The sequence below is a fragment of the Ciconia boyciana genome, chromosome 14 (genome assembly GCF_034638445.1).
Source record: "Ciconia boyciana chromosome 14, ASM3463844v1, whole genome shotgun sequence".
Taxonomy (NCBI): domain Eukaryota; kingdom Metazoa; phylum Chordata; class Aves; order Ciconiiformes; family Ciconiidae; genus Ciconia; species Ciconia boyciana.
In genome coordinates this window covers 1,459,232-1,591,387 of record NC_132947.1, presented here as the reverse complement: position 1 = coordinate 1,591,387, position 132,156 = coordinate 1,459,232, and the positions used below count along the sequence as shown (strand labels likewise).

The window sequence follows — 132,156 nt, the reverse complement described above, 5'->3', positions numbered from 1 at the left end:
CCAGGGACACCAAGCCCCAGGCTGCCCGGCGCCCATGCCTGCAATGGTCAGTGATCAGTGTGGGTGGGAATATTGGTTATTTGCACAAACAGTCTGTATCCATGGCTACTGCTATGGAAATGAAAGTTTGCAAAACAGAAGGATTTGGCTGCACCGCCCTGGCCTCAGCAGAAGATGAAGGTTAGGTCTGGGGGATGGGAGGGACCGTGAAGAGGCTGGAGGTAGAGGACACCGGGTGCACTCTGAGGGGCCAAATGAGACCCCAAAGTGCTGGAGGGGGGCTCAGCACGTGAGCCCAAGGGCCAACTGGGAGCAGCACGGGGCAGCTTGGCTCTGGAGACCAAAACACTGACCAGGAAAAGCAGCTTCTCCGATGCGAGTCACCCTTTGGTGAGACTAGCATGACAGCGTGGAAACCAAAGCAGGGGCCACTCATCCTGGGAGCAGAGACCTTTGAGCAGCCAGGACAGCCCCAGCTCACACCGCTTCTGCCACCTCGGGTCTGCCAAACCCCAGCGACGTCGCAGCAGGGCACAGGGCTTTGCTCTCCTGCTCCCCTCAGCATCCATGTAGCTCCAACATGGGGAGCAGGAGGGTTTGGCTCTTCTCAGCCAGAAACCACACCACGATGTGGAGCACGGCGGAGCCCCGCGCCCGTCACACGCGGCCAGGAGCATCAAGCCGGGGCACGCAGGTGGGAGGGTGAGAGCGTTCACACGGCAGTGCTGCCGACAGCCCCTTCCTGCAGGGAAGCGGCTCAAACACCGGCTCGCCAGCAGCAGGGACCTGCTGGCTCCGACAAGCCAAGGTTTGTTTTTAGCACAACGAAGGCTCCAATTTAAAACTTGGCCCTGAACCTCAGCAAGCGCAGGGAGGATGCCGCTGACCCAGCAGTAGCTGCACGCACCATGCACTTCACTTTGGGTAAAGCACTGGTAGGAGAGGCTTAAGCCAAGAGTAATATTTCCTCATTTTCTTTCTATAATCTGAAAGTGTTTTTGTTGTTAAATCATCTTCCTGCCTTCAAAACAAACAGCTTTAAACATAAAGAGCTGGCAAGCTGCTTCCTAAAGATGAGATGTTAGCAAACTGAAGTCAAGCAGCCAAGAGCTGAAGAGATGCAGACAGGCCAGACCTGTTCTCCATCGCAAAGCGAGCATCCCCGCGCTCCCTGCCCAAACACAGGGCGGCACACGCTAACCTCTCCGTCCCTGCAGCAGCCCTCCCATGACCTACCCTGGGAGCTCATTAACAGCTTGCTAATTTGCTTAGCATCCCAGGGGAAAAAAAAAAAAACACAACAAACCTAATGACAGCAGAACCAGCGTCTCACTGCCACATGTAACTCCTGACTCCCTCTGTGCAAAGAGGCTGCGCCGGGAGCCAGCAGCATGGGACCTGGGTGCTTGGACCGATGGTAACACACTTGGGCGATGCCAGGCCAGCCTGCAAGCATGGCCAAGCACCAGCGATGAGTCGGTGGCCCTGGGGGTGACGTGCTAGGAAGCAACACCCTATACCTGTTCACTTAATAAGGCAGCTCTCTCACTGCTATGGGTTAGGAACAAGAGGGGCACGTGGCCATGCACAAGCCCTGAAGGTGTGCGTGTATCAGGGGACACGGCTCAAATACATGCTTCTCCTCCGGGCTCAGTGCCAGGCTTCCAGCTTCCTTTTTGCACTCTGCCCTTAAATTTGTTATTCCACATCTCATTAAAATGATGAAGGTGCAGGCTCCGCACTGTAGCTGAGACCTGACGTCGCCTGGTATCCTGACAGTTGTGCTCCCGATTCAGAAAGTCTCCGACTAATCCCCCCCTGTGCCCTGAGCCCCGGCGCGTTGGCACAGCATCTGTGCAGGCCCGTAAATAGCCCGGCTGCGGTCGTGCAGAATGGCACGGCAGCACAGCTACGTGCCGGCTACCTCGGCCAGAGTGACAGCACAGCAGCTCCATGCACGCATCTCGCGTGCTGGGGGCAAGGAAGGAGAGCAAGCAGACCTGGGAGGCTCACCTAGCTCTGGCTTTTGTTTTGAAAAAATTTCTCAGTGCCATATCAGCCCCAAAGCTTGGGAAGGCAGCGAGCACAGCCTCTGCCCGAGCCTGTGGCCAGCAGATAACACAGCCCGGAGGGCAGTCAGGAGGAAGGCAGATGGAGGGGAGAACGCACTCCGGTTTGGGGAGCAAAACTGCTGCTCTCTGGCCTTGGGATGGAGAGCCCAGCTCTGCTCCCCTCTTCAGAGGGCTGCAGGGGGACCGGGGCAGGCAAAGCCCTCCCCATGGCAGGGAACTTAGGGGGGTCCTCTCCCCACTCAGACATGGGGGGCACCTACAGCTACCCGAGAGCTATCCCCAAGCCTCTTCTCAGGGCGTACAACATGGCAAGGGGGGCAGGAAACCCCTGTACCTGCCAGGAAGAGCTTGCCTTGCTACAGCTGGACACGGACTCAGCAAAGGGAAGAGCTGGCTCCTTTCCCAGGGAGTCGTGCCTGCGAGGGCATGCAAAGGAAGCACCCAAGCAATACAGAAATGTATTGCAATACACTACCCTTCTGGCAGGGGCTCCCTTGGGTGGTTGTGCGTGGAGTGTGAAGGGAGAGCAGGATCGGGTCTGCATGGGGGAGAGCCAGGCAGGTCCAGACATGTCCCCCCAGGAGCACGGAGGGGACAGGCAGGGCAGGGGCAGCCCGAGAGCCAGAGGTCTGCTTGGAGGATGGGTCTCCGCAGCCTTGCATAAAGTCTGTGCCGGGCATAGGGTTTGGACGCTGCCTGCACTGGGGGGCTCAGCTGGGGGGGCATGGGGAGACTGAGCTCCCCAAGGAGCGTACGGGAGTCCTGGCACACAAATTTGGGGAAGGGGGGGCGCTGGGATGAGCTGGCTCTGGCTGCAGCAGGCTGGGGGCATCGAGGAGACAGGACTCTGGTATTTTTCCACATCTTCAGTGCACATTGGCAGAGCTGGGTCTGACAAGCAGCCAAGGGAGCAGAGGAAGGGAGGGAGCATTTCGGAGATGTCACCATCACAGTTATCGCCTGTGGCAGGAGAAGGTGACCCCTGACAGCACCATGACGCTGCTGAGGGACCCCAGGGGAAGATGAGGGTGTCAGCCCAGGCTACAGGCACTGGTGCCTCCAGGGCCGTCCCCACAGAGCCAGCACTTGGGAGGGGAATGGGGACAGGAGAGCACAAATAACAGCCCCACAGCTGTACGAGCTTGAGGGAGCAGGCAGGGCACTGTAAGGGCTGCAGCCTTGGGGCGCTCAGAGGAGAGGAGACTGTGCGTCGGGCGGAGAGGGAGATGTCCCCTTGGTGTGACTGGGGCAGAGACTGGTGAAGGTCCCCGAAGGACACATGTGGGCTGTGGTGCAGGTCAGGGTAGCGGAGGGAGCCCCAGGAGGGGGGTGTAACAAGGGAGGAGGAGGTAAGTGCTGGCAGAGGGTGCAGGGAAGGGCTGAGGGCAGCACGCAGGGATGCTCCCCAGGGCTGGGTCTGAGCCTGGAGGTGACAACAGGGTCCCTCAGGAAGAGGGACAAGGGACTGGGGTGCTGCAGAGGTGCAGGGCACAAGGAGGGACCCCGTGGGCAGGGGACAGGGCTGCCAAGGCACAGGGCTTAGGGAAGGGTGTCCCCGGGAGCAGCACACAGAGGAAGCGGAGAGAGCGGAGGGGACACGCAGGCAGAGCCCGAGGGCAGCACAGCACGGGGCAGGGCCCGGGACTGGCGATGCTGTGCAGGGGTCCCAGGGGGTGCTTGGGGTGGGTGGCACCAAAGATGGGTGCTGGGGGCAGCTGAGGGACCCTGTGGGGAGCCCTGCAGGGACAGGACCGAGGCGGGTGATGGGAGCAGAGGGGAGCACGCCTCAGGCAGGTACCGCTGCAGTACAGAGGGACCCCAGGGCTGGCAGGGGTGACAGAGGAGACTGGGACGACCAGGGGTGCAGTGGGGGGAGCCCAGGGGTGGTTACAGTGGCAAAGTGGCGAGTTAAGGTGGAGGGAGGGGTGTTGCGAGAGGTGGGGGGGAGCTTTGGGTGGTCCTCTGAGGGCAGGTGATGCCAAGGAGGGATTTGAGCAATGGGGTGATGCTGGGGGGCAAGGGGGCTGCCCAGGGTGGGGGGTGTCTGGGAAGGGTGCCCCAGGAGCTGGAGGTCAGGGTGCCCCGGGGGAAAGGGGGGTGACACCAGGGTGCCCTGCGTGGGGTATCCCAGAGGTTACCTAGCGTGGGGACACCGATGACAGCGGGGAGGTGGCAGACCCAGGGTGCTCAGGGGTGGATAACCCGGGCTGGGGTGACACTGGGGCGGCCTAGGGTGGGCAGGAGGCCCTGGGCGTGGGGGACATCGCGGGAGGATGAGGCCGGGGTGCCCAGGAGGGTGCTGGGGGGGGGCTCCTCGGCGTGGCAGCAGCGCCAGGGTGCCCCGGGGCGGGGGGGGGGGTCGGGTACCTTTGAGGGAGGTCTCGACGAGGCGCAGGTAGAGCTGGCTGCGCTTGTTGCCGTGGCTCATGCGCTGGCCCAGGCCGTGCCGCTGCAGGACGCACTCCTCGAAGCGCACCACGTTGGGGTGCTGCCGCCGGAGGCTCGTCAGGGCCCAGAACTCCGCCAGCGCCAGCTCCACGTTCTCGGGAGCGTCGCAACGGATCCGTTTCACCGCCAAGCGGGCGCCGCTGCGGCCCGACACCGCCTCGTACACCACGCCGTAGGCCCCGCGGCCGATCTCGGCCAGCAGGCTGTACCGCGGAGCGCCGCCGCCACCCGGGCCGGGCCCCGCCGCCGTCGCCGTCATGGGGCCCCGCCGCGCCGCCCGCCGTCGCCGCCGCCGCGTCGCCCTTTGTGTCCCGCGGCGGCCGCCGTCCGCCGCTTCCATGGCGGCGCCGCCGCGGGGGGGCCGCGCGCCCGCCGCCGCCGCCCCCCCCGCCCCGCGCGCCGGGGAGCGCCGCGCCGGGGAGCGCCGCGCGGGCGAGGGGGCACGCGCCGCCGCGTCGGAGGGCGGAAAAGCGCGCCCTGCCTGCCCCTTTAAGCGCTCGGCCAATCGCGGCGGCGCGGGACGAACCACGGCGCCGGCGGGGGTGGGGGGCGGGCGCCGCACCGGGACCCGGCCTCCTCCCAGCGGCGGGACGGGCCTCGGCGGCGGCGGCCCGGTCCCTCGAGCCCGCGCCCGGTAGCCGGAGCGCCGCGCCGCCAGGGCGCCTCAGCGCGGCGGGGGCTCAGCGCGGCGGCCGGCCTCCCCTCCCCCCCGCCGCCGTGGTACGCGCCGCCCCGGTGTAAACAGGCCGGTCATCGGGGCGGCAGCACCCGCCGGCCGCCCCGGCCCCTTCCTTCCCCGCCGGGCACGGCGCGGGCCCGCGGAGCTCACCTGGGCCGCGGCGGGCTCCGGGCCGGGTGGCGGCGTGTGAACGGGCGGGGCGGCGGCGGGATAAGAGCGGGGCCGCGTGCCCTGACGTAACCCGTTATGTAACGGCGGGGCTGACCCGCCTCCCCCCCCCCCCGCGCCGGGACGGTCGGTGCACCGGGGCGGGGGGGAAGGGGGATGCGGTTCACCGCGGGGCCGTGCAGCCGTGCTCGGTGCACCGGGAGGGGGTGATGCACCGGGGAGAAGGGTGGGTGCAGCGGGACGGGGGCAGTGCACCGGCGGGGGTGATGTCCCGGGGGCCGTGCAGCGTGAGAAGGGCCCCGGTGCGCTGGTGACGGCCGTGCGGTGCAGGGGGGGTCGGGGCACCGGAGCGGTGCAGCCGCAGCGGGAAGGGCGGGCGCGGGGCCCGGGGGCAGTTTGAGAGCCCCGGGGGCCCCTCCCGGGCATCGCGCTCACCCTCCCGGGGACGGTCCGGCCCCGCTCCCGGGGCTCACCGCGGGGCTTTCCGGCTGGAAGTTCCCCGGGAAAGTCGCTGAGATGCTGGGGGGCATCGCCCCGCTGCCATGGGGGTGGGCGCTGGTGCAGCGGGGGCTTTCGGGGCCCGGCGGGCTGGCGTGGGGTGGCATGGCACCCACTGGGTGCCCGTGGGATGGGAAACGCGTCGGTCACCAAAAGCGGGGCACAGCGACTGCCGTACACCGGGACCCCGAGGGGTGGTGGGGGCCGGGTGGGAACCCCCCCGGGGCTGCAGTTTGTCCCCCTGGGATGGCCGCGGCCCCCGTGACTTGGATCCTGGCTCCCCGTGGGGCTGGTTTGGCCCCGTTGCTCCCGTGGGAGAGGTGGCGTGGGATGGCCGTGTCCCCACGCAGGGGTCCCTGTCCCACACGCCATCCCCAAACTGCTCGTCACCCCCCGGCTGGGGACTTCACGAGCATCCGTCCACCCCAGGCGGTGCGGGGGGGTCTAATCCTGGCACCAGGCTGCTGGCAGCCCCCAGGTTCGGGGCTTCGCACGCCACCGTGCCGCTCCCTGTGTGCTGGGGGGGGGGGTGGTGATCAAACCCCCTAACAGGTTTTTTTCCAGCCACTTCTCCCCGCGTTTTCCTACCCCCTGCGTGGGTGACGGTAGCGGCAGGCGCTCTGCGGACACTCGGGGAGAGCATCTGCAGAGCCAGTTTACGGAGGAGCTCGAAAAATTACCGGTTTCTTGACTCACTTCGGAGGCATGTGCTGCTGCGATCACGCAGCTCACAGCGGCTCTGGGCTGCATCACGCTGGGCTGGGGGGGATCGAGACCCCCCGAGCCACCAGCACCCAGGGCTCGGAGTGCGGGGTGGGTGATGGCTCCCACGGCGGGGCTGACCCTCTGCGGCACGGTGGCACAGCGCAAGGCTGCAGCTCCTGCAAGTGGTTTGAACTCTATTTGCTTTTAAATGGAGCCGCTTCACCTCCCAGGCCGGGGGCGAGGGCGCCGTGCCGCAGCCACATGCTCGCGGTGCGTGCCGGCAGCGGGGACGATGGCAGCGGTGTGACTCGCCGTGTTTATGTGGGCTCCGCTTTTTGTACCGGCGTTGAGTGGCCACTTGTGCCTCCTGCCCACGTAGGGAGGTCGCCGCGTGCCTGCACATGTGCCCACTTGGGCTGCACGGTGACCTCGAGCCACCGCGGTGTGACGCAGGCAGGGGCTGAATCAGCTCCCGGTCCCACGCCGCTGTTCCGCCTGCTGCCGTGTCCCCCGCAGCGGTGACCTCCGCCTGGCATCTGCCTCCAGGTCGTGCCCGTGCAGCCGCCGGAGGTTCGCTCCGGTGCTGTTGTGCTCGATCAGAGACTGCAGGGCTCGGGCAGGCAGTTGGGAGCAGACCCCCAGGCTTAGCCCCCCCGGGGCAGTTCTCCCCACGGAGCTCTTGGGGCCTCTCGTGGCCCACAAAACGCGTCCGGCACATCCCTCGCCCGGCAGCCGCAGGCAGCCCTTGCGGCCCCGTGCCTGCATCTGCCTGCGGGAAGGCCACCTCCCGCCCTGCCCGTGGCAGCCTGGCATCGCTTTAGGGCCAGGAGGGAGAGTGAGCGACGGAGCCGTTTCTGGAAAAGCCCTGTCCCACTGAATAGGATAAAGCCGACGGTGCTGGAAGAACCGCAGCGGAGCAACTGCCTTCCCATGGGATGCTCCTGCCGGCAGCGCTGGGTCACGGTCCCCCTGCTCGGTGACAGCCCAGGTGGCTGGCAGAGCTTGTCCTGCCCTCGGGGATGATTTACCCCAGCCCAGGATGGGGAGCCGGTCTGGGGGCGAGCCCCCGGGGAGGGGCTGGGGGCTTCGGGGCAGAGCGGCAGCGCTGGGTGACGTTAGCTGCCATTAACTCCCACTTGCTTTCGCGGGAGCCTGGTACGCACACTCGGCCCCCTCCTCGCCGAACCCGCTTTTCACTGATGTAGTTAAGAAAACTTAACTTTTCTATTACTGCACATTTCTCTTACCTAGGTGCTTAATTACCATTGTCCCAGGGAAATGTCAGTGTGACTCAGAGACAGTTTCCCATTAGAAAGCGACAGATGAATATTAATTAAACTTGCTGGTGGGTGGGCTCGCTCGCAGCTCCTTTCCTGGGGGGACCCTGTCACCCCCCACGCCCGCCCGGACTGCGACCGGCCCCGGGGAGGACCCTCTCACCCAGCTCAGCACATCTGCGGCATACGTAGAAAATAAGATGCTTCTGCTCCGGGGACAGGAGCAACGCGACCTCCCTCCCGGAGCAAAGGGAATCAGCCCTCAGGAAGGGACATTACTGCAAACGACTTTTCTCTCTGTGCCTGCAGGGTTTGCTCCATCTCCAGAAGCGCGTTTCCCTCCGGTGCAATTACCCTGCACGGGGAGGCGGCTGCACCCCGGGCCCTTGGGCTCCGGGGGGATGCTGCAAGCAGGGCTGCTTTCAGGGTGGGGAGCTGGTGGCAGCCGTGGCCACGCTGCTCCCATCCACGCTCCCTGTCCCCGGGGCAGGCACCGGCCTTTGGGGCGATGCTGTTGCTCTCACCCAGAGACCCGGCTCCTGGACGGAGCTGTTTGCCTGCATGATGGCAGGTTGAACCAGGGAGGCCAGGCTTTAGGGATGGACTTCATGGGTTTGGGAGGGCTGGAAATAGAAATAGAAATAGAAATAGAAATAGAAATAGAAATAGAAATAGAAATAATGGTTTTGGTGTAAGAAATGCTCCTCCCCACCGTGTCTGCGGTGCCTGCAGGACCACTAGTCCCGGCAGCAAGGGTTAAACCAGGGTATCTGTGGTGGTTCGCAGCTGTGTTTTGTTCTTCTTGGCTTTGTTCTGTGCCTGCGCAGCCCAGCACACCACAGTGAGGGGGGGCCATGGCTGTCCTCTGCCCGTGCCCACCGCGGGGCCTGAGCTCCATGCCCCTCGCCGCAGCGCTGCCGCCTCCCGGGATGGGTCCCGTCAGCCCTGGGGAGATGCAGGATGCTCTGCCCTTGCCTCACCGTCCCCATGCCCTGCTCCCTTGGTCCCTCTGTGCCGGTACAGCCCCAGCCCGGGCCAGCTAAAATCCACCTCCGAGCAAAAGCTGTGGGATCCCACGTGCTTTCCAGGGAGCAGAGCCTGGCACCCGAAACATGGGTGCTAGTGGAGACGGCCACCAGCCTTGGGGATGGGGGACCACGGGCAGCTGGTGCAGGCTGCCCTGCTCGCCCAGCCGTGGCTGCTGGGTGCCCGGTGGAGGGTCCCAGCCATGCCGATGGCCCCCACGCCCCTCGCCAGCGCTGGGAGGGCTGAGCAGGGGGCAGGGGGTCCAGGAGCTGGTGTTCGAGCCGGGGAGAAAAGCAGGTTGCTGGGAAACATCCCTCTTGAGCTCCGATAAAAATAGCTCCGTCTTCAAGGCGAGAGGACGGGCTGCGCTGCCGGCGGCGTGTGGGATGCGCTCGCACCCGCCGGGGCTGCAGGGGACGGGACGGGCTGGCCTGGCCCCACAGGGTCTGCACCCCCAGACCCCCAGCCCCGCACCTCTGTCGGGACGTGGTGCAGGGGGGGACGGTGGTGCAAGGGCTTGGGGGGTGCCCTGGCGTTGCCCAGCGCTGCCCTCCTTCAGCCCCAAATCAGGCTTGGAAATGGGGGAGCAGGAATCAGGACTGAGCGGGGAAGGTGGGGGGGGGCCTCCATCCCCCCACCCCGCTCCCCCTGCCCCTTTGGCTCATCTCTTTGGGTTTGTACTCAGGAGGAGGGGGGACGGGGAGCAGGGGGGGATGCCCAGCGGGTCTGAGCCCCGACGGTGCGGGGGTGGGGGGGTTTCCCTGTGAGGGCTTCGCTGCCCAGCCGCAGCCGGGCTGGGTGGGTCGGGGGGGGGACCAGCCTTTCCTGGGGTATGAAGACCCTCTCTCCCTTCCCGGTGGCTTCGGACGGGCTCAGTCCTCTCCCCAGCATCGCCATGAGGACGGTGCCTCTCCCCTGGGGTGCAGGGTGGGGGGGTCAGGGCTTCACCCCCTCCTTCTTGGGCAGGATTTGAATTTGGTGCCCAGGGGGGATTCTCACCCCCGGCAGCCAAACTCCTCCGGCACGCGGCTGCGGGGGGAGACGGACCCCATCCCGCTCCCCTGCTGCCTCCCGTGTTTGGGGCACGCGTTTCGGCCCCAAGGACCGAGGCTGGCCCCGACAGGGGTCCCCAAGGGACGCAGCCAGCGGCGGTGCAATGGCAGGACGTGCACCCCGGTCCCCGGGGTGGCCGGGGGGCTGCGGGGAGGCCCCAGCACGGCAGGAGAGCCTGCTCGGGAGGTGGCGAGGATGCTGCGGGGCCGATCATTCACAGCTTCCCTCGCCCCGATTGGCTCCGCGGCGCTGAGCGCAGCCGGGCCCCGCCGCAGGAGGAGACTCCGTGGCCATAAAAGCGGGCCGGGAACCGGCGGGCAGCGAGTCCGGTGGGCACCCCGGGCACCACCGCGGGGCCACCAGCCAGCGTGGCCTTGCCACCGCCACCACCGCCGATGACCGGCTCAGCCTGACGCCCGCGGAGGGACACCCACCACCCACCGCCCGTCCTGACTTGGTGAAGCGGGTGCTCGGCAGGACAGGGAGCAGCGGCAGGTAGGGCTGCCGGGGTCGCCGTCCCGCTCCCATCGCACGGGCGCAGCTGGGGCATCGCTCCCGCTCACCAAGAGTGACTCTATTTAAAAACACCCCTCGTGCCTCCGTGCCAAGAGCGGCTCACGGATGGGGTTGTTGCGTTATTTTGAGGGGCTCCTGCCTGGCCGCAGGTGCTCCTCTTGTCCCTCGAGCGGTTTTGTAGCCCACAAAACGCTGTCCAGAGCTTCGCTGGGGTTCCTTTCGATGCCGATGCCACGTCTGCCACGTTCACGGTGGGGACAACCCGGGGCTCGGAGGGGCAAAGGGAGCAGGGGGAGAGGACAGGGGGAGGTTTCTGTCTCCCCACCCTTGGCTCGAGCAGCAGCGGCGGGCGCAGTACTGGGTTTTGCTGCGATTGTGTTCCAAAAGTCATCCGCTTTTTTTTGAGAAGCCTTGTCCTGAAGGAGTTTCCAGGTCATTTTAAAAGGTGAGGCAAGGAACGGCTGGAAAGTGATTCTTCTTCTCCACCAGAAATCTCTGCAGGGTCCTAACCTGCCGGAGCTAGACCCGTGTGGGAGGAGAGACCTGCTCAGCCTGGGAGAGCTGTTCACATCCCTCACTAGAAATAATCACAGGTTAATTGTAACGGGGGATCGGTCTCTGCGCCGCCTGGCACACGCAGCCCTGATTCCCCGTCCCTCCTCGGGCCGCCGAGTCTGTAACGCACCCCAGGGTGCATGGACGCAGCTCGGCGCTTTTCCACGCACAAGCAAAACCTGGGCGCTGAAAACTCGAGTGGAAATGGGACAGGGGAGGAGGGGACCCCGGCAGATGCCTGACACAGGTAGGACATGCTGAGGGTGGCCGTGGCGGCCGGGACCCACCGCTGGCATTGCCAGATGCTGCCATGATCCTGTTGCGTTTCTGCAGGAGGGACGGCTCTGGAGCCTCGGGGCTCTTCCAGGTAACGCGGGATTGAGCTCTAACTCTGCTTTTCTTCTTCCTCCCTTTGTGCGCTTCTTCTTTTCGCTTTTGTCCAAAGCCCTTTGTTTTTCTCCCCTTTTCCTGCCCCAGCTTTGCCAGTCCTTCCTCTCCCCCGCAGTGGCAGCAGGCAGAGCGCTGCGGGGGCATTTGTGGCTCTGCCTGGACAAGGTACGTTTGCAGGGGGGTGTCCCAGGGTGCCCGGGCACGGAGAGTCCTCGGCCCCGCTGTGCCCCAGAGAGCTGCAGCTCCCCTGAGTGCCATGAAGTCCCCGATTCTTTGGCTGCAGCAGGGCACGGGGCTGTCGGCAGCGGAGGAGCACGGCAGGGGCAAGGGAGGGGAAGCGGGTGGGAAAAGGAGGGGGGAAAAAGGTTCCCAGTGGGGCTGCTGGGAAGCAGCCGGCGGTTGTTCTTGGGAGCGTCGTTCCCCTCGGTGCTGGAGCTGGCACCTACCTGCACGACTGGTGAGTCCTCGCTCATCGGTGCTGTCTCAATGGCAGCGGGGCAATAAGGGATCGTCACTGCGTCTCGGCCCTGAAGGCTGGCTGAGGTCCCGCCGTGCCCGTGCCCATCCTGGGCATCTGCCTGCCCTGGTGCCGCTGCTCTGCCGGGGCGAGTCGGGGCGATGCACTTAGGGCTGCACGGAGCCGGTGCACGGTGCAGCCGAGGAATGCAGACGGCTTGACACACGATGGTGCAGATAATTCAAATTAAATTTTAATCTAGCATGAATTAATACTGTGGCATTAACATTTCTTCATCAGTACCAATTACGGTACATTAGCAGATACTGCTGGAGAATACAATAGTCTCTAATATGCGTCATTAATGTGTAACAGATCCCTCTGGGTCATGCCTTTCCACCCCAGATAAAAGCAGCCAAGGAGGCGGGGGGGTGCTTGCTGCCAGCGCACCCCTTTGGGGTTGGCTCTCGCTCCTGGGGCCGTCGTGGTCCCGGTGGCACCGCGGTCCCGTGGCACTGCAGCTGGGGCCAGCACCGGCCCCTCCAGCCTCGCCCGGGGGGTTCTGGAGCGGTGCCGGGCACTGCTGCCGGCGCAGCCCCTCTCCCAGCCATTGCACGGTGTGTTCAGCCCTCCCTGGCCTCGTCCGCAGAGGTGAGCGGCTCTGGCACGGCTCCCAGCAGGCTGAAGGACGGTGATCGCGGCTTGCAGGTAGGCTTGCACCTGAAATCTGGCTTTTTCTCCCTCCCTCCTGCACCACCAGCCGAGCAGAAGTGGCAGTGGGAGGGAGGGGAGCCGGGGCTGCCCCAGCATGGGGTGCAGCACCTGGGGTGAGTCTGTACCGGGTGATGGCATCCCCCCATCCCCTTCTGCCGGCGGCTCTGATCGCGGTGCTTTTCTTACCCAAGGCCAAGGAGGAGAGCCGGTGATTCATCCCCTCCACGCCGTGCAAACATGGTGATCGCAATATTGCAGAGAAACTCAATGCTAAAGAAAAAAAAGGGGCTTTTCTTTCCAACAGTACAGAAGGAGCAATGGATGGGATGGGATGGGGTGGGGTGGGGTGGGGTGGGGTGGGGTGGGGTGGGATGGGATGGGATAGGATGGGATGGGGTGAGGTGAGGTGGGGTGGGGAGGGGTGGGATAGGATGGTGGTCCCTGCCCTGGGGATCTCCTGGCCACGGCTCAGGGCTTGCGCCAAGGACCGGGCTGCAGCTGGGGTAAGGGATGGCATCCTGTGCCATCCCTGCGGGTCATTCCTGTCCCCTTCTTTCCCTGCCCTGGGACCCAGGAGCAGCTCCCAGCGGCGAGCTACGGGCACAGGTCCCGGCACACGTCCCCAGGAGCAGCCGTGCAGGTGGAGGTGGTCAGTGCCCCGTGCCGAGGGTGCCAGCAGGGCGCCGATGGGCTCCCCGGAGCTGGCACGGGGAAGGCGACAGGCTCTGTGCTGTCTCGCCCTCCCCAGGCAGCGGCGGCAGGGTGAGATGGCGTGGCAGGCGCTGGTCCTCGCGCTCTGCCTCTCCCTGGCCGTGGCGGCGTCCGCCGACTGCGCAACCCAGTGCTCCCTCTGCGCGGCCCAGACCCGCAGCGCCGAGACCAGCGTCCGGCCCCTGGTGAGTGCCGGCCCCACACAGCCGTTACCGGGGGGGGTCACAGCAGCAGGGGTGTCGCGGGTGCTGATGCAGAGCTGGGTGCTGCCGGGGTGGTGGTTGTGGGCACCCCAGGGTGCTGGGAGCGTGCAAGCTTCGGCTCCTCGCTGAGCTTTGCAGCACAGTGGGTGCAGACCCCCGGGCTTGGGGTGGGAGCACCCATGGGTGGGGTGGGAGGAAGGTGGGGGGGGGTCACCCCGAGCAGCAGGGTGATGTCGGTGGGTGCCCTGCGGCCGCTGTCTTGCAGGTATGCCTGCGGGAGTGCCAGGGCTCCTCGCCACCCGGCCCCGAGTGGGAGACGTGCAGGAAGGCGCTGGCTCTCCTGGCCCCGCTGGTGGCCCTGGCCGAAGGGACAGACCCGTCCCCGCAGGAGGTGGAGGATGAGGCAGAGCCGGAGCCGGAGCTGGGTCCTGGGGAGCTGCCACCAGCACCAGCCAAGCGCTACGGGGGCTTCATGAAGAAGATGGCCAAGGGGAAGCTGCTCTCCCTGCTGCGTGAGAACGCCCACAGCAAGGGCGGCCTCAGCAAGAAGTTTGGGGGCTTTGGCCACAAGCCGGGGGAGTGGGTGGCCCCCAAGGACTACCCAGGGCTGGGGCCAGTGGGTGACGGGGGCGAGGAGCCCACGGGTGCCAGGGCTGAGGGGCAGGAGCTGGCAGAGCTGCACAAGCGTTACGGTGGCTTCATGCGCCGGATCCGGCCCAAACTCAAGTGGGACAATCAGAAGCGCTACGGGGGCTTCCTGCGGCGGCAGTTCAAGGTGACCATGCGGTCGGACGAGGACCCCAGCGCCTACTCAGGGGAGGTCTCAGACCTATAGAGCCGGGCATGGGGCGGGCAGCACCACAGTCCCCACGCTGCCGGCCCGGACTGCGCCGTCACCCCAGCTCTATCCCCTGCCCAGCCCGGCGTGGCCTTCGTCATCCCTTCCTCATCCCCCCAGTGGACCATGGGTCCCCATCCCCAGTTGTCCCTCTCTGGTTCACCTGCCCATCCCTTAGGGACCTCATGCATCAAGGGGACAGTGCCACCCCTCCGGCTGCGGGTCCAACCCCTGGGCTCCCCGGGGCAAATTGAGGGGGGACACATGCATCCTCTACCCTCCTGCAGCTGCAGAAGCGCAGCAGGGTCTGGAAACCATCGCAGCTGATATACAGGGCAACGGCCCCTGAGCACCGGGAAGGATGAGCCGGCGCGGGATGAGGCTCTCGGGGCTGGGAGATGGCCCAAGCAGCCAGCACGGCCACGGGAAAGGCAGCTGGGCAGAGCTTGCACCGCGGCACTGTCACCACGGCAGGCAGCCGGTTGAGCATAACCCCGACTCCCCTTCCCGAGCCGTTCGCCGCGTCCCACCCGTCCCAGCGCCCGCCTGGTCCCCCTGGGCTTCCCCTTCCGAAATGACCCCCGGAGGCAGGGTCAGACCCGCACCCCTGCTCCCCTCGCAGCCAATAAAAGGCAGATGCCAACGAAGCCAAAGCTGTGCCGGGTGCCGAGCATCGGCTTCGTCCACGGTCCAGGGCTCTGCAGCATGAGGGGGACCATGCACCCCAAGCCAGGGCCTGGGGGGGGGGAAGGTGGGGTGGGTTTGGGGCCATGGGTGCCCAGGGCTGGGGTGCCAGGGGTGCAAGCTGCAAGACCTGCGGGCAGCAGCGGTGGTACCCTCCCCACACCGTGGGTGCCAAAGGGGATGTGGGACCCCATGCACCCCATTGCTGCTGCCCCGGGGGAGGCAGGGCCCCCCCAGCCAAGCAAGGACAGGGCAGGGATGCTCACCCTGGCCTGGGTGCACACAGGGTGCTGGGGGGGGACCTCTGCTCACCCCCAGAAGCACCCACGGGAGCCTCCCTGGGGACTCCCAGCAGCTGCCCCAGCCGGGAAGGGGCAGCGGTGCCGAGGGCGGTGGCCGAGCTGTCCCCTTCCCCCTCACGCTTTGAGGACGGACGGCGTGACCCCACCGGCAGCAGCTCAGTGCCGAGAAAGCCCAGCCCAGCCAGCAAATTCCCTTTTGAACTTCTCGTTCGTAGCCTCACCCTCCACGTCGTTTGTCACCCCGGGAAGCCCCACGCCACGGTTTCCTGGCCCCGGCGAGACGCAGCTCGTGTGCCAGACACGGCCGAGCCCCCAGCTCTGGGGTGGGAAAGCGGGGAGGACTGCAGGACTGACTGCCGGGGAAATCAATCCTCCTCCCGCAGCCCGGCAAGCCGCCCCCGTGCCCCCTCTCCCTCCCCCTGCCCACTCCCAAAGGTGTTTGAAGATCTTTTTGACCCAGGAAGACTACGTGCAGAGCACTGGCATGCTCAGCTAACCCGCAGCACAGGCTGTGGCTAGCACCCAGCCTGCGGCTAGCACCCAGCCTGCCTGCACCCCAGGGTGAGCACCCCGGCTCCAGCTCACCTCCCGTGGAAGGGGGCACCCGAAGACGCAGCAGGGCTGCGTGGGGTCTGTCCTCCCCTCCCTCACGCTGCCCCGAGGGACCAGCGCCATAGCCCCCATCCCAGTCTCAACCTCCTCCTGCTGCCGTCATCTTCCTCCTCTTCCTCTCCCTCTGCGGGGCTGCGCAGGATGAGCCCCCCGCCTTCCTCCTCGCTGCAGGACACGCTGACCCCCGCCCCACCATGCCCCCCCAGGGCAGATGAGGAGGTGACCGCCCTGAGCATGGGGACATGCTGATGTGCAGGAGCAGCACAGGACTTTTCACTTTTATTATAAAAATATCTTGCAAGCAAAAAGAAAAAAAAAAAAAAAGACAAAAATAGTCTGTACAAGCAGTCGCGTTGTTCTCAAAGCATCACCAGGCCCCCCCAGCTCCCCCCCAGCAGCCGTGGGGGGCCAGCCCCATGCACGCCCACTGCTGCAAGGCCACCCGGGTGCTGCGGGAACCAACGCAGGGTGGTGGCCCCGTGCGGTGTCCCAGGGAGAGGGCACATGGAAGACACTTGTCCCCAGGGGTGGGCTGGGGGGAGCCTGGGGCAGGGGGGTGGGGGTCATGTTAAGTCTCTTTTAAACTCTACAGGGTTTAGGGGTCTTTACTGAGGCCTCAGTCTTAATTTTGCACATCTTATTCTAGTGTTAAGTACACAGCAGTACACCCACGTACAACACAAAACATTGGGGTTTAGCTCTAAAAATTAACAGTTACATGTCAAACAGTCAAAACATGTTACACGGTACCTGCGGGGAGCTCCCGGGGGGAGCCAGGCTGGCGGGGGCCCCTGCAGCCCGGCCGGCGCGGAGCTGCACGCTTTGTACAAGCCTGGGGCAGCGCTGGTGGGTCCCGGTACGGGGCAAGGCTGTGCGGAGGAGGAGGAGGAGGATGCTCGGTGCCAGGGAGCCGTTCCGGAGCCTCCCTGGGCAGCGGGAGGGGGGAAAGCCCGCAGCAGGGGGGCTCAGCTCGCCGGCCTTCCCAGCCTTGGTGCGAGACCGAGGTCCTGCAGAAGGGACACTTGGGAAGAGAGAGGCAGACGCTTCGGTCTTTCCTTTAAAGCCAGAGTTTGCTTTCCAGACGCTGGCGGCAGAGACCCCCAGAAGGCAGCACGGGGGCTCCAGCCTGTCCCTGCGGGGTCGGGGCGGCTGTGGGAAGCCACGTGAGCCTGGCCGGGCAGTGGCATCCCCATGGGAGCCAGCGTGGAGGCATTGTCCCCGTCCCCTCAGCCTGGCTGGAGCTTCCCAAAGAGCCACTGCTCCGCTGGCTTAACCCACTTGTGGGCAAACCCAGCGCACGGAGGCCGAGTGGCTCCCGTGGCTGCGGGGGGATCCCGAAGGGATGGAGCCGGCAGCCCCAGGGCCAAGCTGCCTCCAAAAATCAGGTCTCTGGATGGGAGCTGACCCCCACAGTAACACGGGCTGCGTTTCCACCCCAAAACATGGGTACCGCAGCGCATCTTCACATCACTCTCGGTGCTTCCAAGAAAATCCTCCTGGGGAGGAGCAGGGTGGCTCCCCATGGGACAGGGGGGTCCCGGCAGCTGCTGCAGCCCTGCTCACTTCCTTGGGATCTGGACGCTGGCGTACTCGGAGCTGGCCTCCTCGGGGTGTGGGGCCGGCCGCCTGGGTGCCTTACTGAGGTGCACCATGTCCAGGTCGGCGTAGGTGAGGTTGTCATTGCCGGCGGGCGCCCGGCTGGTCTGGATGGAGGCATACTCCGACTGCTGGCTCATCTCCACCATCCGGCGGATGGTCTTCCTCTCTTTCTCGAAGTTCAGGTCCGCATAGGTCAGGTTGTTGGGGTCGGATTCCTGTGCAAGACACCGAGAGTTCCTCCTCTGGCAGGACAAGTGAGGAGCCACCCATGCCCACCCCATGCATCAACCCAAAGCCCCACGCTGAAGTCAATCCCACTGCAGCTCAACCTGGAACGGCTTGGTCTGTGCTTGCACAGGGGAAACGATGCCAGCAACCGGCTGGGACGATCCCACGGCAATGCCTCACCCCGTGCTACACCTTCAAATCACCAGCCACCGCTGCCACTAACAGGCTTCAGAGCCACCACCGTGATTCAAGAGCCACCGCTGCAGTCGCCCCGTCACCCCGTCCTGGTAGGGATGGGCAGGGGCCAGTCTGCCCAGCGATGTCCACGTGGGAGCTGGCAGAGGCTGGGTGGGATGGACAGATTGCTGCTGATCACGACTTTGCTCGTAACTGTGTTACGAAATGCCAAAATAACTCCACAAATAGCCTGGCTGGCTATCGCACAGCTGGTTCTCCAGGCAGCACAAACCCAGACTTTCCTGGGAGGAGGAGGAGGAAGAGGAGGAGGAGGAGGAGAGGGGGCGAAGGCAGAAAAGATGCTGGGAAGTAGCTACCCCATCCCTGGGGCAGCTTGTCTTCCCTCTCCAGCCACAGCGTGGAGACACTGAGATGTTTCACAGGGGAACCACCACCCTCCACTGGAGATGCCGAGATGTTTCATGCAGCAACCGCCGCCCTCCGCTCCCACATCTGGTGCTCTCCCTCCCCGGGTCCCGGCATTAAGCAACACACCTGGGTAGTGGCCTCGCTGCTCTTCTCCGGCTCATGTAACCTGAAAGGGGGAACAAACCAAGTCAGATGGAGTGCCCTGTATGCCTCTTCCCTAGTGATGGAGCAGCTGGGGGGTTCAGATGCAAAACAAGGTCCTTGCAGCAGCCCCGAGCAGGATGAGACCTCACCAAGCGAGCGTTTGCTCGCGTGCTGGTCCAGCTACATCTCTGCAGGCTGGACGCTCGGCTCCCACCCACTTGTTCGGCCTCACCAAAAGCCAAACGTTTGGGTACGAGATCACCACGGGGGCAGGACCGCAACCAGGGAGATGAGCAGAGCCTGCGCTCCTGCCTTCCCTTTCACAGCAAGCTTTTGGGCATCCAGCTCCATACCGACCCCGGGGGACCCCGTCTGCAGGCTGGAGGTGTCCAGCTCAGAGTGCCTGCGGGTTACTCAGTGACTAGAGGAGATCGGCACTTACCTAGCAGACGGTGAGCTTTTACCTGTCGGAAGAGAAATAGTTTAGGAAATAAATAGTTCAGGAAACAACATAACCCCCCCTCCAGCTTCTCCAGGCACGCAAGCCCACATGCAGAGACTGCTGCAAGAGCAGATACACATCTTTTCCCAGAGGCGAGTGGCTGCAGTTTTCTGGAGTTTCACTCCATTTCCTGCAGGACTGTTCCTTCCTGGCAGAGGGCAGGAGGGTGTCAGATGGTTTAGGAACAAGGAATAACGAGCACATTTGGTCCTGCTCCCGGCAGGCATTGGCATGTGGCGGCACCAGGCAGAGGTTTCTCTGCAGCCTGCAGATGACCTGGTCAGCTCTGCTCCGTCCTCCCCTTTAGGCAGGAGCTGCAGCAGCACAGCCGTGAATTCAGCATCCAAGCACTGATGCTCGAGAGAGAGGGAGAAGGGGGTCGGGAGCAGCTGCTTTTCCCTGCCGTGCACTTGGTTTCCTTACCCTTGCTCTGCTTTGCCCGGATGAGGTAAAGAATTGCAACCACCAGCAGCACCAGCACAGTGCAGACCACTCCCACCACGACATAGATGACAAAATTGCCTGAAATATGAATGAAAAAGGTCACCACGGGCCTGAAAACACTGGTACCGAGTCCCTGCAGCCTTACAGTTGGGGTTGGCCTGGTGATGCCTGAAGCACCAAGGACGACAGCTCAGTACCTGCCAGCATCACACCCCCAGCCCCCCAACATGGAGATTTCATGTCCTTGAACCAGATTCTGGTGGGACTTTGAGCTCTCTCAGGGGGGTGACATCCTAAAGCCTCCCTGGCAGGGACCGCATCCCAGCAGCTCTCACGCACCGCTATCTGACAGGGACCAGTCGCTCAGTCCCTCCCTGGTTGGGGCAGCGATCCACAGGGTGGCCGTCTTGTTGACGGGGTCCTGGGCATCGTGCACCACCTGGCAGGTGAACGTGGACCCGTTCTTCTCCTCCGTCGCTTTGACCTCCACCAGGCTCCTCAGCTCGAACAAGCCCTGGGGGGTCTTCACCAGCTGGGAGGTGTTCTCCACCTTCATCTCCCTCCTGTTCTCCAGCCAGGTGACGGCCACATCTTCCGGGTAAAACCCCTCCACGTGGCAGGTGAAGTTCACGGTCTTGTTCACCTCAACGGGGCTTGGCAGGTCCACACGGACTCTGGGGGAGACTGGGAAGAGAAGCAGCGCCTGGTGGCCGGCATCCCCCAGCTCTGCTGCCCGCGGGGTGCCCTGTCCCTGCCCCAGGACCCCCAGCCCCACGGGAGCTGGACACCCCGAGCGCCGGTCCCCACGCAGCCCTCACCTCGCAGGGCTTTGCTGAGCTGGTACTTCCCCCTCATCGGGGCCGGCAGCGTGGCGTGCTGCACCTCGCAGATGAGCTGCGAGCGGATGTCGTCCTCCTGCAGCAGCAACGTCACGGTGCTGGACATGTTGTAGGAGGAATTCGTCCGCCCAGGGGTGATCTGGGGCTGCAGAGCTGAGATCTCTTCATTGTTCTTGAGCCATTTCACGCCGATATCTTTGGGGTAGAACCCTCCAGCCGTGCAGGTGAAAGACACCGATTGCCTCGGCCCCGCTCTGCGGTCGGGCCCGGACACGACCGGGGCGGTGGGTTTGGCTGTGGGGAGAAGCATGGGGCCATCAGACTGGGCTCTGCCACCCGCACCCGGCCCCGGGGCTGCAGGGAGCGGGGTCTCCCGCAGGGGCACAGATGCGTCCTGGGACCGGCCCCCAAGCCCCTTCCCCGTGCCCGCTCACCCCGAGCAGAGCCCACCGGGCTAGGATGGGCCGGGCTGTGCCGGGGGCTGCACCCAGCAGGGCTGGGTCCCACCAGGAGCTGCTCTGGGAGCCCCACTCACCGTGCACCAACACCTCCGTGCCCTTCCCATGCCGAAAGACCACATCACCACTCAGCGTTCTGTGGAACTTGACGCAGTAATAGGTGCCGGCATCCTCCACACGAACATCCCCGATGCGTATGCTGAAGTCTGTGCCAGACTCAGGCACTACCCTCGTCACGCGGGGCAAGGAGCCCTTCTGCTCATAGACGGTCTCGTTCCCACTGCCCCAGCCCTTCAGCCACTTCACGGCACCAGGGGGACCATCTGTGGACATGGTGCAGGTCAGGTTGAGCGTCTCCCCCACTTTCACCACCACCTTGTTCTGGGGCTGCCGCAGCTCGAAGGGCAGACCCATCTGGGCACCCACACCTGGGGAAAAAACAGACCGAGTCTCATCTGGCACCGTGCACCCAGCCTGGCTCCCCGCCTGCCCTCCCTGGCTGCGAGGCGGGCTGAGCACACAGCTCTGGGTAGCGGGGACCACGGGCGACGGGGCTGTGCCAGCACCAGGGAGCCCAGGGGAGAGGCTGCGGTTACGGCAGCAGGCAGGGACCTCTGCCTGCAGGTGTTGGCAGCGGAGCCAGACAGAGCTTTCCTAGATGACCACATGTCATGCTCTGTCCAGCTAAAACATCAAGCAAATCCCAGCTGCCTGCGCCTGCCGGCACGCCGTGCTGCCTCCTGCGGCTGCTTGGCTTTGTCAGGCAGGAGAAAACAAGGGCACAAAATACAAGGCACTCCAAAAAGCAAGCTCCCCTCGCAGCTGCAGACGCGATACCACGTTTTCTGCATTGAAACTCTCCAATTTCTGCATTGAATCCAAGCCCTGATTCATTCCAGCAGAGCACAGCCATTAGCCAAAGCTGGTGCCAGTCAGGCAGACGCCATCCCTGCCTGCCATCGACAGAGGAGAGCAGTCCCCTTCGAAGCATCTCAATAAAGAGGCTCCCTGATCCAGCTGACCGCGTTGCGCCTCACCCCACAATCAGAAAGCCGCTGTCCCAAGTGCCCCCTCACCTACGCACCCATGGGTGCCAACACACCTTCCCGCATGCACGGTCAGGCAGGGAGAAAGTCCCAAGGTCTCCAGGAAAATCACAGGGGCTGCACTCTCCCTGCAGGCAGGCAAAACCAAAATCCACCTTGGGTGGATCCGCAGCCAGAGCCGGCAGTGACAGTGGTTCCGAGCTCGCTGCCGGTGCCCCAGGAGCCAGCCGGCTCGGCCCCGCAGGAACCGGCGATGCTGCTTCCCGCTCCCTAAAAACAGCTGGAGCAGCAGAGACAGCCGCCCCATAGCCTACACGGCTCCTCGAGAGGTTAATTTTGGCAACGCCTGCCATGCCAATATAGTTATTGTGACTGAATCGAATGAGATTTCAATACAGATCATTGCTTAAAGGAACATTTTTAAGCAACGCGGGAGAGAGGTGGGAGAACAACTTTAATCCGCCTGCTGATAACAGGGGCCGGGTACTGCCGAGTGCTGCGATCCCGGAGCTGGCAAGCGGCACGCAGAACCGGTGTCGTGGTCGTGCAGAGACCACGGTGTTTGAGCAGGTAACTCCTGCTGCAGCTGAGCAGCGTCGGGAGCGTACGGACCAGCCTTGTTGGCTGGAGGGCTGCAGCTGCGTCCCACGTCTTTCGCACCAAAAAAACCCAGGGCAGCAGCAACAAGACTGCCTTCGGTGCCCCGCAGCCCCCCACAAGACAGGACTAAATCCTTGGCTGGATGCTCCCAAGAGGAGCCGCTGTAGGACGAGCTGCTCTGACCCCTCCAGGCCACGGCCGGCTCCCACAGAGCGCGGAGAGGATTTTTGGCAGCTGTTAATCCCTTCTGACTTCCAGCAGTATTCGATGTACCCACAGATGTTCTCACTGCCTGTGCAATTACTCGATCTCAATGATCAGAGTTACCAGGAGCACGGTTTCTCCAGATTCCTCAAGGTAAAGGCTTTTTGCCCAGGGCATTAGTCCACTGCATCCCCCGCACAGGCTGATGCTCGCAGCTGAAACCTTCAGCCCTTGGTGTTTCCCTCTGAAGCCACATCAAGGCTAACGCAGTAGCAGCGCTCGACACAGAGACAAGTTTGTCCCAGAAGGGTGGAAAGAGGGGTGGAAACCCGCTTTGTGTCACATTGGAGTGGGTCATTCAGGCCAAGCCTCCGTCTTCTACCTGAGCAGCAGCAATCTGGGCTTCTGCGAGGTGAGCCCGTGTTTCTTGGGTGACACCCGAATCCGGGGGAGCAGCCCCGGAGCAGAGCCCCTGCCCTCAGCGGGGGCTGATGCACCCCACGTGCAGAGCACAGGGCACGCACAGCCGGCTCCGCTGCTGCGGCATCACCTGAGCTTCTCCACTGTCCACTGCCCCCAGACCTTTTGCAAGAGGTGGTTGAGAAATGCGTAGAGGAAGTTTAAAAGCACAGAAGCATCATCTGCCTCTCATTGTCCACCTCTTGCCAAGCCTCTCCATGGGGACATGACACAGGTGGGGGACTGGGCTGCTTTGGGCACAGGGACCGGCACCCCCAGCCACCCACCCACCACACAGACCCCTCCCGGCCCCTTTGCATGCCATGGGTGGCCACATTGCTAATCGCTCGCTCCACCGAGTTGGGCAAACAGAGCCCACATTGCCTCACCGCTCGTTAGCGGGTGGCATTGCAACACAACCAGGGCCACGGGAAGCGGGCGGCCGGGCACCAGGCCCTTGCTGCACCCCATGACGAACACGTTGCTCACTGCTCCCCTCTGCAATCCTGCATAGAAGAGACTTCTGCAGGGTGGTGACCCCCCCCACATCCCCTCAAGGATTCCCCACACCGGGGAGAGCTGCCATCCCCACACATCCGAGCCCAGCCCAGCCTGCAGCAAGCCCAGCACTTCCTCTTCATCCTCCCTCTCTCCATCTGTCCATCTCCCCACGAGGCACGCGCCATGCCAGAGCGGAGAGCACCGGCGAAAGCGCCTGGTTTGAGGTCCCAGAGCTGACCCCAACACCAGAGCGCGGTCGGGGCGAGCAGCACAGGCGTTGCTCAACCCCAAAGCACGTCTCTTGGTTGCAGCGGTGGGGACTCAGAGCAACAGCCACAAAAGCACCGGGCGGTTAAACTGAGCGTGGCTGGGTTGTAGCTCACCGCAGCCTCGGCGCAAGGCTCCTGCCGTCCTGGGGTCACAGGGATTTACCTTCGCAGGCAGCAGGGCTGCCTCCGAGAGCCCGCGTTCGCAGCCGAGCTGTGGATGGTCTGCGTGCATCTCGCACCGCTGAGCCCACCTCACCGGGCAGCAGCGTGCGAACGCCCTGCCTGCTCCCTGCGCCAAGGGATTTGCGGGCAGGGTGCATGCTGTTGTCCGGTGACAGGCTGCCGGAGGGGCTGCTGCAGCAGGGCTGCCGCCGCACGGGGCTTTTCCAATGATGGTGCTGCTGCTCCCAACCAGGGAACAAAGGGCTTCGTGCTGCCGCCAGTGCCACGGGCCAGGAGGCTTCGCTGGCAGCTCTCAGTCCCTCGGTCATTGCAGAAAACACCGCATGGGTCTAGGTAGCCTCTCAGATAGGACTAAAATGGGGCTTTTGGGTGTTTTCCCATGTGTTCTGTTGTGAGCCACTATGCTACTTTAGAGACTTTCACACACAGCTCTGCTCGGCCAGCGCTCTTCAGATCACCCTGTTCAGGGTTTGCAGGCGATCTACTATACATGAGCTTCAGCCACGACGTGCCCACATTAACACCACGCTGCGTTAAGGAGACCCACTCATGCCTCCCGGCCGAGGAGCACGAGTCCCCATCAGACCACCCGACTTCGCCACCTGCGCCCAGCAGCCCTACGCTGGGACCAACCTGACCCACCGTGCGCTCAGAAACACCTTCAAACTCCAGCAGCGGCATGCAGAGCGATGCCCCAGCCCCCCTGTGATGGGAAAACACAAAGGGGAAGTTGATAGAAAACCCCAGAATATGCAAGTTAGAAAATGCAAAGTTTCCACTGAAGCTCCTTTCCTCCCTTCCCCCGAATGCAGCTTCTCCTTGCACCCAGAAAATGCCTCTCCTCCTTCCCCTTTCTGGGTGCTCGCCCGGAGGAGCAGCAGGGCCAGGAGCCCGGCCGAGCCCCCTCCCAGCAGGTATTTGCCAGCAGCATGTGCGAGCCCTGCACGCTCACGACGTGCTTGTGCACCAGGAGCAGGATGCGGGGGGGTCTCTGTGCTGCAAACACACGGGACTCACCACGATTTCTCACTGCAAGTGCGGGTTCAGTGCAAACCTGCTTCCCACCTGCGCATTCGCAGTGCCACCCGATGACGCTATTTTCTTAGATTTCAAACCACCTAGAGTCAGAGTGCAATCCTTTCGCCACCAAGATCAAGGAGAGTTTAGGCACTCTGCCCCGTCATCTGCTCTGTCCTACACCCCAGAATTAGCAAAGGGTTTTAGAGCCCTGAAAATCGCCACCTGACAGTTCCCACGTGGGTGGGAGCACCCTCGCAACGCGGACCTAGAGCACTTCCAGCCTGGAGAAGAGGCACGAGCACGGGTGTCGTGCTGCGCCTGGTCTGGCAGAGCCTCCCTCCTGTTATTCAGTTTAATTTGAGAGCAAAATAATCCCCAGCTCTCCCACTGCGGTGCAAGTTTTCTGTCTCGGTGACACATTTTTTTCCTGTATTCCACCTTTTGAAGTATTTGATACCGAACAGATTGCAAGAGGCTAGGGTTTAATTCAGGGGAGGCTGCTTGGATGCTTCCTGATAAAAATAGATTTTTTTTTTCTTCTGAAGGAGCTGGGTAAGGAGCTCCAGGATGGCGAGGGGAGGGCTGCATGCTCCAGAAGCGACGTGCAGCTGGTCACTGGCATCCGGAACCCCACAGTCACTTGCTGAAGGGACGGGCCGATGGGCAAGAGAAGCCCCAAAATAATCCTGCTGGAATTTCACCTGCAGCAGGGCTGCCCGCGGGGGAAACTAACAGGTGCTGCCTATAAAAAGGGCCTGGAATCTGCAGTTCGGGCAAAGACAAGAAGAGAGACCCGGGGGTAGCTGTTGAGCACTATGCAGATCCCAGAGCGGCTCGGGGACGGTTATAGTAAAGGCTATATTTTACATACGTGACATCAGAGGAAGCCTCGGATCACACACAGCCATCATTTGCGAGCTTCCCTCCTACAGCATTAGCAGAAATTCAGCCTGAAAGCCAGAGCCCCACAACCAAACAGATTTCCTCTTTAGAGGAGGCTCTGGGAAGCGCAGCTGAAACCCTGTCGAGAAACGCCTGCACGGTGCAGATTTTGCAACGGGGCTTTGCAGTTTGGCTTCCCAGCATCTCGCTCCTCTTTGCCCTACAGGAAGACCTCCTGCAGGACCTTCCCTTTCCCCCTTTGCTTCTGCAGAAGTGCTGTCGGAGCAGCCGCCATCCGGCAGCGGGAGCCTGGGCCAGCTCTTCTGGAGTTCAGAAGGCTTAGTTTGAGCAGTGGCCCAGGAGGGTTCACCGCAGGGTCTCCACTGCATGGAAAAAAAAAAAAAAAGATCTGCATGCTTGCACTTGAAATCAGGGACACAAACCACCTTGCAACCCAGGGCTTTCTGCCCCAGGACGGTTCTTCTCCTACGGCTAGCTTGGAAAAATAGGGTCCTTACTCCAAGGCCATGTTTAATTAAACTCAAGAGCTTTGCTTGAGCCATTCTTTCATGGCAGGAAATCGCAGCGGTTCACTGAGAAGCTGCGCTCGCCGCCAAAGCCTTCTTGGCTTTCAGCAACCGGGAGTTTTCAGCTTGGGGCCAACACTTCTCAGTTGTGATCAGGCAACTCAAAGCAAGGAGTGTTGTGCTGAAAGCATTTGCTTTCTGCTCAAGTTTGCTCTCAACTCTCTGCCCAAGTAAAGCTTTGACGGTATACATTTCCAGTGGGCCTGGGAGAATGTGGTTTTCCCCCACGCAGGACAGCGGTTCACCCACATGGGAGCCTGGGTTGGGCCATTTGTAGTGGGATCTGGCTGGAAAGTGCGAAATTTGGACAGACCAGGCAAAAAGCTCAGCAGCAAGATGCTCCTGAACGTGCATTGCTATTGCCCTAGGACGTCTGCACAACAAGCCTCGTCCCTCCCTGGGGGCAGACAGCACCAGGCAGGAAGGAGAGCGATTCCTTAGCAATATCACCCAAGATGAAGAGCACTGAAACAAAACATCCTAGAAAGGAAACATCCTTGAAAGCAGCAGCCACCACAGGGCTTCGTTCCTGGTGGGGCGAGAAACTTCCCACTGCTAGCGAGGGAAGGGAAACAGCCAGGGAGCAGCGCACACTCCGATCGTCCCTTCTCACGCTGCACCCCCAAGCTTTTATAAGGGAGCGGCGGACCCACAAGCCCCGGGGAGGGCTGGGGCACGCGGGGCGCCAGCAGCAGGAGCCCGCGGTGACCCAGGGCCGGTGCTCGCAGCAGGGCTGGGTGGAGCAAGGTGCCTGGGAGGATGGTGCAGTCCCACCGCTTTGGTGCTCAACAGTTGGGTAGAGCAGCAAGAACCGCATGTCGTCGGGGGTAAAGCAGGGGGTGGCAAGAAAAACGAGCTCCCGGCAGAGGAGGCAGGCTGCCCTCACCGGAACCTCCCCTTGCCCGCTCTGCCATCCTCCCCATCTCCGGGCAGCCTCCGAGTGGGAATTTCGGCTGCTTGCAGAAATATGCCTCTCACATAGCTGGCAGGGGGTGCTAGCAAATGGGTGGGAGCAACATGCCTCTTCATGTCCCTGCCTAATTCCCTCGTCTCGCTGGAAAAGGGAATGTCTGCCTTGAAGTTTGCTTCTAGAGGAGCAGCCGAGCACGGGCCCCGCAGGAGCCCCCCGCTCCGCTCTGCCATCGCCACGCTCGAGGTCACCTCCTCGAAAGGTCAAACCAAACCTGCGCAGCGAGACCGCGTCACGTCGCGTACGGGAGGTGTGCGGCGGAGGGGCGGCAGGGAGACAAGAGACAAGGATGGAGGGGAAAGGAGGGGGGGGAAAAACAAAGAAAAAGCCAAAACACACCAGAACGAGCAAGGCGGGGGGAGAGCCCGTCGCAGCCGTGGCTTACCTGGCCAGCCATGCAGGGAGAGCAGCACCAGGCAGGTCAGCGGCCAGGCGGCACGGCCGGGGCCGCAGGGAAGCGGCTCCATCGTGGGCTGTTTTCTGGGAAGCAGAGATTAGAGTGGCTTCAGCGGGCGGCTCCGGCTTTGGGCTTTGCTATTATTTTTTTTTCTTAAAAAAAAAAAAAGGCAGAGAAAAAAAAAAGCAGAATTGCAGCTGGAGAAGGAAATCGCTCTTCTCAGCCCCAAAATGAGGAAGGAGGGCTGGGCTCCCGCCTCCCCCCGGCCGCGGGCGGAGAGCACGCAGGCACACGCGCGGCCCCGCCGCCGCCCGTGGGCGCTGACCTGGCCGGGCCCCGCGCTCGGGCTCCGCCGCCGGGCGCTGACGGGGCCGCCGCGGCGGGGCCCCGGGCGGGCGCATGCCCCGGTGCCGAGCGGAGCCGAGCGGAGCCGCGCCGCCCCCCCGCCGCCGCGCCGCCTCCCCGCCGCCGTTGCCTTGGCACCGGGGCGGGATGGGGCCGGCCCCGGCCCGGAGACCCCCCCCCCCGAGCAGCCCCGGTTCAAGGCCGCTTCGCTGGCAGCGGGGGCGAAGCCAGCACGGCCCGGCCCGGAGCAAACTTGCTTTCGTAAGGTCCCCCCGGTGTGCCGCTGCCTTAAGGTGGGCTGGGGGAGACCCCCCCGGGCCGGTGCCGGGACCCCCGGGCAGGGCTGCGAGGAGCCCCGCGGGTCGGAGCGGTGCCCGGTGCCCCGGGGCGAGCAGGAAGCACCCGCGGCAAGGCAGGACGCGGGGCCGGGCTGGAGGAAGCAGCTGGGGCAGAGGAAGGATGGTTCAGTGGCCCCAGTGCTGTGCAGAGGATGGCTGGGGTCCCCTCGCTCGCCCCAGGCTTCCTGCGCCCGGGCCAGCGTGGCCACGGTGGCACGAAGCCCAGCATCCCTGTGCTGGAATGGATGGGGAAAGCACAAGGGTGCTGGGGGGGGGGGGGCACGCAGCCTTGGGGCTCCTGGACACACAGGATGTTTTGTGCCATCCAAGGGAGCGTGCAGGGCCAGCAGCTGAGCTGGGACGGCCGGTGGCAGAGGAACAAGCAGCGTTTTGGAGGTGCCATGTGGACAGGCCCGTTCAGCCCATGGGGGTCAGGCAGAGCAAGGAGGGGACTCTGGTACAGCACAGACAGTTGGAGGTGAAGGGAGACCTGCACCCCTCTCTGCAGGGGGTCCCGGAGACACACCCTGGGGGCATGGGGACATCCCCAGGATGTCCCTGCAGCAGGACGGGCTTAGCAGGAGCCCACAGCGGGGGGAGGTGAGAGCCTGAGGACAAGGCAGCTGCAATGGGAGATGGGGCTGAGGGAGAACATGGAGGAGGAGAGGGGCATCTGGCTGTGAGCATCCATGGGATGCGTGTCCCTGCACTGCCCTGCTTCTCCCTGACACGAAGTCCCTCCCAGGGGAGGCACAAGGACGTGTCCTGCACTGTCTGTGCCTGCTGGATCTTCTCCCGCTCCCCGTGGGCACTTCATCAAGGCCAGGACAGGGACCAGCTTGTTCCCCCATGTCCCATGTAGGCATAGTCACCTGCAGCCAGACATGATGCTGGCAGCTCCCACCAGGAGCTCCAGGAGGTCCCGAAACCACCCTGCTTCCCCTTCCTCTTGCCCAGGGGTGGGTTACACGTACTGCTGAGCAGGGGCTTCCAGCCCCAGCACACCCAGGTAGCACCCAGCAGCACCCACCCACGCCACAGCATCCCCAGCAGCACAGATCACACCCAACTGCTCTCCCACGCTGGGCAGGGCCCCCAGGGCCAGCATCGGGTGCCGTGCCGGGGGACCAGCTGCCGGCTCCCTCCTCCCTCCCCAGGCAGCCGCTGGGGCTGTCGGCTTTATTTAGAGCTTCGCACAAACAAACAGCAAAGATATCTGAAGTGACTTGGCACCATCAATCTGCGCACGGCATCAGCCTGCGCACGTTCCCATCCCCGCCAGCCTCCCCCTCGGCCCCAGCTACGCCCATGCGTTGCATCCAGCCTTAATTTAGCTCACTTTGCTGCTGGGAGCCGGGACCCGGCCTCCCCAGGCATCTGCACTGCAACTCCCTCTGGGAGCCCCCCAGGCAGCTGGAGGCTGCGCTCAAGTACTGCAGCCAGTGCTTCTCCTACTGTGAAATAATTTGTGGCCAGCACTGCTCCAGGGGAGCCCAGTGCAGCCATTGTGCTTATTTCCCCTTTGCACAGCTGGCGAGCGTGTGAGCAAGCAGCAGGGACCCAGAGGAGCCCTTGGGTTTGGCCTTTGGCCTCTTGCACATGCAGCATGGAAATAGATAATCACTTCGCCCAGGGATGAGACGTGGGGATCAGCAGTGGTTTGTGGAAACCTTGCAGCTACACCGCCACGGGCAGGGCATCCCACCCAGCCCGAGGCCGGGAGCAGGCACGGCCAGGGCAAGCAGGTGCCCAGCAAGAGGGAAGGTGCTGGGGACGCGCTGCAGCCATTCACAGCCGCTTCCCTGGTTATTTTTAAACAGAAGCGCAGTTCCTGGAGGCCTGGCTGACTTCAGCCTGTCTGGGCTGTTCTCCCGCTCGGCGTTGAAGGTTCAGACAACCTGTTTTGAGGCGATTACAAAGCGGAGACAGCCCGTATGCAAGCAGCCGCTGCAGAGCGCTTGGGAAGGAAAGTTAAGAGCTTAAAAAAGCTCTGCAAGAGAAGGTACCGCGGCAGAGCAGATGGCGCAGTATGAGCTTCTCAGGAAGAGCTGCTATTGCTCCCCATTAGGAAGCATATGGGCAGGCTCAGCTGCCTCCCCTCCTGCCCACAGCCCCTCCGCTCGGCATCGCAGGCACCCGCTCAAACATGGGGGGGTTTGGAGGGGCCACCCTGGGAGGGCAGCCCCTGCCCCACGGGCTGGCAATGAACCCAGGGGAGAGGAACGCTCCGCTCCTTTGCACGCCCAACGCTCGAGACCGACCGAGAGTGCAGCATTTTGGGAGGCGCAACGCCATCATTAGTAGCTTCCTCCTGCACCAAACACCCACGGCAAGCAGGAGCCTGCTGCACCGTTTGGCAGGGCGGGCAGCGCTGCCAGACTCCCTGTGCTGCCAGCGGGCAGCCGGGCTGCGCTCGCTCTCGCAGCATCTTCATGCTTCAGCTCAAAACCACCGCTCCCCCATGGATTATTTTGGAGCCCAGGTCTCCCTGGCCCCGGGAGCCACGCAGCAGCGAGCACTGGGGACCAGGACAGCATTTCAGGAAAGCTTTTCAAAGCTTTGAGGCACAGCGAGGGACTTGCATCACGCTGACAGCACCGTTTTGGGGAAGGCATGTGCTCCGGCCAGTCTGTGCCAGGCTCACCCACCCTCGTGGGTTTGGGAGCTGGAGGGAGGCTGGGCCCAGCAGGGCTCTGGTCCCCTTCCCGGGGCAAAGGCTCCGGCCAGAGCTGTCACTGCTGCCAGCAGGGACCAGGGCCCCAACGTGCTTTTGCATTTCCCCATTTTCAGCTAGGCAGCTCTGCGTGGGCAGCAGGACCAGCTGCGCAAGTGGCTTCCTCCCCAGGAGGAGGAGGGGATCCTTTCCCACACAGAGACCCCCAGCCGGGGCAGCAGCACCCCATCTCTGGGAGGGGCCCAAAAAGACCCTCATCTGAGCCCGGCAGCATCCAAGGGGGGCAATTACAGCCTCACCAGGACGATCCCAGCTGAAAGTCTTGCAGCACTGGTTTTGCCCGGACTGCTCTTTCATCCCTTGACTAGCAGCCTGTCTGATCCCCTCCCAGCACCAATGGCCCACAGGGACAGCGGTGGCTCACTCTGCTGGAAAGGGGATTCACAGGCGATGGAGGTGAGAGAGGTTTCGGTTCCTGCCCTGCAGTGCCAAACCCAGACCTGTTAATGAGCCATGTTTCACTAATGTGGGAGGTGACCGCAGTTCTTTCCCTGCCCAGAACTTTCCCCCTGAGGATCCCCACTCCCCAGCCCCGCACTGGCGTGGCACGGTGCGGTGGAAAGGTTACCCACGGCCTGACCGACCGGCCACATCACACCGGGACACAGCCCCTGGAGGGCTTGTGGGCTCAGTTCAGCCTCAAAACCCAAACCAGCAGGGAAAGCTTAGAGCCAAACATAGGAAAAACACCAATACTTTGGACATCAGCCTGGAAAACACCCTAAAACCAGCATCCAGCAGTGCTGTTTTGGGGCCGCAGGTATAGAACCATGCCCAAGCACCAGCGAGCAGCCAGCACCCATGGGAGCCATCCATGATAAACCCAAATAACGCACCGCACAGCCCCACCGAGGCACTCAGGGTTGCAGGGACTCACTGCCCCAGGGAAGCTCAGAGCCACCCAGTCCCAGCACCCCGACAGACACATAGCTCACCACAACAAAACTGAGTGTGCGACCACATCAGAGCACCGAGCCCAACCCCAGCACCCACGTGAGGTCTGCCCTGGCGCACGCAAGCCAGCGTAGCCTCCCTGCACTGGAAAGCAACACGTGCACGGGGCTGTGCACGCTCACCCCGTCTGTCCTCCAGCTCCAAAGCCAAATTTCAAGACCCTTCCAGCCCACGAGCCAGGCAGATGCATCCTACAGCCCTCCTGCCTCTCCCCATCACCCCTCAGGCTTTGGAGTCAACACCCTCACAGGGCTTTTAGCTGGGAGAAAAAAACCCACACAAATATCTTCTAAAGTAGGTAGTAGCACCAATTACACTGCTGATATTTAGGGCTTCCAGCACAACAAATGGAGCTTCAGCTTCATTAGGTACCATGCCAATTTAATCCAAGACATCCAGTACAGAAGGAGCTTAAATTAGTTTATCTGATGTTAACGTCTAACAAGCAATATGTTAACACGAGGATGGAAAGAAGCAACCTGCAGCCTGTTTGCAGGGAGCAGCACACAGGGGTGGCCGAGCCAGACCGTGACCCCAGGGAAGGCAGCAGGAACACTGCAAACACTGATGGAGGAAATTGGGGTGTGCATCATACCTGTCTGCTTACTGCATCGCTCCTGCTGCAGCACCCACCACCACAAGCACCTTGCAGCTGGAGAGGGGGACACCCAGCCACCCTCTTATGTGGGAGAGGCCCTGGGGGGGCAATGAGCTGCAGGTGCTTCGTTAAGGCTGCGATTGCCAGAAGAAAGGCAGGGGTGGGCTTTGCCCCTTACCTTTTGCGGGGGCTCACAGGAACTGTTCATAATTGCTTTGGTCAAGCTTTTCTCGTGTGATTTAGGGCTGAGCTGAGACATCTCAGGTCCTCGTCTGAGCTCTCAAGCCCCAGTGGTGCAGATGGCGCTGGGGGTGAGCGGTGAGGAGACATTCCCTGGCGTGGGGGATTTTCCGAGGAGGCCACCTCCGTGCATGCTGGCTGGACCTGCCGCCTGTTACCGCAGCCTCCTTGGGGAGCCGGGTTCTTAATCGCAGCCCACTTAATTTTAGTGGTGCTTGAGTGCTCTGCTGGGATCAGCTGGTCCCCTCCGAGTCCATAATATGACTTTCAGGGAGGACAAGGGAGGGATGCCGGCACTGCCTGCCCTGCGCTGGCCTTCGCCGGGGTGAAGTGATGCTCCGAGTGCCCTCACAGCGTTCACGCACCATCACCCTGGGCTTTGGCAGCGGCGGCAGAGCCCGGCCAGCGTCAGACCATCCACCACCATCCACCCAGCAAAAAGAGAAGCACGTGGGCTGCAGCGGGGACCGTACCCACGCTGTGGCTCGCCCGTCCCTGGGCCATGCAATGCTCGTGGGCTGCTCCCGCGCTGCTCCCACTCGGCAGCGGCACCCTGTGGGGTGCTGCAAACTGGGTAACTCCGGTAAAACCGGGATCGGGCTTCCTTAACGCAGCCCTGCACGCTTCCGACTGGGGGAATTCCTCCTGGCTGTGTCAGAGCAGGAAAGGTGGTTTATATCCTGTGCCTGGCCTGGAAGCGGCCCCGCTGACCTGGAGGCGATGGGCAGAGGGACGGGGGGTTTAGGGTGAAACTGCTGACAGGCTGGGAAAACCCGGCTGCGGGGGGTGGCTCGGAAGGACGGGACCTGGCAGGGCCCGTGTTTGCTGCCCGGTTAGCTGCCGTAACCACTCGGAGGGCTGTGATGGCTTTTGTTTGCAGGCAGGATCCTGACCCTTGCTTTGGAGGAGGATTTGCTCGCCGGCTGCGGGTGCAGTGGGTGAGCAAAGCCTGAGCAGTCCCACACTGCAGCCTCCTGGGTCCGCACAGCGCAGGGATGGGGACCGGGGCGCGAGGCAGCTCCCACCCGGGGGCGGCTCACTGGGGAGCACAGGGCGGCCCCAATCCTGCACCCCTCGTGCCAGCGGTCGCAAAGCTCGGGGGCTGCGGTGATAACTGCGCTGGCTGAGGGGCACAGCCGGGGCTCACCCCAGCTCTTGTGGGTCCAGAGCCGCAGGCAGCAAGCGGTGCCTGCCCTGGGACCCTTCCCCACCCTGGGCTGGGCACGGAAAGGGTGCTCGGCCCCGGGAGCAGTGGTGCTGCGGAGGAGAAAGTAGCAGGGAGGGGAAGAATGGGGAGGGCAGGCAGGGGCAGCCAGGGAGCTCCGGCTGTGCAGAGGACATTTTGGAGCTGGGTGTTAACCGTTGATGGGCTCCTGGGAGCTGTTTGAGCCGAAGCCTCCATCCCCGCTCCAGAGGGGGATGCTCTGCACTGGGCTGGCCCATGGGGACGTGGTGGCAGTGCCGGTACCTGGATCCCCACGATGCACAGGCAGCCCCCCCACCCCAGCCCACGGCCCAATTTATGTACCGGGGACGAATGGGAGGCCTTGTCACGCTGACGCCAGACAAATTTACTTCGCCCTCTCGAGCCCCTGGAGCTGTGGCTCTCCCCGATGGGCCAGGTCCCTGCCAGAGCTGCTGGCGATTCCCTGCATCAGATGCAGCCCATCCTCCTCCGGCTGCCCCCTCCTCTTAACTTGGGGGCTGCCAGTGCCATGCCAGTGCCCGGGGCCAGCCGGGGACTGTGCAGGACAGCCTGGAGGCCGAGGGCTCCCAGGGTGCTGCAGGCGGTGGACGGGGTGCAGGCTGTGGGGATGCACATGGGGACAGGGGGTGCCTTTAAGCCTGCAGCCCCATGGAGCGATGCTAGAGAAGAGGTTGGTCTCCCCTTAGCAGTACCACTAGGACCGTGGAGGGGTGAGGAGCCTGGCTTAGGGAGGAGCGATATCATCTCACTTTTCTTCTGCCTTTTTTTTTTTCTGTATCCTCTCAAAGTTCTTTGTTGATTGCAAATTGTTATCATGAAAGCGCATCCAACGCTGCAATAGCAGATAATGCTCCGCGCGCTCCCAGGCACGGCCGCTGTAACTCATTGCAGGCTGGGCTGCCTGATAAAGTCCCGCGGCAGCTGCAGATGAAAATAAAAATGCTAACGCGGGGGGATTTATCATGTTAAGCTATCTCAGCCCATCACTTCCTGCTCGTCAGCTCTCGCCGGAGGCACCGGGACGGTTGCGGGACTTTGAAGCCCAGGCTTGGTGGGGGGATTTGTGCTGTTGGACCTTGGCTGGCCAGGCGCTCGCACCCCCAGAGCCGGGGAGATGCCGCAGTGGAGGGCTGAGCCAGGGCACACGGGGTGCGGGAGAGCCGGTATAACCCCACGTCACCCTTTACCGAGCGCTAGGAACGAGGGTGCCAAGAGATAACGGCGTGGCTGGCAGCGAGGGCTTTTACCGAGGTTATTCGTGAAAGTGCCGTACCTAACGTGTCGCGGTGGAAATGGCAATGGCACCCCCTGGGATGGGGATGCGGGGGGGGGGATGCACCCCCCTGAAATGCCGGACCCAGCCCTGGAGGGGGGGTGCTGCTGCCTTGACCAGCCCCCAGCACCACCAGAGCATCCCCAGCCCTGACGCCGGGCTGTCCTTGTGGCGGCTGTGCCCGCGCTGTCCCCACAGCAGCCTCGCAGCTCCGGGGCCGCGTGCTGGAGCACGGGGCTGTTTGCTTTGGCCCCGTTGAGACCGGACACGTCCATGCTGCCTGACCCAGCACTCCCAGCTCCGCAGAGCCAGGGCCATGCTGGTCCTGCTGCTGGGAGCTCGAGGAAGATGCTTCTGCAAGGGGTTCGTGTTGTTTTCTCCTTTTTTTTTTTTTTTGAAGCTGAAGGTCAACAAAAAGCATAAGGATTAATTCCGGCTCTGCAAGATCCACCCATGCTCCTGGTGACTGCATCGAGTCCCGAGGGTCTGGCCTGGCCCTGGCAAGGAGCTGCAAATCAGAGCTGTGCAATGCTGCCACCGTACCGCGGAGGTTGGCCCCAAGGCCGGCAGGGCCAGGGGCGAGAGGGCTGCCAGAGCCTCGGAGGGGGATCAGGGATTTAGAGGGTCTGTGGGATGTCTAACAGGTTTAGAAAACGTTGCCTGGGATTATCTACCAGCAGCGGTGACCAGAGACGTCTGAGCTGAGACACATTGGCACCAGCTGATGACTGCTGAGGGGGGGTTCTGCGTTCACCCAGCATTTGCATACACGTGCATGTACGCGTGTGCATGTGTGTGCATGTGTGTGCATGTGTGTGCATGTGTGTGCACACGCGTGCATGCACGTGCAGCAGTGACAGCTCTGGGACGGGGCTGTAGGCACGAACGGGGCTGGTGGCCCGGTGGTGCTGCAGGGTCTGAGCCGTGCATGGCCCCCTGCGGCTGCCAGCCCCGTGCTGGCTCCTGGGTTCCAGGAGAGAACCCAAAGAGCCATCGGCAAAGCATCTGCCCCGCGACACGCACGAGGGATGCTCCAGCCTTTGTTGCGCTGCAGCCCTTTAACAGCAGCTCCTGACCGCCAGCATTAATGATATCCACCCAATTAGCCGCTGCGAGCTCTGCCTGGCCCGAAGGATTAGCAAACGAAATCATCATCCCAAGGCGTAAGCAGTTAACACCACTAATTACTCATCGCGTGAAGCCTAACCCAAACACTAACCCGGGCGCAGGCAGCTGGCCGAGGCAGCGCCGCGGGCAGGGGGCTGCTGCTGCCCGCCCGGCCGGGGCCTCCCTCGCCTCCTGGAGATGGGAGCTGTTTACGGAGAATTTGCCAGGCTCGGGGATACGTTATTTTTACACGTTGCCATAGTTACCGATACCATTATAAAATTAAGCCTGAACCTCGCGGAAGAAATGGATCTGTCAGAAGCAATTATTTTAGCAAGCGCGTCGTTGATCCCGCCACGCTGCCCACCCCACGGCCGGCAGAAAGGGGCCAAGCCCGGCCGGGGCGATGGAGATCCCCGCCGAAGGCTCTGCAGGGGCCGCATCCTGCTAGCGGGCGCGTTGCCAGGCCGAGGCACCGGGCAGGCTGCCGGAGCGCTGGGCTCGCCTGGCCACACCGCGCTGGGAGCCACCGGCGCCGGCACAGCCCCTCTGTGCTGGCAGCACCGTTGGGCACGTCCGGGGCGAACAAAAGCCCGCTGAGAGCGCACTTTCAGCCCGCTCCGTGGCTCCCTCCTGCAGCGCCTGCTTTCCCCCTTCTCCTGCTTCTCCAAATATTTTTTCCTTTCCCTGCACTTCTCCTCAGAGGGATGCTTGTGCTGGGCTCAGGGCGCTGCCAGCGCCGGGGCCGCTGCCAAGCACAGCCAAGCTTTAAGGTCACTCTGTGCCAGGAGGAGCAGGGAGCCCCGGGGACCCTCGCAGCGTCCTGCCCTCGCTGGCTGACGGGGGTGCCCTGCCCTGCCCTCGGGGAGATCCCCAAAGGGTTTCCCCGTTCTGAGCAGCAGCCCCCAGCTCTTTTCCCCGGACGAAACCCACCAGAGCATTCCCAGGAGTGTGCATAGCTCGTGTGGATGCCGGGGGGACCAGGACCGCTCCAATGTGCCACCAACAGTTGACCCAACATGAAGAGCCCCGGGCATCCCCAGTGCAGGCAGGACAGCCCTCCTGCCCGCCCTGGGACCCTCTCTCGGTGCGGGCAAGACCAAGCGCCGCAGCTGGATCTGCCCTCCCCGTGCCAGCTCTGGAGGGCAATCGTCCCTGAGCAATGTCCCGTCGAACACCGAAAGCACAAAGTGAGTCTTTCTTAAGCACTGGATGTTCCTGTTCATCCCACGGTCCTGGAAATCCCTCTTTAATCATTGCCAGAGTCTTGGCCTCCACGACATCCTGCGGTGAAGGACCGCACGGGCCAAAGGAGTGTTGGGCGCAAAGGATTTCCTTTGAAATGTGTTTGACGCTTTCATTTTCACTGCTGACCCCCTCTGCCTGCGATAGAAGAGATGGGGAATAGCCGTAGGGCAGCCGCGATCTGCCCCACGCCCCCTCAGCTCCAGGGATTTAATGAAAATGATTCCAGGTCGGGCAGAGAGGTGCCCAGTAGGAATAGCTGCAACAGCACAACCTCCTATTAGCCACCAGAGAATCCACACGGACAAACAGCATCCTCCAAGCACCTCCACCTCGCCTCAGCTTAAAGCCCTGGACCGCAGCACAGGGCTCCCAGTTCACTTCCCCGTGGCTGCAGGGCCAGGCTGCGGCGTGGGCACGGCCGGGCAGCACCCAGGAGCCCACCTCCTCCCCGAGTGCCCCGGGGGGTCCCGCAGGGCACCCTGGTGCCATGGGGCGGCTGTCCCATAAGGCGGCTTTCACTGGGGCTGTGCTTGGGGGGCTGGAGAAACCTCTGCTGTGCTGGCGAGAGCCCTCACTACATCAGGGACCCGGGGGGAGGATGAGGCTGGCAGTCAGGCTGTGGCACCGAAACAGTTCCTATGACAACCCCAAATCCCAGACCTGTTTATCCCCTTTAATAAAGATTCACAATAACCATGAAACCGGGGAATAAGATTCAATAAGTAAGATGCGAAATAAATCGGAAGCGGTGTAAAGCATGTCACCGTTTTACTTCGGCTTCATTCCTTGCTTTCCAAGGAAAAGCCTGAGAAATGGGGAGCTGCGAAGGGGCGAGCTGGCGGGTTTGGAATTGGTGTGGGCAGGGTCCGGCCATGCAGCATCCCAGGGCTTCTCCCTCCAGTCCCCTCTCCTGGCAGAAGCGCAGCCTGGGGCAGTCAGCGGCCGCAGGTGGGACCCACGTGGCATTTCTTGGGGATATTCAAAGTGTCCCTGAGACCCACTTGCCCTTTCCGACCCCCTCAAAGCACCCGAGCTGTTCCTCCAGCTCCTCGTGCTGCTCCGCATTGGTGTCCTGGCACGGCAGCCCCATGGCATCGCCTGGTCCCCACGGCATCACAGGGTCCCCATAGCGTCGTGGGGTCCTCGTGGCATCACTGGGTGCCTGTGGCATCGGATGGTCGTGGACCTGTGGCTGTTTGTCTAATCCTGATGCGCAAAGGGACCAGCCTGTCCCTCCCTGGGGACGGGCTTGTGGCCACCACGGTCTCACAGTGGCAAGGACAGGGATGGGGACAGGGATGGGGACGGAGCAGGAGCACGAGGGCATCTTGGACAGAGACAGCCACAAACCAGGGCCTTGGCTGGAGCCGCTGCCCCATCAGTCGCTGGAAGGGACAAGCTGGAGCAATGCTGGCTCCCGGGAAACGCGATGGCCCCTGGGCACCCACCCCTGTGAGCAGCACTGCCAGTGGGGGGGGGTCTCTGCTGCTCATCGCGGGGCTGGAGCATCCTGGGGCAGGGCACGAGGCATTTATCCCCATCTCTCCCCTTCTCTCCTTGCTCAGCCCTGGCTCCAGCACAAGCTCAGCTTTGTCCCGCTTCCCCGCGAGCGCTGCCAGCCCTCTCCTGTCCCCCAGGACACCGGGGGGACGCCCACATCCCCCTGCTTCAGCCAGGCCCACGCGCTAGCTGAGACCATGCTCTTCCTCGGCATTAATGAAATCATTGCTCCCCCTCCCCTCGCTGCCGGGGCCAGCCTCATCCATCAGTCACGCTCGCCGGACTCATTGCTCTCTGTTATTCCATGTTTTCCATCGGAAGCTCGTGCTCCCTGCTGGCTCTCGGCACAGCCCGCGCCTCCCACATTGGCTCCCCGGCACGGCACGGCATGACACAGCAAGGCACGGCACGGCACGGCACGGCACGGCACGCATTGCCGCCCTGGCAGGCCCTGCCAGCCCTCTCGCCTTGGCAGCTCCAGGAGCCGTTTCCCACCTCCCGGGGCCGGGAGCGGAGCAGATGCTGGGGCAGCCCCCGAGCATCCCCTGGCTCTTCCCCAGCTCCCGCTTTCTGCCTCTCCCCAGGGCGGGGGTCCGCGCAGGCTCCCACCACGGCGCAGCCCAGCTCAGCCGCTCCGCAGCCTTTTTTCTTGGCTTTGCCATCCCACGAGGTCCCAGCACTGGGCTCCCACGCCACGCAGAGGAAAAGCCCAGCTAAACCCCCCACATCACCCAGGCACCAGGAGCTTCTCGCCGTGGCGGGGACCGCTGCCAGGCCCGTTTGCCAGGACGCGTCGCCGCGGCCTCATTCGCCCCGCTGCACCCTTGCCCCGGCACGGCACCGCGCCGGGGTGTCCGTGCACGCGGTCCGGTGCTGGGACACAGCCCAAACCCTGGCTGGAGCTGGCACGTCCCCTCCCTGGCTGGGACACCGAGCCTCTCCCCACCGCCCGTCCAGCCACCACCTCCGCTCCGCACCATGGCAAAGCCGCCTGTGCTCAGCCCGGCTGTGGGCAGGCGGAGCCCGGTGGCTACTGGCCCCAGAGTCGCCCTGCGCCCACCCCAGCCATTGCAGCTCTTGACGTGGCACAAGCACCCCACCCGCCTTTCTTGCTCGAGCACCCAGAGAGAGACTCAGCGGGACACGACACCCGGCGGCACCAGGAAACCGCTGCGGACAAGCAGTAAATCCCCGACCCCAGCGTCGCCCGGCACTGACCCCCAAGCGAGGCGTTGCCCCCAAGCAAGGCGCTGCTCCCCGAGCGAGGTGCTCCCCGGCATGCTCCTACCTTGTGTCCGTGCTCAGGCGCTTGTTTGTGCTTTCACTGCCGGCACACCCCGGGCTGGTGGCTTAAAGGATTTTCCTATAATAACCGCCAAATCCCTCCCCTGGGCAGTAAGCCGCAGACCTGGGCCCTTTCCTAGGTACAGAGCGCTCCACGGTGCTCCGCTCACTCACTGCTTTACACATGCTTGTATCAAACTACATTTCCTCCCTCCTGACCCAGCCCAGTGCTAAAAAGACCTAAATCCCTTCGAATTTCATTTCTCCTTGTCTGCGAGGTCTATCCCCGGTTTCGGTCTCACCCACATATTTTACATACCCCTGCTCGCAGTCCTGACGTGAGCTTTCTGTGAGCTTTGGCGTCCTCCCCGCGCAGAGGCTGCACAACCCTGCGTCCTGCTCAGAACAGCTGCTGCCTCGGCCGGGAAATGAGCTGCTGCCCACTGCGGCCATGCCTCCGCTCGGGACCCGGCGCTGCCGGAGGCTTCACCCCAGCACCGCCGGAGGCTTCACCCCGGCACCCCCACGCCACAGCCCCTTGCTGCTGCTGGGGCTGGTGCGGAGGGGTCCAAGGCTGGGGACGGGTGCTGGGGGCAGCGGTGACGGACCCCCGCCCTGGCAAACTCCCCGCCGCCACCGTGCCCACGGGGTGCTGAGTGCCCGGAGCTGTCCCTGAGAAAGAAATGACCCAAAACTGTCCCCAGGACACGTTCCCTGGAACAGGGGACGCTTATTCAGTCATGCAAATGAATTTCAGTAGCGGCTCCTATCCCCTCATAGCAATTCTCTCCCTGAGAAGGTCTCTGCTGGCAGACAAGGCTCCCCGAGGTACACACACGCTGCTATTTCACACTGTCTTGTTTCACTTCTCTTTTTTGATTTCACAGTAAAAAGTAGATAAAGTTGGAAACCAGCAACTGCAGCAGCTTTCAAGGTTACAGGCAGCAGCAGCAGCAGAAACAGCAGGTTCCTCTGCCTGAATAGCGTGTTTCACCCTTAGCCTGTGCCCGCAAAGGGGGATGTTTGCTTGTGGCGGCACAGGGTGCGGTGGGAGCGCCTGCCGCCACGGATAGGTGTGCGCGTGCACGTCATGCCAGGGTGCACCCGGGTGCTGCAGCGGTGCCTGGCGTGGAGCACGCGCCTCGTGGCTTTCTGCCACCGCCACGCTCTGTCCTCGGCCACCGGCCTGCCCCCAGGGGAGGTGGGCACTGAGCGCACGTGCACGGAGCGGGAGGTGTGCACGGAGCAGACGTGCACAGAGCAGATGTGCACGAAGCAGATGTGCACGGAGCAGATGTGCATGGAGCAGGGGATGAGCATAGAGCAGGGGATGAGCACAGAGCAGATGTGCACAGAGCAAATGTGCTTGGAGCAGATGTGCATGGAGCAGGGGACGAGCACAGAGCAAGTGTGCATGGAGCAGGGGACGAGCACGGAGCGGGAGGTTTGCACGGAGCAGATGTGCATGGAGCAGATGTGCATGGAGCAGGGGATGTGCACGGAGCAGGAGACTTGTGCAGCGCAGGGGATGTTCATGGAGCAGACGTGCATGGAATGGCTGGGGCTGGGGCCTTGGCCCATGAGCTGCAGCAGAGTGGCACCGAGGGCTGTTCCTGAGAGCTGCCCCGTGCGTGGTCAGAAGACGCAGGTTTGGTGGGAGCCGGGCAGCCGCCCTGCCTGGGGGAGCTGCCCGGGGCGGGGTGGGGGCCGCAGCTGCCCATGGGGCTCAGCACGAGCCCAGCAGCAGCACGGGGTGAGCTGGCACAGGGCTGGGGGGGCCATGCGTCTCCCAGGCCCCCGCGGGACCGGCACTATTGCTCTTGCTCTGAACACAGCAGGACTGGATGGCACGGCTGTTTGCTGGCTTTAATGAGGGTGGGCTTGGTGTGGTGACAACATAACACAAATTATGGACCTGCTGAGCCGGGAAAGTTCCAGTGGTGGCCCGTGCTGGTGGAGACAGGCGTGTGTGAAGTTCTCCTGGTGTAATCGGCATCAAACAGCTTGCACAAGGCAGAGGTGCTCAGCCTCATGGCCTGATCCTGTGTTCGAGATGGCTGCTGGGTCCTGGGAGAGCTGCTGTCGAGCCCCGGCATGGTGGGTCCCACTCTGAGCCTCCCCCAGCACCGCTGCTGAGACGGGAATGAATTAGGGGAGCTTTGCCAGCTCTGAGCACAGTGTGCCGAGCTTGGACCGGGGTGTGCCAGGCAAACAGATCCACTTCTTTATTGTGCCCTGCAGAAATGTCCCTCCTTCCTCCCCTGAAACGGGCTCTTGGGCCTTGCAGGCTGCGGTGCCACACATCACTTGGCAGCTATCCTGATGCTGGCGTACTCGGAGCAGGCTGCGCCAGGGCTCCTGCTGTGCCGCGGGGCCGCGGGCAGGGGCTGGAGATCGGCGTAGTGGATGTCGTTGTCCAACTTGCTGCTTTGCTGCAGAAGTGCATGCAAATGGTGAATACTCTCACAAGAAGCAATCTTGCAAAAATAACCCTAACCGCAGGTTCAAGCCGGGATGGCGGTGCCACGGCTGCACAGATGGGCCCACTCCGCGGTGCCGAGCGTGCCGGGACCGCGTGCAGGAGGCTGCTGCTCACCCATTGCCCACCCTGGCCTCAGAGCCTTGCAGAGTCCCTGTAAGCTGGGACATCGGCGCAGGATGCTCTTCCCCGTATTCACGGCTCGCTCTTACCTGGCTAGGCAGGTGTGAGGACTCTGCATCCAGGACTTCACTGCTGGGGGGGAAGGACGGCCATTAGAGCTAAAGGAAGCCAGGTCCCCTCCCCACCCCACCCAGCACAGCCCTCCTCAATTCCCATCCTGAATTTTAGCCAGGTTCTGCAGCACGTGGCCACCTGAAGCCCACGCTGAAGGCAGGACAAGGTGCTGTCTGCGCGCCTGGGCCGGGCTCAGATACCACGGTGAGGGGCTGCAGGGAGCTCCCTGGCGCTGGCCGCTCCCCACCGCGTGCTCCCGTGAAACACAGAGAGAAGAAACGCAGCGCAGGGATGCACCTGTGAGTAAAGGACCTTTTCTGGGGAAAATTACTGCTCCAGAGGGAGAGGAAACCAGGATAAGGCAGGTGGATAAGGTGGTTCGCTCTTCTCGGCGTGCAGAAGGAAAAGGTGGTGGGTACAAACCTGGGGATGCTGGGGGTCCCTGCACAGCACCGCAGAGGGATGGGCGAGAAGCTGCCCATGGCCGCCGGCCCGGCCAGGCACTGGCTGTCCGCCTCGCCTCTTTGCTTCCTCCTGTAAATGCAAAGGGCGACGAAGAAGAGGAGGAGGAGGAGGAAGCAGAGCACTACAGCTACAGCCACCATGCTGGGAACCAGGCCTGTCTCTGTGGAGATACAAGGCAAAGCGGGGAGAGGGTGGTGGGCACGGGGCAGCGCGGGACCCCGCCATGGGCAGGGCAGGGGCCGTGGGACGAGGTCCCCAGGAGCAGCGTCCCGCTGGGCTGCACTCACCGTACAGGGACACCTCCGTGCCCTTTCCATGCTGAAAGATCGTATCACCGTTCAGCGATTTTTGGAACTTGACACAGTAATAGGTGCCGGCATCCTCCACACGAACATCCCCGATGCGGATGCTGAAGTCCGTGTCGGACCCACCCACTACCCTCGTCACGCGGGGCAAGGAGCTCTTCTGCTCATAGACGGTCTCGTTCCCACTGCCCCAGCCCTTCAGCCACTTCACGGCACCAGTGGGACCATCTCCGAACGTGGTGCAGGTCAGGGTGAGCGTCTCCCCCACTTTCACCACCACCTTGTTCTGGGGCTGCCGCAGCTCGAAGGGCAGATCCATCTGGGCACCCACACCTGGGCACAGCGACAGGAGGGCAGGGGCTGAGCGATGGAGCGAGGCAAGGGCTCGCTCCCCTCACCCCGAGCGGCACGGGCAGAGCAGCCCCGGCTTGCTCCAAGTTTGCAGCTGGCACAGCTGAGAAATACCCCTGGATACGGCAGAGACAAACCGCAGGCACTGGGAGCGGCACAAGCCAGGTTCAAAATGAACAAGGAGCAAATTTGCATCCCCTGTCGTGTTGTTAACAGGAGGCACCGTGGGTGCTCAGAGTCCGGAGAGGTACAGAGGGAGCCAAGGGGAATTCCTGGCAGGAAAAACTCCCGAGTGCTGTTAAACATTAACACCCGGCTCTGTACAAGACAAGCCAGGATTACTGGGCCTCTGCGAGGAAGCGGGGTTCACAGCCCCGGGGCTGGGCGCAGCTGGCCAGGAGCCGGCTCTGAGCAGGGATGTGCAGCCCCAGAGCCGAGCGCAGCCCCTAAAGCCCTCCTGCCCAAAGCCCCCCGCTACCTTCGGCACTGGCTCGGCAGGGCTCGGTGCTGCACCCCCCGGGGCTCGGGGCTGAACACCCCCGGGGCTCGGCTCTGCACCCCCCGGGGCTCGGGGCTGAACACCCCGGGGCTCGGGGCTGAACACCCCGGGGCTCGGCTCTGCACCCCCCGGGGCTCGGGGCTGAACACCCCCGGGGCTCGGCTCTGCACCCCCCGGGGCTCGGGGCTGAACACCCCGGGGCTCGGCTCTGCACCCCCCGGGGCTCGGGGCTGAACACCCCGGGGCTCGGCTCTGCACCCCCCGGGGCTCGGGGCTGAACACCCCGGGGCTCGGCGCTGAACACCCCGGGGCTCGGGGCTGCACCCTCCGCCCTTCTTTCCCCCGGCATTCCCGCGCTACCCAAAAAGGTGGTCGGAGGAGGAAAGCCCCCCCCGGCCGGTGTTTATCTTTGCCGGCCTTAGCGATCTGCTGCGGCGGCCGGGCCGGGCCTCTCCCCCCGCCCCGTCCGGCCCGGGCAGCAGCAGCCAGCGGGGCAGGGAAGCGGGGAGCGGGCGGGGGGGGGCCGCCGCCGCCGCCCCGCTCCGGACTCACCCGAGAGCCGCAGCGGGAGGAGGCCGAGCTGCCCGAGCAGGAGCTGAGCCGCCGCAGCGGCTCGCCAAGCCATGGGCACTGCCCGGAGTCCGGGCTCCGGCTCCGGGAGAAGGAAAAGGAGAAGCTGCACAGGAAACGGCGGCGAGCGGGCGCGGGCTGTTAACGCTTTTGGTGCTGCCCCGGGGCGGGCGGGGGGCAGCGGCGGAGCCGGCCGGGAGCTCCCTCCGCCGGGCTTCACCCCCGGAGGGCATCAGCATCCGAGGGCCAAGCGCCTCCGGGCGCGGCCCGAGCCCGAGGGGCTGCGCTGGGCACGGGGCGGGAGAGCGGCTCGGCCGCCCCGGCTCGGCGAGCCGGCCGGAGAGCTGGGCGCGGGTGGGCCCGGGCGAAGCCCTGGGTGAGCCCTGCGCCATGGGCCCGTCGGAGATGGGTGTCCCCCCGACGGCCCGGGGGGCCGAGCCGCGGGCTGGTGATGCGTGGGGGGAACGTGCCGGATCGGGGCCCCTCTCGCTGGCTGCCCGGTGGCGGTGGCCGTGGCGCACATCCGCGAGGAGAGCGGGACTGACATCGCCGGCGAGGACCAGCCTCGTGACGTGAGATGGCATGAACCTCAGGGGAACCGGCTGGGACTTGTGCAAGGGGTCCGTGGAGGAACTTCGCCGGCAGTGAGCCTCTTCCTTCCCCTTTCCCAGGAGAGAGCCCAGCACCCCGCTGAGCCGAGCCAAGCCGAGCCGAGCCGTCGGGGAGCGAGAAGTGGGAATCACCATGGCTCCGGCAACGCAGGTGCAGCCTCTCGCCTGCCTGATGCTGCTCCTGCTCCGGAGAGCCCCGGGTGAGTGGGGGCCCCACACAGCCCCAGCACCTGTCCCATGGCACGCTCACCCCGCCGTCGGCGGGGCAATCCTTCCCTGTGCCCGCGGGTACCTGGGGCTCTTCTCTCGCTGCCTCCCTTCCAGCTTGCTTTTATCCCCAGCCAAAGAGTTTGGTTTACCCCAGCACCTCCCAGGGGCCCTGGGCCCTCCCCATCCTGCAGTCCTCAGCAGTGCCGGCTGCCCCGGGGGGCAAGGGATGGGGACATCTCTCTGTCCCCTGCTCTGGGCTGGGGGCCAGGGGTCTGGCAATGCCCCGTGTTGCGCCCCAGCTCTGGAGCCCCTCATCAGCCCCTGCCCTCCTGTTGCTGTGCCCAGGTGTGGGTGCCCAGATGGGTCTGCCCTTCGAGCTGCGGCAGCCCCAGAACAAGGTGGTGGTGAAAGTGGGGGAGACACTCAACCTGACCTGCACCACGTCCGGAGATGGTCCCCCTGGTGCCACGAAGTGGCTGAAGGGCTGGGGCAGTGGGAACGAGACCGTCTATGAGCAGAAGGGCTCCTTGCCCCGTGTGACGAGGGTAGTGCCTGAGTCTGGCACAGACTTCAGCATCCGCATCGGGGACGTTCGCGTCGAGGATGCCGGCACCTATTACTGCGTCAAGTTCCACAAAACGCTGAGTGGTGATGTGGTCTTTCGGCATGGAAAGGGCACGGAGGTGTTGGTGCACGGTGAGTGGGGCTCCCAGAGCAGCTCCTGGTGGGACCCAGCCCTGCTGGGTGCAGCCCCGGCACAGCCCGGCCCATCCTAGCCCGGTGGGCTCTGCTCGGGGTGAGCGGGCACAGGGAAGGGGCTTGGGGGCCGGTCCCAGGACGCATCTGTGCCCCTGCGGGAGACCCCGCTCCCTGCAGCCCCGGGGCCGGGTGCGGGTGGCAGAGCCCAGTCTGATGGCCCCATGCTTCTCCCCACAGCCAAACCCACCGCCCCGGTCGTGTCCGGGCCCGACCGCAGAGCGGGGCCGAGGCAATCGGTGTCTTTCACCTGCACGGCTGGAGGGTTCTACCCCAAAGATATCAGCGTGAAATGGCTCAAGAACAATGACGAGATCTCAGCTCTGCAGCCCCAGATCACCCCTGGGCGGATGAATTCCTTCTACAACATGGCCAGCACCGTGACGTTGCCGCTGCAGGAGGACGACGTCCGCTCGCAGCTCATCTGCGAGGTGCAGCACGCCACGCTGCCGGCCCCGATGAGGGGGAAGTACCAGCTCAGCGAAGCCCTGCGAGGTGAGGGCTGCGTGGGGACCGGCGCTCGGGGTGTCCAGCTCCCGTGGGGCTGGGGGTCCTGGGGCAGGGACAGGGCACCCCGCGGGCAGCAGAGCTGGGGGACGCTGGCCACCAGGCACTGCTTCTCTTCCCAGTCTCCCCCAGAGTCCGTGTGGACCTGCCAAGCCCCGTTGAGGTGAACAAGACCGTGAACTTCACCTGCCACGTGGAGGGGTTTTACCCGGAAGACGTGGCCGTCACCTGGCTGGAGAACAGGAGGGAGATGAAGGTGGAGAACACCTCCCAGCTGGTGAAGACCCCCCGGGGCTTGTTCGAGCTGAGGAGCCTGGTGGAGGTCAAAGCGACGGAGGAGAAGAACGGGTCCATGTTCACCTGCCGGGTGGTGCACGATGCCCAGGATCCCGTCAACAAGATGGCCACCCTGTGGATCGCTGCCCCAGCCAGGGAGGGACTGGGCGACCGGTCCCTGTCAGATAACGGTGCGTGAGAGCTGCTGGGTCCCCGTGGTGGCGGGGGGCTGCGGGATGCCTGTCCTCGAGTCCCAGCCACTCACGTCCCCTTGTCCCCACTGCAGGTCCGAACCTCCTGTCCAGCCCTGGCTTGTGGCTTGGCATCCTGCTGGAGAAGGGGCTCCTCGGTGGCCTCCTCATCTTCCTCTTCAAGCGCGGGAGGGCTTGAGGAGGGAAACGCCGGGGCCGCCGCCCGGTCCTGCTCCGTGTCGGCCCCCGGTTCCTCGGGTCGCGGCGCCGGGAGCGGGTCCCGGGGCTCGGCCCCCGCCAGCTTTGTCGTGCGTACCTGGAAATAAAGGGGCCGGGATGCACAGGCTGCCCTGGGCTGCTCCGCGCCGCCGGTCCCGGCCGCCCGGCCCTGCCCGCAGCCCGTACACCCACCCTCGCCCGGGGCGCAGACCCCCGCTGCGGCCCCCGGCCCCGCCGCGCCCCCGGCCGCGCTCCCGCTGCGCCGGTGCGGGCGCGGCTCCGGGCACGCACGGCCCCGCCAGCGGCGGGAGCGGGACGGGTCCCGCGCCGGGGGGGGCCGGCGGAGCCGGGGGGAACCGGGCAGCCCCTGGCCGCGTCCCCGGGAGCGGCCGCGCCGCAAGCCCGCCGCGGGACTCGGGGGGAGCGCGTCCCGGGGCTCGGGGCTGCGCGTCCCGGGGATCGGCCCTGCACTCCCCGGGATTCGGCTCTGCACCCCCCGGGGATCGGGGCTGCACCCCCGGGGATTCGGGTCTGCCCCCCCCGGGGATCGGGGCTGCACCCCCGGGGATTCGGCCCTGCACCCCCCGGGACCGGCCCTGCACCCCCCGGGGATTCGGACCTGCACCCCCCGGGGATCGGGGCTACAGCCCCGGGGATCGGCCCTGCAGCCCCCGGGATCGGCTCTGCACCCCCCGGGGATCGGGGCTGCGCTCCCCGGGGATCGGCCCTGCACCCCCCGGGGATCGGCCCTGCCCCCCCCGGGACCGGCCCTGCAGTCCCCGGGATCGGCTCTGCACCGCCCGGCGATCGGCGCGGCACATCGCACCGCCGGGCCGCCAGGGGCCGCTGTGCAGGGGCAGGACGGTGCGCGTCGCCCGCGGGTGTTTCCGCCCGGGGGGGATTGGCGGCGCACACGGGGCGGGGCGGGGCGGGGCGGAGCTGGCGCGGGCCCCGGCGGGGTTTGGGCGGTGCACCGCGGCAAGATGGCGGACAGGGAGGAGGCGCTGAGGGAGTTCGTGGCCGTGACCGGCGTCGAGGAGGAGCGAGCGCGCTTCTTCCTCGAGTCCGCCGGCTGGGACCTCCAGGTAGCCCAGCCGCCGCTCCGCTCCCCTCCGCTCTCCCCGTCGCCGGCTCGGCCCGCTGAGGGGGGGCTCGGCGGCGGGGGCGCGGCCGAGGCCAGCGCCGGGCGGGGGCCGCGGCCCTGGAGGCCGTCGCGGTGGCGGGGGTGGGGAGCGCTGGGCCGGGAGCTCGGTCTCCTGCAGGCTCAGGCCTCGCCCAGCGGCCGCTCCCGAGTCCCCGGCCCGTCGCGGGGCTGCGAGGGTCGGGCTTAGCCGGTGCCGCGGGTCCGTGGGCTGGTTGGGGCCGAAGCCCGTCCTGGTTGTCTCGTTAATTTGAACATACCTAATCTCTCGCACGGGGCGAGGAACCGGGGGGTTCTGGAATTTGCCGGGTTTGCGTAGGTTTCCCTTGAATGCTCCTGGGGTTGTTAGGGCTTTGCTGTCCGCACTGCCAGCAGCAGTCCCAGCACCCCCAGATTAAGGGGGAGATCGGCCACCATTCTGACCTGCTCCTCTCTCCCATCCCCCTCGAACGATCTGGCGGTGTTAAACTCCGAGTCTGCTCATGGATGTCAGAAAAGCAGCTGTTTCAGAACAGTAATTTTAGCATAACCCCTGTAGAAATATTGCAGAATAAGGGCCTCCGGTTGGGGAAGTTGCTCTGGCATACCTGTAGTGGTGAGTGACCCACCATAACAAAGCCAAACATTAGGAGTTGGCAAAGCCTCGTCTTTACTAGGACCCCCCAAAGGGGGAAATGACACGAAATGTCTTTAGTGTTGATGTCCCTTAAGAGGTTCAACGTGACAGACGCTTCAGCTATGTTATTTGTGTGTGGTTTTGCCATTGTTCTGGAATGTTTGCTCTCCTCCTGAAACGCTCCTGCGGTGTTCTTTTCCAGATTGCGCTTGCCAGTTTCTACGAGGACGGGGGTGATGAGGACATTCTGACTCTTCCCCAGCCGACACCCAGCTCTATATCCAGAGGCACTGCAGCCAGGTGAGGAGGGAGCTTCAGCTCAGGCCGGTCTGTTTATCGGCGGCTTGTAAACCTGACAGTGAAAACTATTTATGTAAAAACGCAAGCTCTGTCTAAAGCGTTGATGTATGTTAATTTTCAGGAGAAATAGCTCTGCGTTTAGATCTGCTTCACCTCGTATGGCTCTCTAGAAATTTTGAAAACATCAGCATTTATGCATCACAAGCGCAAATGTTATTGCACAACTAATCCAAAGATCAGTTAGGACAACTTGCCTCGTTGCTCAGGAAAAACTTGATTTGTTTTTTGAGGTTAGAAGACAATCAGTTGGTGATGCTTTTGTTTGAGCAGATTGAGATTAGGAGAAATATTTTCTCATCTTGTATGACACCTGATCTGATCCATTTGAGCATTTTACAAAAAGAAGTTAATTTTGCCTTACCACATCCCTGGGCAGTAGGGAAATACTGTCCAGTTTTAAAGAGAAGGAGTTACTGACTGTGTCTTGAAGGAGAAGTGCTCTGAGTTCAGACTTTGGTGAATAAAGTCTCTGTTGCAGAGGAACCCTGTTTCAGTTTGGATCACAGGTAACAGCCTCAGCAGAAGTGACAAGAGGGGAAGGACGTGGAGGCTGGACTGGCCTGGGGCCTGGAAGAGAAACCTGTGCTTGTGCAGGTTCGGAAATGGTGTCTCTTTGAAAGAGGCCACAAAATCCGGTACGCAAGCAAGGAAGGTGACTGAAGACTCACCGCTTTTGCTGCGTCTGCAGCCGCCGTCTGAGCCTCCTCCAATGCACCCGCTCCCGTTTTCTGTTGGTGTCGTTGGCAGAGAGGTCCAAGAGCTCGGTTCAGCACTCGCTTATCCCAGTGCTGACCCGTCGTTTCATAGAGTGATGAATCAGACCCTAAAAGTAGAACAGGGTCAACCTGCTGTGTTCAGGAGCTTTTGCTTATGTGGTTGAAATGTGTCATAAGGCTGACGTACTTCTCTGACTTTTGCAGTGACCATAGAGTAACATCGTTTAGAGACCTCGTTCATGCGCAGGAGGATGATGATGAAGAGGAGGAGGGACAGCGGTAAGTTTTCAGTTGAAGACTTAAAACCTGTGTGTGTATCCCTGCCCTTTTGTGATAGCTTACCGCTTGCATACAGGTTTTTTTAAAAAGCAGATTTAAGTCGATAGGAAATTCCTGTAGTGAAAAATGTCAGGTTTGGTACGAAAGGTTGGTCAGTGCAAAGTCTGTGCACAAGCACGTGTTCAGCATGGCTGTATCAGTTTTCATCGCTGAATTGTGCTGTTGAGAGAAAGCCTGAGGGAGGATGTGGAAGCCCTAGGTTAAGAATAGAAAAAAGCCCAGATCATCATTTGTGTCCGTAGAGAACGGAAATGTGGAAATAATGCAGGGATTGTTTTTCTTTCTGCTTAGGGTTTTGGGTTGGTTTTTTTTTTTTTTGGTTGGGGTTTTGGGGTTGGTTTTTTTTTTCTAAGTGCTGCTTAAGGGTAATGTAATGGAGCGTGGAGCTGGAAAGAGAAATGTAGGTCCCCTTTCCAATGGGAACATGGCTGACTAGTGGGAAAGTCGTCTATGACGTCAGCTGTAAGTAGTTAAATACCCTGAAGGTTAACAGGCAAGGTAAATTGAATGGAACTGATGTATCTTAACGTGGCTCCGTCTAGGTAGACTGCGTGGTCTTCTGCAAACAGATGTGAGCTTGCTCTGTATGTGTTACGAGCCATCTGGAAGCTAATAAACCAAACCTTCCAGAAGTGCTTAACTGCACTTCACTGACTCTGCATTCGTTGCTTCCAGTTCAGATCTGTCCGGTGTGTGGTGATCTTTCAGTGTAGCATGAACGAGTGCCTTCCCTCGAAATACCAGTTAGGTGTTGCCCATCTTCTTCCATCTGACAGGTCAGAGACTTGCTGGAAGTCTTGTTCAGCTTGGTAATATAGCTGGTACTAGCATTTGAAACTGAGCCTCATCAGTCTGGACTGTTTCTCTTGCTAGGTCTGAGAGAGTTATTATCACTTTATTGCTATTGATCAATGGATAATTTTACAGTAACTGACATAAAAAGACTCTGCAGTACAGGAACTTGTAAGTGGCTACAGTAGGAGATCCGCTGGTAGTAGCTAATATTAGATCCAAGCTGTACAAAAATGAACTGAATCATGATATAAAACTGCTGGATCCTGTCACACGCGTCTCTCGGAGAAGCAGTGGTCCAGTCTTACCCAGGAGCCGTGTGCTTTCCTTTAGGTTTTATGCTGGCGGCTCAGAGAGAAGTGGACAGCAGATCGTTGGTCCTCCGAGGAAGAAGAGTCCCAATGAGCTGGTGGAGGATCTGTTCAAAGGAGCAAAGGAGCACGGTGCAGTGGCGGTTGATCGGACAGCCAAGAGCGGTGGCGAGACTAGCAAGCCTAAAGTGAGGAGTGATGAGTTCTTCTTCCTTCTGTTCCCTGTTTCAGTTACGGCTCCCACCGTGACAGCTCTTTGGTACTGTGGAGTCCTGGAATTACCTTAAATGGACAGTTAAGTCTGGACTCCTCGCTTAGTGGAGCTCCAATTTGTGTGTCACAGTGGCAAGAAAAGCCGCTTTCTTGTGCCATGTTTATTAACTTGTTCAAGCTGGTCACTGTGCCTGCGGGACAAGAGATATTGCTGATGCCACGAAGCCCCTCTGTTCATCCATAACGGTGCTGGGGAAAGGGAAGCAAGCTGTCTTGGGTTTGTGTCATTCTATAACCTCTCTGCCTGCCCCTCTCTCTTGCAGCCTTTCGCAGGGGGAGGGTATCGCCTCGGGGCTACTCCGGAGGAGGAGTCTGCTTATGTGGCAGGAGAGAGGAGACAGAACTCTGCTCAGGATGTGAGTATCTCTCTGTTCTCTTTTGTAGATGTCACCCGAGGGATTTCTCTGCTATAGCTACACTGCTTGTGAGCCCAGAGAGTTATAAAGCTTGATAGAAATTCAAGAGGACGGAAGTATGGTAAATCCTGCTTCTCGTGGGATTTCTGATTAGAAAATAGTAGATGCTTGGGTCTTGGGTAAGCAGTTTTCTGATGACCTTTTAATTAAGAATCTGAGCGTTCCTTAGAAGTGCAGATTGTGAAAAACAGTGTGCAAAGAGCACTGGGCGATTAACTCTTCTTTATCTGTTGAAGAGATGTGGAGCTAACAGCATCAATGCAAGATTCTCTCGTGCTTGGTTTGTGACCAAATACGCATCTAGGCCATGGTGGGAGCTTGGTTTAGGCTCCTCACCTAGCACGCTCTTGGCTCTTCAACCATATTTATCAAAAAGGGGTCTGTGGTGACACCTTCTAGGAATTGATGCATGACCATTACATAGCCAGTGCGTTGGGTTTTTCCCTCAGCCCAGAGGAACCTTGCTGGAATGTTTTGTGCAGCTTGAAATTCCTCTGCCAGTCCAGAACTTTTCACTTTGCGTCCGGTTGTTGTTCTTAGTAAGATGCTTCAGTGAGGCTGATTGTTGTTTGGGGGCTGCTGCAGGTGCATGTTGTACTGAAGCTCTGGAAGAGTGGATTCAGTCTGGACAGTGGAGAACTGAGGAGCTACCAGGATCCGTCCAATGCCCAGTTTCTTGATGATATCCGCAGAGGGTACGTAGCGAGAGGGGAGGGAAAGAATAGCTGTTTTCTGAAATGCAAGCGTTTGTGGAATTCAAGATGCTGAATCAATGGCACGTTCCACCTCAGCTTTCTTATAAGAGCTGGATTCTTAATATGGAAACTATGAGAGGGCAGACTTGAACATTCACTTCAGATAAATGGGAAGTGGCCTTGGTTTGTATGAGGCCTTGAGACCTTGAAGTGAACAAACAGACTTTCGTATTTGGGCTGAGAATTTCTGACGCATCGTGTCACTCCAGGTGAGGGCCAGGGAAAAGTAACCTTTAATTTGTGTCTGTTAGTGGGGAGGTGTGCATCTGCCCGGTTAATTAAGCAAGGGCTCACTGCGATTCCTGAAATTCCAGAGGTCTATGGCTCGCACTTTTTCTCTGCGCTTTTCTGACTTGCTTCTTCAGGCAGCTGCCTTAGGACACTCTCTTTGCAGGGAAGTCCCGGCAGAGCTGCGCAGGTTAGCCCGGGGCGGACAAGTGAACCTGGATATGGAGGATCACCGTGATGAGGAGTATGTGAAACCTAAAAGTGTCTTCAAAGCTTTTACTGGAGAAGGACAGAAGCTGGGCAGGTGAGAAGACAGCAGCACTGGTTTGCGCTCTGTGTGTGATGTGAGACAGTCACTTGAGAGTTTTGCTAGGTTGAGCCTTTTGATTCATCTTTCTGAAAAAAATGCACTCAGTGCCTGTGGTATGTGAGGTGTTCCTCTAAGAGAGGAAATGAGGCTTACTGGTGCATGCTGTGAGATGGCTCAGACTTTCCGTGGCAGGAGGCGGATCCCTAGTTTGGAACCACCATGGTGTGTCACGTAGAAGCAGTGTTTCCAAGTTACACTGCCCCTGTTCCTGTGGGTGCGTGAAGACCCATGATGTGGTGCTACAAAGGGAAATGGTAGAGATGAAGTTATAGACGAGTTCCTGCTGACTAGCTGACTCCTAAATTCTCACTTCCAACTTGCATTGGTGTCTCTGGACTAGGAACCCTGGTAGCTGGGCCCAGCAGACGATAAGCTCGCTGCCTGACTCCTGGCACCCTGCAGCCAGGCGAGTCATTTGGTTTTTAACAGCTCTCCTTGTGTCTCCCTGTTCTCAGCACTGCGCCCCAGGTGATGGGCACCAGCTCGCCAGCCCAGCAGGCAGAGAATGAAGCCAAAGCCAGTTCTGCCATCGCTATTGATGAGTCGGAGCCCATCACCAACATTCAAATCCGGCTCGCTGACGGTGGGCGACTGGTCCAGAAGTTTAACCACAATCACAGGTACAAACGCAACAGGAAACACAGGTTACTAACTGGGAAGGCCTGAATGACACTGGAAACTGCACAGATGGAGCAGATGTTAAAATCCTGGCTAGCCTGCTAAAGGGAGCTCTGGGGATCCTTGTGAATAGGAATGAAATTATTGTGGGGTTTAAAGGCAGTCGTTAACTGTTGGAAGGACAGGATTTGCTTTCCAAATAGTGATGGATTATAGCCAGTGATACTGCACCTGGGACCTTCAGTATTATCAGCAGAACTTTCCTTAATGTCACCTATACAAAACTGAATCTCTTCTAAGGGCTTTAGAAACCGTCAGATAATTAGGAACTGGGTTCAGTTATTCTGACTTTCAGTTCAGACTTCTCTACTGGGCTGTTCCCGGGGCTGAATGGAGCACCAAGGGGTGCTCTTACAGCAGTTCAGTTCCCTTGGATGTGCAAAGCTGGCTTATGCACCTTGCAGCTTTGTTAGACTTCTCATGAAGTCCTTCTCACCCACCTGATCTCAGAGAGTGTGGCCATTTGTTTATACTCATTCCTCCAGTTTCTGTAAGAGAATCAAGAATGATGCAAAAAGTTACAAAAACCTTCTTCTACGATTGGGTGCAGGAAGTAGATCCAGTGTCACTGTTGTGGCTGCTCTTGGGAGTTGAGATCATCTGGGTTATGCTGTGTGTGATGAGCTCAGTCCCTTACAGCAGCTAGTGTCAAGCAATTTGTTAATCTGTTCATCTTGAAGGGTTCAGAAGCCTGCAATTTCAAGTCACTGCCTGACAACACAAATGTTCCAGTTGGGCAGTATAAAAGAATATTTAGCCGAAAGTCTTTAACCTATAAAGCAGCTTGTGTTATTTCACTAAATGGGAGCCTACGGAGGAGCAGGTTAAATCAGAATTGTCTGGCTGTGGCCTCTACTATTAGCTGAAAAGCAAGTGCAGCGACTGCAGGGTTGCATGCTCTGGAAAGGGTGAATTTAGGCTGTTGCCATGCATTTTTACAGGATGTTCAGTAACAGGATCACCCTTGTGTGTTTGATCCCCTTGGACAGGATCCGTGACATCCGGCTCTTCATAGTAGATGCCCGGCCAGCGATGGCTGCCACCAGTTTTGTCCTCATGACCACCTTCCCAAATAAAGAGCTGACTGATGAGAACCAAACCCTGAAGGAAGCCAACCTGCTCAATGCTGTCATTGTTCAGCGGTTAACATAAAGGAACCCACCTCTCGCCACACGCCTGCCTGCAGCGCGCATGTGTCGTCTCGTCCTGTGCTTGCACCTGCGCCGTGCAACACAGGCTCATATCTACTCGTAGCTCTGGGTTCTTAGGTCTTGGTTGGACTTTTTTTCTCTTTAGTTGCATTTCCCATGGTTTTTTTTTTTTTTTTGTGATGATCAGTGGACTTTAAAATAAATAAACGAAACGAATCCGTTTTGAAAGGAGCCGCAGCCTATTGTGCCACAAATTCTCCCACGAGAGTTCAGTTACCTTTGTGGATTGCGTTACTGCACTCTTTAGAGGGGAGGAAGGTAAGGGGGAAGGGAGCTCCCAGGGAGCAGTTTCCATCCATGCCAATTGACTGCTCGTCACAATCTTTTTGCTCTTCCCTCTCTTCCAGGGACTGCTGCAAAGTACTCCCTTTATTTTCACGCATTAAATACAACCTATACGAGAATGGGTGATCTGATTGTCAGGATAATGGTTACACTACTGTAAAAACATTGTGGGGGAAGTCTTTGTGAAACAGCTGTTGCTCAGTGTGGGGAAAACTCCGACATGTGTGTGCAGGTGCAAGGTTTAACATTCTTCTTGGGCTTTTCCGGAGAGAAAGTCCTGACTTTTCTTCCCTCAGCAGAACTTTTAGGGGCGTTCGTTGCAGTACCCACCTGCTCTGCCTGCACTTTCTCCAGCAGTCCAGACTGACTGCCGTTTTCATTTGCTGTATTGCATTTCTTCGAGAAACCCTGCTGCTGACTTTTTCTGTCCAAGGCGGCACAAAGCTGAATCAGCTTGAAGTGACTGAAAGTAAAAGGCAAACAGAGTCTGTCTTACTGGAAAGCAAGTTTTATTGTAAGAGGTGAATTACTGATATGATGGAAACAGCTGAGGTGGAAAAACTCAAGGCTGTAGTACCCTTTGATTTATTTCCTCTCCTCTGCTGAGGACTAACATAGCTGAACACCTGGAATTCTCCAGCTTTGGTCTGTTCCGCTGTTTGTGTTTTGGGTTCAGGTCTCCGTATCTTTCTTTCCTTTGAACAGAATCCTGCGGGTGTATTTGTTAACGCCTAGACATGAGGGACTGGTAGGGCTGGCGTAGCATCACGCGAGTTGCCATCTAGTGTTGTGCCGCGGCACTTTGCACCGACCCGCAGCACACTTGCTATGCTAGCCCTGGGCTTCGGAGCAGAACTCAGAGCTATGCTGAACCGTGGGCCTCCAGACATCAGCTAACTGGGAGTTGTGCCGCACCCAGCGGTATCCCCTTGAGAGAGGCTGGATTGCTGCCGTGCGAAGGGTTGGAGCATACTGTCCGCTTCCTGCCTTAGTCACGCTGGAGCCCTGCGCCTGCTGCGCTGTAAGTCCACCCCCCTCAGCACTCTGAAGCTTCCAGGTCCTCACCTTGGTGCGAGCAGAGAACAAGCTCTAGGGACGTGCAGGCTGGGGGAGGGCCAGCAAGTCGGACAGGTTCAGCGTGAGAGACTCGCTTGGCTGGCTGTTTAATACAAAACTGCGGGAGTAGATACCAGACCTTGGCAAGGGCATTTTTACAACAGTTTCTCAACTGAGAGCTGAATTAACTTACATTTTTCATTACTAAATGGATATATAATGTGTGTAACAGCAAATTTGTAAATTATTGTGAAAATTACCATTAAAAGCCCGCAAAATACGAAAACAGCGTTTGACCCTTCCTAACAATGGCTACCATCTGTTCTCGTATTTTGGATGATGTACATGCGGATGTCTACTCTTACTGCTTTGGGTTGCACCGCGAGCGGGCTTCCCAGTGCTGAGCTGTCTTCAGCTAAATGAGATGAAAAATCTCAGCAGCATTTTTAAAGATCTTTTCTGACAGGTGAACCTGGGGTTTGCCTGCCTGCATCTCTTGATGTGTATTATGACCACTTAGTCATCTGTGTGAACCACTACAGAGAGAATTCAGAGAGTTTCCCTCAGAGCTAAATATAGTCACAACTGCCTTGTGGGAAGTCACTCATTTTTAGTTGTTCATCAAAGGCGTTCTTGTATCCTGATCTTCTCCACACGTCCCATTTTGGGGACCTGGGACAACATCTTCCAGAGTGCTGGCCGGGATGTGCCCCTAGACCCAGAAAGAAAGTTTATCTAACAGAGAGAGTACAAATTATTTGTCTCCTGCCTTGGTTAGCCGGTGGCATCCGGGGACTGAGGTGGTGACTAGCTGGCATCCACAGTCTTGGGCTGGATGAGCTGGACACATTGGTGCCCCCAAATTAAATGAGGGTTGGCAGCTAGACAGCAACTCACCTAGCTGCTGACCTGAAGGATTTTGTCACGCAGGCTCTGCTCACCGATGGGAAGTTTCACATCCAGGTTTCCTTCCAGCTCTCTCCTTGCCAGTGGGACAGAAAAGTGCTAAATTCGGATGGGCTCCGGGCTGGGAGATGCTTTTCTACCAAGAAAAGCTCATTTTCCCTCTGAGCCGGAGGGTGGCAGTGCTGCAGAGAAGCCGCTCTCCACCTCGAAGGCTCCTGCTGAGAAACTCTGCCAGCTCCCAGCTGTCTGCGGGGAGCTGCACCTTGTGCTCCTGTGTGTCTGTGAGCCCCTCTGCGACGCCGCTGCCAGCTCCTTCTTCCTCTGATTCTCTTCTTGTTTTTTGTTTTTGTAAGTAATGAGCAGTCCTTATCTCCTAGCGAGCAGGATCAGCTCTGCCCTACTGCCAGGCTATCTGAAGCGTGCCCGAGTGGAGCACTGAAGCGGTATCGGTAACCAAGATAGGCGTATCTTCTTCCAAAGTTGACAAAAGAGCCTGTGGAACGAACTGAAAGCAACGTACATGCAATCTGCTGTATTAAACTGTCTCCTTCTGTGAGCTGGTGAAACTTTTTGCTATAAAATAAGCTATAAAGTAAAAATGACAGCCAGGCTAATTAACGGGGAAGGGATAATATACCAGAACAGGAAAAAGGGGGGTGGTGGAAAGAGACACCTTGATTTTGTAAAGAAAATCACCTTCCTTGTCACTGGTGCAGCTCTTCAGTGTTTGACATGCCCCTGCAGGAAGGTAAATGTGCGTTTCTGACACTCCTATAGCTTGTGATGGTTGTTAGCGAGATTATTTGACTTTCTAGTAAAATCTCCTTCCTTTATCATTCCATTTCTTTGTTCTAACAGAGTCACAAGCTGAGATTGGGCTTTTCTAAAACTGACATTTATGCCTGCAAAAAAGTATCTTTTTCTCCTTTGCCCAGAGAAGTGTTTCACTTTGAAATTCTTCTTTTTTTCTCTGATTGTCCCCTCCACAGGAGAGCTTTGCCTGTCTTCCTGGTCTTTCACACACTGGTGCTAAGGCAGTGCTCCACATCTCATGTGAAAACTCGCTTCTTTTCAATTTCTGTATGATAAGATACAGCCCCATTTAACAACTGTGCTGGTCCTGTCTGGGGCTGATGCCTTTCCCTGTATCTGAGTGTTTTTCTCTGAGTGCTGTATTTTAACAGTTTCTTTTCCTCAGACAGGTAATTGTAGGGCTTCCTTGGATTTTTTTCCTTTGTACGCAGTTCATTGTTTCCTCTTCTTCCTTTTCACATGTCCTCATTGCTAAGACTTAGTTCCTGTGTTTTCTGATAGCATTTTGCACCATTCACTGGGAACTTTGCCTCCCTTCCGTAATGCTGCTTTTGCCATGGGATGTTTCCCGGTCCATGTTTCTTGCATGGTCAGTGGTCCGCCTACCTCAGGAGGTTCTGCTATCCCAGTGCCTTTGGTCAAGTAGTTTTTCAGTGATCCTGGTGTAGGAACATCCATTTCTAGGCGTAGCTGTACCTTCAGCTGCTTCTTCGGGTAAAATAACGTTAACAGCACAAAGCAGCTAGCTGCTTGGCTTGTTTTGGCACAAAACTCGGGTAGCTCAGCTAGCAGATAAACGGAAGCAGTGACAAGAGACAGGGAGCAAGAAATCTCAGTGGGCACATCTGCAGCTAGAAGAGGATGACTGTAAATTTTGACCTATTTTTTTTTTCTTGTTGCCTTTGGTTATGCTCAGTTATATTTAATTTAGTCTTTGCTCCTCATTGCCGGACAACACTAAATCTTTCCAGAAGGAGAAAGTGACCTTCATGCTATGGCTGTTTCTCGGGTGGGTCTTCAGCTTCCCAGTGTCTTTACTCAGAGGAGTGATTAAAAGACGTCAGTCTGCTCCTGGGATGTTCTTTGGAAGTTCAGTCAGGAGGGCTTTCTTTTGAAAGCAGCACTGCTTTACAGATCCTTTGTTATCGAGAAACAGGACCTGGAGTTGATGTTCCTTCTGACTCTGTAGTTACAGCAGAAAACTGGCTTGGGGGATTGGTGTCACTGTCACATAAAACAAGATGCTTATGGCTTTCTTCAAAGTCCCCCACCATGAGGGGAGGACCTGTGATACCTGCATTAGATCCTTGGGCAGGAGCTGGTGTCTCTTCAGGAGTCTGCTGTTCTAGGCAAGCCTGTGTGAAGAATTGCTAGATTTTGAAAGCGAGACAGTGCTACCCCCTTACTGCTTCTAAATGGTCTTGTTCCTGTTGGTGAACCAGAATGTTTATAGATGGAGACTTGTAATTTTAAATGACAGATGTAATTAAGCAACGAAGTTGTTTTTCTTACCAGGTTGTGGGTTTCCATTGGTGGTAAACACCTGGCATCATGCAAGGAAGGGTGTCTGACAGTCACTCGAGGCAGAGCTGGGAAGCTGGAGCCCGTGGTTCTCAGCCGTGCCTGCTGCCAGGTGTGCTTTCCTGGTGACCCAGCCACATCCCTGATGAAAGAAAAGCATTTCATCTCCTCTTGTGCTTTGAGACTCAGACCAGACTTCTCCGAGCTGCGTGCTTCTGTACCTGTCCTTCAGGCACAGCAGCGATGAACTGCGCATCGGTGCTCTGCCTGGTGTGAAGGGAATTAGCCGTTGCACACACACTCACTTGCTGAATCGTGCAGAGCTGGGTTTCCTCTCCTGCAGTCCTTGTTAACGAGGTATGGTTGCCCTGCCAGCTTCCGTGGTGTGTTTTAGGCAGTTTCACTTTAGGAAGGAGAAAAGCCTAAAGGTAGTTGATGTCTGCTGAGAGTTCAGCTGCAAGTCTTCTTGCTCTGGTAAATAATGCACGTGCTGTACCACGTGGCATAAACATACGCAGCAGGCACGATGGCCGTGAGTGGCTCTGGGAGCTGGTGGTGTGTGTCACTGCAGACTGCTTGGGGACTTTCATATGTTGGCTGCTGCCAAAGTGCTAACTGGGCTCCTACGGCAACACTGATGGAACAAGTAAGCAAATGCACACTGTCTAAATGAAGGTAGCAGCTTATTGCAGCTGCTGGCCAGGTAATTGGGCTGGAACTCGGCAGGGAGCCTTCAGAGTTCAACAGAAATGGGAAGAGAAATCCTTTCTAGTTACCTGCTAGCAAAAGTTTTTCCAAATGAGTCCCACGTTTCCCAATTACACACTTCTACAGAGAGTAGTATAATACTAATTATGCAACAGGCCCACATCTTTGGCAGTTGAACAGCTCCTGTGTCAAGCACCTCTCGATTTACTAATTTATCATTTTCTGAATTATTTACTACATTCCTAAATGCTTATCTTATTTGCTGTTCTGTCTTGTCTGCCCTGAGCCTGTCTGTCCCAGTGCTGGGAGTTCCTGAATAGATTCCAGATGTTCTTATTTACTCAGGTACATTTCATGACTCCTCATTAAATTAACTCTTTATTGGCTTACGGGGCCTACAGTAGCAACAGCTCTTCTTCTCCTGTCTCATCCACCTTGGTGGCTGTTGAAGTCATGAGTCCTGTTCCACCAAGAGAAGGCAGCTGTGCTAAGGGGAACACAAGAGCCACTGGCCGTGCTTAGAGCACTCAAGGAGGGGTAAACCTTTGGAGGACTTGCTAGTGGAACATATCCAAATGTTGCCACTGTACCAAAAAATTCCCATTTGCTGGCTTTAGACCACTTTTGTTTTTTTTTTTTTCAATGGAGCTCCCTTGCCTGAGCAGCCCCTCTCCAGGTCAGAGTACCCTGAGAAAAGCTGTTCAGCTAGCATGGCTTGGATTGGAGTTGTTTGTATCATGCATTCCTGGGCCCTGGGCTGCCTTGAGAGAGAAGATCTCATGCTTCTGCAGCAGAGAAGGGGGTTCTGGGGAAGGGACCTTTCCTTTGCAGTGAGTAAACTCCAACATGACCTTGTTTCTTAAACTGCAGAGCTTTGGCTTCTCTGAGCCTTTTGCTGAGTATTTGTGCAACAGAAAAATGGGTGTAGGTGCAGTGTTGCTGCGTGCTTTCGCTATTCTTTCAAAACCTATTTCTAAGCAACTGATAGCAAAAGATCAGCGTAGCGGTGGAAGAGGGATCGTCCTTTTGCTCCAGACCCTTGGTGTGCGCAGTGAACGGCGAGCTGGTTTGGTTTGATTTCAGGCCTTGGCACAGAGCGTTATTAGAAAGCTCATTGCTTGCAGCAAGTAGCCCAGTGTATAGCAGTGATTAACAGTGAGATTGGTGCTTTTCACCGAAATCTGCCTTTCCAGCACAAAGCTGAACCCTGCTCTAGCGCAGAGGCGGGCTGAGAGCTCCCCATGCTGCACTAGCAATCATGACATCCTGTCTAGACCCAACGAGTGACGCTGTCTTCTGTAAGGCATTGAGCAACATGACAAAAGGCTTTGGGAGGATCTGAGCAGAGCAGAAATAAAGGTTTCCTGTGTTGAAGCTAATTGTGCGCTGAACTAGCCAGGGAGCGAGAGCTACACAGCTCCTCTGGGAGGTAACTGTTGGTCATCTGTTGGCTTTCTAGACTGTGAACAGACAATGCAGCTATTTGCACCTGGAGAGTAAATGAGTGCCAAAGAGCCAGAGGATTAAGTGCTGAGTACAGTTTCCAAAGGTACCTTGTGTCTGTCCAAATGTAATTGTGTGTGGTGAGTGGGTACAAAATGGCCTAGAAAAAAAATAAAAATCAGGTTTTTATATTTCCTGTTGAGTTTCCCCTTTCCTCTTGGGTGGGGAGGGATGTATTTTGCTTTCTTATAGAGATGTATGGTTAGATATGCTGGTGGGAGACAGGGATTTGGCTCCCACTGCGCTGGCTGTGGTCCAGCGTGAGTGATATTTGTTATCTGGGGTGTCAGTAAAATAGCAGTGACGAGAGATGCCGCTGACTCACTTGTACTGTGGCTTATTAACCAAGTTCTGACTCAGCTGGTGAAATTCAGGCTTTTTAGATTAACCCCACTGGACAAGGCAAGGCTGAGCTGAAGATGACAGAATTTTCTAACAGTGTTGTGGTGAACCTTGCAGAATGGGTGCTTGTGTTCCTGTTGGGTGTGGGTGGAGGTTCAGGGACACTAACACAGATTTAACACTCCCAGTGGCTCTTGGTAGCCTGGGAGGAGAGCAAGGAGAGGGTTTTGCCTGTGTTCTTCTGCCCCAGCTGCTGCATATAAGTTCAGTCCTGGAGACTGAGTTTGATCTAGCTAGAGAAGCTTGTTTTTGAAGAGCTGCCTGATGAGACTAGACGTGCCAAACAGATGATTAGCGGGCAGAGTGGTGGTGCGATCCCTTTCCTGCCAGCCTTTTGCTGTGTGCCTTCTGTCCTCTGAAGCCGATTTCTCCCTCTGCCTTTGCTTTTCCAAGTGCTCGTAACAGTGACTGGCTGCGTGCTGTGAGCACCGCTGCCTTAGGAACTCAGCTGCTCCCACACAGCCAGCGCTGAGTAACTGGGCTCCTACCGCTCTTAATGTAGGAGTAATTTTTGATTTGTGATACCAAGACTGCTGGGTTCTATGGGCGATGAAGGGTCTGTGAAAGGGGACTAAGAAAAGCACGTTTCTTGTCACCAGGCTGAAACATACTGTGTGGGGTCTGCATTGCCATGGGAGATCTCTCAGGAGCTCACAGACTGAAAGAGGTTGATAATTGCAGATCTTGCTTAATAGAGAAAGGAAAATGTATCCCACGCCGCCTACTCTCAGTGACATTATCCTGGGCTAGGGCAGTGCCAACAACTTGCACCCATTAAAGAGAGGGCAAAGCAAAGGGGCAGGGGGTTTCCACAGCCCCAGATAAGGAGCCAAAACTGGGCTCCTGGTCTTCCTGGGCTGCCTTGGGAGAGAGGGGCTTTGTCAGGGAGTCACCCGGGGCAAGAACCTGCCTGTTCCTGCTGCCCTCTCCCTGGCTGCTCCAGCCACTTTGGTTGCCTGCTCCAGGTTTTGCACGCTGGTTCTTTGCAGCTGGTGGTTGCTGGTGTTGAGGCAGGAGTCCTGGGGTGGCTCAAGCGTGTTCCTGTGGTGGTCTGGAGCTCAGGGAAAGGTCCACTTCTCCGCATCCCTAAGATCTCTGTGTGGCATCAGCCCTGGGACGGGGAGGAAGTGCTGAACCCAGCTTGACCTTTGAAGAGCACCAGATTTCTCCACTTGACTGCAGAAAGCCTGGCAGCTACTGCCCTGAGTACATGCTGCACTGTGAGCCCTGCCAGGTTTCCTGTCTCCATGGGCAGGGTCTGGCCATGCTCCTCCCTCAGGGCCAGTCATTTCCCCTCCATCAGCTCCCCCTGGGGCCCCACAGATGTTGTGTTTTCACTTGTCAAAATCTCCATCCAGCTCTGATCTGTGCTTGCGGAGTGCTCTTTGACGTACGAGGCAAGTTCTTCCTCACCCTGGGTGAGGAAGCATCTGCTTTCCCACCACGTGCCACTGAAGGACAACGGTCGTCGTGTCTGCAGTCATGCTTCCAGGTGGTCATGAAGATGCTGAGCTGCACAGGTTAACCCAAGAAGGAGCTCTCCCACAGAGGAGAGCGGTCCGCAGAGAGGTAAGATCAGTGTCCCAGGGTGCTGCTTTCTCACACGCTGAAATGCATTTCACACGTGCACGCTAACCCTCGTGAGTGCGCACACCCACGCAGAGCCTACCCGGATCGAGCAGCCGCTGGCTGTGGGGGTGTTTCGAAGTGTTTATGACTCAAGCTCGAGAACACATTGTTAAAGCAAGGCTCTGCATTTTGTTGTTGTTGCTGACTTTCAAGTGCAATGGGCAGAGACGTGCAGAGCGCTGTCCTACCTGCTGAGAGCATAAAGGGAACAAAAGCTGCCACAAAACCCTACAGCCGAGAGAAATGTCTTTGTAATTTTAGAAACAGAACTGCTGTGGAAACAAGATGTTGTATGAGTAAGTATTCCTCAGCGGTGGTGCAAGCCTAATGCTTCAGCCGTCCCTGTGGGACAAGGTTGGTCTGCAATTTGAAGTACAAGGGACCTGACTCTCGCTGCGTGCTGTAAAAGGCAGAAAGTAAACTGGGACCAGAAGCTGAGAGGCACGAGCAGGCTGCTGAGGTTACCTGGCAGAAGGAAAGCAGGCGCTCTGCTCCCCTGGGTGTGCAGGAAGAGGCTGGGCCCTCCAGCCTGGTGGGCACAGGAGCATTAGTGCTTTTTCCATGGTGTGGGCTGTGGAGGAGTTATTGCTAATCGCTGAGTGAGGGAAACGCGCTCGGTGCCTTCTGGAATGCTGCTTTTTGGGATTGTGCCTGTGTTTTCGGAAGCTGCTCCCGAGTACCCTTACAATGAAGGTCTGTCATCCCTCAAGGGTGGCTGTTGGTGCAACTGGTGTTAGCAGCACACGAAGCCATCTCCAGCCCAAACGGGCTGGGGAACCGGCAGGTTGCCCCCTCACCCCATGAGAAATGAGGGCAAGTGGGAATTTGAAGCGATCCCTGACTTGATTTCCCTGTTACCCAGCTGTCCATGTGACCCTGCGGTCTGTTCCTCAGCCCAGCCTCTTGCACAGCTGCCCTGTGCCAAGTGTTCATCCCTCCTCACTCTCTGCCCTTCTGCAGAGCTCTTGCTGGAGGAGCTCGCAGCCTTTTATAGCCATATCTAGACCAGGCCTGTCGCCTGGGATGGCCGTCTGCCCTGTGTGAGCAGGGGAGCCTTCCACATCTTTCCAGAAAAGGCTATGTATTTTTTGGGTGCAGGACAGCAACCTGCCTGCCGCACTCTGAGCTGTGCTGGAGCTGCTCGGTGATTGGGAAAGCCAAAATGTGGTGTAGACCAGGAACCTGAGTCGCTGATGACTGCGTTAAGCCCTGAGCAGCATCCAAGGTAGCCTGTGCTGCAATGGGAGGTCAGCCTTGGTCTCCAGGCATCTGCGCTGCGACCCCACCACTGCTCGCCCTATCCCAATGACCTGTAGCAATGGTCTGCTCATAGGAGAACCGAGCTGCGGCCAAGGCCATGCGCTGCTTCAGCCAAGTGGAAAGCCAAGCCCAAACGGGCCTTCTGCTTTCTATGTGGTCCCGCCCTGTATTCTGCAGTATACTTCTGGTCTTGTGTGATGCAGAGATGTATCATGCTAGACAGCAAGTTCATTTTGGGGCTGGGAGGAAGTCAGTGCTGTAGGTTGCCTCTGGGGGCTTGCCAGATACTTGAGGCTTGGTACAGTATTTACTGAAGCTCACCACATCCAAATAAAATAGAGGCTTTGCCATCAGCCCTCTTCCTGCACGCTGAAACATTCCTTGTGCTTTCCCTGTTGATCTATAGAAATTCCCTGAGCTCTGGCCTTTGCAGTCTCTCTTCTCGGACTGCCTCTGTTACAATCACTTTAAGCCTGATGCAGTTTGTACCTTTTACTATTAAAGAACTTGAACCACTGGATTGTGGCTCAATAGAATAGGAAAGGACAGTGTTAGACCAGCTCAGCAGATAGCTCTGTGTCTGGCATTAGATATGTATCTCATTTACGTTAGCAGCCTGTGATCTCATGCAAACATGCCTCCGAGGAGAATCAAGGTGAAACACCAGGGATGTCACCAGGCCCCGGTGACAAGACAAGCCCAAGACAAGCAAATGAGACAGATGCCCGCTGATCAGCTCTTGCCTCGGGGCTTTGGCTGGTTGAGGAGTGGATGTGGGCTGGTGGGCTGGAGCGAGGAGAGAGGCTTGCTGATGTGCCCAGCCCCTCAGGGCAGCTGGACAAGAGACCCTGAAGGCTTATGAAGAATATGAAACTCTGCAGAGCAGGATCTCACGAGCCAGGCTGCTGCCCGAGGGCAGGTCATGTGCAGGAAGCACCGCGCCCTGACCCACCAAGATTACCAGCAGATGGAGAAGCAGCCTCCGGCAGCCCAACTGCCATGTCCACCTTGCTTGTGGGTATCGGGTGGAGTTATGTCTGGCCAAAGGACAGGTATGTGTATCGTGGGAGGGTGCGTGGCAGGTTATGACATGACTCGGGGTTTAAACGGGCCTCAGAGAACCCGGCGGATGGGGTAAGCAGCAGCTGGAGGTTAGCTGTCAGCCAGAGGTGTGCATCATTTCTCAGGTGGGCTTGTTCCCTGGTGTCTCAGCTGCAGGAGAAGCCAGGACTGCCGCTCTGCAGAAAGGTTTGCTATGCTGTTGGGGGCATTCCCTACCAGATGACAGGCAACGCCCTTGGGTTTTTCCTCCAAATCTTCCTATTGGATGTTGTGCAGGTGAGTGGCCACATGAGATGGGGTTATCTGCAAAGGGGCTTAGTGTAAGCTCAGCAGACTGGGGCAAGGGTAGAGTTTGGTGGGTGGCCAAAGCCCTTGGAAATGCTCATCAGAATTAGGCAATCAAACTGGGTCAAAATTGCATCATGTAAATATTGTTGGTGGGTGCACAGGAGATGTTTCTGGGCCATTTCAATGCTTGGAGTGGTCTCCAGGGGATGCAGATGAAACATTGGCTAGAGCGAGCTGCATCATGCTGACTGCTCACAGCTTTTTGCCAGGACTTCTTTCGCTTTCAAGCTGTGGTTTCTATTTCCCCCCAGCTGGAGCCATTCCGTGCCTCTTTGATCATTTTCTTTGGAAGAGCCTGGGATGCGGTTACTGACCCTGCTGTTGGCTTCCTGGTCAGCAAAAGCCCGAGGAGAAAATATGGCAAGCTGGTCCCATGGTGAGTGTCTGGGCTGGAGCCTCAGGAGGGTCTTTGCTGGGTTCAAATTCCTTCAGTGCTAGTGCAAGGAGGTAGCTGGGACAACTCACTGGGAGTTTAATGTGATTGTGGCTTACAGAGAATTACAAAACCATAACATCACAAGGACACTAAAAATAACATAACTTGCAGTGGGGTCCATATGTCACTGCAATGGAAGAGGAGTGTACTGCAAACTTGTACACTTGCTCTTTCCCTGGGGCCTCACATTTTCGAGGCCGTGGGGTTCGGTGCTCCAAGAGTCTTGTGTGGTGGCACGTACAGAGTTTGGTAGTCAGCTGTGCCAGCAGCTCTCCACCAGGCTCTAACCACAGGCAGATCTTGCAGGTAGAGGGTTTCCGCTGCCTCCAGGGTTCTGCTGCAGGGCAAGGACTTGAAGTAGTTAAGCAAGAGACTAAGAAATGTTGGACAACTTAGACATCACTTTTTCTCTCAACGTTTGTGTTTAGCCTCCCCCCCAGCCTGACTGATGGGCACTCACTTGAGCAAAGCTGCTTCCTCTCGCAGATCTTGATCTTGCAGTAGCTGGGCTGTGGTTTGGAAGTTGGGGAAGAGGCTGTGCTACGTAGCTCAGCTTGTGCAACGAGAAGTGTGACCACCTTATCTGAGGGTCACACCTGACCAGCTCCACTTCCTCCCCAGGATCGCGTGCTCCATGCCATTCGGGGTGCTCTGCTACTGCATGATGTGGTCCACTCTCTCGGATGGCACCCCCACCTCCCTGAAATTCCTGTGGTACCTGTTCATGTACAGCTTCTTCCAGACTTGCATGACTGTAAGGAACATGGTGCCTGGGCCTGACTGTCTTACACATCATCCTGTACTGCAAGGAACAGGGACACCGTCAGCTGGGGAGTCCCAGCCCCAGCCTCTCCAGGAAGGGACGTGGAGTGGAGTCTGGGAGAGCTCTAGCTGGGGAGCAGTAAGGGATGCAGGATGTTGCAGACCATCCCTGCAGGGATGGTGAGATGGAGCGGTGCATTTTAATGCTGGGGATTCGGCTGGGCTGCCTGTATATGGTGATGCGAACTTCTCTATCACTGGTTTGTGGGAACAGAGCAAATCACAGAAGAGGGTGAAAAGCCACATGTGTGCAGGGGTGGCAGAGAAGGCAGCTTTATCTGCTGCGTGTAGGGACAAGGGGGGTTGTGACCAGCAAACCAGGGAAGCAGCAGCTGGAGCTGTTTGAACTGTGCTCTCCCTAGTGCCACCATGTGCCGTACTCTTCCCTGACAATGTTCCTGGGAGGAACCCAGAGAGACCGTGACTCAGCCACTGCCTACAGTAAGTGTCTGTGCCCCTACAACCCCCGGCTGCCTGCGTTCCTGGGAGACCCTCCCCAGAGGAGAGGCGAGCAAGTTCCTCTGGCTTTGATCAGGCTGCAGAGTGGATGGGGTAAACCAGGGATATGAAAACAGGGATGAAACCAGTCATCTTCTGCAAAGAATTTACCTGCAGAAACATTTCTTAGATCTGTATCATTCCTAGGGAACTCAGGACCCAGATTTATTGGTTCCAAACATTAGAGCATTTACTGCTGGAGCCAAGGGAAAAAAATCAGAGCAGGTAGAAATAGCAGGTCTCTTCTTCTGAGGCAGCTCTGGATGTTGGTGCCTCCAATTCCATTCCCAAAGCTGGTCTCTTACCCTGCGGGATGTGTCCCATCAGCCAGGGAGTGGGAATGAGGTTTCTCTCCTGGTCATCCTGGCAGGAATGGGGATGGAGGTGTTCAGCACGCTCCTTGGGTCAGGAATCCAGGGGCAGATTGTGGGCAGTTACCATGCCCGCATGGTGAATGGCTGTTATGTGTCAAACGAGACCCTGCCCAACACCAGCACCTACAGCCTCACGGACTCTCTGGAGAACACGGTAAGGGCTGGCCCGTCTGCCCCCTGCTCCTCCTGTAAGCTCTGGGGCAGGCACTGCTGGCCGTGCTGCCAGCTCTGTGCGTGGTACCTGCATTGTCACTGTGCACTGTCTCTTGTTTTCCAGCGTCAGGCCTATGTATTTGCATCCCTGGTCCTGAGCTCAATCTATTGCCTGTCCAGTCTGATTCTCATCTTTGGAGTCAGGGAGCAGCCTGGTAAGGTCCATTTAGCTCCATTTTGGAGGGTGCCCAATGGCAGTGGATGGTGAGGATGGGGCTGCAGAGGAAGGTGTGAGGCAGAGGGAGCTGGGCTCCTATGTGGGGGATGGCTCTCTGGGTGCGGGACCTCAAACACACACATACTTGGATGCTGAGACCCTCCTTGGTTTGTGCTGGCAGCATCTTGCTCCCGCAGAGGAGAGGGGAGATGCTCCGGAGGAAGGAAGGTTCAGGCTGCCTGGGAGCTCCTGCAGGGAGCCGTAGGCCTGGGACAGGGTCTGCAGCTCACTGCTTCACACTGAGCAGGTCTCGCCAACACACAGCCTGCAGAGCTACGCAGGCCAGCCTGAGTGCACAGAGTAAAGTGGCAAAATCCTGCCTGTAGCTGACACCGTGGCTGTTGTCTCTGCACTGAGATGTCAGACTCCGATAGCTCCTCACCCAGCTGAGCCGTGGCACAATCCCCCTGTGCCTCCTACCCCATCATGTTCATTCTGGCAGCTCCAGTGCCAACCCTGCTGTCTCTCCTCTCAGGGCCCCTCAGCCCCCTGGGGAAAGTTGAGCTGCCCTTTGCCAGCTGCCTGAGGATGATCATGGGACACAAGCCCTACACCCAGCTGCTGTGTGGCTTCCTCTTTGCATCCCTGGCCTTCCAGGTGCGAGACCTGCCGTGGCAGGAGGAGAGCTTGGGGGATGAGATGTCCAGGCAAGTCATCCAGACAGTGAACTCAGGACCCCCAGCCATGAATGTCTCCACGTTGCTTTCCCAGATCACACAGGGGATCTTTGCCTTCTTCTGTACTCATGCCGCGGGGCTGGCTGGGAAGTTTCAGCATTTAGTGCTTATCATGTTGGTAAGTGAGCCCCAGGCAGACCTTCCTGGTGGAGGTGTTGATCCTTGGGTCAGCCCAGCCCTTGAGCATGGGCAGCTCAGCCTCATGGAGTCATGCCTTGCTGCTTCTGCCCATCAGCAAGGATGTCACCCAGGCAGAGACTGGCAGTCCTGGGGGACATTGCCGAGACTCCCCTTTGGTTCTCTCTTCAGGTCACAGCTTCCCTCTCTATTCCCTTTTGGCAGTGGTTTTTGGGGAGATTTGGAAAGAAAACAGCAGCGTCACTGGGCCTGGCGGTGAGTTTGACCATGGTCGTGGCTGTGGCTGTGGACTGAGAAGTCCTGTGAGGAGACAGCCTTGCCCCGAGCTGTTCGTGGTGTCTGGGGAGAAGAGCTGGTTGGCAGCTAAGGGTGGCCCTGAGCATGGTGTCCTCTGCACTGCAGGCGACCAGGAGTAAGCCAGTAGTTGATGGCAGCTCTGCACTTCCTTGTGTCTGGCCATTGCTGGTATCAGTGGCCATGGCTTCACAGAGCTTTGCAGTAAGGTGCAGGGAGGCTGGGGGACCATCCCTGAGACAGTGGAGAAATGATTTTTTGCAGCATCACCCAACCAAGGGCTCGGGCTCTGAGACTCCATGGCTGCAGATCTGGTGAACAGCGTGTGATCAGGTGCTGTACCAATGCACCAGTCTCATGTCCACACGCAAACATCATCCTATGGCGTCTGTCCTGCTCCAGGATCTTGCATGCTTGATGCAAGTGATCCGAGTTCTGCCATCCAGCTCCGTGAGAGGCTCAGGGAGGGAAGGAAGGGCTGTGCACCACACTTGGCAGGGGCTGGGAAACAGCCTGCTCATCAGACACACGTCCCGACTGCTGCCTGGCTCTGCAGGTCAGCAAGGAAGTCCCATTTGGCTTTTTTTTCAGAATTAGGTCCTCAAAGCCCATTGAGGATCTATCTCCAGATGCCTTCCTCACAGACACTGGGTGCAGCCATAGCAGATCCAGCTTTCCAGTTTAACCACTCGGCTCCATTGCCCTCCATAACCATCCCTTTACTTATGAGGAAGGTTTTGCTGCCAGTGTCAGCCTGTCCAGGGCCTCCACGCTGCACTGCACAGGGGACAGAAGCAGTTCTATTTATGAAATGTGTGGGGAAGGGGGGAGCGTGGCCTTTGGTTGGGGCAGACTGGTGCAAGCTGCCTGTGAGCAGCAGAAAGAGCCCGTGTGCTTTTGTTTCTCCTCTTCCTCTCGCTGCTGCAGCTGATGATCCCAGCCCTGGTAGCCGTCACTCAGTTGATGCACAACTTCCTGGCCTTTGTCTTCCTGGTGATCATGGCAGGCTGCAGCATGGCTGTGCTTTACCTTTTACCATGGTGAGCAGAGGCACCTCCAAGCCACTTGTCCGGCAGAGAGGAGGGGAAGGTTATTGGGAAAGAACTACCCATGACGTGCCAAGACTGCCCGTTTGCTCAATACAGTAGCTTTTGGGCTGCAGAGGGACCTGTGGAGGTGGGACTGGGAAGGGACGGGGATGTGATCCACGGTCCCCCAGCACCATCATTCAGTCTGTGTTCGGGTTCAGCAGCAGGACACCAGTCATTGCGCAAAGCGCTGTTTTTCTTCTCTTTTTCCAAAGCAATTGCCACACCCTCTCTAAGATGCTCTCTGCCCTGTTTGCCTAAGGCAGAGGACAGGCATGAAACAGTCTCCAGAGTGGGGTTCTGCAAGGGGTTTCTGTCTCCAAGGAGAGGCCTTGGAGTGGCTGCAGCTGAGTTCAGCTGGCACTGGCGTGGGTGTCACCGACGTGTCTGTGGGGCTGTCTGTCCCCAGGTCCATGCTGCCAGATACAGTGGACGACTTCATGCTGAGGAACCCCAGCTGCCTCAACCTGGAGGCTCTCTTCTACTCGTTTTACGTCTTCTTCAACAAGTTTGCAGGTGGCCTTGCCGTGGGGATATCGACACTGAGTTTACAGTAAGCCCCAAACACTATCTCCCCTATTTTGTCAGCCCAGCACAGGCACTTTCTACTGCTGTTTTCTAGAGTGTCTGATAGGAGATGCTGGAATGAGTCAAAGGGGTATCCAAATTTGCCTTTCCAACACCTACTGGGAGCAAGAGGAGCAGACAGGAGTGGGAATTCCCCAAAACTGGGCCTCTGATACCAGACTCTAGAGGAGAACAATGGAGGTGCCTGCTTGCCTTTCTGCAGTGACCCGGTGGGGCTGGGGGAAGGAAAACCATTCTCCTCTTTAGTTTTGCAGGTTACCATGCTGGAGACTGCACATACAACCCTGCCGTCATTCTCACCCTGCAGCTTCTCATGGCCCCAGTCCCAATAAGCCTGCTGCTCATTGCCATAATCATCTTCTGCCTCCATCCCATCAATGAGGAGAGGAGGAAGCAGATGAGAATGGAGATGGAGGCAATGGGGTAAATTCAAGCTCCCCGAAGGAGACGGGTCACCTAGCATTAGTGTGGGTGTCTGCCTTGGTCCTAGCCTGACACAGAAATGTTGTATGGGGGAGGGACTGCGTGTGTCCAGTCCAGCTCCCCACGCTTGGGCTACGATCCTCTCTAGGGGTGTATTTTCCAAAGAGCTTTGGGGGTATTTTGGAGGCTATTGACTTTACACCACATTTCATGAGTGCTCACGTTCCTTTCAACAGGCATCAGGTACAATGCGGCAGCCAAGAATAAATCCAGGGCTGAAGTGGGTGAGTTCATCGGGAAGGACGCGGATTTGCTGCGCTGTCAGGATGTGCTGCTGTCAGGGAAAGTCGTTGCTTCCTGTTGATTCCTGTTCCCATGTCCCAAAGGCTTGTTTTGCATCCTGACCCCCTCCCTCTCCTGGCTGGCAGGCACAGGATGGGGAGGGGGTCCTGCTCCAGCCCCAGCCCTGCCACCTCACCAGAGCTGCTTTCTCCAGGGCTTGGCCTCGCCGGTCTTTTGGCAGGTCCTGACAGATCTGGGCAAGGCAGATCCGCGCTCTGCTTCTGGGAGAGACTGCAGTGCTGGGGAGGAAGGGCCCCCGCCAGCCCCGGAGCGGTGCTCTTACACACACTGGGGTGCGGAGGTGTCACTTAACCTTGTGGGAATGTGTGCACAAAGAACACAAGGATTGTTTTTGAGAGAAAACTATTTTTGACCAGTTTTTAGGAAAAATACTGCTGAGATAGTGCATGTCTTTGTACTTAGACTGCCCTTTCACAGAGAAAGGTTTAGAATTTCTTTGAACAAGGGTGAAGTTCAAGCCGGCAGTGTTTTAAAGCATGTGCAGAAACAATGACACCTGGCAGCAGGGTGGTGGAAGCCAGCTCTGTCCCGTCTGCCTGAGCCTTTTGTTAGCTGAGTCACCTCTGGGGAACCAGGAGCTTCTCGGTGCAAGTGGCTGCGGGAATGGGCTGCGCTGCCTCCGGTCAAGCAGCTGGTGGGGTGTCTGGCAGCTTGTCCTGGTTTTTGCCAGGTCAGGAGGTAATGGCAGAAGTGTCAAATAAATGTCAAGAAGAGCTGAGTCGCTTTTAAATCGTAGCCCATAGCTAGATCTCCCACAGCAGCATCTTGCGAGAGCTGCTTGGCACCCCCACGTCTCTCCTGGCAACAGTGAGGGGGCAGAGAGGGGAAGAAAGGAGAAATCAGCCATCTCATGGCTGGTAGCGCTGAGCTGTGTTCAGCCTTGTGCAGAAGCAGAGAGTGAGGCTGGTTATTTTTAGGGCTAGAGCTGTATCTGACCGTTGGTTGACCTTGCAGCTCTCTAGTCTGGTGCACACTGGCAGGATCTGAGCAAATTACTCCCCAGTTGTGCGCTGAATTAATTTGAAGCCTTAAGTCTTGTGGTGCAACTTTGCGATCAATGGGGGAGATGGTGTTTTAGAGCTGCGTCAAGGCACTTGCAGGATGGTCGCAGCAGCCCAGATTCAGAACAATTTCTCAGATGCACAAAGGGCCTCCTTTCCCCCCCCTCTTTTTTCCTTTTTTTGTTGTTTTGTTTTCTGGAGTGTGAAGGATGTTCCTTGGGATCGCCTGACTAAGCCTGCGGTCAGGTGTTGGGATGCACTGCCCTCTGCCACCACGTTGCTTTCAGCCTTGCTGCCTCTGGATTTACGAACAAGCAAATGCCTTTGAGCATCGAGGAAACGCCCTGATTGTTGAGAGTTTAAAGTCCTGCAGAAGGCATGAATTATCTTCAAAGGCACGTGCTCCTTGGACAAAGGAGAGGGGACTTGATCTGGAGCTCCCAACCTGCAGCACAGGCCACGAACAGGCCACTGCAGAGTGGGACGTGACCCACTGCAAAGCAGGGAGCTGCTGCTGCGTGTGGTGCCTGCCAGCCCCGCTGCTGCCTGGAGTGATGCTTCTGTATATCAAATAATGTCCCATTTATTTTTTACACTATTAAATCTGAATGGTCACGCTTTTCCCTCTTGGTATTTCTTATTTTGTGAGTTCTGCCAGCAGATGAGCCAGAGGGGAGGGAGCGGTTTAGGCAGAATTCACTTGTTTTCAAGCCTTTGTCCTTTCTCCAGAGTTTAGATAGCAGAATCTGACCTGGACCTTTCCTGGGTCTTGACCCTGAGCAGTTGAGGGGTGATCAAACCTGGCCGAGCTCTGAGCTCCTGTTGAAGTACTGGTTGTTGCCGTGGCCTTGCTTGCTGGTAAGATGAGCAGGCTATGCCAGCGAGTTAAAAACCAGAACACCCCACCCAGGGCGAGAGCCATGAGGAGGGTGCAGTGCCTGACGTGTGCAAGCGTGCCTGCGCCAGCCTGGCAAGGGCTCTAGCGTGGGCATACATCAAGCAGTATTTTCCCCTTTCAGATCCTTATCGCTGGTCCTTACAGGGAGAGCAGGCCCAGCCCTTCACCGAGATAGCATAAATCAGGAGGGATGAGAGCGTGCCCCTTTTTCTCCCGTTATTTTTCATCTTGACTCTGGACCTCACACATCTGCCCTGCTGATGGGTGTGTTCATGGAAAGTCAGGGACCACAGGCACCATCTGTGCGTTGCAGCTTTAACATAAAAAATAATGCTATCACATCAAGCAAGAAAAAAACCCCCTTGGTATTTCAGTATTTAAAAGATGCAAGCAAGGAATAGAGGCAATTAAAACTTGCTTCATCCCATTATCTGTTATTTTAAGAGTCTCCTCCTCTTGTGTCCCATTTTAATGCCACTTGCTGAGAATACTGGCTTTTTATTAGTCTCTTGGCTGTCCTTGGAACTTCTCTGTTCCCTTGTGGACACTCAAGTTCATCTCCTTGAAGTAAGGAAATAGGACGCTTTGAGGCAAAAATCCTGTGCCTGGAGCGATTCTTTTTTTGACCAAAAAATAAAATAGTTGCTGCTGTTCCCAGAAGAAAGTCCTTTGAGTGTGAGATTGTTCAAACCTGTGTGTCTTCTGCTGAACCTGCCCCAGTAATGCGGGGCTGGCACTGACCTCCGCCAGCATGGTGAGGAGCAGAATATAGATCTATAAAACAGCACCTTACCTGCTCTCTGGCTGCTGTCATTGCATGTGCCCAACACTCTGAATTTAGGCACAGCCTAGTCTTGGGAACCGTAGAAATAATTAAAAGTCTTGTCTGGGGTTGGGCTGTGTGGCCGATGTGCGCTGGCACCTCGGGGTTCCCTGGGAGCCCTGCTTTGGTAGCCCCGGGCCTCCACAGCGGCCTGCGCTGGGCCACGCACCCGGGGCTGGGCAGGCTCGCTGCGGCCAGGCCCTGCGCTTCTTGGGCCTACCAATGGCGGATAAACGGGCCAAGCCTGCAAGGACCCAGAATCACAGAATCGTATAGGTTAGAAAACACCTTTAAGATCATCAAGTCCAACCGTAAACCTAACACTACCGAGACCACCACTACACCGTGTCCCGAGCCCCGGGGGGGTCCCTCACGGCGGGCCCCGCGTTCCCCCGGCAACCGCGCGGGGCCAAGATGGCGGCCGGGGCCGGGCAGGAAGAGGAGGCTGCGGGGGGGGGAGGGGGAGGAGGAGGGGGGCAGAGCGCGGAAGATGGCGGCGGCCGGGGCCGGGGGCGGGGCCCGTCTAGGCGGCGGGCGGGCGGGCTCTATGGCGGCGCGGCGGCCGAGGCTGCGCACACGTGGCCCCTCCTCCCTCGGGCTGCGGGCGCTGCGGGTGCGCGAGCGGCACCGGCACCGGCATGGGCGTGCATGTGGAGACCATCGCCCCCGGCGACGGTAAGCCGCGGCATGCCCTCCCCTCTCCCTCCCCTCCCCGCCGGACCGGTGCCGGTCCTGATCCCGGTCCCGGTGCCGGTTCCGGTCCCGGTGCGGGTCCCGGTGCCGGTGGGCTGACGGTGCGTGTCTCCCCGCAGGGCGGACGTTCCCCAAACGCGGCCAGACCTGCGTGGTGCACTACACGGGTGAGTGCCGCCCGCCACGGGGCCTGCAGGGTGGGGGCTGTCCCGCCGCCACCGGGGGAGGGTCGCCTCGGCCCGGCCCGGCGACCGAGGGACGCGGTGGGGGAGCGGGGGCTGCCCCCCGCCGCCCCGCCCCGGCAGCCTGCGGGGACCCCGGGCCCGGCCCGTGTGGGCGGCCCGGCTGGGCCGCGCCGCTCCCCGGGGGAACCGGGGGGATCCGGCTCGCGGGAGGGGGGCCCGGCCCGCCCCGTGGGGCTGGGGGCAGGGGGCTTTCCCGCGGGCCGGGGGGGGCCCGGGGCGGGGGGCTGGCTGTGCCCCCTGGCCGTGGGGAGGCCCCGGTGGTCCCCGTGGAAGCCGTCTCTCCCGCTGCCCGATCTAGGGGGGGGGGGGGCTTTCCCACCCGCGCTCGCCCCTCTTTTTGGGGGTGCGCTGGGAAACGGCCCGGGGGGCGCTCAGGGGGTGCCTGGGGGGCAGGCAGGGCCCTGGGGGGTCCCAGGGCAGCAGAGGCCTGTGGGCCTTGGAGCGGCCGAGCCGAGCCCCCCAATGCTGGGTGCTCCCACTGGCAGCGAGTCAGCCCCCCCGGGAGCTCCGGGGTTCGCTGTGTCCGAGCAGGGTCCCTGTACCGCCGACGCCGTCCCTGCTGCCCCGGCCCCTTGGTGGGGGTGACACCAGGGGTGCCCGTGGGGCAGACCCAGACCCGCAGCCCACCCCGGGATGTTTTTAGGGCTGGGCAGCGTGGGGCAGCGGTCCCGCGGGGGGGACCCCGGTGTGGGTAAGGGGGGGTAGTGTTTGGGGTTCGGGCGGAGTATTTTGGTGAGGGGCTGCCCCGACAGCCCAGGAGGGTCACGCTCTGCACCGTGTCCTCCAGCAGCCTTCTGCCAACTCGGGGGGGGGGGGAGAAACCAACCTTGGAACCCCAAAAAATGCTTTGGGGGATCACCCCGGGGGTCTCCTCTCCCCTTTCAGCTGCCCTTCGAACAGCTCCGGCTCATCGGGTTGGCCGCTGTGCTCCAGGGTAAAAACGGCTTGAGCCGTTTGTGGCTGTTTCTGCTAATAACCAATTCCCCTTCCCGCCCCAGCGCTCCCCTCGCCCACGGTGAGGGGCCGAGGGTGCCCCTCTCTGCGGAGCGGGGCCCGGGCAGCCCTGCCTGCCGGGAGGGCTCGGCGGGCGTCCAGCCCATCTGCTGCTCTTCCATCTCCCTCGTCCTTCCCGTTCCCTCGCCAGGAGGGAGAGGAAGCGGCTCGGTCCCCCCCGGCCGCCCCGTTTCCTCCACCGGTGGAAGAACAAAGGGAGGCTGGCAGGCAGTCAAGTGGCTCCCGGTGGGCCAGCCCTGCCGCCTGCCAGCCCTCCCGGCTCCCGCCACCATCTCTCCGCTCCCGCGACGCTTGCCGGAGCTCTGCCGCTCTTCCCGGCTGCGGCCCCCGCCCCAGCAGAGCTGCTGGTGGGTCACCGGCTTCCCGTCCCCACGTCCCGGTGCTTCGGGCGAAGTGCTGCGTGGTGACATGCTCCTGACGGACCCTCAGCAGCAGCGATCCGCTGCTCGTGGGAGTGGTTCTCTCATTTCCTTTTTGTTTGTTTGTTATTATTGTCTCCTTTTGTCCTTTATCCCCCCCCCAGTTCCCTCTGCAGGCAGCTTCTGCCCCCCCGCCCCCCCGCCTCGGCAGGCAGCAGAAATCAAACACCTTCAGGCCCTGACGCCGTTTTCGTTGCCGAACGCTGCCTGCGTCGGCAGCGCGGCTCCCTGCAGCCTGCCCTGCGAGAGGCCGGAGTGGGGCTTGGCTCTCGGGAAACGTTAGAAACCTTTGATTCCGCAGCCCGGTTACGGTGCTCGCCGATCCCGGAGCAGCATCGGGGACGGCGGCAGAGTACGGTGCGGGAGGTTCTGTGTTCCGAGGCTCCTTCCAGAGCCCTGCGTCAGCTCCATCCCCGGCTGCCCTTTGCTCCCGCGCAGAAACCTGCCGGCGCTGAGGAGGTCCAGCCCGTGGTGTGCCGTGACGGGCGTGCGGCGAGTCAGCTCTCCCCGCGCTGGGTTACAGATGCGCGGTGATTCGATTAAAAACCATGTTGGAAAAAAAACCCGGTGACCCAAGAGCAAGGGAGCGTCGGGGAGCCAGCTCGGTCGGCCGTCCGGTGGCTGCTGCTGCTCCGTGGGGCCTGGCCCCACCGAGAGCAGCCATTTCATCCCGGGGGCGAGGGACAGACAGACAGACAGCCCCAGTGCGGGAGGGCAGCGCTGGGGAAGGAGGTGGAGAGCGGAGCATCCTCTGGGCCGCCTGCTTCGGAGACACGGGTTGCTCACGCTGGGATTGCGGAGGTGGAGGTGCATGGGGGGAGCTGGGGGAATTGGACCCTTTCCCCCTCCTTCAGTCCCGGGTCCCCACTGTTTGCGGGGGGTCGTGCCTGCAGCCCGCGGGGAGCAGGGGGAACGCTGCCGGAGAGCTCGCCCGGCAGGGCGTCCGAAGCAGCCTTTGATGTGAAATCTGCTACAAAGGGCTCTTAAAGAAACTAAATCAAGGATAAAGTTCCCCGATGCGTTCGGGACTGCTCGCGGCAACCGGCGTGGGGCGGGAGGGCTGCGTAGGAGCAAATCGATGGGGAGGGGGGTGCGGGTTGGGGCCTAACAGACCTGAGCCCCCCTGGGTCTGGCTGCTGGGGTGGGAGCCAGGGCAGAGTGGGATGCTGTGCTGGTGTAGAGTGGGATGCTGTGCTGGCGTGGCTGGGGCTCCCGCGGTGCCCCAGAGTGCTGCCGGGGCTGGGTATGGCGCTCCCCGGGAGCGGGCTGGGGGTGAAGAGAGCTGGTGCAAGGGGATCTGAGTGCACGGGGGCTGTGGAGAGACTGCGGCCACCCCGCTGTGCTGCTGGAGGGGAAATGGGGGCCCGTGGCCGTGCTGGGGAGCACCGGGACGGGAGCGAGTCTGACTTGGCTTGGCGAAACGGCTTTGCCTGAGTGGCAAAGCGCACCCAGCTTGCTGTGTCTGGGAGGGTGGTGGGCCCAGAGCAGAGGGATGGAAATGTTGAGAGGGACGCTCGAGAAAACTGGCTTTCTCTGGCAGGGTAGCACAGAGGGGACCGCCGTCCTTCCCCAGCACCCGTGCATTGCTGCGCAGGCTGGACGCGGGCTCGGCTGCCCGCTCTTCCTGTTGTCCGCATGGCACCTGGCGCGGTGGTGCTCTCCCCGCTGCGTCTGGGTGCCGCGATGCTCGCGCAGCAGCAAACGCTTTGCGATTGCGAGACGTTTCCTACCGAGGCGTGCGACTGCCGGTCTGTGGGTTGTGGGAGCTCGGTGCCTTCTCCTAAAGCACCCCTTCCCCACCTGCGCTGGGGGTCAAACGGTGGGCAGAACCCCCTCCTGTGTCCGGCTGCAGGTGGGGATGGGGGTGGGCTGGGTGATGGGGAGCGCTGGTGCAGGCAGCTTGGGCCCTGGGATGTAAAGCATCTGGCAGGGGTTGCTGGTGGAGGCAGGATTTAACCTCAGCTGGGCAGCCCCGTCCTGACGCGGGGGGTTGGAGCATGCCCTGGTCACTGCCTGGGTATCCCAGGGCTTTCGGGAAGGGTTTCCCATCCTGTCCCTTCCTCTGGCTGGAGCAGAGGTGCCTGCCCCGCTGCTCCGGTCTCTCCCTGCCTCTCCTCAGGAAGTTGGCTCCGTGCAGGACCCCTGGGCGATGGCCGTGCCGAGGATCGGCTCCACACCCCGCCAGCAAAACCCGAACCTGCGGGTTTGTCTCGGGGGCTGCCCCTGCCTGCGCCAGCGCCACTTTCCGATGCCTCTGCCCGCCCAAGGGACTGGAGCCAAGTCGCACGTTGCAGCCGGCGTCTCCCGGCTGCTGCCTGCCAAGTGTGGCAGAGACCTGGCAGGGCCGCGCTGCCTGCCCGTCCAGAGCTGGGGCTGCTCTCCAGAGCCCCCCACTCCATCCCGCGACTGCTGCAGCCCCGGCTGCAGGGCTCTGTGCTCTTCCTCGCTGCCGTTCCCCCGAGACCCCCCGGTGTCCGTGTAGTCCAGCTGAGATCTCCGGGGGATGTCAAATCTTTCAGGGTGGGAGCCAGGGCAGGTGGGTCTCCATAACCCACCTCCGTGGGCTCTGCCCTCCTCACGGGACTGGTGGTGGCGAGCAAGGAGCCCTGCCGGGGCTGCTCCTGGGGCTCTGGTGGGACAACTGCTCTTGCCAGAGGATGCTTTGCCTCTGTAATAGCTTTAAGATCTTGTTATCTCCTTGCTCGGGGATGGCAGGGATGAGGAAATGGTTGCTCATACTTGTCCAGGGCTGGAGAAATCTCCCAGGGGCCTCACAGGCAGAGGAAGTGCCTGAGATGAGGATGCCATCTCCGAAGCATCGGAGCCTCTTGGTTTTCCCCGCTGGCGTGGTGGGGGGAGCGTGGCAGCCCCGTGCCGGGGAGCAGGGATGAGCTCCCTTGTGCGACCTGCACCTTCCTGGGCCGGGGGCAGCCCGAGTGACCGATCCCCCTGGGCTGCTGCAACCAGCTTAGTCTGTTAATCCCTCTCTCCTGCGGCCAGGGTGCTGCCAGCTCCGAAACGCTTCCCAAGGCTGGATTCGGACGGGTGAGCTCAGCGGCAGGGGCGGGCAGCGCCGTCCGCTCCTGCGCGAGGTCTGCGGCATCACCTGTGCCGGTGACAGTGCCTTTACCGTTCCCCTGGCCAGGACATTAAACGGGATGCAATTCTGCAGGCAGCGGGTGCCCCGCAAGCATCCTGCAGGTCCCTGTTTGCCAGGACGAGCAGCGGGGTTGTGCTGCGTGGTCCCCGGGGTTTTTCCTCTGCGGGTGCCTGGGGAGAAGGGCGGCAGGCACGAGCCGTCCTCTCCGTCCTTCTGCAGCCGCCCCAGCTCGTTGCGAAGCCTGAGGGCTCAGAGCTGAGCTCGGGGTCAGCTCATGTCGCGGCCAAGCGGCGCTGCCTGCGCCAGCCGGCGTGGCCTGCCCCGTGTCCCTGCTGCCAGCGTCCCCGCTGGGCGGGAGGAAGGCCAGCGGACGGGAGCGGGGCGTAGTGCCAGACGGGGCTGGAAGCAGGTTCAGCGACAAGAGGTTTATCCCAGAAGCAGGAAACAAGAAAACTCCAGATTTACTATTCCAAAGTCCAGGGCTGCGGCCTGACCGGCTGAGCTGGTGCTGATGCTCAGAAGCCCTGGAGGGGGGAATTTTTCCTTTCTGTGAAATTAAAAGCTTAATTCCACTCCCTGACTGAAACCTGGGGCTGCTGTCCCTCACCCCCTGCATCTTCCTGCAGCCCAGAGGTTTCGGTGCTCCTTGCTCCTGCAAAGGTGATGTATTTTTTCCCGTTCCCTCCTTTCTGTTCAGTGCCTCCCATCACCACGACTGCCCGTGTCCGCGTGCCGTTCGCTCTGGCTGCCGTCACGGTGCAAACGGGGGCTGAGATGCCCTGACTCATCTTGTATGCAGATGCATTTTCTCTTGCCCATGGGCAGCGTCCTGGTGAAGGGAAATCCGTCTGCCCCATGTGTTGCTGGATGAGTTTGGTTTTGAAGACTATAGAGCTGTTTCCAGCCAAGAAAACAGGGTTTTGGGCAGTGAAGAAGTGAGGAACGTTTGCAGGAGAGTTTATCATCACTCTTATTGCATGGGTGCTGGCTCTGTTAATGTGGAGCCGGAGCTGCCTTATAGGAGCAGCAGCTCCACTGGCCAGCAGAGTTGCTGCTCCTATAAGGCAGCTCCAGCTCCAAGATTCCCCAAGAAGGTCAGGCAGGGAGCAAGGGAGGGGAGGAAATTCCTCCTTTGCTCATGTTGGGGAGTTATATTTAGCCCTGGGGATATCAGCCTCGCTCAGCCCTCACCGTGCAGCGTGTGCCAGGGGAACGAGGGCTGCCCTGGGCGCGTGTGTCCAGCGCTTGGTGCTGCCTCTCCCCGTCGTCGTTTCTGGGTACGGGAGGGATTTGGCTGAAGACCAGTGGGATGCAGCTGGGCGTGGGGTGGGCTGGAGGCCGGCAGCAGCTGAGATGGGGCACCGGAGCCCTGACTCTGTTTTGGGTGCCCAAGGATGGAAGCCTGCCCGTAGAGAGGAGCGGGAGGTGTGTTTGCTGGTGGGATGGGAAGCGCCGTGCCTGATGCTGCTGCCTGCAATACAGCTGGCAGCGGTGCTGCAAGGTGGGGAAGGTTTGGGTTTTTTTCCACCCCTCCATCTGCTCCCCTCCTCTGTCCTTGGTCCCAGCCCAGAGGATTGCTTCTCTCTGGGTCAAAGCAGCCGGGAGCAGGAACAATCCTGCCCTGCCCCAGGGCTGCTCCTGCCAGGCTGGATGATGACCTGGGGGTGCTGGTGGGGGTTTTCCCCTCCAGACCGCCCGTGCAGGTGTTTCCCCAGGGGAGAGGAGGCTGAGCTGAGAACACCTTTGACTCAGGGCCACGTGAGCTCTCCCAGGGGTGACCGTCACCCGCTCAGAGCCTGTTTCACGCAGGCGTGCGTGGCTCTGTCCCTGTGTCACCGTTGTCTCCCTCCTTCTTTCCCCAGGTATGCTGGAGGATGGGAAGAAGTTTGATTCCTCCCGCGACAGGAACAAGCCGTTCAAGTTCGTGATGGGCAAGCAGGAGGTGATCCGCGGCTGGGAGGAAGGAGTCGCTCAGGTGCCTGATGCTTCTCCGCCTCGCGGTCTCCCTTGTGGGGCTGTGCAGAGCCGTGCGCCTGGGGAGCTGCAGCGTGGGCAGAAATCACTGTGTGCAGCTCGTTCTCTATTTTTTTTAATATTTTTTTTTTTAATTTTATTCCCCTGTGTTTTCTACCCCTCCGCCCCCTCAGCGCTGGGAGGTGTGGGTGTGAATATCACCTTCTGCATTGCCACCTGCCAGATGGCAGGAATGGAGCAGGGCCGGGCCCCAGGAACACCTACGGCACGTCGGTGACTCAGCGGTGACATTTCTCTACTGAGTCAGCTCTGAACGAAAGCGGCGGGGAGTGCTTGGGCCTCCCGCTCCCAGCAGAGACGGCTCCCAGGCTGTGAAGCCCACGCGGAGGGAGGGCTGGTGGGCACGGCGTGGCTTCAGCTCCTGCTGGTGGCTCCCGCTGGTGGCTTCAGCTCCTGCGTGCGTGACTGCGCCCAGCTCCGCACGCCGCTGGGGACGCGAGGCAGTGCGGCAGAAGGGTGCCGGTGGCTGTAGGGAATGGCCTGGCGTTCCCTCCCTTTGCTTGTGTGAAGGACATCTCGAGCCCTGCTCTTTTTCCGCCCGTGCTGCCTGCCTTTCCCTTCTGATGTTCTTCCCATTCCTCTTCCGTCCGCTCTGGTTTGTCCAGCCTGGGTCCTTGCTCTTGCCCAGTGCAAGGGAAGGAGTGGGGACAGGACTGTGTCCTTCTTGCTGTCACTCACCCGGTGATTGTGCCCATCTCCTGACACCCCTGTGTTTCTTTCCCTGCCCCCAGATGAGCGTTGGTCAGCGGGCAAAGATGACCATCTCCCCAGATTACGCCTACGGCTCTACTGGCCACCCAGGGATCATCCCACCAAACGCCACTCTAATTTTTGACGTGGAGCTCATGAAATTGGAATGACCTACCCCAGCACCCTGTCCTCGGGTAAGGAGGGGCAGCTGCCAGCAGGGAGTGTGGTGGCTTAGAGGAGACTCAAGGCCCCCATCTTTTGTCTCAGATGGGGAGGTGGGGTGGAGGTGATGGCAATGGGGAGTATGAGAAGGATAGGGCAGGTTTCTGGCTGTGGGTGGGAGTTGCTCTCGGGAGGCTGCTGAGCTGGGCATCACTACAGTGGTACGGGCAAAGTTTCCAGTCTGGCAGAGCTGGTTCATGCCATGGAGGGGTTGCGGTGCCGGCTGACCGTGCCTTGGGTTCCTTGTGTTGTGTTGCTGCACCACAGCGCTTGGCGGCCTGCTCCCCCCTGTGCCTCTCTTGCTGCTGGTGCATGGGCCTGGTGGTGCGGGCAGGATGGGGCTGTGCTCCGGGGTCCGTGGGTCCTGCGGTGCGGGCAGGATGGGGCTGTGCTCTGTGGTCCGTGTGTCCTGCGGTGTGGGCAGGATGGGGCTGTGCTCTGTGGTCCGTGTGTCCTGCGGTGTGGGCAGGATGGGGCTGTGCTCCGGGGTCCGTGGGTCCTGCGGTGCGGGCAGGATGGGGCTGTGCTCTGTGGTCCGTGTGTCCTGCGGTGTGGGCAGGATGGGGCTGTGCTCTGTGGTCCGTGTGTCCTGCGGTGTGGGCAGGATGGGGCTGTGCTCTGGGGTCTGTGGGTCCTGCGGTGCGGGCAGGATGGGGCTGTGCTCTGGGATCTGTGGGTCCTGCGGTGCGGGCAGGATGGGGCTGTGCTCTGTGGTCCGTGTGTCCTGCGGTGCGGGCAGGATGGGGCTGTGGTCCATGTGTCCTGCGGTGCGGGCAGGATGGGGCTGTGCTTGGAGGTCCATGTGTCCTGCGGTGCGGGCAGGATGGGGCTGTGCTTGGGGGTCCGTGTGTCCTGCGGTGCGGGCAGGATGGGGCTGTGCTCCGGGGTCTGTGGGTCCTGCGGTGCGGGCAGGATGGGGCTGTGCTCCGGGGTCTGTGGGTCCTGCGGTGTGGGCAGGATGGGGCTGTGCTCTGGGGTCTGTGGGTCCTGCGGTGCGGGCAGGATGGGGCTGTGCTCTGGGATCTGTGGGTCCTGCGGTGCGGGCAGGATGGGGCTGTGCTCTGTGGTCCGTGTGTCCTGCGGTGCGGGCAGGATGGGGCTGTGGTCCATGTGTCCTGCGGTGTGGGCAGGATGGGGCTGTGCTTGGAGGTCCATGTGTCCTGCGGTGCGGGCAGGATGGGGCTGTGCTTGGGGGTCCGTGTGTCCTGCGGTGTGGGCAGGATGGGGCTGTGCTTGGAGGTCTGTGGGTCCTGTGGTGCGGGCAGGATGGGGCTGTGCTCGGGGGTCCGTGTGTCCTGCGGTGTGGGCAGGATGGGGCTGTGCTCCCTCCCCTGTAATCGGGGCTTGACTTCTGCTTTGAGCGCACGGTGCGCTTTGCGGTGAGACGCCGTTTTGTGAGCGCGCTGCCTCCTCTGCCGCGTTTCCTCCGCAGGCAGCGGGCGGGCGGCTTGGTCACGCTGCCTCTCCTCTCTCCCAGCAGGTTTGGCACATGGAGGAATCCAGAATCTCAGCTTCAAGAAGAGTGCACATGACTTTGTACGGAGCTTTTCCTGATAGTCCACTACACTCATTGTATAACCTTACACCTTGATTGAATGCCTTTGGTCACTAAGCTTTGCGTCTGACTCTTCCTCCTTGTATCGTGTTTTTATGTCTTTTTAAACTATACGCCGTAAACCTCAACTCTTTTTGGGTCAAGTTCTTAATCTTATTTTTGTTCCAGGTGTAGACTACGTTTTACCAGTAGCACGCAGATGGGCTGACCTTAGATAGGAGTCATTTGAACAAAAGGAAACCTGTTAGTTACTCGTTTTGGTGCAGATCTCTATGGTGTTTTCAAACCAGAAATTGCTGCTGCTGCAAAAGCCATAGCAGAGTGAGGCTGTCGAGGCTGAACGGATGCGGAGAGCAAAGTAGCGCTAGGATTGTGTGTAGGTACCCTGCCTGGAACCGGGGCAGCGAGGGAGCAGCGCGTCCTTTCCCTGCTCCCCGGGGAGGGTGCAGCATCGCTGTGGGCACCGTGGGGCTGCTCCTGGGAAGGGGGCCTGCTCTGCCCCCGCCTCGCTCTGCCGTCTCACGGCGGACCTGCCTTCCCCCTCCAGCCTGCTTTTGGATTCATGGAGATGGGTTTCCATCGGAGCTCCACCACACCCTGAAAATTCAGTAGCTTACATTGAGCTTTCTTTAAAGAAAAAGGAAAACAGCAGACAAACGGAAGGTGCTGTCTACAGGGGAGGTGGCGGGGCTGGTGGGGAGTCAGCTCAAAGAAAAAGCCCCTGTCCCCTCTTCTCCCCCCTGAAAAGGAAACATCAGACCCCGGTTGTCCCCGGTCTGAGCACACCTGACCGTTCTCTCCTGACACCTGATGCTGGTCATCGCCGCTTGTCTGGTCTCATACGATGCATAGCTTCCCCCGCTGCTGTCCTATCTGCCCCCTCCCTCCGCCCTGCCTAGTGATTTGGTAAGAGAAATTGCCGCCGTTCACTTCCTTCTCCACCGCATAAAGGTATCAAGTTTTATTATTGCAATAAAAACGCTTTATGCTGGCTTTTCTCAACCCTGTGTCTTGGAGGTTTTTCCCTCGCCTCTCTGTCGCTCAGCGCAGCAGGTGCCGTGCCGGGCTCGCGGGGTGCTGGGGGTGCCGTGCCGGGCTCGCAGGGTGCTGCGGCAGCAGGAAGGGCCAGCCTCTGGCTGTGCTGGCTTGCTTTGGGGTGAGGCTCGGGTGCTTGGCCCTGGGAGCACAAAGGGACGCCTGGGGCTCGCTGGGCTCTGCGGGAAGGTGACGGTGGCCTACTGGAATTTGCGTAATTAATTGCCTTACCATAATTTATTAAGCGTTGCCCTCGCAGCCTCTCGCCAATGCGGCTGTGACTCAGCCTGGACTGGGAGCACGAAGGGCAGACGGACGTGTGCTCCCGGGGTCCCTCCAGCTCCCGAGAAGCGCATCGATAGCTCGCTATGTATTTATGTCGGTCCTCTTTGGAGGCTGGACATTGCAACGCGTGACATGGCCCATCCAGCAGCCGATATTTGCAGGCCAGATCACCGCGGACCTGAAAAGCCTCTTGGGGTTTTTTTTGGGACCTTTCTTAGTGATCCCCTGCCGCGCCTGGTCGCCGGGGCTCCCTGAGCCCCTTGCTTCTGGTCTTTGCTGCTGGAGCTTGGAGGTTTGCGGGCAGCGGACGGTGAACGTTGCGTGGCTCACGGCAGAGGTACTTCTCGGGCACCGCTGCGTGCCAGCACCCGGCTCCTCCGCAAACGGCCTTTGCTCCATTTGCCATGATCGATAACGTGTCTGTGATCGGTAACAGAGCGAGTCCCAGCTCCCCAGCGGGTTTGTTGGGAGCAAAGTTTGTGTTTAAGGGGGGTGGGGAGAGGCTGGGGAAGGCGCTGGAGGGAACAGCGGCCACGGGGCAGGAGCAGCTCTGCCGCCGGGGCTGCGTTCGGCAACACCAACGCTTGCACAGGGTCGTGTGGGATCGGGGTCATGCAGATAATAGCACTACCCTTAATTGCTACTTAATTAAGCAGAATGGGGAGCTGCTGGGGTGCCAGCATCATGCTCTGCCCTTTGCTGCAACCACTTCTAGGTGGAAGCTCGAGGCCAGCTTGGGTTTCTCTTCCTGCAAAGCTTTTTGCTTTAATTATTAACTGGTGCCAGGCAGTGCCGTGGCTTCTGGCTAGAGATAAGTCAGGGCTGGCGGGAGGCTGGAAGAAGGGAGCCCGGTGCCCTCGGGGCCAGCGGCTGGGACCCCGGCCCTGGGCACGCAGCCCCCCGCTGCGGCTCCTGCAGCACCCACGAGTGCAGATGGGGTGTGGGTCCTTCCAGCTCTGGTTCAGTGGGGATGAGTGTTTCGGGGCAGGCACAGACCCTCCGGGAATCATCCTTCTCTGGCCGCCGTAGGACGTCTCCCTGCCCCTGCTCCTGGCCGTGTTTATCAGCGGTTGAGCCGCACTCATCCCAGGCTGGCTGAGGCAGCCGGGCACTGTCGGGCTAAAAATAACACCAGTAAATAAAACGCTTCCTCCTGGCCTGGCACGCAGGAGCGGAGGCGCGGGGAGCTGGGACGTGCCCGGCTCCTGCTCCGTGGCAGGGCTGGCCCCGTGCCGGCGAGGTCCTGGGCTGGTGCCACCGGCTCCAGGCCCGGCTGGGTGCCCGCAGGACCCCCCTGCCCCGCTCCTGGGGACACCGTGGCCTGTGGCATCCCCAGTGCTGGCAGCGGGATGTCGCAGGTGGGTGCTGGAAGGCTGGATCCCTGCGTGACGCAACCATGTCCCGTGGCAGTGGGACACCCCTGTCCGCCTCGTGCCCTGACTCAGGCGAGCTCCACGCTCATTCAGTTTTTCCACCTGTGGCGCAGGACTCCCACGGGGACGTCACGCCTGGCGCGTGCCCTGGGGCCACCGGTGACGGCTGGAAGGGTGCGGGACACGGTGTCCCGGTCACAGCCGCGTCAGCCCCACGCGCCCGGGCAGCAAGGTGTCAGCAGGAGCCAGCCACCCACATGGGGGTTGCTCACGGTGGGGAACCCCACTTCGCCCCCCCCCCCCCCCAGCAGCACCCTCGGTCCCCGATCTGGGGCACCGAGCCGCGGTGGCCCGGGCTGGGGCACGAGGGCTGCGGTGGGGCCAAGCTGCGTGCCGGTGCCGGCAGCAGTGGCACCCAGGAGTGGCGATGCAGTGGGAGGGGGGGCTACCATGGTGGCTAGATGGGGAGCACAGCCCCGTCCCTGCTCCCCCAGGATGCCCGAGCCCACAGAAAGTCATCCCGATCCCTGTCCCCATCCCCATCCCTGCAGTGCCAGGGCCCTGTGCATCTTTGCCTTCACCTTCCTCTTCCTCTTCCTCACCTGTGCCCTACCTGGCGGGGGTGGTGGTCAGCTGAGGCTGCCTGGCCCCTCCCTGGGCTGGGCCCGGCTATAAAAGCCCGGGGCCAGGCAGAGGGTGGCACGCAGGAGCCCGGAGCTGTTGGCAGGTGAGTCCAGGGGAGCTGGGGCTGGGGTCTGGGGGTCTCGCCTGTCCAGGGATGCTGCTGCTGGGCAGGGGTCCCCGGGCTGCATGTGGGAACCTGCCGCGATCCCACGGGGCTCGGAGCTGGGTCTGGATTTGGTCCTTACGCCCTGAGGTTTGGGTGCTGTGTTTCGGGGCACGCAGTACCTCGGGGCAGGGCTGGGCGGCACGGCTTCGCCATGGGCACAGTGCGGGGTGCGTTGGGGGACGGAGGGGACTGATGGGGGTTTAAAGACAGCGAGGAGCAGTCGGAGGGGCTGTTCCCATGGGACATCCCGCTCCCACGTCTGGGTGATGCTGGAATGGCCCCATCGGGCGGGTGGGTGCGGGGAGCGGGACCTGCCGCCAGCCAAGCAATGCCCGGCGTGCCCGTGCCCGGCACGCGGCCGCCCGTGTCCCAGCTGCCGGGAAGTGGCGGAGGCGGTGACCCCAGTGACGCGGCCCTGAGTCACGCCGGAGGCCCCAGGTGACAGCTCGTCTCCGGCACACGGAGCCAGGCAGACGGGCTGGGAGGGATGCTCGGGGAGAGGCGCCCCGTCCCTGAACCGCCCTGTCGCCGTCCCCAGGCACGGCCGCGGCAGCAGCAGCAGCGATGGCAACGCTCTACCCTTCCCTGGAGGACATGAAGGGCCACCAGATCCTGCAGGTCAGGGTCAGCAGACCCTAATGGGTCCCTGTGGCATCCCACCCCCAGGGCTGGGGGGCACAGCCTCGAGCAAACCCTGTCTCTTGGCAGGCGCAGGCAGCTGCTGGGGTGAGGACCCCCGCCACGACGGTGGTCACGGAGAAGCCGAAGCTCGTCTCGGACAGTGGTAACATGGGTTGTGATCAGGGGCTGTCGAGGGGCTGTCTGGGGACAGGGGAGCGATGCTCACCGTGCTGGGGGGCTCAGCTGAGAACCTCCCACAGCTCAGTGCATGGGTAAGGGATGGGATTTGGTGGTTTCTTTCCCCCGGCCCATCCCCTGCCATGTCCTTTGTGCCCATGGTCCCGGGGGCTCTCGGGGGGCTCGGCAATGGCCCTGGGTTGGGGACCCCGCGAGCTGAGGCTGCCCTCCGTGTGTTCCGCAGCACCACCCACGCTGTACCCCAACCTGGCCGAGCTGGAGAACTACATGGGGCTCGCTCTCTCCAGCGAAGAGATACAGAAGAACCTGCTCCCAGAAGGCAGCACCGTAGGTGGCTGAGCCGGCGGCTCTAGCCTGCCCTGCGCAGGGCCCCCCCCGTGCCACGGCATCGCTGCTGAGGGAGGGTCCCTCCGGGGCCGCATCCTGCCCAGGGAAGGGATGCAGCATCCCCCCAAAGGCTGATGTGCGCAGGGCCCCGTGCCCCCGCCGGCCCCACTGACACCTGGCTCCATCGCAGGCGTTGACCCCCGCCGGGCCCCCCCCGGGCCTGATGGTCGCCCCCCTGAGCGGGAACAACGCGGGGCTGCGCCGGGCAGAGATCAAGCCGGGTGTGCGGGAGATTCACCTCTGCAAGGACGAGCGGGGCAAGACAGGGCTGCAGCTGAAAAATGTCGACCAGGTGAGGGGAGTGGGCTGGCACGGGGCCGTGCACATGGCACGGCACAGCACGGCATGCTGCACCATGGCATGGCACAGCACGGCACAGCATGGCACGGTGCACCGTGGCACGGCGCAGCATGGCACAAGCATGACAGCACAGCGCAGCATGACACGGCACGGTGCATCGTGGCATTAAATGGCAAAGCGTGCCATGGTGCAGCACAGCGGGGTGCAGCATGGCACAGCGTGGCACGGTACAGCGTGGTACGTGGCATGGGACGGCTGCCTAGGCCCCACGCCATCTCTCCCCCAATGTCCCCAGGGCATCTTCGTGCAGCTGGTGAAGGCCAACTCACCAGCGGCGCTGGTGGGGCTGCGCTTCGGTGACCAGATCCTGCAGATTGACGGCAAGAACTGCACCGGCTGGAGCAGCGACAAGGCGCAGCGGGCGCTGAAGAAGGCGTCCCCGGAGAAAATCGTCATGGTGGTGCGGGACAGGTGAGCGGACGGGCGGGCAGGCGATGCCGGCAGCGGTGCCGGCGCTGACCGCGCTCTCCCCACAGGCCTTTCCAGCGCACCGTCACTGTGCACAAGGACAGCAGCGGCCACGTCGGCATCGTGGTCAAGAAGGGGAAAATCGTGTCGCTGGCCAAGGACAGCTCTGCCGCCCGCAACGGCCTCCTCACCCACCACTGCATCTGCGAGGTGAACGGCCAGAACGTCATCGGCATGAAGGTAGGGGCTGTGCACAGCCGGTGGCGCAAAACGCGCCCGAGGGTGCCCAGGGTCTGGCCGGAGCCACAAGGAGCTGCCGCGGGATGGTGGCAGAGCCGGGCACCCCACGGGACCCGCCTGCTCTCCCCCACAGGATAAGCAGCTCACGGAGGTGCTGGCAGGAGCTGGGAACGTGGTCACGCTGACCATCATCCCCACCGTCATCTACGAGCACATGGTCAAACGGTGAGACCGCGGGGCCGCGGTGCCCACCCCCACCCCGCCATGGCCCCACGGTGCCCCCCGAGGGGTCCCCCGGGCTCCCCCCGCTGAGCGCCCATCCCTGTGCCCAGGCTCTCGGCAGGGCTGGTGAAGTCGGCCATGGACCACTCTGTCCCCGACCTCTGACGCCATCGCTGCCGTCCCGCCGCCCTGGGGGGCTGACGCCGGCGTGGGCAGCCCCGGAGGCCAAGTCTGCGTGCGTTCCCGGAGGCTTGGAGGGGCCGCTGAAGGTACCCCCGCAGCATCCCCAAAAGAAGCAGTTTGAGCACAAAACCCCCCATCCCTACAGAGACCGGTGGCCGCAGGGTGACGCGGGGGGACCGCCAGCCTGTGATGTCCCCCGCGTCCCCCCGCCCGCTCATCAGCAAGGATGGGGCACGTCCCTCCCGCTGTCCTGGCGTCCCCATGTCCCTGCTCGGGCCAGCCCCCCTCGGGGCAGACGCCAAAGGCCGGCTCCAGCCAAAGCAGACACAGACCCAGCGACGTTTATTACATCCACCACAGACAGCGAGTACAGGACAGGGGAAACAAGAAAAGGGGGGTTACAGCTTTTTCAGTTCTGTATTTAAAAAATATATTATATAGATTTGTCTTTCAAATATAATCGGTACATTTATTTCTTGGCAAAGCTTTGGATAGTCTAACAGACATGTACACAGATCCACAAATACATTGCACAAGAGGTGTGTATCCTAGCTCCGCTTACATCGGCCACCCCGCCTGCCTTGCCACCGTTTCTCCCAATACTTTACCCGGCACCCGGTGCTGTGCCAGCGGCTGCCGCTGCCTCCGCCGCCCCCCAGCGCGGGCAGAGCCGCTGCCCCGCGCCCCAGCCGCCGGACGGGGGATGCGGGGAAGCACAGGGGATGCGGGACGCAGCGTGTGCCTGCGCGGGGACCGCTGGATGCCGGCGTGTGGAGCATCGCCAGCTCCCAGGGCGCCCGGCCGGCAGCACCCATGGGTGGTGGAGCGGGGGGGGGGGAACACCGTTAGTTCAAGCCACGAAGAAGCCACAGACATTCGTGGGGCGGGAGTACCGCGTGCCCGGGGGAGCCCCAAGTCTCGTGCCTCGCCAGCCCCTGCTGAGCAATCGTTGCTGTCTTTGCTTTTCAAAAAAAAAGGCATTTCTTTTTTTCCAGAGGCCACCAGCAAAGCGGGGACTCGGCTGGGCCGGGGCAGGCAAAGGCGCTCGGCTCTGCCTGCGTGGCTCTGCCTGCGTGGCTCTGCCCGCATGGCTCTGCCCGCACCCCTCGTTGCCTCCTGGCAAAGGCATCCCCGAGCTCCAGCACAGGGCAGGATCACCGGCGTCACCGCTGCCAAAACTGAGAGAGCCCCCAGTCCTGCTCCGCGGTGGCCAGAACCGGGGCTGGAGGTTTCCCCCCCCTGCTCGCCGCTGCCTTGGCCCCTCCAACAACAGGGCTTCAGTCCGTTCCAAAAAAAAAAGTGAATATAGTGCAAAGCAAAGGGAGGGAGGGACCGAGGCTTCCCCTGGGCCGCTCGGCCTCGCTCGGCGGCAAGGGAGCCACAGCCCGGTTCCATCCCGGTGCGGGGAGACATCTCCCGGTGATGGGCAGCTTGAAGAGGGGCCGAGCAAGCGCTGGCCAGGGCACCGTCCCGCCGGAGGGAGGAGGACAGACACCAAAGCGGGCCAGCAGGCCTGGGCGAAGGTACCCCGCGGGCTCCCACAGCCTCCCAAACTGGTCCAGAGCCGGTCCCTGTGTCCAGGCAGGTTCCCACTGTCCTCCCGCTCGCAGCCAGACTTTGCTGTCATGGTGCAACCTGCACCTGGAGCAAGAAACGCAGCCGGGGGGTCCCGCTGTGGTCCCCCAGCTCTCCCCGCTGCCGGGCAGCTCCTCGCCCGTGGCAGGGCTGGCTGCGGGGCAGGGCAAGGACAACCGAAACGAAGTGCAATGAAGGGAGAGCCCACCCCGTGGGGTGCAGCCCTCCCCGCAGCCAGAGGCACCGTGGCAGCAGCCGGGCAGGGGCGTCCATCAGGCAGGGGGTCACAGCGCGATGCTCGGTGCCACGTCTCGCGTCGCCGCTTGGCACCTCTCTTCCAGCGACAGTCCTCTCCCTCCTCCAGGATAAAGGAGCTGGGGGGGGACACCACGTCCCCACGCACCCACGGACCCCCCCCTTGCCCCTTCCCACCCCCCCGGGGATGCATAATGAGCCGGAGCCGACGAAGGACCCCGGGAGAGCGGGGACACGCCAGGGCTTTACAATCAGCGGTCGGGTCCGTGGGGCGGGCGGGAGGCGGTGGCGGGGGGTCAGGGCTGGGTGCTGCCCCTGGGGCTGGCAACGGGGCGACAGCCCATCCTGCGGATGGAGTGCAGGGCCACCGTGCAGCAGCCCCGCAGCAGCGAGCTGATGTTGTAGATGGGCTGGCCCTGCCGGCGCTGCGAGCGGCACAGCCAGGCCACCGTGGGCACCGCCGGCACCACCACCGCCAGCAGATCCACGATGAAGTGGCGGCTCCAGTAGCTCTTGGAGGGGACGGCCTCGCAACCGGTCGTCTCCGTCGTCTCCTCCTCCGCCACGCAGGCAATGGCCACAGAGGGGCTGGCGCTGGGGGGCTGCCGCACCGCCGGGTTGCAGGGGACACCCCCCTCGGCCCCGGCACCCGCTGTCGCGGCGTCAGGCTCGGCCACCGGCAGGTCCATGGCCCCGGCAGGGTTGGAGAGCTCGGGGCCAGGCACCACATCTTCCATTTCGGAGACCCAGGCCGAGGTGGGGCTGCCTAAGCTGCAAGCCTGGGACTTCATCACCTTCTCCAGGATGGTGTCCAGGTCGGGCTGGCAGGGCACGAAGTCCGTCTGGATGGCCCGCTCCTGCATGCAGCTGGCCTGCACCCCGGCCTCCACGCTGCCCCGCAGCCCCAGCAGCTTCTCGTAGGTGGAGCTGGGGGGCAGGCGGGCGCCGGGCTCGCCTCCCCCCTCCAGTGGGTCCGTATGGCCGGGCGCCTCCTCCGCCCCCACGAAGCCACTGTCAGCCCCCTCGTCCAGCGAGATGGTCTGTGAGCCCCCCACATTGCGGTCCCCGGCTCCCTGGTCGCTCAGCTTGGTGTAGGTGGAGCTGCGGGTGAGGGAACGGGCCGGGGACCCCCCGGCCGACTCGCCAGCCCCCTCCTCCTTCAGCGCCCCGTTCTGCGCCACCTCCATGCTGTGCAGCAGCGTCTCCAGCTTCTTGTTCTGGATGTTGATGTCCACGAAATACTTCTGGAGCCCCTTGTCCTTCTCCAGCAGGTTGTTCTTCACCGTGTCGATGACCTGCTTCAGCTGCTTGATCTCTTTGCGAGCCTCCTTCAGCGCCAGCTGGGCTTCCACGCGGTGGCACTCCTCCTCGATCCAGTCCTCCTGCATCCGCGACAGCTGCGTCTTCAAGTCCTCGATCTCAGCATCCCTGCGAGTGACGGGGAGGGCACCGCCGCGGCGCTGAGGGGGCTGCGGGGCCAGCTCCGTCCTCGCGTGCCCGGCACCGAGTTGGAGCCAGCTCACCCAGTAACACCCATGGCTGGGACCCAGGGATGGCTCCAGGGGCTCGGGAGCCCTCAGGAGCGATGCTCGGGGACACTCGGGAGGGATGCTCAGCCCCTTCCTGGAGGGGATGCAGAGCCCGGGGCTGCGTGGGGACGGGCAGGTGCCCCGGGCGGGCGCGTGGCAGCTGGCACGCCGGCGAGGACGTGCCTAAGCCCGAGAGGAGCAGATGGGGATTAGCCACCCTCTGACGCTGAAATTCAGAAAAAAGCGTGGCAGAGGCTTAACCGGGGGCAGAGGGGAGAGCGCAGCCACCGCAGGTGGGACGTACAGGCTCTGCAGCCCCCGAATCCGCGGCTCCCCGGTTAGATGGGCAGCAATGCCAGATGCCCGTGCGCCTGCAACGCTGCTGCAAAGCCGTGAATCCAGTGCCTGGGCACGAGCCCAAGGGCAAGACGCGGCGCTGGGAACCAAGAGCACCCAGAAGGACCAGTCCCATGCAGGATCTGCCACCACGGGTGGTGATGGCTGGTGCCAGGACCCTTCCCGGCAGCTCCCGTGCTGGGGGGGGTCTGCGCCCGCTGCCCCCGTGCTCACCTGTCCTGCAGCCGTTCCTGCGTGTCCTTCAGGCGAGCTTTCAGGTGCCTGATGCAGACCTCCTTCTGCTGCAGGGGCGTCAGGTACTGCTCCGGCGTCGGCGGCTTTATCCCATGATTGTCACTGCAGAGGTTGTACTTGGCCGAGCGCCTGCGGGGACACAGCCGTCACCCACCCGCCGGTGCTGGCACTGGCATGGGCTCGGCAGAGGGACCCCAAGGGAGATGCCTCCTCTCAGGGCGCAGGGTGTGCAGACCCGTAGCACACCCCAAAGGAGCCCCGCAGGCGGGAGGGGCAGAGCGGGTGTCTCAGGGTGCCGTGCCACTGGCAAGAGGGTGGGTGCAGCTCCTGAACCCGCCGGTGCTGCTCGCGGCCGCTGAGCCCGCTGCAGAGCTGCAGGCTTCGCCGGGGCAGCGGGTGCACAAGCAGAGCTGGGAGCAGGCGGGCACCGAGGTCTCTGCATGCCCAGAGCGAGCTTTCCGGGGAATGGCAGACACGGATGGAGACCCCAGGGTGGGATCAGCCCCGTCAGAGATGGAGACAGAAGATGTGTAATGAGAGGGATCAGGCTGGAGCTGGCGGCCGTCCTGCCCATGGAGAGCAAGCTGGGGCATCCCGCATCTGCTCCAGGCTGGGACAGCAGCAGGTCTGGACCCTCCTCGTGCCGCCACCGGGGCGGATGAGGTGACATCTCTGGCCTAAAGCCCAGGGCAGCGCGGAGAGCAGGGGCTGACCAGGGACAGGGGACGGGGCCGCATGTCTGGGCCGGGAGGCACGCAGAGAGCTGCGCACAGCACGAGACGCTCCTGCATCGCAGCAGGGTTGGACCGCAATCCCTGTGCATCACAGCAGGGTGGTGGGTACTCTCTGTGCCATGCATGGCGGCAGCAGCCCAGCAGCACCAGCAGCCTCCAGCCAGAGACATAAGCATCGCGTTAGGAGCAGCCAGGCAGGACCGTGGCCTCGCAACGCCCCGCGGCAGCAGGACGGCCACCGCTCCCTGCTGCGGCGTGCACGGGCTCTGTTCACAGGTTATGCTCAGGCCCCTCATATCCTCCCAGATTTGATGCCACCTCTAGGAGCTGGGAGGTGACTGGAGACAGGCAGGAGGAGGCCAGCCTGGATGGCCCGAAATGCCAGCGCAGGCTGCTGTGCCCATGGGGCTGGGGCCGGTGCTCGTCCCGCAGCTCGGTGCCCAGCTGGGTTTATGCCCCGAGCGCACTGGGAGCTCCCCACCGAGAAGCCAGGTTGCCACCCGCTCTCGCCAGACCTCTGCTGGGCAGCGTGAGGGGATGGAAATGAAGCTCTTGTCCACCGTGCCCTTGGTCCCGAAGGACCCCGGTGCTCCTCAGGGTGCAGGAGCAGAGGGAGGGACGCGTGCAGCGTGCAAGCCACAGCCACGGCGGGACGGGAGGGAAGGGGACGGGGCACCAGGCTGGCAGGTGGGGGGACGGGGAGGGAGAAGACACGACAATGGCGGCGGAGAGGTTTGGAGGAAGATGGTGGGGGTCTTTGCAAGACACACCAGCGGCTCCGCCGGCTCCGGCTCCCCGAGATGCCGAACGCACAGCCTCACTCCGCCAGCCCCTGCGCTCCTGTCCCCGCCGGGCACCGGCACCGGCAGCATGGGTGCTGCTCCCCCCTGCCCGGGGGCACCCGGCAGCCGCCCTGGGGCCACGGGTGATGGGTTACCTTGGGGTGGGGCTGCTGTCGCTGCCCTTGCAGGAGCCAGAATTGCTGCTGCTGCTCAGCGAGGAGGTGCCGTAGGTGTCCCTCCCGGGGGGCGAGGGGCGCCTGGAGGCAGGGAGAAGAGGCTGTGTCTCAGGCCGAGTGGCTGAGGGCGCTGAAGACTTAAAGAAGGAGGCAAAGCCACTCCGTCCATAAACCCCGCGACTGCCAACCACCACACCGAGAACACACAAGACAAAAGGACAAAACAAACAGCAGGGATCAAAATGGCACGGACACGGCGACGGGTGCAAAGGCAGGGCTCGGGGGGGCTGCCCGCCCGCTTCCCCCCCCACCCTCAGCGTGGTATCCCCCCGGATGCCGGCACAGCATCCCTGCACCCCGAGCACCAGGAGCCCCTTGGGACCCTCCTGGGACCGTGGCCCTGGCAGAGCTCGAGCCACCCCGCTGCCAGGTCAGCACCTACACCAGGGCAGAACTGCCTTTTCTCTCTGTCCACGCCGCCGGTGGCAGCCAGCTCCTAAATAACGGCAGCCCAGGTCATGGAGACATTTGGAGGGGAATAAATGCTTTTTTTTCTCTTTCTTCCCCTCTTGCTCTTTATCACTGCAGCTCAAGGAGAGGCTTTTCAAGGGCTAACGCACCTCCCAGCTTCGCCGCCCCAGCCCCAGCACCCCTGTGCCACTGCCCGGGACCGGGGCCCTTCCCCACCGCCTGCCTTTGCCTGGACAGACAGACGGGTTGGTCCCGGCTGTGGCAGAGACGGACAGAGAGGGACGGGGGGTGCAGCGCTCGGGGGGCTGCATGCACAGACGGGGAAGTGCTGTGCGGCGGGCAGCGACATGCATCCCCCAAAAGCCGGGCTGGGCGTTCGTGCTGCCAAGTGGCAGCTCATGGTGTAGGTGGGGATCGTTTCCTCGCTGCTGCCGGCCGGGAGAAGCGCCGGGCAGGCACCGGTGCCCAGGCTCAGGGGCCAGAGGCCGAAGCATATTCACCTTCGTGATCCGGTGGACGAGCGTCTGCTCCCCGGCAGAGACATTGCCGCGGTGCCGTGGGTCCTGGGCGCAGGGGAACTGCGGGTTAAATGCAACAGAGAGAGGAGGTGAAGGCAGGGAAACGGCCCCAGGGGGACGGGAACCATGCAAAGCACCGGCACAGGGGTGAGCCCCTGCACCAGGGCATCAGTTTAGACCCCGGGGCCACCTGTAAGGGGACAGATGTGGACTGCACACCCTGCACATCTGGGCTGTGCTCCCGGCCTGCCTCCCCCGGCCCAGGAATGCCAGGATGCTGCGTGCCCAGGGTCCTGCCCCAGCAGGGCATGCTGCGGGCACAGGGTGAGGGCTTTCTTAATTTATAAGGCACAACAGAAGCACAGCAGGTACCTGCCCGTGGTCTAAAGCCCCTTCCCCACCAGTCTGCAGACAGGGGACAAGGTTTCCCAGGTCCCCGTCGCTGCTGGGGAAGGGAGCTCTGCCGCAGGAATGCAGGGTGCCTGCAGTGGTGGCATTACTCGGGGCAGGGATGGGACAAGGGCTCTGACACCCAGCCCTGGACCTCACCGAGTTTGCACCCGGGCAGGCGGCTGTCCCCACAGCGGGCTGAGGACCTGCTTTTCCTTAATTAAGTGAGAATCACCCGTTCACCAGTGAAATCAGGTAGGGAAGCACAGATCCCTGCATGATGCGGCAGCGGCAGCTAATCCCTCGGGAAACACAGAGCCCGTTTTCTGTAAATAAATAGGCCAGATCCAGAGGCTCGTAGCAACCGGCGGGAGCTGCTCGAGGAGGCAGCACCTCGGACGCACGCAGGGTTGTGAACTGCTGCAGCGGAGGGGAGCTACCGAAAGCATCCGCTCAGCACGTCCATCCCACCCAGCATCCCACGGCACCGCTGCGATGCCCCACTGCGCTCATGGGCTGCTGGGGACGGCCGGGCCGGGGGCACCGTGTGGGCCCCCCCCCACCCCCAAGCCCATTCACGATGCTGGTATTTGTCACAGATTTTGGCAGCTCCAGCCCAGAGCAACGCGAGCGATGGGACCGGCCAGCTGATAATGGACGGGCGATTGGAAACGCCAAGCGCTGCTCGGCCCCAATCCAGGGGAGCACGAGGAGCGGGACAAGAGGGGGAGGCAGGAGAGGAGGAGGGAGCCCGGCCAGCTCACCCTGATGCAGCCTTTTGCATTTGCCATCCAAGGGCTGGTTTTTTTCCGAGCTATCTCCTGCCTGATGCTCAAAGCCCGCAACGGCCAGCCCAGGCCTCTCCTCTGCCCAGGATTCGCCTCTCCCTGATCCCCAAAGCAGGGCACCGCAGAGCCCAGAGAGCTGGAGGAGAGAAGACGGCAACGGGCAGCCGCGGTGAGCCCCGAGCCCCGGCAGGCCCAGTGCCCCATGCCGGCGGGGTGCCAGCATCCCCGGGACGCAGTGACCGGGATCTGGGGATCCTGCTGCTCCCCCCGGGATGGATTTGCCAGGGGAGGACTTGGGCAGGGGGAGGCGGCACCCTGCCCTGCCGGATAACTGCGCCTGAGTCGACAGCGTGCGCGGCGGCTGCGGGCTTTGCTAATGCAGCAGCGTGAATCAGCATCCAGCGCAAGAGCCGAGCGCGGCCCCAGCGCCGGTGGGAGCATCCTCCAGCAGCGCCATGCGGGGCTGCGGCACAGCCCAGGCTCCGGCTGTGGGGCCCTGCAGAGCTGGGCAGTGGGGCCAGCCCATCCCTCACTTTTCGTGCCGCAGGGTGCTCCCCGAGCAGCTCTCAGGCAAGGCTTTAGGGAGATTTGCAGCCACGGGGATTAACTCCTCGCCCTTTCGCAGCCCCACGTCCCGGCCTGCGGAAGCCCAGCGGTACCCGGCATCGCCGCTGCCTCCTGCTCTCCCCTGTTCACAGCAGTTACCCACATGCAAAGCAGCCCTGCTCGGGTGTCCCTCTGCTCTCCCCGGCAGCGCTGGGGGGTTAATGCAGCACCAGGCAAGTGCCAGCACCACAGACGGCACGCGTGTGTCCGGCACACGGGCTGGCACCGTGCTGGGGGCTCCTGCAAGCACCCCACGCTGCACCCCAGCATCCGCAGCCAGGAACGGCTCTGTGAGGAAGCCTGGATTCAGCCTCGCGCCTGGCGAGCTCAGTTCCTCCTCCTCCCACTGCTGCAGACTCGCCTGGCGCCCACGCCGAGGCTCGATGCCTCTCAGGGTGCCGGCAGGTTTAGGGGGTGAGAAACTCCGAGCGTCCCCGGGCCGCTGCCACAGGGAGCCCGGCCGAGGTCTGCCAGCGGGGACCGAAATCCCGTGGAGGGGGGACACCATCCTGCGCCCTGCCCAGGTCCCTGTCTCACGATCACGATGGGCTGTGCATCCCCTCCCGGCCGGGGATGCCTCACCAGGCTGCCCCAGGGCGGCTTGAACAAGCAGGCTTGAATTTAGTCACTGGTAATAAATTGTCGCTGCCTTTATCCCCAAAGAATCAATGAGCCATTTCAGCCTCCCCAAAAGCCTCACCGTGCTCACGGGCTGCCAAGGACAGGCAGGTTGGGCGGACTTAGCACCAAAGCTGAAAACACACCTTCCCACCTGGTACGTGGCTACTTTGCATCTAAAGGCAGAGGGAACCGCTTATTTGCACTCAGAATTACCCCTATCGCATGGACCAGGATGTGAGCAGCTATAGTGCAAAGGGAGCCTCGCCATGAAAGCAAGAGGAAAGCCAAGATTATCTTATCACATTTGAGAGGCAAGAAAGGGAGAAGCAGTGAAAGCCTCTGGTTTTCCAGTGATTTGCAGAGGGGTCTGCTCCCGCAGAGGGAATGCCCCTGCCCCCCCGTGGGACCCGTGTCAGCCCGGCTCCCACCTCCCTGCAATGCCTGGCACTTCTGGTGGCTCCGGCTCGCTGCCGCGGCTGCTTATTGATTAGGCATTAGGAAAAACACACGGAGAGGAAATGAAAAGCGTTCAAAGATGAACAACCGCCTCCCCAGGCACACTGCGAGCTCTCCAGAGAGGAAGATGACAGCAGCCGTGAGGGCCAGGAAACACAGGGGAGTAACCAAGAGCAGGTCACTAAAATATAAAAACCATCTAAAAGATGGGGCTTGGGGCAGGAGTCAGAGCGAAGCTGCAAGAGCAAGCAGGAAAGAAGAAATCCCATAAAAACATGGGGGTGGAAAGCAACCCAAGCCGGGGCAGAGGGCGGGCAGGCTCATTGCTCCGTGTCAGAAGCATCGGGGACAACAGGGCCAGCAGAGCTGCCCATGGCCGGCCTCGCACGGGGAAGGCAGCTCCCACTCAGCACGGGGACAAAACCCCAAAAACGAACATCGGGAGCCTCGGCAGCAGGAGAAGAAACCTGCAGGCCTGGAGGACAACGTGCCACTGCCAGCGACTCCCAGTCTGCAAACCCCCAAGTCATGCAAAGGGCGGATGAGATAAAGCCAGGTTTCACGTGCCAGCTGAGAGGCGGTGTGGGGAAGGGATCTCCTCCACCTTATTTTCATCTTTGTAGAACGAGGAATATGGGGAACGTCTTGCGGGACAGAGAAGAAACATGGGAGAATCCCTTCCTTACGGAGGATGAAAGTTGGATCCTTACGGAGCTGATCCTTACAGAGCTGACGAAAACAGCTTGAGCCCCAAGAGAGGGGACATGTCCGCGGCATGGGCTCTAGAGAGACCCTGAGCAGCAATAACCCGGCATCAGAAACAGGCACTGAGCCCAGTGACACAAACTGCAAACGCTGATCCCCGCAGCCAAAGAGCTCATCTCTGCACCATTACCCCACCGAGAGGCACAGCCCCGGCTCCGTAGCACAGCCCAGGCTTGCAATTATACAGAGATTTTAACAGCCACTGCCAGTGCGACTGCACAGGCACTGGGAGCGAGGTTAGTGCGATTTGGGGAGTGCTGGCTCGTCCCCTGCGGGGGACCAGCGGGACCCTGCTCTGCACAGCACCTCTGTGGCCTCCCTCACTCCCCTGGGATGCCAGTATGGGCCAGGGTCTGACGGTCCAACTTACACCAGATCCAGAGATCGTGCTGCAAACCACCTATATGTGCTTCAGCATCTTGCAAATCACCCCAAAACGCAGCTTGGGGGACGGGCAGGATGAACGCTGCCCATTGCAAGGTCTAACGCTCTCTCCTGGAGCCACCGACAGCAAAACTCCCTGCGAACCTCCCAGCTCATAGTGGAACAGAAAGGCAGCTCTTTTGAAAAACAACAGCACAAAATAGCGCTTATTCTGTGCAACAGAATGAGCCTGGGGAATTCACGCTAAATGAAAGCAACAGCCCTTGATAAGGAAACAGCCACAGTTAAAGCACGAAAAGCTGATACCCCACGCAGGGTGGGATGGAGCACAGCTGGGCACAAGAGCCTCTGGCCCCCAGGCCTACAGACCCCCCCTCACCAGCACGTTTTGCTGTAACCCCTCTGAGCACTTTCGGTGGCTGCTGCGGTCAGCAGCACTCGGCCCCAGGCAGGGCTCAGCCCCAGACAGGGCTCAGGCGGTCGCTGCTCCCCACGCCTGCACCGGCACCGGCGTCCTGCACCGGCACCCCCATCCACGCCAGCACGGGTCACTCAGCCGGCTCCCTGCTAGCGCCTCGGCCTGTCCCTGGGGCCGAGAGCCCCCCACACTGCCACCACCCAGGGTGGGTGATAGCGTGGGGCTCCAGGTGCTCCCGAGCTGTATCCCCCAGTGGGTCCCCAGCTCCCGCTGGCCACAGAGGGGATCTGGGGCACCGCCGCCCCACAGATCACACCGTGACAGCGATGCCAAGCCAGACGGGTGGCAGAGCAGTGGCAGAGCGGTGACAGAGCACCAGCAGAGCACCCCGAGGCTCAGCCCGGTGCCCCAGGGGAGGATTGCCCCAAGAATTGCGGCTCAGCCATCATTTTGGAATTGCTGCCCCACAGAGATGCCTCTTTGGCTTGAATGCCGACGCTTCCCCACTCCACGCTGGGTCCCCCAACCGTGCCAGCAATGGACAGACGGGGCTGGGCAGATATCGCTCGTCCTAGAAGCTTCCTGCATGGGAAACGGGACCCCTGGAGAGACCCTCGCCATCGGCTCGGTGAAGCCTCTGATGATTCCTCAGCTTGTTCCTCCAGGGGTTTCACGACTGCAGGCTCTTGAGTTCGCTCCCGCGCGCTTCCAAGGCGTCTCACTTCGCTCGACTTCTGCAGGGTTCAGAAGGAACCGGCTGCTGCGCTGGCCTGAGCTGCCCCACCAGCTCGTCCCGTCCCCGCAGGGAACACGCAGAGAAGGTGCAAGAGCAGGCGGGCTCGTTTGGCAGCCCCAGCCCCAGCCCTCGGCACACAGCCGCCGGGGCCCAGCAGCCACTGCATTTCCCCGGATTTCTCGCTCACTGCTTCTTTTGTCGGGGTTTCCATCACCCTGCCTGCTGCCGGATTCCCTTGTTTTCCTTGACGCATCCTGCGTTAGGAGCATTTTGCAATGGTGGCACCAAGCCCAAGTGTCTAAGAACAGCTTTACCCATTCTGCAGAAACCTCAGGAGAAGAACCGTGCCTCCCCTGCGGGTCCCTCCCCACCGGGCGGGGGGCGGCCAGGAGATTTTCAGCCTTCCAGTACTAACAAGATTAAAAGCAGAGAGCAACAGAGGGAGGGAAATCACAGCTTCGTTTTTCCGGGGAACAAAAAGGGCTCCCGAGGAGATCTCCCTGCCTTTCTGACACAGGCTCTGCTTTTCCTTCACACTAAAAAATAAGCAAAGCGCTGAACATGGCAAACAACCAGCAACCTGATTTGGGACGGAGCGCTCTGTCCCCGAAACAGCGGCAATGCCAGGATCAGTTTGTCTTTGAAAAGGGACTGGGATGTAGTTGGGTGGTGGTGGGAAGGAGCGGGATCCGGCGGCTGGCAGAAGTCCGGCGAAGGAAGGGGTCAGCGCCGTGGGCACCACGGACACATCTGAGCTGCTAGAGGCAAAAACCGTCTGCCTGGTGCACAGCGGTGACCACGTCTGCGCTCCTCCTTCTGCCATGGGGGATATTTTGGGAGACAAGGGCTGCTTTGCTCCTGCTCGGGAATTTCCAAGGGAGTGGCAATATCTCCAGGGGCTGGGAAACTCTGCTCCCTGCTCCAGCAGAGACGGGTGCATCCCAAAGCAGGCAGAGCTTCACCTGGGTCCTGGACAGAGGGAGATGCTTCAGTTCACGCCAGAGCACAGCGCTCGGGGCAAGAGCAGGGACAAAACGCACAGGATGTTTATGCAACACCACCAGAAAAATCAATTTTGCTAAGAGTTGTTGTATCACGTAACGAAAGACAGGAGCATCTCCTTTTATTCTCTTGTTTGTTATAAAATGCTGAGTTGACACCCAGAGATTACAGGAAAATAGAGACCATTCGAAAAGATTGGGTTATGCAGCTCATCACTTTTCCAGCTGACCTGGCTGCAGCGCCAAACGGGGAGGTGGCAATTCCGGGCCCTCATTAGCTAAAAATAAGGTGCCTGACCAAGAGGGAACAGGCTGGTCGCCTGCTAGGGCCTCTGGAAGCAAAGGGAAAAGGGAAAGGGGAAAAGAGCTCCGTGACAAATGCTGTAGCAGCAGCTATAGCCATGAGAGTAGGAGCAGGATACCCGGGATGCAGACCCTACGGTCCTACCCAAGGCTGGGAAGGTTGGCAGGTTGGGGATGCACATGAGATCACACCGCACAGCCCATCCTGGATACGAAGGCAAAAACATGGAAGACAAATCCAGCTTCCAGCGCAACTCCTCCCCTCCGCACCCCCCGCGCAGCCTCGGCGCGGCGGAAGCAGGTCTCCCCTAACGACCATCCACCTTGAACGAGGGCTGGGAAAGACGGTGGTCACGGAGGATTAGCCCTGGGTCTCCGCACCGCTGGAATGGCCTACTTTAACAACATGCCAAATCTCCTTGTCTCAGCCCGCTGCAATGCCGCCGAGGTGCGAGCGCAGGCATGGCCCCCTCCTGACCCCCCAACCGGGGAGCTCTGCAGCCCTGGAAATCAGGATTTGTACCTTCTTGCACAAGGGCACGGCACAACGCACCCACTGCCTAGGGAGGGTGGGAACGCCGGTATTTTAGAAGCACAACAAACGCACAGCAGTGGGTTTCTGTGCCACAACCAGGCAGCACTGACCTTGCTGGGAGGAGAGAAAAAGAGCACCCGGCTCATCAATCAGCTCATGTATTTTCTGTAGCCCTTCGGAGATGGAGCATTAAAGCCATTAAATAATAAAATCTCAGTAGCACAGAAGCTCCGGCTCCTGCAACGCCCCATGGTGCCAGGAGACACGTCTGGATGCTGTGTGAGCAGATGTGGGGCTGGTGCATGCGGGGGGTGTCTGGTGCATGCGGGGGGGGTCCAGCGAGTGTGCTGCAGGTCTGGCGAGCGTGATGTGTGCCCGATGCATGCTGCGTGGGTCTAGCGCGTGCAGTGTGGGTCCGGTGCTTGCGATGCAGGACCGATGCGCATGATGTGGGTCCGGGTGCATGTGCCACGGGGCTGGTGCGTGCCGTGGGGGTCTGGTGCATGCAATGCAGGTCCGGTGCATGCGTTGCGGGTCTGGCGGGCGTGACGTGTGTCCGGTGCATGCCGTGGCGGTCCGGTGCATGCGATGCGGGTGTGCTGCGGGCCCGATGCGTGACCCACCCCAAGCACCCCCTGCCCCGCGGACCCCCCCCACCCCCGCCCCCGATGCGGAGCGGCGCTGGCAGCCCCGTGCTGCGGGCACCCCCCCGCCCCGAATCCGCAGCCAGAAAGGGATGAGTCACGGCGGGGCCCCGCCGCCCCCCGCCCCGCGCCCCGCTCACCTGCGCGGGGCCCGGCCGATCTCCGGGGCGGCAGCGCCGGCGGGGGGGGCTCAGCGACCTGGCGGGGAAGGGAGAGAGCGGGCGGTGAGCGGCGGCGGAGCGGGGCGCGGAGCGGGGCGGTGCCCTGCGCCCCCACCCACCCACCCCGCGCCCTCCCCCGTCTCCATCACCTGCGCCGGCCTCCATGGGTGCGGCGGGGCGGCCGGGAGCGCGGCGGCGGAGGGATGGAGGGACGGAGGGACGGAGGGCTGGAGGGAGGGCTGGAGGGAGGGATGAGCCTCGCAGCTGCGTGATTTGCCTCCCTCCTCTGCGCTCTTAAAGCGACGGCGGCGCGGGTCCCCCCCCCCCGCCGGGTTTCCCCCCGTTTCTATGGCAACTCCCCTCCGCCGGGGCGCGGCACCCCAAAACCAAGCCGGGTTTTGAGGTCTCTGCCCGGCGGCGGAGCCCGGCGGGCCGGTGCTCCCTGCGCCCGGGGCGGGCGGCGGGTCGCGCTGGGCTCCTCTCCCCGCGTAACCCCGGAGGAGGAGGAGGAGGAGGGGAAGGAAGGGGGAGGAAGGGGGAGCCGGGGCAGCCCTGCGCTGCGGCCACCCGGCCCTCGGAGTCCCCTCAGCGTCGTCATTTTTTATCTACTTAGTCCAATTTTGAGGACATGCGGTGCGCCTAATTAATGACGCACTAATTAATGAAGTAAAATAATAAATAAATAAATAAACGCGAACCTTCGCCTCCTGTCAATACCTAGGGGTCAGTCCGGCGGCAGCGAGGCCGCCCGCCTCGGGGCTGGGGTTGGGGAGCAGCAAGCGCCAGCCTCCCAGTGCCCTCCCCGCTCGCTCGATGGGAAATCGTGCTGGTAATCGCTGGCACGGCGCGTCCAATCTCTCAAGCAGAGTCTGGTTACTCATGGTGCTACCTACACGTTTCCTTCTGTAGCTATCGAGCTTAACCTTTCCAAATTATTTAATGAGCAAACATCTAGGGCGAGGCTGCTCGTCGCTTACTGGGACCCACCGAGCGACCGACTGTGGCACACGTGGCAAGCAGCCGGGCTTCGGCTCCATCTCTGCTCTGGTGACCACGGCCGAGAGCGCGTGAGGTCGGCTGCGGACACCCCGCCAGAGACTGGGAGAACGGCGAGATGCGCGTCTACACGTACCTATGTCACATACGTACACGTAACATCCCACGTGTACGCACGCACACGTAGACTTATGGAGGGAAACCGTTCGCGTGGCAGCAAGGTCGGAGCAGAACCTACGCCTAGTTTGGATCTGGACCCGAGGCCAACAGCCGAGGTTGAGATTAAAACCCCAGGCTCCGTCTCACCCCCATGCGCAGGGACGCGGAGCTCGCTGCTCTCCGACGTGTTGCGCTTCCCCTGCCCTCGCAGGCTCCCTTTGCAACTCCCCCGCGGTTCTGTCGCAGTTCTGACAGACCTGGTTTGTAAATACAGGCGAGTCTTTCTTCCAGGACTATTTCCTGCAAGCTCTGTACCTCATTTATTCCAATGCACCGGCTGTTTTCCATGTATATATCTCCTGCCTCGCGTTTATTCCTGCCTGCCTCCTGCTCGCCTCCAGCCTCCTTTTGTTTCCCTCTTTCCCGGTGAATCCAACGCATGGCCTCTCTCCTTGAAAGGAAAACAAATGAGTTATCGTGTCTGCTGCCACTGGAGCTGCTCTTACCATGTGGCAGCGGCAGACGTGGCGCAGGCAGCAGCTCTGGTGCGAGATGCAGAGTCATTTCGGATGGCTTTTGAGGGAGAAAAATGGTTTCTCCTTCCCTCCCCAGCCTGCAGTGCTCAGTTTCCCAGGACGCACGGCATGGCGCCCGGACGCAGGGCGCAGGGGGCTCACCGGGAGACGCACTGCGCTGGGGGGATTAGGTCTGCTGCGGGGAACGAGGGAGAGGTTTTCACTCCCCCTCCTGCCATGGGCTCGTTCCCGAGGTGCTGAGCCTAAGATTTGGAGAACTAAGCCCTCTCCTCGCCCGGGGTCGGTGCTCAGGCTCCTGAACACGACTGCCAGGCTGGCCCCAAAGAGGAGAGGGCAACAAGCCGCCCACATTACAGTCTTGGCCTGGGCTGCGCTTGGAGGGCGTTGCTCCTCTTCACATCGGAAAAAGAAAATAGTTTCTTTTGCAGAAAATGGAAAGGTTTTTACCAAAAGGTCACTTTCCCCTGCCTTACACCCCAAAACAACCCCTCGGAGAACCGTGGCAAAGGCTCCTATTGCTTATTTTATCAAATATTCTGACATGGAAAAAAGAAAACCAACTGAAATGACCCCCGCAACCAGCCAGCCCAAACCCCAACCCATCCCTTCCTGCCCAGCGCAGGGTCTGCAGTCATTTTAAAGCCTTCGTTCGCCTCCGAACAGCCCCCTCGACATCAGTTCCTCACTTCCCTAAACCCCGCACACACAAATAAATCAATGCATGACAGGAACAGCACGCAGTAGTAGGAGCAGACACGCAGGGGTGTAGCTGAGGTGAGTGAACACCTGGAAAACCAGGATGACAATGTCATCCATCCTTTCAAATTCTAAGGAAAATCACCGAAAACACTGACTCTGAGAAGGCGAACACAAGGCGGCTGCCAGTTTTGAGCCTTCAGAACAAACGCCAACAAGCTGAGGAAACAACTTCTTGTGATTTTTATTGGTTTCGTACTAAGAGACGTCAGCATACCCACAGCACTGTAACACTCCGGAGCGCCGACCGCGCACCACCATCCCACGCGTGGCAGGTTTGGCGCAACTGAAAAAAACTACCTTTCCAAAACGACAGTGAAAGCGTTAAAACTTAGCCTAAATCAGTTAAAAATGCAAAGAGCTTAGTTTAACATCCATTTTGAAATAAACACATAAATAAAAGTGTTAGTCTTTAAGTAAACATGCTCCATGAAAGCTAAAATTGCAGGATTTCTAGGGAATAGGATTTCTTCCGGAAGCTTACGTGGCTCTTATAGGGATAGAGTAACTTCTCTCTGCCTGAGCACAGGAAAACGATGCTGGAGACAGTAGCTTCCGAGACCTTAAAATATCAAATAATGAACACTCTTTGAAAGGAATAATTTCCAATAGACTAGATTTTTTGGTAAAGAGCGCTTAACAGACGTCTCTTACTGATGGTGTTAGATAATTAACACACACAAGCCCCGTTAAAAAGAATTCAACTTCCAAAGCTGGTCTCTAAGAAAGGGGTTTAAGGACTTTTGTAAAATGCCTCACAATGTAAATCTGTGATGTAGAATATGTATTTTAGCTATATTTTATTAACAGAATAAGTAATGGCTCATTATATAAAGATATATATTAAAAATAAACATACTAGTGAACACCTCGGTAACCCATACCGGAGCAGCACACCTGCACAAGCCAGCAGCTCGGCAGTTCTGAGAGGTGCTATCAAGGAAAGAGCGCTCTGCTCCGTTACCACGCTTTGACGAGACTTTCAATCATTTTCCCAGGCAATATATTTGCTGAAAAACGTAGAATAAGGTTTACTTTTATTAGCTTATCCGAACACTACGTGATTTCACTGAGCGTTGAACGTTGGGCCGAGGGTGGCTGTAATGTCGGCGAAGGGAGCGCTCTGATGAAGCTCAATAACCGACTGCTTCTTTAGAACAAGAAAGATGTAAAACTTGGCTGCAGCCTCTTTCCGGTTGTCTTTCCGACAGAGCTCCCGTAAGCTGAAAGAACACGCGCCTGATCTCTTCAGGTGCTGCGTGAAGGGAAAAAAAGAGAATCAGTCAGGTCGGCTTCACCGCCAGTAAAAGCAGATCCCATCAAGTCTGAACCGAAGAGTGCTGCTCGCAGTGAATATTTTCTGCTTGAACGCCTCGAATGGCATCTTGTCTTGGCATTTGCATTTATATAAGCGGCTCTTAACATTTTATTGCCATAATATTGCTAGCGCCTACATATGTCACTCAAATCTACATATGGCCGCAGTTCCAGTGAATTCAATGAAACCGTACTGAGGCATGCAATGAAGCGCAGCTGTGACGGTTGTCGTGATTCAAAACGATAAAAATCATTGCGTACCCTGTTCTTTGGATAGTGAGTACCAGCTACAGCACAGGCAGTTTCAGTCACAGCTAACTGGGCATTATTATCACGCGTTTTTTAATGGCTATACTTATATGTAAGTATTTCTTTATGGGTGTTGCGCAGAACCTATATATGTTCACATAAAATAATTAAAAAGAAAAAAAACCAAGAAGGCTTTAAAGTCAAACTCCGGCACCAGGGGGGAGCTAGGCTTGGACCAAAGTTCAGTGCGTTGCAGACAAAACCCACTCCCCACGCCCTCTTGCCCACACTCGGATTTCCCCTTTGCCTTCCTCCACTCTCCGTTCAGCCATGTGGCACTTCGGATTAGAGAAGCGACCTGAAGGAAGACAACTTTTGGCGGTGTTTTTTCTACCCACCCCCAAGCAGACCAAGGCTGAAGCACCAAAACAGTCGTCCAGGCAAAAAGGAAGGAACAGCACTAAGCCATTAGGCCAAGAGTGGGGACATTCCGCATCAGGGCAGCCTGTGCTGGCTCCTGTTGCGGTCCTCGATACGGCAGATGATATCCGACGTTACAGCTTCACCAGTTTTACAAGGATTTCTGCAAGAAAAGCAGAATAAGCCTTCCTGATGCAAAGGCTATGTTCTCTGTGTAATTTCAAGCACCTGGAAAGCACTGGGGCATTAAACCCTCTTAAAGAAGGTGTTATCAGCTTTCTTTTTAACATAACCCTCACTCACTTCCCCTGCCTTCGTCTCAGAAACAGCTCAGGCAGATGAATGGCCAGATGATGGCACCCTGCAGTACTCAGCTGAGATCTGGCAACCTGGGAGCGGCTAGGAATTGGGTTTTGTAGAGATACTCCAGAGCATACTCATAGGAGGAAGGCCTCAGCGTTAGAGCAAACACTGCCGTGGAAGCAAACGTTCAGAAAATTCTAGCGATTCCAGCAGCTGTGGGAGAGGACACCATGTCAGGCACTCAGAATCCTGGTTTCCTACATCAACACCCAATAAAATGCAGTTATGCACTGCATGTGAGAGGCAGCGATGTGATCAACAGTGGAAGCAGGAGATTTTCCGACATGGTCCAACTGGACTCAACACCTGGGTTTGGCACCTAATTACAAAATGCAGCACTGGTACCTGCAAAGTTTTTAATAACTGAAGAGTTCTTTTGCTCCACCTTATTTCTTCACTGTCTTTCCCATTACTCCTTGGCTCCTTGAGAGGAAACAGAACAGAAGGTTAGACAGCATGCATAGAAAGTCACACACTGTGATGATAAAAAGGACAAGAGTTCTAGCATAATTGAAAATCCAACTGGAGCTGGGCATTTTGATGGCCGTACTCGGGATATCTGGGACCTCTGACACCTCTGCGGTCACACTAGGCTTTGCGAAGCAGAGAAAAGAATGTTAACTGTGTTCTTTCTGCTACAAAGAGACAGATCAGGTGCAGCACCGCGTTCGGTACTGGGAAAGTGGCCCCAGTGAGCCTTGGGGAGGCAGCTTCACAACAAGGTACTGTTCTGCACGACTGGGATTCTGACAGTATTTGTACCAGTCAGGGGCTGAAAAGGATGTTAAAAAATTTGGCTTTAGATGTTGGGCTTAACCTCCGAAGCCGACAGGAGAAGACTGCCCTTGTTTCAGAGCGTCTGAGTATCCGCATAGCCAGTAAGTTCAGAAACTGTTTCCTTCTTACAGGAAGCACAGTCTCTAAATAAGGAGCTGTCTCCCTCACAGCCTCTAACCTATTCCTGCTGGAATACACACATCCCTGATTATCAAGCTTTTGACTGGCAAAATACGTACTAAAGATGATGTTAGCACACCAAAAGCCACTGTGAGTTCATGATGCCATCACTTTTTTTTTTTTTAGTATTTCTGAGAAAGAACACAGTTCTGTTCTGAAATAAGCCAGAGTTGTCACCTTCGAGTACACATACATTTGTTAACTCCGCTCGCTGTGTTTCAGCTTCTTGGCCCAGTGAGTTGTTCGCCAGTGAGGAGCTCTCAGAGAAAGCCGTTCCATCCTGCGGCTAGAACAGAAGGGACCATCGATAGGCATTACAATTTATGCATACAATGTAATTCTGAGTTACATAATTCTGCTCAAAGAATTTATTATAATAAACGTTTTCCAAAAATGATTTCATAGTTGCTATTTCTACCGCGTCTTTTCTCACATAGGAAAGGACCTTGCTGTATTATTTATCCTACAGCTGGATCTACACCTAGGGGCTCAGTTCAGGCATAGACCCTACATTTTCTGCTGCCGTTAGCTCCAATTTTGTCATTCGTTTTCAACTTTCATGAGCCTCATATTCTCCAAAGAAAGCCCTTTCATGCTAGCCTACATAAAGATAGCAGAAATAGATAATTTGTTATTGCTTCTGTATTTCCTCAGTTTGAGACACAAAAGATAGTTTTTATCTTTTATAAAGATGCTTCTCTCTTCAGTACAAAGAGGCTGTACTTCATATTAAAGTTCCCTTTATATTTAGTGATTAGACTGTAATCTATACTGATTAACAGACATTTTAATTAATAGTTCAATTCATGGTAAGAATCTTCCAAAGTGTGTATAAACTAATCATTCATGACACAAGCTACTTAATGCTATACCGGCTGTCTCTAGCATCCTTTTCAAACATACATTAGTAATTTCTTAACGTGTTTTAAATGGAACCCTAGCCTAAAATGAAACCAATAAATACATTTAAGTCTCTCAAATTTCTGGAAACTGCTCACTATAGTTTCACCACAGGTATCATCGGTTTCATTTCTGTTATTCCGTGTTGTCGACACAAAGGAATCATTTCTAAGTTTTCTCTCAGTCTCTGAATGAGCTGACTCCTGCAGGTAACTTGGCTCTTCTACTGTCAGCATCTCTGTATGAATAAAAAAACAAGGTTTAAGAGGAAATTACTGTGAATTGCTGTCCTTAAAAAAAACATTGAAAAACAAAAATCACACCCTTGTTAGCAATCTTTGAGAGTAAGAGCCAGAATGAGTAAATATAGAATAAATATCATTCCCAATAGGACCACGGAAAAAGAAGAACCTTCCAAGAAAGTTTTTCCTTTTCTAGAAGTTGACCTTTATGGACTTGCAGGAGGTGGTTTTGTTGACTTCTGAGGCAGCCATGCAGATTATATTTCTAGCAGAGCAAAGGAGTGAAAGCAGATAGATCACCTTCTCAGGACATCTAAAATGGAACATTTCTTCTTGCTTGGTACTAACCAAAACACAATCTTCAAGATACAAATAGAAGCTATTTACGTGAATTTGGAAATTTGGAGAACGGTTTGATTAAACTCAGAATAAATGGGAAGCTTTTTGTTGTTGTTGTTGTTTTAAAACCCAAATCTGCAGTTTGGTAGACAATTAGAGAAATCAAAGGTGAAACCAACAATATGCCACAAGGAAGAAAAAGACTTGCATTTCATGTCTGATCTAAAGAACAAAAGAACAGCAAAATACTTATTAAAAAAAAAACCACTTTTTTAAAAAAATAATTAACGGCCCACTTCCTTAACATTTAACTTTTTTGGCCTTTGATTTGTAGAATACTGCACACAAACACCGTGCACGTGTCTCTTAAACATTATGTAAAATAGAAAATATTTTCTAACAGCTAATTCTGCAACTACAGAATTAAAATGTTACCTGTGGTATCTTGCTCTTTTCTTGTTTTTTCCATGTCAGACTCCCTCTGTATTCCATTTCTTCTCATCTTAAATCCGTAACTCTTGAAGCATTTTGCAAACAACTGAAAACAATTATTTTTATTTGTTTGCTTTCAGAATATAATGCTAGATTATTTGCAAGCATCAACACAAAGGTATGAATATGAGCCGTATATTAATTACTGCAACCTAGAATTTAGAGATTTGAGTTAGGTCATTCCGAAAACCTGCAGTTTTTAAAAAAAGTAATTTCCTTCTGCAACTTCAACTTCGGCATAAGAACTCCATGAAGAAACGTCTTAGGAACAGCTTGGATCGTTTTTCCTTGAAGCCAGCCAGTAAGGAGGGATGAAAGAAAAAAACAACCCATCCGCAGTTATCTGTGTGTGGATTTCTCTCCCCACGTACTGGTGTGTGAGTATTTTTCACCCTCATAAAGAACTGTAATTCTGAATACAGAAGCTGTAATTCTGCACCTCGACTCTAAGTGGTGAAGCTGTGCTGCTGTGATGAACCTGCAGAGCTGTTGGCCTGCAGACCCTGCCTCCCAGACCTCTCAAGCTACGCAACAGAAGAAACAGTGCAATTAACACACGGCTGCTGCACATAGTTTACACTGTATCTTTCCGTATCACCATGTATACACGTTGATCTCTTCTTTATCTTATCACCAGCTCTAAACTTACAGCTTCTTTGAATGATCTGTCAGATACTGCGTGGGGACATGAGAGGCTTTGATAGATCGTATTTCCATGAAACAAGTAGGTTTCTTGTGCAAAAAGAGCAGTGAGGTCCACAGCCACAGGAAAGGGTGGTCTGGCCCAGCCTTCCAGCCAAAGTGAGGGAGTGATCAGGAACCTCTTGGTCCTCTGAAAGGCAAGTCCCTGACTGCTCTCCAGCGGGAAGCTTAATCTCAGTTGGGAAAGTACAAAAGAAATTGGCATATCATCTGTCCAAAGCCATTAACAATATAATAATAATAATAGTAGTAATAATAAGAATAGCAATAATAATAACAACAACAACAACAATAATAATAATGTTTAAGCCTGGTGTACCTTTAAAGTAAATGTAGAAGAAAGATGTGGTCTCGTATTGATTACAGAGCAGAAACAAAACAGAAAACAATAAAACAAAGTAGAAAGTAGAAAAGAAATGGACAGAAGAAGTTGTGTATTAGTGTACAATCAGTCAGGTGCCAGTATGTGAAATGAAACATCAGCTCTCAAGTTTCTTTGTCACTTTTTACTTGTTGTTGGAGTGCTGGAGGTTAAAGCCATGAGCTCTGCAGATGGTCTTTCTGATGAAGCAATTAGTGGTGAGTATGCAAATAGTCATCAGGTATCCAGCTGGCCTGTACTGCAAAGCAATACTTCCAATGATGCTACGCACCTGCAGTTTGCTAGGAGCTCACATAAAACCAAGTCTACAAAATCCCTCACAGTTAGATCCTAGATGTACAACAGTCCTGTAATCTATACAGTGGCATGAAAACCTACAAGGAATTCATCTTTACCATTTGCAGCTCAGCATGAACCACAGGCTGTGTCGCGTGGGACAGGAGTTTATCCACACCTCCTGATTTCTTCCACATCATTGTTTTTTTTGTTGGCGGTGCAAGGTCTAACGTAGCAAGGATGTCTGTGCAGTTGTTAAGTTGGTTGTATATAGCACTGCAGCTGAGCTCCTTGTCTACATCCACAAGCAACTTCCTCTTTCTTTTTTTTTTTTTCCTCTGGGTGACAGCTAAATAGGGCAAGTATTAAAAGAAAAAATCCAATAAGGTCTATTCACAGAACACTTAAGCACAAAAAAAAGCACTGCAAATCCAACGGACAGGCTGCTGACCTCCTGAAACACCACACAGACTTGAAAATCAAAGTACAAGTGCATGGGCCATTTCTCCAGAAGCTTTCATAAAGTATACTCTTTGTATTCTTGTACAGGAAAGTCACATACGTTTAATTACGGAAGACATATGACTATTGTACTAAAGAACCGGGAACATGAGGACTTAATGAGAACACATGATATACCAACAAGACTGAATAAGCGATCTTTAATCCATCAGGAAGTTAATTGTTCCAAGAACTGCTGAGGTACTCAACAAGTTTCATTATCTTGTAATTAATATCTGTCTTTGTCAGTTTAATCCTTTAGCAATTTAATTAAGATGAATGTAGTAAACACAAAAGGAAGACACGGATTGGTTATATAGCCATAACTTCCTGAATATTATTTTGGCAGGCTGGAAAATTCCAGTATTCTAAATATTAGTGTCAACATGAACTTGTTTCTTTGCTAACAGCCACCAACGTGAAAGGTGACATTTAGATTTACTCACAGAAGAAAAGGAACATTTTTCTTTTTGGGTCTTATTAAAGTTAAAAGTTCACAAAACAAACTTTTACAAAGGCCTGAAAGTTTTAAGGTTGTTATTTTACACATAAAAATCACTGATGTGTCACTAGCAATAAAAGTTCTTCAGCTGAGACTTCAGTAACACTCATGAACAGGCCAGGCTTATGCTGCTAGCAGAACCACAGAGCAACAAAACTTGATTTGGTACATGAAATAAACTGTAAGCAGAGGTTTGGGCAGATCAGATGAATAACCTGATACTGTTTTTGTATAATAGTTATCATAAACCAAAACTCTGACAGCAGGAGCAGATGAAATCTAAAGTGGGAATAATCTGTTTTGCAAATATTTTCACTAACAAGAAGAAAAACAAACGTAGTAACGCAAACGTTCAGCAAGAAACTGGTCAAGTTCTGACCTGTATCATCAACTGGCTCAAGCACAAATCCTTCTTCTTCTTTCAACAAAAGTATTGTTTCATTCGTTAGATGACTGACTTTCTTAATGGTGGTGTCTGCGCAGCGGGACTGAACTATAAGAAAACCCAGCAAATAACCCAAATAAAAAAAAAGTTTACAAGATGGAATAATTTCTCAATCTCCTGACACAGAACGATACCAGACAAAAAAGAACTAGAACACTATGATTTTGTCTATAATCTCACAATCACTTTAACCAGTAACAGCTGGCACTGCTGCTGCTCACGTTCTGCACTGCACGCTTTCCTTTGCTGACACCAGAACCTGTATGAGCGGGTGGTGGAACAGGCTGAAGAACTGATCTGGAGGAAAACCCACCCAACGAGAAGTGTTTCGGGGGAAAAATGTTTCGTTTCAGTACGTATCTGTTTGCAGTTCCAGGCAACTGCATGGCAGTGTGGACATTTCTGCCAGCATACCAGGAACAGGTAGTACCAGGACTAATGCAAGGAGGGGCAAGTGCCACTGTTCCCCTTAAAGCTGTTCCAGATTACTCAGTTTTAAAGTCACAGTGTGATGGGGGTATAAGGGTTTAAGATATAAAAAAAATTCCAGAAACACTTTTCAAAAATTAATTTCATCAATATCAAACCAAAAGAAGACTAACACCACCTTTATGAACTACTGAAGTGTCACATGTCACTGAAATACGAACCCAGAAATACTCATAGGTAAAGTTCAAAGTTACAGCACTCCCATTCAGTTTCCTTTCCTCCACAAAAGTGATGGCATACTGCCTAAGCAGCAGGGTGGATCAACAGCGTATCCAACAGGAGATCATATAAAAGTGTTTGTAAGTAGTGTCAAGTTACAAATCTGGAATCCCCGGGTCAAATGAAATTATACCTAAAATGGTGGCTGAAGCATATTAGGAAAAAGCAAAAGAGGTGAACAAAGGAAAAAGGCGCGGGCTGTTATACAAAGCTGAATGTGAGGAACTTCAGGCATTAATACAGGAACAGAGGGTTCGTGTGAGTAGGAGAGAGCGGACACTGCAAACTCACTGGCTGTGCTGTTCTCTGGCAGATCTTGTGACAAAGGCCGTTCTTCCTCCATATCAAGGATGTCTTTATCCAGGACATTTTGCTCATCCCTCAACAGGATTTCTTAAATACAAAATGCATAGTTTTAATCATTCTAAGCCTTAGTAGTCATGAAATAGCCTGATACAGCCTAATGTTACTTATTGAAGGTTAATTCTGTGCAAACAAAAAAAGCTCCGCTTCCACAGATGGCTGTCAATGATACGTCTGCCTCTAACAGTACAAAAAGGAGAATGTTAGTCTTAATTTTGAGATTTCCACCTTTTCTTTGAAAAGTATGACATTGATATTGTTCCAAAGGTATAAATCTATAAAGGTTTACGCAGATACTCTAAATCATGAAGATGTAGAAGCTACTTTGCTGCCTTTGTTATTACAACAATAAAGGTAAAAATGCTGCAGGATTTCACCTTTGAAAATATAAATTAAATTGGTAAACATTAAGTATAAATTGAATGCCTTTAAGTCTAAAAAACTGAAATATCTCCTTTAATACAATTGTACTTGGCAATGTCTAAGTGATCATAGATTTAGTGACAAGTAGAAAAAAAATGAAGTATGAAAACAACAAAAAATAGAGAATTTATGTTTGACAACAATCACTTTCATGCTGTCTTGTTTGTTTTCCTGTAAGAATAAGAATATTTGGAACGAAAGCAAGTCTGTCTATCTGCGGTAAACCCTTACCAATCATATCTGCAGCATCCTCCTCATCTCCAAAACAGTCATTCTCGAAACAGTAAGTATCTTCATGCAGCGCAGACTTGTCTCCATTCACGCTCGCAGAGTTGTGATCAGCCACAAGACTGTTACTGCTCGTTAAGATGCTGCCATCAAAGAAGCTCCGTTTTCTTAGTGCATCTGGTTCTTCATCTGAATAAACACAGAATTTCTGATGCTTCATCTGCATGAATTTTTGAAACACATATTTATTCATTTCCTAATTTTTCAAATAATTTTTAAAAGATTGTAAGATATCCCATACCTCCAATGGAACAAACAATAAACAATTTTAGCTAATTCAGTAAAAAAGCAGAAAATGTTGGGTTTGATTCTTGCTCTCCAATATCATATTACTTAGGCAGAGTACTTACACAAAAATTTAAGCATCAGACAGTATGACAGGCCAATCAGCACAAGTATGAAGCAAACACACTTTTAATAATAGCTTTTTCACATGTGGAAAGGACTCAGACTGTACAAAATGTTGCACAAAACACACGTTTCCTTATGGAATATTTCTAATTTCTCAACTTCTCTCACCAAAGTTTCTATCACAGAGAAGTATATTGCTTTCGTAATCCTCTGTAAGTGTGATGTCTTCAGCTCTGCTCTGATTCAAGGTAAAATGTTCAGCAACATCAATGGCACTGATGAAAAAAACATTATACAAAATATAGGGTGAACTGAAACCCATTGACCATTTAGCTGGAATGTGAAAACTTGTTTCTAAACAGTCTTCAATCCTGATGTTTTATCATAAACCCCCAAAAGATAGCTTCTGTTTTCTATGGCATTGAAAGTACCCCGGCTGATCCTCACTGCTGTGGAGAGAGAACAAGTCTTTCCCAAAGCTATCTGCATTCAAGCCATTTAAGGTTTTATTGATCAAATTCACTGCTTTGAATTTCCTCTAAACGCTAAAAATAAGCATATGGAAAACATGTTTATTAAAATTGATACCTCTAAGCAAGCAGGCAGCTGCCTTCTTTGCTAGCCAAAGTTTCTGTGCAATCTCCAATGTATGCTGTACAGTGAAGACTGAATCTGCACTATCCGTAACAGCCCGATAGCTGGGGAGAGGTCCACGAGGGAGGGGAAAGCATTTCGCTAACTCGACTTTGAAATACTCCCCGCACCTGGAACTCCATGAACGAACGATCCAGACGTATACTCAGCAAGCAACCCCCTCAAGAAACAGCAGACATTTATAAGGACGAGGGAAGCACCCATCCTCCTCTCCATATTTCATATTCCTCCACTCTCTTCCGCCAGTAAACTTGGGCTTGTGTGAGTTTGTTCGCATCCAAGCCCTGCTATCTACCAGACAGTTGTCACATAGAAGGCATCTAATTAGTGTAACACCGTCGTCTGTAAATCAAACCACACGGACCCTTTGGGTGGGCAGAAAAGGCACGCTTTACAGAGTTAGCACACTGAGGTACTTGAATAAATAGTATTACATCACAGCTGTACTTACAAAATACTAAACACTTACAGATCCCATCAAGCTGTATTTATGACGGGGTACAGGGGAAGCCTCAGTGGAAGTCTGTTATCCTGGACCTTTGGAGGCATCAGAGCCATCAGAAACATGTCTTGGCCTCCCGCTTTTTATTCGTTTTTCTACATTAATGCTGATTTGTGTCAGAAAAGCCAAAAAATACGTTGGCTTTTCATCAGGAGCCAAGCTGACTACTGCTGATAAAATACCCCGGCCCCAAAGAGCAATGGAGCAGAAATTAAACGCAGTTACACAATGGAACAGAACAACATTGCGAGGTTACTAGCCAGAGCTTCCTTGGTCTCACAACAGGATTTATGCTAACTTCCATATTTCCTCTTGAGGTCAGTAAGTTGTTTGCAGGCTTCACTCAGTCAATTTAAAATTAGAAAATCCTGAAGTCTAAGTTCAACACATTATATCATTGCAAAGGTCTGTTGATTAAACGGCCTTTGAGGAACTCTACAAAAGCACAATTCCTGTGACTGTAGCCTTGTAAAGCTGAACTCAGAATTTAGGAGAATTCAGTTATCAAATCAAAACAATTCCACCTGAGTCTTGATCAGATAACAGCAAGGATAGCTTTTACTTCTGAAAATACTAAAATAATGAATAAAAACTAGGGAAGCACTTACTTTAAATCAGGTAGTGGTGTTTCAAAATCATGAAATTCTTCAGGTAATGTAATGGACTGATAAGCAGCCTCCAAGTTCTCTTCTGGAAGGTCAACAAGTCCTAAAAGAAACAGACAACATAACAAAATAAGTATCAATAAAATAAAAGTACTGTTCTCCCAAGTACATATAATAAGACTATAAACCTGTCAGGAAGGTCTGCTGCCATTCTAAATAACAGAAAAGTAAAGCTTAGGCACTTTGTCAACAGGACTCCGAAGTGGAATTAAAATCCTTAGTTTACAGATACTTTAGAAGCCGTATTTTTTACAGACAGATACAGAAGAGTCTGCTGCTACAGGACCTGAAATACTGTAAATACATTGGGCTGATGAACAGCTGCTTTAAGTCCCTGAAAGATTCTTGCAGCTGACATTTAGCCTAGAGTCTTTCACACCACTTCAGATGAATTATTGCCTTTTCTTTTTCTCTCCAGTGTCTGTATAACGCTATTCTCCAGCATCAAATAATTATGAAGTGAGAATGCAAATACTTGGTAATCAGGGAATCCTGGAACAATTCATGTGAGAAGGGATTTCTGAAGGTCATCTAATCCAACCTTTTGCTCAAAACAGGGTTAATTTCTAAGATCATTTTTTACTATTTCTGCTGATGGAGATTCCCCAGCATCCCTGGACAGCATGTTTCAGCACTTTACCACTTCCACTGAGATTTTTTCCTCCCCCTTATATCTAGTTGGAGTCTCCCTCGCCACAGTTGTGACTGTTGTGTCTTGTTTTTGTGCCGTGCAGTCCTCTCTGAGCTACTATAGTATCTATTCAAAATAGATAGTACCGTGTACTTATCTTAAGTGTTTCTTCTAGAGATTTCCAAATGTTTACAAATATTAACTAACTCATCATGATCGTATCTTTGAGAATAACGTAGATATTCACTATTCTGCAAACAGACCAGGTCACAAAGCACATTAGGGTTGGCAATAGACGCGGGTGTCCTGTTCTTAGCCTTTTTTTAGACAACAGTGCCTCCCCGTTTGGTGCCTAAGTACGACAAACGTACAGCCCGCTGGAAAAGGATCCAGTCATCTCTGCTCCCTTCTTGCTGGCTACATGGCTAGAGCTCAAAACGCACTGTCAGATCTGGCGCTAACACACTGTTAGACATGTTGTTGGTGTCACCAGAGATTAAAATTAATTATCTAGCAACCGAGGCTGAATTCAAGCTTCTTCTCATAAGAGCACTTAAGATACTATTTCTTTTAAAGGAGTCCAAGACCTGAAATGGCATTAAATAAGCCAGACTACACAACAGCAGTAGGCACCAATAAGTTCGATTACCTTTGGGATCAATAACGTGTTTTTAAAATACCCAAAATTAACTTTTAAAATGAGAGCTGTAAAGGGCACAGATGGAAAAATGCAGAATTCTGTATATACCTGGGCGAAAGGCTGTCTTCATTTTTGTCAAAGCTTCACTACAGTCTGCCAAGAGGTACTTTGCTTTCCTGTGGTAAATCCGCACCACTCCTAAGAGTAAGTGTCCAGAGGTTCGCAGAGCTATTGTAAACTTTGATGATTCAAAAAAGTTGTTCAGGAGTTAGTATTTTTGGCAAAAACATTAAAATGAAAATATTACACAGTAGTACCAGAGTTCCAGTAACAAACACCAGTACAGAGCTCTACGAAATTCAACAGGGCTTGGTACCGATACAGAGGATTGTAAACAGAAATGAATTTTCAGAGCCAGGAACTTCTAGTTGCTTCTGTTCCTAAACGTTGCCAATGCCGAAGCGCGAGTCCTGAACTGATGCTCTTAGTGGTTTATCTAAAACTTCTCAGCTGACTGCCAACGAACAGTGTAACACATCCTGAAACAGAAAGCAGCTGCGCATATCCTAGTATTTGACACTTTGGTTATTTAAGGGAGCAGACGCCATACCTATGCCCTTATTTATGCAAATAAAGGCCATAACTATGCCCTTATTTATGCAAAGTCTTCCTGCACCAAGCATGCTCAACGTGGTCATGCTGATGCTAGACAGGAGAGCACACAAGGGAAGGTAGAGGGTACTTAACTAGTACCTCTTACAAAACAGCTCCAAATAATATCAAGATCATTTTAACAACATTATTAATCATAACCCATGCAAGACAAACAATGAAATTTGGGCTACCAAATATCGAGCAGGTATTTTCATGGAGAAAATTAAACAATCTGCTTGCACCAGCTGAAAGCCTTGGATTTCCTGAGCCATCGATTAGTGACAGTGCAAAGCGTTCCTCGCTGTTCCCTTGGATGCAACTGCAACGGCGAGGCCAAGGATTGAGTCATGGGTACTTGGCTGCCTGCATCTGTGCTTGCTTGAGTCATACCTTCTCTGTGAATCGCAGAGGACTTCAGCCTCGGGTCTGTTCATACAGAGTCTCTCATAAGCACTACGTATGCTTAATTATATATTTAACGGCTTATAATGGGGGACCTGGAAGAAGTCCACTGAAAGTGGAAGGATGCTTACAATATGTCAAATGTTATTTATTGTAAGATCAGCAAAAGCGTTCTCCTCAAATGGTCTGTGGGCAATTTCACAGCAGTTTTCTTAGTCCCTTGACTTTGGTTAAGCAGCTGACTTTTCAATCTTTTCGAGACAATTTTCTCAAATACCAGCATTTCCCAAATTGTGTTGAACAACACCCACAGCTGGTACTCAACATCTCCGAAAAAAGACCAGTGCCACCACACCACACCGCACTGACGGGCTCGCGTCGCCTCATGAGCAGCTCACACCCACGTACCGTGATCCCTCGGCCGGCGGTGCCCACAGAGCGCTCCCTGGAGCTCTATCAGTGTGTGGAAAAACACATTTGAATATACTGCGGTAACGTTTTCTTACACTGTACATAAACATATGCCACAGATATCCAGGAGTAAAATAGCAAGTAAAATATTTATATAACTGTCACTTAACGGGATGGAGATTTTATCCGAGTGAGAACTGAATAAAATCAGAGTAGGAGTTTACCTCACACTGGTTTTGAAATAGCCACAAATTTGTCCTAAAGTAAGTCTCCACGATAGCAACAGTCCCATTCCCTACGAAAGATGAACACCCCTACCCTAGAACTTACCAGAAGACACCCTCATTTAACAGCATACCTTTGGCGAGATGATCTTTGTAACGGTAGTCTCTAAATTGCACTCAAATATATGAGCTTTGGTGAGCTTCTTCTCCCAGTGGGCAGCAAGCCATATTTTGGCCAACGGCCCGCGCTTGTTGACGAGCAAATGCATGTAGAACATGGCGCCTGGGCTGAGGCTCACAGGCCAACGCTGCTGCCTCCTCCCTGGGCTCCTTCCCCTTCCAACAGGAGAGGGGTCCTGGGGCACGAAGCGGGACCCTGAGGGGATGGGGGCACCCAGCCGGGCGCAGAGGGGATGGGGGAGATTTAGTGGGGTCTGAGAAGATGGAGGGATCCAGCCAGGCCCTGAGGGCACGGAGGGGCTTATCAGGACCTGAGGGGATGGGGGGACCCAGCCAGGCACTGAGGGGACAGAGGGATTTAGCAGGACCTGAGGGGATGGGGTGACACAGCTGGGTGCTGAGGGGACAAGGGGGATTTAGTGGGATCTGAGGGGATGGGGACCCAAGCTGGTGCTGAGGCAAGGGGGGGGATTTAGCGGGATCCTGAAGGGACGGAAGGACCTAGACAGGCACTGAGGAAACGGAGGGCGATTTAGCGGGGCCCTGAGGAGATGAGGGGCCCAGCTAGGCACTGAGGGGATTGGAGGAGGATTTAGCGGGTGCTGAGGGGACAGGGGGATTTGGCGGGGCCCGAGGGGCAGCCGCGGGCCGGGGGCGCTGGGCCGGCGGCCTCTCCCTCTCCCTCTCCCCGTCAGCCGCAACGCGCGTCCGGCGGCGGTTGCCTGCGCGCTCCCGCCAAAAGGGGCCGGGACGGCTGGGGCGGCTGCCGGCGGCTGCCGGGGGCTGCCGGGCTGCGCGGCCTCCCTGCCCCTCTCTGGGGCGGGCCCCCTGTCCCCGGAGCCAGGCGGCGGCCCCTCGGGGCCCGCCGGAGCAGCCCCTCGCTGTCTGTGGGGAGGCCGCGGGCTCTGCAGGGACTGCGCCCGCTGTTGCGCTGCTCTGTGTGCAGGCGGCTGCGGGGCTGCGGGGCTGCGGGGCGGGTGATCCCCGCAGGCCTCCCAGGCAGGGACCCGCTGGTACAGCTCTGGGTGTAAATAAATCCCCGTTGCCTTCCTGGGGCTAAGAGGGAGCATCCGTGCATCTCCAGGGGGATGATGCCGCTCGCCTCATTTTAAGTTCCTGGGAGTGGAGAGCATCTCCCCAGCACTCTCCTCCTCCCGACCTCTTTCGCCCTTGATATTTTAACAACACGCTGAGGGGGCAGCACCCCATCTCCTTCTCTGCATGCAAGCAGGTCCTGCATAGCTCCGGGCACGTTTGATATAACTGCGTTGGTGAAGAAAATTTGCAGAAGGAAAAAAGAAAATGAGCTTCAGATGGGATCTCTGTGCAGAGGGATAAGGGTAAAGGTGCGGAGCCACCGAGAGGAAGAGGCAGCATGTTTGCACATAGAAGCACACTTACATGTCACCAGCAAGGGGGGGGGGGGTTTGTCAACCCTCTGCTTTGTGCTTTCCGTGCTTTGCTTTATATTCAGGCAGAGCACAGCGAGTCTCCCGGTGCTCCTGAGCCACAGCCCAGCGCATCGGCTGTTGCCATATCACAAGGCACCTGTGGTTTCCCCCCCGTCTCCCCAGCGGCCTGGTGTTAGCTGAAGATAATTAGATCTCAATTATCACCAGGAAAGTTTGGAGCCTCTTCCTTCCCAGTGTGGCTCTGCAGCTGGTCTTAGTGGAAGGCAGGTCTCTGTCCCTCCGGCTGCCTTTGGGCAGAGCTGGTACCCCGGGCTGGGATGTCGCCGTTTGGGGAGGGAGAGGGGTTTTTGCTATCAAACATCACCCTTGGAGCGATGCGTCCGCAATGGGGACCTGGAGGAGTCCCTTTGCAAGCCCCAAAGCAGGCATCCACTGCCCCTGCAAGGGCACCGAGCCCGCCCTGGCACCCAGGACCTTGCGAGAGGGAAACAACCCACACCGGTGCCCAGCCATTGCCGGCTCCAGCCCTCCCTGGTGCCAAGGCCAGCTTCCAGCCCTGCCTGCCTTGCTGGTGGCAACAGCTCCCGGGGGCAATCTGCAGGATCAGAAAGCCCACAGGCAGCCGGCACTGCTTGTGCGTCCTCGTGTGCGTGGGGAGCACCAGGGTGCCGCATCTGTGGCACGCAGGGACCGGCCGTGCCAGGAGGGGAGGCCGCAATGTGCCAGGCACCTCCGGTCCTCGCAAACTGCTGGATGTCCCCGCCGGTGCAGAGCCAGCGGCTGGCTCCCAAATTGCTTGGCTTCTTTATCCCTGACCTCCGAGTCACCTTGAGCCGTGCTGGCTGCGGGCGTTCGCTCTGCCATGGGATGCTGTGAATACTAAGGAGGCAGGAATGAAACTTCACCCCTGCGGCGGGGCTGGATCAGGGTCAGCACTGCCAGTGGGCACCAGGCAGCTGCAGCAGCCGTGCACACCCCAAAACTGGGCTGTGCTGCACGAGGGTGCGCCGGAGGGGCCCAGAGGGACAGAGGTGTGTCCACAGCCCTCACGGCTCCCTCCCATTCCTGCTCCCGCCGTCTCCTCTGCTGGCTTTGGGCTCCCATTTGCTGTCCCTCATCCCCATTTAATCATTTTGGCCGAGCAGCAGCATGTCCCCGTCCCTGGCAGCCCTGTCCCCATGCTCCCTTGCCCCGCTCCGCCTCCCTCCCTCCCTCCCTCCCTCCTCTTTCCATTTCTTTCCAAGCCCTCAGTCTCTCCCCTCCAGTGCTCCTGCAGATTCATTGTGAATTTTGGCAGTGCTCTCTCTGACCTTGGCTGTCTCCCTCCTCTCTTTGCTCCTGCGCTGGCAGCATAAATCTTGGTTGTCTCCATCTCTCCTCCCCTTCCCTCGGTGCCAGCGCCCCAGGGACGGAGTGGCCCTTGCCAGCCCCCAGCCCCAGGCTCAGCCGGCTCGGGATCGAGCTGGGGAGGGCTTTTGGGCTGCTCACCCCACAGCCTCCAGCCCCACAGAGGCCCACGGCCATTTCCCAGCTCCCATCCAGCAAAGGCAGTGGGACCCAGGGGCAGCACAGCAAAAGCAGCGACGCGTGCAGAATGCGTCCCTCCATGTCATCCATTGCAGATGTCATCTCGAGCATGTCTGCGGGTTTGGGGTGCAGGAGCAGCCCCCCGGGCGGCACGGCACCCTGACCCCGCGGCAGAGCGCGGCGCGGACCCGACTGCCGCACCGGCTGCCTCCACGCTCACAGGCTCATCCCCGTCCGTGTACGAAGGCAGGTGGGAGCCACAGCACGAGTGGCTCTGCCTCTGCCCCCCAAACCCCTCAGCCTCATGGGGGTCCCAGCCTCGGCACCCTGGGGACTCCTGGCTGCATCATCAGCCGCAGGGTTTGGGGGCCCCAAAACGGAGGGCTTGACCACGGCTCTGCTCCGGAGCAGAGCTGCGGCGTTTCTGTTTTTCCCAGGGGATTTGGCGATGCTAGAGGCAGCAGTCCCCGGCACTCGCGCGCTCTCCTCCCAGCCCTGCTCCTGCCTGCCCGTCTGTTCGCAGGGATGTGCCCGCCTGCTCCAGATCCATCTTTTCCTGCTGATTCGGGACAATCTGTGTCCCATGACCTACTTGTCTCCAAGCATCTTCTGCCTTCCCGCAGAGTGGGTTGGTACTAAAGCCTCTCTAAATGTGGTTAACATGTCAGGATGCACTTACATTTATTTTTAATTCTGCTTCTTTCTCGGCCCACTTCTGGATGCGTCCCCGGGGACGCTGTGCTGGGAAGCCTCTGTGTTTTGACACAGCGCTATGAGAGGAGACGGGAGCAGCGAGCGGTGGGTCGCAGCACGCACCACTTCTCCTGCAAACTTAAAAAATAATAAAATCATGTGTATCCCTGACACGGCAAAAGGTGGTGGAAGACCCCAGCCCACCCTGCAGCCCCTGGCCCTGCCGCAGCTCGGGGACCGGAGGTGCCACGGGTTGGTCCCTTTTTGGCTAGTGCCGCACGACCCACCAGGGTGCCGGTCAGCATCAGCCGTGATGTGAGCGCGTCGCAGCAGGGAACCTACAAACCCCTTTTGCCGAGCTAAACAAATAAAAGAGACAGAAAACCTTCCCAGGGCACCTTGGAGGAAAATAAAAAAAACGGGAGAAAATGGCTAAAGATTATCCAGAGGTTAATTTTTAATAGAAACTTTAGAGTTTAATGAGGGAGATGTCCATGTTGTCGCCCATCATCAACCTGCTGAGCAGCAGTGGCACAAGTCAAGCTGGCCCTGCTGGGACCCTGCCAGCACCAGTGCCCGGATGGGTGCGGGCTGAGCCTGTCCGTCCTTCAGAAAACACAAATGCACCTCTTGATTTGTGCGTGCACCCCCCCTAAACTCTCTGAACCTCCTCGATCTGTATTCAACAGAGAAAGTCCCTGCCTGTGTCATGAAACGGGTGGTAGGAGACTCCCATCTGCTGTCACCACGCAGGAAAATGCCCCGGCACCGTCGGTCGCGTGAAGCCGAGCGCGGCTGCAGAAGGACTTGCTGTGCAGGGGGGCAAGGGCGCGGGGCGCGGGGGGGCTGAGGGCACCGGCCGTGCATCCCTGTGACCCCAGCACTGCGAGCTCACCCAGCACCAGTGTCGGTGCATCATCTAGCGCAGTCACGGGTGAGCTCGCGAAGATGCCGGAGGCATGTGAACGTGCTGAAGGGAACGGCAACGTGATGGACAAATCTTCCCGGCAGCTTTCAGCAGCCCACCCGCTATCGCTCAGGATTTACGTCCACAACCCCATCTCCAGGCATGGCTCCAAACGCGGAAATAGCACACGTCTTCTTAACAAACAAGCTAAAAGCGTGCTGCTGCCAGCAGGTCGCTGCTGGGGCTCAGGCCCGGATCCAGTTTCAGGTCAGCGAGAAGCGGAGCGCGGGCACGAACACAAATGCTCTGTGAAAAAATGGAATAAATAGTGCGGTGAGAGGTGGGGGCTCTGTGCCGTGGGACTGCGGTGGGACCACGGGGCTGAGGGAATGGCTCTGGGCGGCGAGAACCGCCACAGGCTCTTCTGTCCCAGGCTGGAGCATCTTCGCGCCTGGCCCAAACCCAGGTCAAGCCCTGAAGATCTCCCCAGGGATTTGGGGACAGGCTGGGTCCTTGTGGGAGCTCTCGGTGGGCAGCCGGCCGGGCCGCGGCTCCTCCTGCTGCGTTCAGGGCGGGGGGCTGCGGGGACTCGGGGTGCAGTCCCAGTGTCCCCAGCCCAGCTCTGCCCTGCGTCCCCAGCGGGGATGGCTGGTTGTGGGGCACCCAGCCGGCACCCCGTGGGCACGTCCCCCAGGCACGACCCACGCTCTCCCCTGTGCAAAACCCGCCGTGCTGCTCTGTCCTCTCCACCCGTGCCCCTCCCCACGCAGCCCCCCCCCCTCCCCGGGGTGCCCACTGAGGGGTCCCGGCGCTGTCGGGGGGTGCACGGAGGGGGTCCCTGTTGCAGGGGGGGTGTGCACAGAAGGTGCCGGTGTGCAACCGGGCGTGTGTGCGTGTGTGTGCCCCCCGGGGCAGCCCGCTGTACGTGTGTGTGTGTGTGTGTGCGTGTGCGTGTGCGTACCGCGGCTGTGTGCACCGCCGGGGCCGCAGCTCGGGGCACCCACCGCCCGCCCCGCCCGCCGCCGCGGCTGCACCGGCACCGGCCCGGCGAGCCGGGGACTCGGCGGGGGTAGGCAGCCCGGCGCGGAGGACCGGGACGCGGCGGGGGGGGGAGGCAGCTCGGTGCGGGCAGCGGCGGGGCGGGAAGACCGGAGAAGCGGGAGCGGAGCCCGGCGTGGGGACCGGGGCCCCAGCCCGGTGCGGGGAGCGGGGGAAGCGGGCGGGGAGCGGCTGGGTGCGGGGAGCGGGAAGGCTGGGTGGGCTCCGGGGGACCGGAGGGGAGAGCCCGGCGGGGGAAGCGGGTCCGGGAGGGGCAGCCCGGCGGGGTCACAGGGACACGGGTCCCCCGGGGAGGGGGGGGGTCAGCCCGGTTCGGGGAGGAGGAGACCCGGGGGGGGAACCAGGTTCGGGGAGGCCGGTCCGGGGAAGGGGAGCAGCCCGGTGCGGCGACCCAGGTCCGGGGACCAGTCCGGTTCGGGGACCCGGCTCCGGGGAGGGGGACAGCCCGGTGCGGGGACCCGGGAGGCAGCCCGGTTCGGGTAAGCGGGATCCCGGGCGGGGGAGCAACCCGGTTCGGGGACCTGGGAGGTGGGGTTGGCATCCCGGTTCGGGGAAGCGGCGCCAGGGAGGGGGAACAGCCCGGTCCGGGGGCTCGGCGCCGGGGAGGGGGGACAGCCCGGTCCGGGGACCCGGCTCCAGGGAGGGGGGACAGCCCGGTCCGGGGACCCGGCTCCGCGGAGGGGGGACAGCCCGGTCCGGGGACCCGGCTCCAGGGAGGGGGGACAGCCCGGTCCGGGGACCCGGCTCCGCGGAGGGGGGACAGCCCGGTCCGGGGACCCGGCTCCGCGGAGGGGGCGCATCCCGGTGCGGCTCCGCCGCTCACCTCTGGCCGCGCAGGCCGGCGGCGGCTCCATGGCGTCCCCGCGGGCGGTGGAGCTGCGGAGCCCGGGCGAGGCGGCGGCGGCGGCGGCGGGCGGGGGCGGCCCGGCGGGTCCCGGCGCGGGCCCGGGGCTGGCGCTGGCGCTGGGCTGCGCGCTGAGCGGCGCGGCGCTGGTGGTGCTGGCGGGGGCCGTGCCGCGGGCGGCGCGCCCCGACCCGGCGGTACCGGCGCGGCAGATGGAGCGGCTGGAGGCGCGGGCGGCGCGGCTCCGCGCCCGCCTCGACCGCTGCACCGTGGCCGGGCTGGCGCTGCTGGCCCTGGGCGGGCTGCTGCTCGCCGCCCTGCTGCTGGCCGCCGCCGCCGCCCGCCGCCGCGCCCGGGCCGCCCGCCGCACCGGCGGCACCTACGGCTCGGTGCGGCTGCGGATGCGGAGGGTGTCGGCCGAGGGGACGCGGGCGCTGCTGGAGAGCCAGCTCAGCCCCCCGCCCCAGCCCCCCGAGGGCCCGGGCTCCTAGCCCCGCCGGCCCCGGGGAACCCCAAGCTGCCCCGGGGACCCCGCGCCGCCGGCAGAAGCGGGGCTCCCCTCGCCGCGCCCCGACACCGATGCCGTCCGGTGAGGCTTCGCCCACGCCCGCCCGGCAGCCTTCGGCCGCCTTCCTCGCCTCCCCGGACCCTTCTCGGCTGGAGGTCCCA

General features: G+C 58.8%; 12 protein-coding genes across 36 annotated transcripts in view; 7 read left to right on the top strand and 5 right to left on the bottom strand.

Moving 5' to 3' along the window:
• The window catches only part of STK35 (serine/threonine kinase 35), an 18,272-nt gene extending 13,370 nt beyond the window's left edge, over positions 1-4,902 (bottom strand). Inside the window, exon 1 of the mRNA XM_072878951.1 lies at positions 4,440-4,902. Within this exon, the coding sequence (XP_072735052.1) occupies positions 4,440-4,860 (421 nt within the window). The 5' untranslated portion in view covers positions 4,861-4,902. The remainder of the gene's footprint in view (positions 1-4,439) is intronic.
• Positions 4,903-13,148: 8,246 nt separating this feature from the next.
• Positions 13,149-14,903, top strand: PDYN (prodynorphin). Its single transcript, XM_072879412.1, has 2 exons — positions 13,149-13,454; positions 13,738-14,903. The coding sequence occupies exons 1-2, from the start codon at positions 13,245-13,247 to the stop codon at positions 14,305-14,307; spliced, it is 780 nt and encodes a 259-aa protein (XP_072735513.1). The 5' UTR covers positions 13,149-13,244; the 3' UTR covers positions 14,308-14,903.
• A 1,271-nt stretch (positions 14,904-16,174) lies between these two features.
• On the bottom strand, positions 16,175-28,254 carry LOC140659353 (tyrosine-protein phosphatase non-receptor type substrate 1-like). 2 transcript variants are annotated; one of them, XM_072878920.1, is made up of 9 exons: positions 28,172-28,254; positions 27,835-27,998; positions 20,806-21,156; positions 20,250-20,564; positions 19,771-20,115; positions 19,411-19,509; positions 18,928-18,949; positions 18,468-18,507; positions 16,175-17,722 (listed from the first exon to the last, which is right to left on the bottom strand). In XM_072878920.1, the coding sequence occupies exons 2-9, from the start codon at positions 27,914-27,916 to the stop codon at positions 17,468-17,470; spliced, it is 1,509 nt and encodes a 502-aa protein (XP_072735021.1). In that variant the 5' UTR covers positions 27,917-27,998; positions 28,172-28,254; the 3' UTR covers positions 16,175-17,467. The 2 variants fall into 2 exon arrangements, with proteins under 2 accessions (XP_072735021.1, XP_072735022.1); XM_072878921.1 differs by having other exon boundaries at positions 27,835-27,929; positions 28,172-28,221.
• Positions 28,255-42,507: 14,253 nt separating this feature from the next.
• On the bottom strand, positions 42,508-45,688 carry LOC140659357 (tyrosine-protein phosphatase non-receptor type substrate 1-like). Of its 4 annotated transcripts, none has more exons than XM_072878928.1 (5): positions 45,563-45,688; positions 44,143-44,493; positions 43,814-43,924; positions 43,366-43,408; positions 42,508-43,106 (listed from the first exon to the last, which is right to left on the bottom strand). In XM_072878928.1, the coding sequence occupies exons 1-5, from the start codon at positions 45,633-45,635 to the stop codon at positions 42,989-42,991; spliced, it is 696 nt and encodes a 231-aa protein (XP_072735029.1). In that variant the 5' UTR covers positions 45,636-45,688; the 3' UTR covers positions 42,508-42,988. The 4 variants fall into 4 exon arrangements, with proteins under 4 accessions (XP_072735029.1, XP_072735030.1, XP_072735027.1 ...); XM_072878929.1 differs by having other exon boundaries at positions 43,366-43,405; XM_072878926.1 differs by having other exon boundaries at positions 42,509-43,106; positions 43,814-44,015.
• On the top strand, positions 45,596-48,832 carry LOC140659355 (tyrosine-protein phosphatase non-receptor type substrate 1-like). Of its 2 annotated transcripts, XM_072878922.1 has the most exons (6): positions 45,596-45,733; positions 46,252-46,391; positions 46,747-47,097; positions 47,338-47,652; positions 47,787-48,131; positions 48,227-48,832. In XM_072878922.1, the coding sequence occupies exons 2-6, from the start codon at positions 46,325-46,327 to the stop codon at positions 48,328-48,330; spliced, it is 1,182 nt and encodes a 393-aa protein (XP_072735023.1). In that variant the 5' UTR covers positions 45,596-45,733; positions 46,252-46,324; the 3' UTR covers positions 48,331-48,832. The 2 variants fall into 2 exon arrangements, with proteins under 2 accessions (XP_072735023.1, XP_072735024.1); XM_072878923.1 differs by lacking the exon at positions 45,596-45,733 and having other exon boundaries at positions 45,860-46,391.
• A 450-nt stretch (positions 48,833-49,282) lies between these two features.
• NSFL1C (NSFL1 cofactor) lies at positions 49,283-58,152 on the top strand. Its single transcript, XM_072878925.1, has 9 exons — positions 49,283-49,435; positions 50,310-50,407; positions 51,388-51,462; positions 52,648-52,813; positions 53,162-53,254; positions 53,900-54,009; positions 54,464-54,601; positions 55,123-55,287; positions 56,335-58,152. The coding sequence occupies exons 1-9, from the start codon at positions 49,334-49,336 to the stop codon at positions 56,495-56,497; spliced, it is 1,110 nt and encodes a 369-aa protein (XP_072735026.1). The 5' UTR covers positions 49,283-49,333; the 3' UTR covers positions 56,498-58,152.
• Positions 58,153-65,074: 6,922 nt separating this feature from the next.
• On the top strand, positions 65,075-75,790 carry LOC140659600 (sodium-dependent lysophosphatidylcholine symporter 1-like). 12 transcript variants are annotated; one of them, XR_012045163.1, is made up of 14 exons: positions 65,075-65,319; positions 67,852-67,977; positions 68,301-68,425; positions 69,107-69,239; positions 69,670-69,748; positions 70,176-70,333; positions 70,457-70,547; positions 71,321-71,404; positions 71,596-71,679; positions 72,646-72,758; positions 73,216-73,359; positions 73,641-73,817; positions 74,054-74,101; positions 75,383-75,465. XR_012045163.1 is itself a non-coding variant. In XM_072879431.1 (14 exons), the coding sequence occupies exons 1-14, from the start codon at positions 65,233-65,235 to the stop codon at positions 74,082-74,084; spliced, it is 1,521 nt and encodes a 506-aa protein (XP_072735532.1). In that variant the 5' UTR covers positions 65,075-65,232; the 3' UTR covers positions 74,085-75,790. The 12 variants fall into 12 exon arrangements, 11 of the variants coding, with proteins under 11 accessions (XP_072735532.1, XP_072735531.1, XP_072735529.1 ...); XM_072879431.1 differs by adding an exon at positions 71,085-71,206 and having other exon boundaries at positions 71,629-71,679; positions 74,054-75,790; XM_072879430.1 differs by adding an exon at positions 71,085-71,206 and having other exon boundaries at positions 74,054-75,790.
• A 1,653-nt stretch (positions 75,791-77,443) lies between these two features.
• Positions 77,444-86,931, top strand: FKBP1A (FKBP prolyl isomerase 1A). Of its 3 annotated transcripts, none has more exons than XM_072879274.1 (5): positions 77,444-77,577; positions 77,715-77,762; positions 84,236-84,348; positions 85,139-85,291; positions 86,800-86,931. In XM_072879274.1, exons 1-4 carry the CDS (start codon positions 77,541-77,543, stop codon positions 85,265-85,267), a joined length of 327 nt encoding a protein of 108 aa, XP_072735375.1. In that variant the 5' UTR covers positions 77,444-77,540; the 3' UTR covers positions 85,268-85,291; positions 86,800-86,931. The 3 variants fall into 3 exon arrangements, with proteins under 3 accessions (XP_072735375.1, XP_072735376.1, XP_072735378.1); XM_072879275.1 differs by having other exon boundaries at positions 86,797-86,931; XM_072879277.1 differs by lacking the exon at positions 77,715-77,762 and having other exon boundaries at positions 77,475-77,577.
• LOC140659445 (uncharacterized) lies at positions 78,474-80,311 on the top strand. Its single transcript, XM_072879126.1, has 3 exons — positions 78,474-78,531; positions 78,598-79,201; positions 79,378-80,311. Exons 1-3 carry the CDS (start codon positions 78,474-78,476, stop codon positions 79,805-79,807), a joined length of 1,092 nt encoding a protein of 363 aa, XP_072735227.1. The 3' UTR covers positions 79,808-80,311.
• Positions 86,932-90,600: 3,669 nt separating the features above from the next.
• Positions 90,601-93,388, top strand: SDCBP2 (syndecan binding protein 2). Of its 4 annotated transcripts, XM_072879379.1 has the most exons (9): positions 90,601-90,795; positions 90,896-90,975; positions 91,066-91,141; positions 91,400-91,503; positions 91,694-91,855; positions 92,159-92,334; positions 92,400-92,571; positions 92,705-92,796; positions 92,904-93,388. In XM_072879379.1, the coding sequence occupies exons 2-9, from the start codon at positions 90,922-90,924 to the stop codon at positions 92,956-92,958; spliced, it is 891 nt and encodes a 296-aa protein (XP_072735480.1). In that variant the 5' UTR covers positions 90,601-90,795; positions 90,896-90,921; the 3' UTR covers positions 92,959-93,388. The 4 variants fall into 4 exon arrangements, 3 of the variants coding, with proteins under 3 accessions (XP_072735480.1, XP_072735481.1, XP_072735479.1); XM_072879380.1 differs by having other exon boundaries at positions 90,601-90,975; positions 91,066-91,128; positions 91,372-91,503; XM_072879378.1 differs by having other exon boundaries at positions 90,601-90,975.
• On the bottom strand, positions 93,323-107,663 carry SNPH (syntaphilin). Of its 4 annotated transcripts, none has more exons than XM_072879375.1 (7): positions 107,565-107,663; positions 107,395-107,452; positions 106,721-106,783; positions 99,590-99,667; positions 98,598-98,798; positions 96,906-97,055; positions 93,323-96,234 (listed from the first exon to the last, which is right to left on the bottom strand). In XM_072879375.1, the coding sequence occupies exons 4-7, from the start codon at positions 99,631-99,633 to the stop codon at positions 95,103-95,105; spliced, it is 1,527 nt and encodes a 508-aa protein (XP_072735476.1). In that variant the 5' UTR covers positions 99,634-99,667; positions 106,721-106,783; positions 107,395-107,452; positions 107,565-107,663; the 3' UTR covers positions 93,323-95,102. The 4 variants fall into 4 exon arrangements, with proteins under 4 accessions (XP_072735476.1, XP_072735478.1, XP_072735475.1 ...); XM_072879377.1 differs by having other exon boundaries at positions 98,598-98,699; XM_072879374.1 differs by lacking the exon at positions 106,721-106,783.
• A 3,265-nt stretch (positions 107,664-110,928) lies between these two features.
• On the bottom strand, positions 110,929-125,143 carry RAD21L1 (RAD21 cohesin complex component like 1). The gene is made up of 13 exons (XM_072879509.1): positions 125,000-125,143; positions 123,283-123,412; positions 121,847-121,946; positions 120,251-120,357; positions 119,675-119,860; positions 118,949-119,050; positions 117,884-117,997; positions 116,621-116,850; positions 115,085-115,187; positions 114,167-114,306; positions 113,362-113,454; positions 112,557-112,634; positions 110,929-111,117 (listed from the first exon to the last, which is right to left on the bottom strand). The coding sequence occupies exons 1-13, from the start codon at positions 125,141-125,143 to the stop codon at positions 110,929-110,931; spliced, it is 1,716 nt and encodes a 571-aa protein (XP_072735610.1).
• Positions 125,144-132,156: the final 7,013 nt, after the last annotated feature.

Bases quoted from the DNA above. Each gene is read 5' to 3' on its own strand.
- PDYN (XM_072879412.1), top strand. From the start codon at position 13,245: ATGGGCTCCCCGGAGCTGGCACGGGGAAGGCGACAGGCTCTGTGCTGT. The intron at 13,455-13,737 runs GTGAGTGCCGGC...GCTGTCTTGCAG, and splicing joins AGACCAGCGTCCGGCCCCTG to GTATGCCTGCGGGAGTGCCA.
- LOC140659353 (XM_072878920.1), bottom strand. From the start codon at position 27,916: ATGGAGCCGCTTCCCTGCGGCCCCGGCCGTGCCGCCTGGCCGCTGACC. The intron at 21,157-27,834 runs GTAAGCCACGGC...TTTTTTCCCCAG, and splicing joins CTCCCTGCATGGCTGGCCAG to GTGTGGGTGCCCAGATGGGT. The intron at 19,510-19,770 runs GTGCGTGAGAGC...TTCATATTTCAG, and splicing joins CTGGTCCCTGTCAGATAGCG to GCAATTTTGTCATCTATGTC.
- LOC140659357 (XM_072878926.1), bottom strand. From the start codon at position 45,635: ATGGCTTGGCGAGCCGCTGCGGCGGCTCAGCTCCTGCTCGGGCAGCTC. The intron at 44,494-45,562 runs GTGAGTCCGGAG...CGCTGTGCCCAG, and splicing joins CCTCCCGCTGCGGCTCTCGG to GTGTGGGTGCCCAGATGGAT. The intron at 44,016-44,142 runs GTGAGTGCAGCC...GTATCTCCACAG, and splicing joins CACGGAGGTGTCCCTGTACG to AGACAGGCCTGGTTCCCAGC.
- LOC140659355 (XM_072878922.1), top strand. From the start codon at position 46,325: ATGGCTCCGGCAACGCAGGTGCAGCCTCTCGCCTGCCTGATGCTGCTC. The intron at 47,098-47,337 runs GTGAGTGGGGCT...TTCTCCCCACAG, and splicing joins CACGGAGGTGTTGGTGCACG to CCAAACCCACCGCCCCGGTC. The intron at 48,132-48,226 runs GTGCGTGAGAGC...TCCCCACTGCAG, and splicing joins CCGGTCCCTGTCAGATAACG to GTCCGAACCTCCTGTCCAGC.
- NSFL1C (XM_072878925.1), top strand. From the start codon at position 49,334: ATGGCGGACAGGGAGGAGGCGCTGAGGGAGTTCGTGGCCGTGACCGGC. The intron at 50,408-51,387 runs GTGAGGAGGGAG...TGACTTTTGCAG, and splicing joins TCCAGAGGCACTGCAGCCAG to TGACCATAGAGTAACATCGT. The intron at 51,463-52,647 runs GTAAGTTTTCAG...GCTTTCCTTTAG, and splicing joins GAAGAGGAGGAGGGACAGCG to GTTTTATGCTGGCGGCTCAG.
- LOC140659600 (XM_072879428.1), top strand. From the start codon at position 65,233: ATGCTTCCAGGTGGTCATGAAGATGCTGAGCTGCACAGGTTAACCCAA. The intron at 67,978-68,300 runs GTGAGTGGCCAC...ATTTCCCCCCAG, and splicing joins TCCTATTGGATGTTGTGCAG to CTGGAGCCATTCCGTGCCTC. The intron at 69,240-69,669 runs GTAAGGAACATG...TGCTCTCCCTAG, and splicing joins TCTTCCAGACTTGCATGACT to TGCCACCATGTGCCGTACTC.
- FKBP1A (XM_072879274.1), top strand. From the start codon at position 77,541: ATGGGCGTGCATGTGGAGACCATCGCCCCCGGCGACG. The intron at 77,578-77,714 runs GTAAGCCGCGGC...GTCTCCCCGCAG, and splicing joins GACCATCGCCCCCGGCGACG to GGCGGACGTTCCCCAAACGC. The intron at 77,763-84,235 runs GTGAGTGCCGCC...TTCTTTCCCCAG, and splicing joins CTGCGTGGTGCACTACACGG to GTATGCTGGAGGATGGGAAG.
- LOC140659445 (XM_072879126.1), top strand. From the start codon at position 78,474: ATGTTTTTAGGGCTGGGCAGCGTGGGGCAGCGGTCCCGCGGGGGGGAC. The intron at 78,532-78,597 runs GTAAGGGGGGGT...CCGACAGCCCAG, and splicing joins CGGGGGGGACCCCGGTGTGG to GAGGGTCACGCTCTGCACCG. The intron at 79,202-79,377 runs GTGGGTCACCGG...TCCCCCCCCCAG, and splicing joins CCGCCCCAGCAGAGCTGCTG to TTCCCTCTGCAGGCAGCTTC.
- SDCBP2 (XM_072879380.1), top strand. From the start codon at position 90,922: ATGGCAACGCTCTACCCTTCCCTGGAGGACATGAAGGGCCACCAGATC. The intron at 90,976-91,065 runs GTCAGGGTCAGC...GTCTCTTGGCAG, and splicing joins AGGGCCACCAGATCCTGCAG to GCGCAGGCAGCTGCTGGGGT. The intron at 92,797-92,903 runs GTGAGACCGCGG...CCCTGTGCCCAG, and splicing joins TACGAGCACATGGTCAAACG to GCTCTCGGCAGGGCTGGTGA.
- SNPH (XM_072879375.1), bottom strand. From the start codon at position 99,633: ATGTCTCTGCCGGGGAGCAGACGCTCGTCCACCGGATCACGAAG. The intron at 98,799-99,589 runs GTGAATATGCTT...GGTGGTTGGCAG, and splicing joins TCGTCCACCGGATCACGAAG to TCGCGGGGTTTATGGACGGA. The intron at 96,235-96,905 runs GTGAGCACGGGG...CGTCACTCGCAG, and splicing joins CAGGAACGGCTGCAGGACAG to GGATGCTGAGATCGAGGACT.
- RAD21L1 (XM_072879509.1), bottom strand. From the start codon at position 125,143: ATGTTCTACATGCATTTGCTCGTCAACAAGCGCGGGCCGTTGGCCAAA. The intron at 121,947-123,282 runs GTATATACAGAA...TGTTTCTTTTAG, and splicing joins GAAGACAGCCTTTCGCCCAG to GACTTGTTGACCTTCCAGAA. The intron at 114,307-115,084 runs GTAACATTTTAA...TTATTCATACAG, and splicing joins AAAAGAGCAAGATACCACAG to AGATGCTGACAGTAGAAGAG.